The sequence below is a fragment of the Gymnodraco acuticeps genome, unplaced genomic scaffold (assembly GCF_902827175.1).
Source record: "Gymnodraco acuticeps unplaced genomic scaffold, fGymAcu1.1, whole genome shotgun sequence".
Classification (NCBI taxonomy): domain Eukaryota; kingdom Metazoa; phylum Chordata; class Actinopteri; order Perciformes; family Bathydraconidae; genus Gymnodraco; species Gymnodraco acuticeps.
Window position 1 is genome coordinate 92,400 of NW_022991022.1, and position 119,354 is coordinate 211,753.

At 42.0% G+C, this 119,354-nt stretch overlaps 4 protein-coding genes across 5 annotated transcripts; 2 read left to right on the forward strand and 2 right to left on the reverse strand.

The window, feature by feature from the left end:
• The first annotated feature begins 5,237 nt into the window (after positions 1-5,237).
• prdm1a (PR domain containing 1a, with ZNF domain) lies at positions 5,238-21,642 on the forward strand. Its single transcript, XM_034236313.1, has 7 exons — positions 5,238-5,449; positions 8,742-9,074; positions 11,167-11,286; positions 11,942-12,194; positions 16,382-17,442; positions 17,617-17,745; positions 19,341-21,642. The coding sequence occupies exons 1-7, from the start codon at positions 5,423-5,425 to the stop codon at positions 19,917-19,919; spliced, it is 2,502 nt and encodes an 833-aa protein (XP_034092204.1). The 5' UTR covers positions 5,238-5,422; the 3' UTR covers positions 19,920-21,642.
• Positions 21,643-39,456: 17,814 nt separating this feature from the next.
• Positions 39,457-99,608, reverse strand: atg5 (ATG5 autophagy related 5 homolog (S. cerevisiae)). 2 transcript variants are annotated; one of them, XM_034236312.1, is made up of 8 exons: positions 99,531-99,608; positions 98,489-98,671; positions 94,628-94,755; positions 90,038-90,116; positions 88,438-88,600; positions 83,835-83,929; positions 66,741-66,858; positions 39,457-39,642 (listed from the first exon to the last, which is right to left on the reverse strand). In XM_034236312.1, exons 2-8 carry the CDS (start codon positions 98,594-98,596, stop codon positions 39,602-39,604), a joined length of 732 nt encoding a protein of 243 aa, XP_034092203.1. In that variant the 5' UTR covers positions 98,597-98,671; positions 99,531-99,608; the 3' UTR covers positions 39,457-39,601. The 2 variants fall into 2 exon arrangements, with proteins under 2 accessions (XP_034092203.1, XP_034092202.1); XM_034236311.1 differs by lacking the exon at positions 39,457-39,642 and adding an exon at positions 46,949-48,586.
• A 1,188-nt stretch (positions 99,609-100,796) lies between these two features.
• Positions 100,797-108,980, forward strand: dctn3 (dynactin 3 (p22)). Its single transcript, XM_034236301.1, has 7 exons — positions 100,797-100,974; positions 103,452-103,536; positions 104,490-104,576; positions 105,137-105,220; positions 106,907-106,965; positions 107,051-107,110; positions 108,292-108,980. The coding sequence occupies exons 1-7, from the start codon at positions 100,873-100,875 to the stop codon at positions 108,376-108,378; spliced, it is 564 nt and encodes a 187-aa protein (XP_034092192.1). The 5' UTR covers positions 100,797-100,872; the 3' UTR covers positions 108,379-108,980.
• A 1,845-nt stretch (positions 108,981-110,825) lies between these two features.
• On the reverse strand, positions 110,826-113,415 carry LOC117559505 (tripartite motif-containing protein 16-like). Its single transcript, XM_034236298.1, has one exon. The coding sequence runs from the start codon at positions 113,330-113,332 to the stop codon at positions 111,668-111,670; it is 1,665 nt and encodes a 554-aa protein (XP_034092189.1). The 5' UTR covers positions 113,333-113,415; the 3' UTR covers positions 110,826-111,667.
• Between the last annotated feature and the right edge of the window lie 5,939 nt (positions 113,416-119,354).

Here is a 119,354-nt window from a genome sequence, read left to right on the forward strand (position 1 = left end):
AACCTTCGCAAGGTCCTTCGGCTATTTTTTGGCATGCCAAAGATTTTGCCACCGCTCACGAAGTTGCTGCCGGAGCCTGAGAAACTCCACCAGCGATCATACGATGGCTTAAGATGCCCTCACGAATGGCCCGATGTTGCTACGATCACAGCCGAATTTGAACATTTCCTTTATCGTGTGTCCATCGGGTTGTTTTATTGCACAACAAAATCATGTAAACACATTATGTAAATAACCCAATTTGTGTTCTGTGAAACTAAAAAGGATATAATATATTATTTTGAAGGAGAGTTGACAGGAAGTTGTTGTTGCTATGGAAACAACATTACGGAGAAAACGTAATATCTTCTACATATAAAGACGGAGAAAGTAAAGAACAAAGTCTGAAGATATCAGTACAGTATCATAGTACTGTAACATAATTGTTTTTGGTACTTTCGTTGCAGTTGTATGTCTTAAATGTAATGTAAATGTTGCCTTCGTGTGTGGTTCGGGGCCATCTTCGTGCGAAATTCACAATTCAATATTCGTGTGTCCATCGGATGTCAATTTCGGGACACTGTGACAGGGGCTTTAGGTTTTAGTGCATGTAAAGGGTCTGCAGAGGCTAACATCCCTGTGTTCCCTCCAGAGGGACGCCTTTGTTTACTTCTTCTTCTGAACATTAAAGCATGGAGACATGTCACATTAGAGGAACTCATATGAACCTGAACATCAGCAGGAGAGGGCCCCTTTATCACTGGGGGTAGTTCAGTGGTAGTTCAGGGTGAATAGTGCAATTGTCGCGTCTAGGAGAAATGTTTGAGACATGCTTGTCGACAGTTCATTCTGGACAGTTCTTACCGTGAACTTTTCAGGACGATGTTGGATTTTTTTTGTAGAGAAGTCCAAAGCAAATGTTGAGTATCCAATGAGAGCGCAGCAGAAAAGAGGGACTGGGTTCAGGAAAGAGCGAGCAGCAGTGACCTCTCACAGTTTGGTCATACTGTGGTACTGAACTTTACCTCTGAACATTAATATTTTAGCAAATTGTTTTCCTTTCAAATCGAACTGGAGTTGAACCCTGTGGAAATACATTTGCTAGGCAACTGACAACAAAAATGGAAACCTCCACAGAACGCTGATGTATCTGCTTTTAACCCGCCAGCAGACTCAGCCAGTCAAAATAACTTTTATTATTATTTGAATATGTTCCACGCTGCAAGGATGTGAACAGGCTGCTCACACCCTAAAGCTTCTTATTAGTGACTTAAAGGTAGGTAATTCAGTTCAGAAACACTTTTTGCTATATTCCATGGAATGCTCTTAACATCCCGATAGCAATGAATACATTAAATGCTTTGACAATAAATACATAAATGTGGAAGCCGTAGTGCTGTAAAAAGCACGACCAATCATCTGAGCCGGCCCGGCTAAAGTAACTGGATGGCCTACCTGCCTGTCAGCCTTCCATCTGTGCACACACTTATATCGTGCCCTCATTGGTCATGTGCGCATTCGTGTGTGTTGGAGGAGGGGCTCTGTGAGGAAGTGGCAGATCTGTTCCGGCTGTGTATTTTCAAATTCTAGCGCACTCGAGCTGGTTTCTCCATTCTTACCTACCCCACCTTTAAGGTACGGAGAAATAATTGATTTTAATTTAACTTCCACAGCCTCATGTTTTCATCAATACCACAGAATACAAATCTGAATATTTTTATTATAGCAGGGGGAGATTGAGTTTTGTGACAGATCTCTAACATATTTATGTAAACATAAGAAGTCCCGTAACTTAAGTATATTGGTATAAGATGTTTAAGCATAAATATGCACATTGTAAGATATATACAATACATGAAGCTGTGTATTAATGTTTATAAATATATTAACGCTTAATTGCACAGCTGAGAGGGTTTTAGCCGCTGTTGTTGAAACAAGTCCAGTCAACAGGCTTTAATAGTTAAATATAGAATATATTAAAAGCTGGTCATTCAGATGGAGACTAATCAGCGAAATAGAAAACACAAGCCAATTTGAAAGGCCCGTCACCGTTTAGCATTCAATTCCCCCTGAAATATACTTATGCAAAATAGTTGCACTTGATGTACTGTGTGTGTGTGTGTGTGTGTGTGTGTGTGTGTGTGTGTGTGTGTGTGTGTGTGTGTGTGTGTGTGTGTGTGTGTGTGTGTGTGTGTGTGTGTGTGTGTGTGTGTGTGTGTGTGTGTGTGTGTGTGTGTGTGATCCGAGGCCCATTGGCGAATGTTTTTAAAAAGAGACAGCGCTTCCTTTTTTATCTCTCCGTCTCTCTCCGGTTGTTTTGCCGAGGGAGGACTTGCTCGGTTGCAAAGCATCAACATGTCCGACAGCTGTGGCACAGATCTGCAGCTGTGTGTGTGTGTGTGTGTGTGTGTGTGTGTGTGTGTGTGTGTGTGTGTGTGTGTGTGTGTGTGTGTGCGTGTGTGTGTGTGTGTGTGTGTGTGTGTGTGTGTGTGTGTGTGTGTGTGTGTGTGTGTGTGTGTGTGTGTGTGTGTGTGTGCGTGTGTGTGTGTGTGTCGGGGTCGTCTGTTGGCAGGAAGCAGTAGGCAGCGAGTGATGTGGTCAGACCCTCTGTCACCAGACAGCGAGAGAGAGGGAGGTCCTGTGTCTCTCTCTCTTCTTCTCTTCTTCCTGTTGCTTGTTTTCTTTTCCTGATCATCGTTCTTCATTAGAGGAACAGAGAACCTCACAATCAGAGGAGACTCATTTCTCTGGAGGCCGATACTGATGACTGTCGCTCTGCTGGGGATATCATGCCCAGAGATTGAGTCTCTGTCACTTTGACACCCCAGCAACCAATAGAAACATATGCTTTAAAATGTTACTTTCCTCCCGACATCCAACCATCTGTTTTATCCAAGTCTTCTTTTTTTAAGTTGAGTCAGGAACAGTGTGACCGTCTACGTTGTTAATGTCTTGGAGAATTAAAAATAATTAATACCAGCTGAATTGGACAAAAACCACTGAAACTTTTACAGAGAGAAAAGTAATTTGCATGAATAAAAACATGATATATTTAACAATATATATGTTTATCTGCTTAAGATGTCTTATTTGAACCAGCTTTTAACTCCAATGTATTTGAAACAATATAACAATCAATATTTAATATATATTAGGGACAGCTGTCACGTCAACCTTTACTGACCTAACTTTTCTTCCATTTTTTTAATATAATTATTACATTTTTAGAGTTGATTTTACGTCACTGCTATTTTCTTTTTTGTTGTCTTTCATGTCAGCATTATTCTTCCAATCCACATTTGTATGATTTTCTGTGTGCCTTTTTCGTGCCAATAGACGTCGATGCTAAAAGAGGAACGGTGCCTGTTTTTCTGGATTGATTTAATTTGTAGGGGGGCATCAAGAGAAAGAAGAGAGGGAGAAAAGTGATGGAAAAAGCTGGAAAGAGAGGTCAGTGTGGAAAATGATTTTTGTAAATACAGTGGGTAAATCAAAGGGAGGAAGGGGGGGGGCAGTGAGTGGGAGGTAAATTGGGAGTCGGGGGACAATTAGCTGGGAATTTCCAGTGTTAGTGAGCGAGAGATCTTTTGTTATAACAGTAAGAGTGAGAGCAGTTTGAAGCGACATTCAATTGGTTTAGAAATATATTGTGTTAACATATGATATACTGAGTCCTTTCATGATCGTTAAAACTGAAATAAAGGCAGAAAAAGCAGAACATTTCACATCAATGTTACATGTTACTCAATAATGAGAATAATAATTGAATAAAAGTCATTTTTACACAATAATCACAACAGAAATCTTCAAATTGCGGACTTCGTAAAACGTCTGCAACCCAGTCCTGAGTCTGGGTCTCATGTTCAACAGAAAAGAGACCCTACATGTAACTCTCGTCATTAGAGAACTGTAAGAAAGATATCATTTTATCGTCATTTCTTTAAGAAGATGAGGAACACGAGTTTAGGGACCCAGGAAACACTGGGAATGATCCCGTTTGAAGTAAAGAGGAATCTCAGATCAGAGCATAAAGGGTTTTCTTCTTGCAGTGTCGGAGAAAAGGGGGATTTCCTTCCTCCTATTTGTCCTCCTCGTCCATGCACAGTGCTTTGATTCCATTATACATGTCCAGCAAAAGTCTTGGCAGTCGAAGGAAGGGACCAAACATCTCCCATGTTTTTGCACTGCCTGATATTTGACTTGTTCCTGCATGTCACTCGCACCATTGTGTCACTTGCAGTTGTTTCTTGCACTATTGTATGTCTTTCTCTTAAGGGACAACATTTAGCGACCGGATATATGACAATTAAACAGTCTTTGAGGATATATAACAAAAGATGAAACATAATTGGTGGAACCATTAATGAGTATACTTATACCTTATACCTATACTTCTGTAACACAATGACATCACTATGTAACACTTCTGCTTCTATTGGAAAGCGCTAGCTACTAATAAAGCATGGGGACATGTAGAGACACTATACTGAAAATACGACTTTTTAATGAACTTCTATTCATATTTTTAGTGTTGATCCTTTTTGCTTTCACCTCTGTGTTTTTAATAACAGGTGTGTATGTATCAACGTGTCGTATGACAATGAAAATAACTGACATTTCATTTAGAAACTTGATCTAAAGTCTCTGTAAAGATAGAGAAAGTAAAAGAAAGAGAGACAAAGTGAGGGTGAGCGACAGAGACAATAAGAAAAGAGTCACTTTAAGTGAACGGAACAAGGGCAGACCAGTCCTGCCCCCTAGAGGCAGTGTGTGTGTGTGTGTGTGTGTGTGTGTGTGTGTGTGTGTGTGTGTGTGTGTGTGTGTGTGTGTGTGTTTTCCTGGGGAAGAGAGGGACATCCTGTGACAGTGACTCAATGCTCCCCCTCAACACGCGCACACACACACACACGTTATTTACCTCTTGCAGGCTGCTAACAGACATTTCCCCTCACACACACACACACACACACACACACACACACACACATTTGAGCACACACACACCCACAGCATTATCATTGTAAGAAAACTTTATTTTCATGCATACAAAGTTGTGTGTGTGTGTGTGTGTGTGTGTGTGTGTGTGTGTGTGTGTGTATATGTCATGGCCTAAGGTGAAAGCTCCTGCTGCTTCTGAAGAAAAGTGTGTGTTTCTGTGTGTGTCGTGGGCGTGGCCAGGAGGAGGGGTAAGCACGGGGGCGGGGCCTGTCGCGAGAGAGCCGGCCCTCTCTCCAGCTTAGTCAGAGGGATGTCGGCATTGTAAGGCATTTGAACACAGGACACCGAGTGGATCACAGACACTCATAACACACACACACACACACTTTGACACACACCGGTGGAGTATCAGCGCTCGGATCGGGACGGACATAAGGGGAGAACTGCACCTGTCCTACACACACACACGCACACACGCGCGCAGAGGATCTGACCGGTCGTCCCTATGTGTGGATGGGACCAAAGTTACACGGTGAGTACGGAGCACACGGAGAGGAAGGGAACACTTGTTAAGGACTTTGTTTTATTAAAAAAAAACATTATTATTATTAACATTATTTTCAGTTGTTTTTTTGTCATTTTAAATATAAAAACTGAGTTGTTTTTTGGGATATTGAGAACCAAACACCAGTAAGAAAAATGCAAGACTTGTTTTGACTTCTTCAATCCACACTTTGTTAGATTTCTCTCTTTTTGGTGCTTCTTTTTCTGACTGGAAATTCAAAGAGGTTTTTATTTCTGACTTTCCATATTTACATTTAATTTAAAAGCTGCTATTGAGGAGATTTTTCTGCACTTTTTTAAATGTATTTTGATTTTGTTTGGACGTGTTTTCCTTTGGGTGATTTCAAGAGGTTTCTTTAGCACCTACATTTTGAATTATGGGCTTTGTTGCACACTTTAAGGAGTTCTTATTTGTTTTTTAATGAAGCAAGCAGGATTGGACAAGTTGGACATTGTCAGAAAAGTGTCTTCTCATCACTGACAATTTGACTTTCTTCAAGTGTACCCTTTCTGCTACAGCCATCTGTTGAGAGGGTGTACAGATGTACCCAATCGTATTGTATTACCCAATGTCTTCCTCCTCTTGGATTTATATTAAAAGTGTGTTCTTTCTGGTTGAACAGCTCACACGGTTTCATCTTGACTTTATGAAATGAGCATATCATCATTTAAAGATTCCTCTGACTGTGCAGCTTCTGTGTTTTCGGTTGGTCTCAATGTGTGAGAGGTGACATTTGTCATGGTTTGTTGGTTTCACTATTAGTTCTCGTTGTTGCAGCTGTTAATGCAAAGAGGAATCTACTGAAATATTGAGAAACATTTTCATTTCTGGCCAGTTTTTAAAAGAAAAATGCGTTATTTAAATGGAAAACAGAGCAGAAAGTGTTGTTATGGGTGAAATGACATTTTATTGCTGTACATTTCCTAGTTTTAGACTTTAAAAAATTACTTTTGTTGGATTTAAATACATTTTCATGATTTGCTTTGATGACTTTTTGTGTTAAAGTAAATGCAGACTGTGTTTAAAGCAAAGAAGCTCAACTTTTAATTAAAGATGTTCATGTTTTGGAGGGTTTTTAATCCTTTTAAGAGTTTTTCTTGCAAGTTCGAACAGGAAAGTCTGTCGCAAAAACTGCATTTCAGTAAATATGAAGAGATGATGAGGCTCCTGACTCATTAGTGTGTGTTCCCTTAAAGGATGTACAATGTAAAAATGTAATTTCTTTAATTATTTGAGGTGACTTTAGTTCCTCTCTGTGTCTTTTCTCGCTGCTGTTTGAGCAGAAGTGGCTTTAGCTGTGACTTCACACTGAAAATACTGAAACGTTGACTTTAATTAAATGTATTATTTCAACACATATCACATATTAAGTTAGTTGGAAGCAATAATGTTAAGTTGAACCTAATATGTTGTATTTAAACTGAATATTATTGCTTTCAACTAACCTAATACCGGTCATTAAAGTCAACGGTTCAGATTTTTCAGTTGGATGTAAAATAATTGTCTTTCTAGCGGCTTCAGAAACATTCACAGTCTTGAGTGTGGTCACTGAAAAGATCTGATGCTTTCCACTCGCCTGCGTGGGATGAGAAGCATGTTTTCCCTGAGTGGATATCTGTGTGTGTGTGTGTGTCTTGGGTGGGATCACGTTTGAAGTTTTGTTTGTGCTGCTGTGGCCCCCCAAATGGAAAAGATTTGGCGCTCCCTTTTCCTCATCGGCCCCCCTGTCCATTACCCCCACACACACACACACACACACACACACACACACACACATGCTGGGAGTCGGGATGATTTGCCGGTTCCGCTGCAGTGCCACCCTGCTTCCAATTTTAGCTTCATTCCGACACAGACAGCGTTTCCTTCCTCCAGCTTCAACCCCAGGAAGAGAGGAGAGCGGGGGGGAGACAGAGGGAGGAAACAGGGGAGAGTTTAAGATCCGTAATCTGAATAATCTTCTGCCACAACAACTCATTATTTATGCACAAATCCTGCAGAAAAAGCTGTGAAAAACACACAGAAAACGACTGCGAAGGAAATGTAGAAAAGTTAAGAGTCTTGAAAAACACATAGAAGCAAAACTTTGAATTAATATTAAGTTATTCTTTATTTGTCCCACAAAGGGGATCGGCAGATAAAAGCCACATAGAATACAATATGTTAAATAAATTAATACAATTAAAACCAAAGTGCATATTAAAGATATAGATAAGCAGCCTTATTGAGAAGTAAGTTAACAAAGCAGAACACATGGATTAATTGCAATATTTTCAGCAGCTGTTGCTCTTTGGTTGTTATTATTTCATGAGGAATGGATGTCTTGGTTTATAACTTATTAAATACGTCAGTTTGACTTTAAATTCTTAAAAAGAGGAAGTTTTTTTGTCACTTTATACGAGACACGTGTGGAGTTCCTCTTTGTTCCTCTTTGATCAAAGTGTCTCCGCCTGACTCATCGTAAATCTTACACCGAGGCTTTTAGAAGCAAGATCAAGGAGAAATTAATCAGTTGAATTCATTTTGGATATGGGCAACATGGACGCATAATACGTCTTAATGACGTTGGGTGAAAAGAAAGAATAAAATCACATATTTGATGTTTTGGGTTCGACGATTCCCCAATTGGTTTTCTGTAAATAGTTGACAAGACAAACAGCTTCCCGTCTGTTTCTAAGTGTGTGTGTGTGTGTGTGTGTGTGTGTGTGTGTGTGGTGTTAGTCAGACCCCCCCTCATTGACTCACCCTTCACAATAATACACACAGCTCTTCCTTCGTCTCTCTGTCTGTTGTATCTTTTGTCCTTTCTTCCCTCTTTAGATTTATTATCTTCTCATATCTCCTATTTTTCTTTCTTCACACTCTTGTCTCTGCTTTCTTTCGTTCTCTTTTCCTTTCTCCTCTTCTTCCTCCCTTATTCTGTCGTCCCGTTTCTCTCCTTTTCTTATAGTTATTTTAAAATGTGGTTCACTTTCATTTAATACAGCCATTTTGTATTATTACTATTTCCCTGTTGTCTGTTGAATTACAAGAAAAACCGTAAAAAAAGTTATTTAAAAAGTCATGATTTGATGAGTTTTCATTAGAAAAATGACCACTATCACTCCTTCTTGAATGTTATTTAATTGTCTGCACTTATTATACCTCTGCATCAAAATGAGGGCTCTCCCTATCAGTGTCTTACGGTTCTAAATGAAAAGAACGCAAGAAAAAAAATGAATTAAAATATCTAATATTTCTCTCTCTCTTTGTCGCTCAACAGGCGACCTCTCATAGCTCGGCCATGTTGACCAGTGAGGGGGCGCACACCATGGAGCAGGAAGAAGCACACCACGGAGCCAAGATTGCCGCCACAGCAACCACCAACACCACCACCGCCAGCTCCGACTCAGAGACGATGGCCGACACGGACGTGGACATGGAGATGGAGACGGAGATGGACGATGCAGACATGACCCGGTGGACGGAGGCCGAGTTTGAGGGGAAGTGCACGTACATGGTCAAGGATACGGACGGCGACGCCATGACGACGACGAGAGCGGAGGCCTCGCTGCCCCGAAACCTCGCCTTCAAACACCCGGCCGACAGCAAGGAGGTCAGTCAGAAACACACACCCACACACACACACACACACACACACACACACACACACACACACACACACACTGAAAAACACTGAAAAAACTGAAGCATTGACTTTAATCAAATGTTTTATGTAAAAAATCACATAGCTGTATTAGGTTAGTTGAAAGCAATAATATTAAGTTGAACCTATTTATACTTAAGATTATTACTTTCAACTAACCTAAAACTGTGATGTGTAATCTGTTGATATAATTCATTTAATAAAAGTCAACACTTCAGTTTTTTCAGTGCGCACACAGAAACTTTCTCTCCAGACTCCATTATTCTCACACCATCTGCACACACTCGTGAGTCAGATGTCGGTCATGTGATGAAGAGGGGGTCTTGTCTCGCCATAAAACTCCACACACACACATTATAGACAGGAATCTGTGTGAGAGTGAAACGCCTGAAGCAAAACACACAGAACAAATCTCATGCATTACATGTCACGTCAGACGGCTGCACTTCCTGTGCCTGCAGACAGGGGGCGCATTTTCTTTTAAATCACGCCAAACGGCAGATTTGTTTTTGCCCCTTAGTGACATTTAATTAAGTTTTAATGTCAATTTCGACGCCTCAGATTTTCACAAGTTAAATATGAATTGGCCTTTAAGGTTTTTGTATTTGAAAAGGAAGCTGTGTGCTTTGAAACCTGGAGGTTTGATGGCAAATTGGACACATTTTGGAAAGCAGAAACAGTAGCTTGTAAGATCACAGATGACTTGTGGTGAGAAATCCCAGTTTTTGTTACCAGGCAGGAAAAAAGGATCTGATTTGCGTGACCCATTTCCTCTGTAAATATGTCTTAACTAAACAAACAGCAACCTTGTGACTTTTTTCACAAAGCTGCACCGATAAAGTTCTAGCCATCGATCCGACTGGAGGTTAAAAAGTCAAAATGTCAATGCGTCAAAGGTTGAAACTGAGGTGTGATAACAGCGAGGTCTCTCTGGTAAAATGAACAAGTGAAAAACAGAAGGACCTTTTGAAAGTTGAAACATAAGCATTAAATCAGCATTTTGCAACAGCATTAATTATAAAACTAAGACGAATCGGACCAAACACATTCGAATGAACCTTAAAAACTATAATGTATGTATATTAATCAGTCCCCTGGTGTTACGGTGGATTGAAGCGTTGTTTCTCAGACTGCAGGTCAATGGGGTTGAGGCCATTTTCACACTTTGTGAGTTTGTTTGCAAGCTTTAAGTGGCGTGATCGCATAGATTTTCTCATCAGGGTCTTATCTGCTGCTGCAGGAAACTGAGGAAAGAAGCAGGGACAGATAGACGCTGATATGCTATCAGCTAACATTTATCTGGACCCGGAGAGGAAGAAGGGAAAGGCTGAGGATGGGAGTTTGATCAAAGAAGATTTGGGTCAAAGGAAGAAGCATTGTAAAAGTCTGTTAATAAGTCAAACACACTCTCGTCTGGAGAGAGGGAGAGAAAGGGGGATTTCCCATGTCACCAGGGGTTTGGAAAAGACGCCTGTTTGTGTGCGCCATGCGTGTGTGTGTTTCTCCAGCATTCACGACTGGAGCCTGGCGTCTAGTCGCCACATAATCCCTCTCTCTTCTCTCACTCATCCTCCCTTTTTTGTTCTTTGATTGAATTAGAAAATAAATAAAGGAGAACACTTTTTTCTTGTTGAGTATTTGGATGTTATTTGAAGCTTCTGAAGGAGCAGCAGTTTTTGTTTGACGTGGCGACGAGTGGAGGTGTGACGAGAGAAAGAGAGAAGAGGTTTTACAGTTTTTCCTCCACACACACACACACACACACACACACACACACACTCTCTGAATGAAATGAAGTGGGTCCATTAATCATCGTGTGAGTTGAACATATAATAAGACTTAATGAGACATCACTGATGGACAGCATGAAACACACACTCCATAACTACAGTAAAAACCTTATTGTTCATGTGTGTTATCTTAAAGAGAGCATCGTATTTCCATGAGCAGTTCATTCACCAGACACTTTAAAGGCTGCACACATCACACGCTGCAAACACCCCTTCGATCCCTTGTGTAACCTGTGTGTGTTTCTGTGCAGGTTTTCGGTGTGTGCAGCAGGGAGTACATCCCCAAAGGAACTCGCTTCGGACCCCTGGTGGGCGAGATATACACGGCCGACAGCGTGCCCAAAGACGCCAACCGGAAGTACTTTTGGAGGGTGAGTCCTCAAACAGAAAAACACACACACACACACACACACTTCCTCAGAAGCAGGAGGGTCCCCTTCCTGTGACGTCACACACGTCTTCACTCAGTGGAACAGGAAACGGGGCTCGCTGTTTTGTGTTGTTCAGACAGAGAGATGGGGATGTGATGTCACAAATAACATGTCACAGTGTGGTTCCTGTAAGTCCAAACACACACACACACACGCGCGCACTGTTCAACACTCTCCATCATACCGGTAAATTCTGAGTGAGAGTACACACATCTGTGCATGAAGAGAAAGAATGACCATGCTTCCAACCACAAGCACTGAATCAGAAAGGTGTTCCATTCATGCTCATATCTCACTTTCTCACACACACACACACACACACACATACCCACACCCCCACCCACACACACACACACACACACACACACACAGAAAGAGGTTAGGTTAAAAGAGTTCGTTCTTCACCCCTCTGTCCGTCTGACGATTACAAAACTATGAGGAAGGTTGTGGAGTTCAGTTCACTTTCTCCATGTAGTTGCGACTGTCATTACATGGTACTTCATTTAGTCCTTAAGTCAGTGTGTCAGGAAAGTCGTTCAAAGGAAGTAAATAATGATTTTCCTTAACCTCACACCTCTTCCCTCTCTCGCTCCAGATCTACGAGGACCAGGAGTTCCACCACTTCGTGGACGGGCTGGACGAGAGCCGCTCTAACTGGATGCGCTACGTGAACCCAGCCCACTCAGAGGCGGAGCAGAACATCGCCGCCTGTCAGAACGGGATGGAGATCTACTTCTACACCGTGAAGCCCGTCCCCCCCGGCACCGAGCTGCTCGTCTGGTACTGCCACGACTTCGCCCGGCGCCTCCACTACCCGCCGTCCGGGGAGCTGATGATGCAGAAACTAAGTGAGTGTCTATTCTGTCTCTTAAAGAAAAAGAGGGAAATAATCAGTTTTGAAATGACGGGGAATTTGTATTATTGCTCTGACCTGGTTTCATAAATAACATAAAATCAATAGACAATGCAGGTGTGTGTGTGTGTGTGTGTGTGTGTGTGTGTGTGTGTATGTGTGTTTTGAGTGTGTCCTGTCGCCGCTCTTAAAGCCTAACAGTGTTTTAGAGTGTAGCCGTGTCTCCTTCCTCTCTGCATGTTAGCCTGTTATTATCTCACACACACACTCTCTCACACACACAAGACTACAAGATCAACAACCTTTCATCTCTGTCAGTGCCATCGTAGTATTTGTGTGTGTGTGTGTGTGTCAGTGACAGTGTAATTACACAGACAGGGGGATATGGCCCCTAATGCCACAGTCTTACACACTTAAAGACCCCGCTTTTAACATGAAAGCTCACACTCACACACACGGCCTTGCTCAACCTCAATAAAAGGAGCAGAGCGTGGGTGTGTGTGTGTGTGTATGACTGTCTGTGAGTGACCTTTTGATGAGGAAAAAGGTCTCAAAGTAAGCGCCAGATTTCTCCTTTACTCATCGAAAATACTTTTGCTTTTCTTACGTTAACTTTCAAAAAACGAAATGAACCTCTGCTGCTAATATTAACCAAAAAACTAAATGTACACATTTTAAAATAACATCATGACAATTATTTTTAAATGTATGTTATTTGTTTGGCAGAATCAGAATGAATTAGCTTTGGTTTATAGCATTATAGTAAGAGGAATAACTTTGTAATAAAGCAACAAAACGGACATTTAAAAATTAAGAAAAACATATTAACAAGATGAAAATGTGAAAACGACAATGTTATATTATAAATTAAAAATAATAAGCAATACTTATATATTAAAAATACATGCAACATTGAAAGTGGAAGAGCTGTGAGGCAGCCTTAAACAAACAACAAGCTGAATATACAAACTAATGTGCATAACTTAAGATATTGATGAATTAGTTTATTTAACAAAGGGACATTGCACATGTGTAAACATTGTTCTCTATATGAACCAATAGGCTCATCATCTGTTAACCCTGGACATGTATTACAAAGCCCCAAAGTTAAAAACGAGTTATTATAGATGAGAATGAGCTCTCTGTGCAAAGGGGCACAGATGTGTGCATGCAGGGGTGAAGTCACATGACACAGCGGACCAACTGCACTTCAGCTGTGGATCAAAGGGGAGAGCCGAGCGGGAAACAAAGAGGGGCTCAGGGGCTTCCAGGTGTGACTGCAGGCTAATGGCAGTGTAAAGGTGGAAGGGGATCCAAAGACCCAGCCTCAGCGACTCCACTGCCCAGGGAAAAATGCGCATGACCTGGGGGAGAGAGGCAGGAGGTATAGCCTCAAACTCGCCCCCCCCCCTCTCCCTCACCAAACCCCCTCTCTAAAGTCAGTACAGTATACTATATGTTGTCTTTAATTAGCTGCCTCTGTCATTTAGCCCCCCCCCCCCCCCCACTGGCTCCTGTTGACCTGCCACTGACTTGAACGTTCACCTGCAGCAGAAACACTTACCTTTGTTCATCTAAAGAGCTCCTTATTTACGTAGCTAAATAAATTAGGGCCTTTGAACGTTGGAGTTTGAGCCGCACAGAAAGTCCGAAATAATCTCACGGGCTGAGTAAAAACAAGATGAAACCACAAACGTTCAATAAGGGCAGAAGGTAGAAGAAGAGAAGGTCACTCTTATAGTCGGGCTATCCAGCTTGTTTAGTGATTTAAATAGCATAGATTACATATATTTAAAAAGAAAATTCAAATTTATTTTAAATACTCATTTATTTTCAAAATGTTGTGTTTTTTGCCGGATGAGCGAAGTCACGCCTGCTGTTTCATGTTTTTCTCACCGAGTTTTGCTCTTTCCAGTGCAGTCATAGCAAAACCAGACGTGTGTGTGTTAGTGTGTGTGAGCAACATGACTTAGGTTGTCTCACTTTCTCCTCTCTCTCTTCTTCTCTCTCTCTCTTTTTGTCGCTGTCGTTTAGCATTCTTCAAGTGTTGGCACCTGTCAGCAGCTGGTGTGTGTGTGTGTGTGTGTGTGTGTGTGTGTGTGTGTGTGTGTGTGTGTGTGTGTGTGTGTGTGTGTGGTGTGTGTGTGTGTGTGTGTGTGTGTGTGTGTGTGTGTGTGTGTGTGTTGTGTGTGTGTGTGTGGTGTGTGTGTGTGTGTGTGTGTGTGTGTGTGTGTGTGTGTGTGTGTGTGTGTGTGTGTGTGTGTGTGTGTGTGTGTGTGTGTGTTGTGTGTGCAAAGACGCTCTCGATAAAAACACTCTCACACACGCACAGTCATAAGCTTGGCATGCCAACACATTCACACCCATGTCTTTTCATCTCAAACACATGCATGTGTGTGTGAGAGTGTGTCGGCCATTTGCCTTGATATCTTTTAAAAGAGAAGGTGGAGGAAGGAGTAATGGAGGTAGATTTGCGCCTCCCACCCCCTTCTGTTGACTACTTGAACTTCCTGGCAGAAGGGCCGTGTTGACAGATTTATATCTCCAAGATGGCCGCCCTGTTTGTATTCTAAAAAAGGAGAAAGAGGGGGGAAGAGGATGAGGAAGAGGAGGAGGAAGGCTAAGTGATAACCTCAGTGTTTACACTGCCGCTATACTACTGATGCAAGGGTCACTGACTGAGTGTGTGTGTGTGAATCAGGGGGAGTCAAACTAATTTCATCAGTGCTGGCACTCAGGATTAACTTCATCTCTCACACACACACACACACACACACACACACACACACACACACACACACACACACACACACACTCTGGGTGACCCTGTGGTAAAAAGTTGAACGGGCAGTAAATGAGCTTATAGATAATAGACAGCGGCTTTTTAAGGGCCGGGTCTGCAGCCGTTTAACAGCCGAGATGTGCAGCTAGCTGACTAGCGAGGGCTTTTACTGTGTGTGTGTGTGTGTGTGTGTGTGTGTGTGTGTGTGTGTGTGTGTGTGTGTGTGTGTGTGTGTGTGTGTGTGTGTGTGTGTGTGTGTGTGTGTGTGTGTGTGTGTGTGTGTGTGTGTGTGTGGTGTGTGTGTGTGTGTGTGTGTGTGTGGTGTGTGTGTGTGTGTGAGCTCCTAATCCACTCTTTCATCATGCAGGGGAGACAGTAGGTGTGAGTGAGTGAGGAGGAAGCTCTCTAATCTAACCTTCGACCTGGAAACAAAAGCAAACGGCCACAAAATCAGGAGAGTAGGAGCTTGATCAAAAGTGTGCGTGTGTGTGTTCAAGTCAAGAGAGTAAGAGTCAACAAATCAGACAGAGGCCTTTGTCTGCAGGCGCCTGTGTGTGTATCTTGTGACATGGTGTGGATGAGTTGGTGTGTGTGTGTGTGTGTGTGTGTGTGTGTGTGTGTGTGTGTGTGTGTGTGTGTGTGTGTGTGTGTGTGTGTGTGTGTGTGTGTGTGTGTGTGTGTGTGTGTGTGTGTGTGTGTGTGTGTGTGTGTGTGTGTGTGTGTGTGTGTGTGTGTGTGTGTGTGTGTGTGTGTGTGTGTGTGTGTGTGTGTGTGTGTGTGTGTGGAGGGCAGGTGGAGGCCAAGCCTTTTTTTCAGAGGATATCTTTAGCAGGAAACCTTCCATCAGTCCTGTCTGTCTGCCACCATTTTGATTTTATAGGCACACACACTGAGATATAAACACACACACAATGCCCAGAGGCAGCTGTCACGCATCACTTCCTGTCTTTTGCCCCCCCCCCCCTGGCCCCCCATGATCGTTCGTCAAATCCGTCACCCTTAATTGGCCCGCAGAGTTACTTATGGTGTTCCTTAACCCTGTGGCACATGCACTACAGCGTAGAGCTGGCGAGGACAATCCTAAATCTCACCTGCGAAAATGTAACATGAAAAATACACAAGACATGAAGAGAAATACAGATAGTGCAACAAGAAATATAAATAAATCAGTACAAGAGACACAAGTCAAATGCAAGAAACTAAATAAATAGTCAGATACAATTTTAACAGAATCTAAAATGAATTACTGTACAAGCTGACCCGTTTTTGGAAAGACTTTCAGTTTGTGTGTTGTGAAACAAAAAGTAATGATTACTTCTTTAAATGGAAAACAATAAGACTATTGTTTCTTGATCTGGTGAAACTTCCACTGACCTTTTGTCTTCCTCTTGTCTCTCCAGAGCAGTCCCTCCTGGAGGTGAAGCAGCAGCAGGTGAGCAGTGAGGAGCGCTTGGTCGACGCCTCCAGCCCATCCCCCGCAGCAGTAACCCCCGCCCAACCCAAGAGGGAACACAGCGTCCTCTCCATCCTCCGAGGCACCAACTGCACATCCTCTTCCTCCTTTTCTTCCTTGCCGATCAAAAGGGAGCCGAGCCGGCCTCTTCCCACCCGCCCGCGCTGCGCCGACAGCCCCGAGCGCCCCCTGTACCCTCAAGCTCTCTACCCGGGTCTCAGGCCCCACCCTCACATCCCCGAAGATTTCCTCGGACACAAACACGGTTACCCCGCTACCCGGTCGCCAGGAAATCAGTCCTCTGCTACGCCCAGCCCGTCGGCGAGGAGCAGCCCAGACAGCAGTCCTCAGGGAAGCCCCTCGGGCCCGGCAACAGGGTCTTTCTACCCCACTGGACTCAGTTCTTACCCTGGTTACTCCCCACCACCAACCCCTTTATCTTCATCCTTCTACCCTCCAGGAGCCTCGTACTCACGCTACCTCCTTCCCCATCACTACCCTCATCAAGGTGGAAGCGTCCCTACCGTAGGAGGTATCTTCCCCAGGATGTACCCCCTCTACATGCCCCCTCACGTGCCCCTCCTGCCCGCCGACGCAGCAGGAAGGCGCTTCTTGATGCCCGATCGTGTCCACCCGTCCTCCATGTCGGCCCACAGGGAGTTCCTCCTCCCCAGGCCCAGCAGTGCCTTCTCAGCTGCCGCCTATCTGAAGGACAAACGGGGGCTTCACCACCATTATCACGGACACCCACATGGTCCCGCCCCCTCCAGAGGCTCCCCGACAGCGGGCACATCCCCTCCCAGCGAGCGGCTGCCCACCAAGCCTACCTCTGCCATGCCGTGCAACTCGAGCGATGACGAGGAGGCCATGAACCTGTCCAAAATGAAGCGTGGCCCCGGGTCAGCGGGATACAAGGCGCTGCCGTACCCACTGCAGAAGCAGAACGGGAAAATCAAGTATGAGTGCAACGTGTGCAGCAAGACCTTCGGACAACTGTCGAACCTCAAGGTGAGTCTAGCAACGCTACAGAGTTATTTTATTGGCTTTTATAGGAAACACATTACACACACACTAAGCAAGCTCTCCTCAAGATATCTTCTCTGATATTTCAGCGTCAGCTAAATGCAATGTAATATTTACAATACCCAAATGTCTAAGCGAATCTTTTTCTTTCCTCTTCAGGTTCATCTTCGTGTCCACAGTGGCGAGAGACCCTTCAAATGTCAGACCTGCAACAAAGGCTTCACCCAGCTGGCTCACCTGCAGAAACACTTCCTCGTCCACACCGGGGAGAAGCCACACGAATGCCAGGTGAGAAACGATGCAACTTCAATCGACTTATTTACCAGACAGATGAGTTAATTGCACGATGTGACTTGTTGCCAGAGATGGCAAAAGTACACACATCCTTTACTCAAGTAGAAGTACAGATACTCGTGTTTAAAAATACTCTGGTAAAAGTAGAAGTACTGACTAAACTTTTTTACTCAAGTGAAAGTAAAGAGGCTTTGAAATGTACTTCAGTAAAAAGTACCCATAACTAGCAGCTGTTTTAAAGAGTACCTGACCTCCCTTTATATTCATAGAACAATAATGTCATTGTTAGCTAATGAATGTTTCCATGCTGAACAACGGCAACATGACAACGTTTCCATTGGTCCCTCTTCTTTAGAGAAGACCAGGAAATGATGGATACACGGATCGTGTTCAAATCAATAGGCACGCAATGACTCTAAAGATTAATGATCACGTATCAAACACACATTCAGACTAAAGGAACCAGCTGTTTGGAAAATGAGAGAAGTAGGAAGTACAGGTATTTGAGTTCAACATGTAAGAAGTAGAAAGTACAGGTATTTGAGTTCAACATGTAAGAAGTAGAAAGTACAGGTATTTGAGTTCAACATGTAAGAAGTAGAAAGTACAGGTATTTGGGTTCAACATGTAAGAAGTAGAAAGTACAGGTATTTGAGTTCAACATGTAAGAAGTAGAAAGTACAGGTATTTGGGTTCAACATGTAAGAAGTAGAAAGTACAGGTATTTGAGTTCAACATGTAAGAAGTAGAAAGTACAGGTATTTGAGTTCAACATGTAAGAAGTAGAAAGTACAGGTATTTGAGTTCAACATGTAAGAAGTAGAAAGTACAGGTATTAGTGTTAAACATGTAAGAAGTAGAAAGTACAGGTATTAGTGTTCAACATGTAAGAAGTAGAAAGTTCAGGTATTTGAGTTCAACATGTATGAAGTAGAAAGTACAGGTATTTGAGTTCAACATGTAAGAAGTAGAAAGTACAGGTATTTGAGTTCAACATGTATGAAGTAGAAAGTACAGGTATTTGAGTTCAACATGTAAGAAGTAGAAAGTACAGGTATTTGAGTTCAACATGTAAGAAGTAGAAAGTACAGGTATTAGTGTTCAACATGTAAGAAGTAGAAAGTACAGGTATTTGAGTTCAACATGTAAGAAGTAGAAAGTACAGGTATTTGAGTTCAACATGTAAGAAGTAGAAAGTACAGGTATTTGATTTCAACATGTAAGAAGTAGAAAGTACAGGTATTTGAGTTCAACATGTATGAAGTAGAAAGTACAGGTATTAGTGTTCAACATGTAAGAAGTAGAAAGTACAGGTATTTGAGTTCAACATGTAAGAAGTAGAAAGTACAGGTATTTGAGTTCAACATGTAAGAAGTAGAAAGTACAGGTATTTGATTTCAACATGTAAGAAGTAGAAAGTACAGGTATTTGAGTTCAACATGTAAGAAGTAGAAAGTCGTCAGAAAAATAAGTTGTGGAGCAAATTACTGATACCAGAAAAATGAAGTAGCAAAGTATTTGTACTCCACTACTTCCCACCTCTGCTTGTTGCTACAAGGTGTTGACATTTGTCTCTTTTCTTCTTCCAGGTTTGTCACAAGCGCTTCAGCAGCACCAGCAACCTGAAGACTCACCTGCGTCTGCACTCAGGGGAGAAGCCGTACCACTGCAAGCTCTGCCCGGCAAAATTCACCCAGTTCGTCCACCTCAAGCTGCACAAGCGCCTGCACTCCCGCGAGCGCCCGCACAAATGCTCCCACTGCCACCGCCACTACATCCACCTGTGCAGTCTGAGGCTTCACCTGAAGGGCTACTGCCCCACGGCGTCCAATCAGGGCGACCCGGAGGAGGTACAGCGCGCCAACGAGGAGATCGAGCGCTTCGACGTCAGCGAGCACGCCGAACAGCTGGAGCAGCTCCAGGGCGGCGCGGAGGTCGAGGCCATTTTGGAGAAGCAGATTTTGGGGATTCTGTGGAGGGACAGCGACCTCAAGTCCTCTCACTTCCATCCCCACCACAAGGGCGGCGCCAGCGACCTTCTTTCTGCCGGTTACGGTGCGTACGATTCCCAGAATGAGACGTCGGTGATCAAGATGCTGCACAGCAGCCCCGTCCTGCCGCATCCTGCCAACGTCACCGTCAAGCAGGAGTCGGAGGATCACGCTTAAGTGACGTTTAACCCCAAAAGACACAGAGTTAAGACTCAAAGACTTCATTGCCAGGAGCAACCGCTGTAAATTCGTAATTATCTACCTGGTTCAGGAGTGACTTCCTGTTCGCACTAGGTCTTCAGGGACTCGCGTACTCAGGGCTCAAGAGACACTGTCCCATGACTACTTAGCGTTTATTATACTTAGAGACAATCATCTACCCTTTAATGTAATTAATATAATGCTATTATAATTATTGTTGTTGTATTATTTGGTCTCTATTTTCAAATGTTTTTGTTTTTTTTGTTGATCAATTAGTTGTTATATAACCTCCTTAATTTATTATACTTTGTATTTGTTGTCTTCAAACGCAATAAGTGGAAGGGATGGTTACACTGACGGGGTGAAATCAATGTAAAATACTTGTATTTTCTGTTTTTGTATTTCTCTGTGGCCATTTCTCTGTAGTCACTCTCTCTATGCCTATATCCGTCCGTCATGATACCTCTGACCTATTGAACCAGGGGTGTCCACTCTTCAGGGTTTTATCTATTTAAGATTTAGAAACCAATATTGCAGGTTAAAAGAAAGGGTTGAAAAACTTGCCAAAGTGCGGCACATCAATTTGTTAAGAGCTTTATTTCAACCCTGCTTCATAGCTTCCCTAAAGTATGTCTGTGTCCTTTTTCTGATGCCTACTTAATTTAATTTGAAACAAAAAAGGGCATTTGTTTTGTATATTTTTTACAACGGTTACCTCAGTGTGCATGTGATGATATGAGAGTATGTGTGTTTGTGAGTGTGTTTTTAAAGGGACAGCTAAAGGTGGGAGCTTTCTATTTATTTGCGTTTTTGCTACTTGAAGAAGAAGAAACCAAACTGAACTGGACTGCAGCTCTTGGCTTGGTCCAAACAAGGCGGCAACATGTAGCACATGAAGGACTCGGGAGGCTGGCTAGTCGCCGAGTCCCTCCTTTCGTTTTATTTTTCTAACAACACTGTCAACCCCCCCCCCGCAACAGGGAAGTGAATTCCCTCCGGTTTTGGGATTCACGCTTGACGCTAGTTACCAAACTACACTTGGCTTAATTAAAATGCACACCAAAAAATACAAGAAAGGAAAATGAAAAGAAGGACTTGAGGAATCAAAATGCTGAAGAAGGGAAGATTTACTGTGTGTATACGATGAAGTGTTCACTCTTTCGCTGTGGTTTTTTGTAGATGTTTTGTTTATTTTTTGTTAATATTTCGGTTGAGAAGCAATGGCCCCTTCTTCAACCCCACCGTCCGCCATCGTGTTGAACTGGCATACACCAAAGCACCTCGGCCTTCTTTTATGCACTGCCCCCCCCCCCCCCCAACCCCCCTCTACTCCTCCTACTTTATAACTTCAGTGCCGATGCTTGCACCATTTACACTGTTTACAATATCACTGAAACTGGTCATAATGGCATTAAGAGTCAACTTAATGTTACAAAAGCAACTGTGATTTTCTGCAGCAGTTGTACATCAACAACCTGAACTCTGTAGCTCGCTATCTCTCTCTCTCTTTACTCCGTTTCCTTTTCTTTCTCTCTAACTAATGTTCGACCAAAGCATCTCTTTCTCTGATCAGAGCTTTAACTCCAGAGGAGAATCCACTAAAGGACTGTCTCTGTTTACATACTGGTTTACGTTATTTATGTGCAAAAATGTCAAAAAGTGTAAATTATGATATAAATGTTCACTGCTCTAATCTAAACCCTACGACTCTGTGTGTTTATTATTTGTATTACTTTGGTATGAAATTATATTACTATGTATGAAGTGGTGAAGCTAATATAAGGTTTCTTTGTATAAAGCTTTGCCCTTTTTTTTTACTCGGCAGACATTTTTCCAGCAATTTGGAGAACGTAGTTTATAGAAACTAATCAGAAAAATGCTAAAAATCCCAACCCTAACTCTCACTAGAAGATGTTAAGATGATTGTGAAGTCAGCTAAAGGCTAATTCTGTAGTTGTAATCCCTGTATCCACCGTGGATGCTTGATGTATGCTAACTATTTAGCGACAGACTAATTAGCCATAACCTAGCAAGTCTAAATTAGCCGAATAGCTACTGTACCACTGTTTTAATTTGCTGACAATATATCCTGACTTTTTAAAGAAAATTTGTTTCCATGTACAACTTTTTGGAGTGTCTTCAGTAAAATTAGCTGTAGATAAACTTGGATGCATTGTCTGCCAGCACTAAGGTGCAAATTAAATACATACGTACTTACTACAAATGAGTAAAATACAACTATACAAGGCCATGTTATGTCAACACTTTTTATAGGATTTGGGTAAAAGCTTAACAGCATTTTGGACTGCTTTTATCCAAGTCTGGATCACAAGAGACATTTTTCTAGGGTTAGGGTTAGCCAGGATTAGAATTAACCTGTTAAGCCCCACGACACTGTGTCTCAGGGCTTCTTAATATCTAAAAAACTATGAATGTGTCATACCCTCCTAACGGGAAGAAACTCAGCTAACTGATGATATAAACAATTTTTACCGAAACAAAAGTCTCACAAGAAGGGTCTAAATTAGCCCTGAGCGAAAACATGCTAACGCACTTAGCACAAAACTCTAGATATGAATCGATCGATATACTTATCGGATCTGCATAAACAAGCGTAGCTAACATGCTGAGATTCCACAGATTCTAGAAATATAAGTATCATCACTGAACGATCAGAACTCGCGACAGGGGAAGCAAATACAGACAACACACGACGTAGCTTTAGGTAGCAAAACACGGAGATATGCTCACCTTTTGTTGTTATTCTGATCAAAAGTTGTGTTCAATCGCATTAAAACGGGAACAACGCGGCTGAAGGTTAATCCATAGATTAATCCAATGTGTCTGTCACTTTGAAAAAAGTATTGATAATCCATAATTCAATTTTTATGTCAAAAACGGAGATTTCATATTAGCTGCTAATGATAGCTTCCAGAGTGTATGACAGCTTCCTGTTTCGGCTACTCGTCGCTCTCACTGCTTACTTGGTAACGTGTGTGTATGTGGAACTTCCCCTCGATTCCATTGGCTCTCGCGGTTAAAAAGAGATGGCAATCATCCAAATCGACCAAGGGGGGCCAGAGATATGGAAAATCCACCCAAATGAACCCAGAAGTGTTTTTGTTTTGCTAATACTCACTAAAAAGGTCATGTTTCACTTGTTTTGCATCAATCTTGATACAGGGTACTCATTATATGTTGGGTTCCTAAAGCTTTTAGTCTACCATCTCATCATTCAAGGTTGGTTTTCACTCTAAGTAATGTTTTTTTTTTGGACGGACACGATAATTTACATTTTTTTACTATGTTCAATCTGAATTTACATTAAAATAAAAAAAAATCTATATTGATTCTGACTCTTCTACATCCAACTCAAAGGTTTATTACTTTGAGAAAAAAGATTATTAATTTTCCCCTTTTAGAAGTGAAGTTATGGTCATTTGTTCTGGGAATGTCACTTTCGAGTCTGAGACCTGGAAAACAGGCTCGGGGTTTAACAGGTTGTGGCTTCTAAGCTGCCACTTTGAGACTTTGAGACTGCCACTAAGTTTACCATTAAATATTTCAAAAGAAAAATAATATTGCTCTGTGATCTGTAACATGTTTAAGAAAATGATTTAAGGCAAGAAAGGCCCGTAATCCACACAGGTGTTTTCACTTAACTTACCTGGTTTTACTTCTTCTCAAAACACTTTGGGTGTGTTCAAACTCTGCTTGATTGGCTGCTGTTGCACCTTTGAAGGCCAGGTTAGGGTTAAGGAAGACAATAAACTAAAATAAAGAGACTGCAGACCAACCAGTTCGGGCTAAAAAATCACCAGCCATGTTTTTAACCTCCTTACACATTGATCACCATATTTTACCTCTGTAGTAAACCAGGCTCTCTGGTGGAAAGTCGTCAATCTTAACGTCCATTTCCGTGCGATGCCGAACTTTAAGACAGGAGCAGGAAATGGGAACCCAGCTCTCTGTGCCCTATGGGCTGCAGTAACTGTGGTCTGTCTTTTATCCTGAAAACTGGAGACATGCAGACTACATGACTCATTGTAGAGCCTACATGTAGTCCTCAATCACAGTGGAAAGTGGACTTCAGCATCCTGTCCTGACACCCAACCGTAAGGCTCAACTCTCTGATATTAGTAAGAGAGACACGAAGAAACCACTTAGGGTTTAAATAACATTACACGTCATTTGTTAGATGCTTTTATCCAAAGCAACTTACATACTCAATACTGTGGACAATCCCCACAGGAGCCATTTGGGGTGAAGTGTCTTGCCCAGCGACACAACAACATGCTGACTGCAGTGGGGTTTGAACCTGTGCTACCTTGATCCAAACACTAACGCACTAGTCCACTGCGCCACAGCCTCCCTTAAATAAAACGTGCAAGGCCAGTTATGCAAGAGCTATCTCTAACTAGAAATTAGGGCTAATGTTAGCAAGCTAAGCTAACAAGCAAGGAAACAGAACAGTGGGTAATTCAAAATGCTGAACGTTGTAACGGAATAAAGGCTTGAATAAGTTATAGCAAATATATTGTACCGTTTGTTGGCTAAATATCATGAGGTTCTCCAGTCAGTTGCATGCAGTGGAAATTAACAAGAAGTCCACCAGTGTCATGGGAAAGGACTGACCTCTTGAGCTTGAGTCAATTTTTCCAAAACAAAAAACGGTCCTATGGTCTTCTCACAAATTGAAAACCTGCCACCATACATGTAATATCTTAAGAGTGTCTATTGTCTTTACAAAAAAAGGAGGATAATGCACATTGTACTGAGAAAAAACTATTAATACAAATAATAAAACAACAACATACAAAGATGTAGAATATGTGAGTCATATGCAATTTATTTAGAACAATTTAAAATAAAATAAAATTGATTGATTGAATAAATACAAATTATTATGATAATTAAATTACATTTGAATAAATAAAATCACCAATGTAAGATAAATTGACCGCTGTAGTTTTAAAATGACATCAATTCCCATAGAATATATATGTTTAACTGTATTTATTATTTAAGTGTCCTTCATTAAGATTACTACTCCATTCTTTCACACACAGTGACGTCACGAGCTACCCACAATGCAACACGCGCCATATATATATAAATACGCCATTTTCCTGGAGGTGCAAATATCCTGGAAGTGCAAATATAAACAGCTAGCTATCGTTGCCAGGCAGAGCGCACTAGGTTTTTTTTCTGAATTAACAACCGAAGAAATCGCTGCATGTCTTCGGATTACATCTCTGGACTTGAGGGGTGTGCTCTAGGTCGTTACCAACGTAAACTAGAGCTGTGTGGGTTGTCGGATTGCCCTTACAGACTGCGTCGATTTTGGCTGCATCTACGTCTATCTTCTGGAAACACCAGGTGAATACCCCACTTGTCACAATAATATTATCATGCCATTGCATATATGTGGTATTTTAGAGTTGACTAGATATTGATTAAGGCAATAGACTATGATATTCAGTACAGGAAGCTTAGCAACACCTAGACGGTGTACGGCTAAACCCTTGGCCTGCTTGCACCTCGCGTAAAACGGCAGATACCGGAAGTACGGTGTCGCCCTCGGCCCAATACCCGTATATGTGTGTGAAAGAATACTTGCAGATTTTCAGTTTCAATGTTTAAATTCAGATTTATGACAACTTCAAATGTGGTCCATTTAAAACGGGTTTCTTCTGAGTTATTCAAAGAAAGGAAGACTATGTATGTATGTATTAATGTAGGCCATGTTTGCAGGAAAATTGCCTTTGAAAAATCTAATTTAAACAACATAACTGTGATCCCCACAGTTCCTTTTAACGCTTCTTATACATATTATTTCCTCCAATATCATTGCATTAACCCACACACTGTCAGTGTCAATCCTGTATCATTAGATGACTATGCCAACTTCATATTTGACACATCCAAAACAGATTTCTTCTGAATCTTATCTAACTGACTGAAAGGAAGTGATGAAACCCATTCCTTCTTCGTCTTATTAAGGATCCCACGCAGAGCATAAAGTCACTATATGAGAAAGTAGTATCATGAGGCAACAGAAAAAGCCTCTGTGCGCCCCCACCCTTTGAGTCAGCTTCTTTCACTTTTGCACACTTGCGTCTCTCCTTCCTGTTTGTTCTGTCTTATTATTACTATCAGGGAAACTTCTCAAGTCACCCGTTGACACAGCAGGTTCCACTGCATCGGATCGGTGACGCCGGGGTTTCACAGATATTTTCTGAGCGTGGGAGGATGACACCCACCTCCACTGTGGGAGGGGGGATATCCCACACAGACACACATATACCGAAACCCCAGGCCTGCTTTCGACTCGCCTGAGCTGACGTTTGGTTTGTTCTTCTGCTCTCCAATTTCCACAGACTTTGATAGAGTTACAGTGGACGCATGTAACCGTCGCCAGAATTCTTGTTGGTTGCAAGGGGATCAAATACTTATTTCCCACAGCTAAATGCAAATCAATTTTATCTTTTATATAATGTGTTAGGAAAATCTCCCTCGTCTCCGGCTTGAGCTTCAACCTCAGGATCCATGTATCTGTGATCCTCTCCAGAATGGAAGGAGTCATCACATACAGAGCATCAACTAGTTCCTGAACAGTGTCCTTCACATGCTGATATCCAAGAGAGGGAGTCACACAGTCACAAGATGGAGGAATAGAAAGCAGTATTCAATGTTTACTTCAGATTAGCTCCACGTCAGAAATGAGCATGCTTGATGTCTCTCTCCATAGAGGCTGAATCATCATGTTAATCACATAGCTATCATATGCCTCAAACAGTCCTGATGCTCTTCTAGGTAATCACACATCCTGTCATGTTCACAGCTACAGTTGGGATACCTTTGTTATCATGTGGACTCTCATGTTGGAAGAGGACATTCAGTGTTTTCCCAACATAATGTCAATTTCTGGATTTTCTTTATTATATTTTTACTCTCACTGTTCAAATAAACCTACCATACAAAATATAGACTGTTCATTTCTTTGTAAGTGGGCAAGGGATCAAATACTTATTTCCTCCACTGTACCTCGTCTAACACTGCCCTCTCTTCCACATGAAGAGCGTCCATTACATTACATTTGGCTGGCGATTTTATCCAATATTTATTACAATAAGTGCAAAAACGATAAAGATTCAAACTCCGGACAACATGAAAGTGCAGATATATAGCATTCAATCAATCAATGTTTATTTATATAGCCCAATATCACAAATGTTACATTGTCTCAGTGGACTTCACAGTTTGTGCAGAATATCAGTATGACAATACGACACCCTCTGTCCTTAGACCCTCACATTGTACAAGGAAACACTTCCAGAGAAAACCCACAGTTTAAAGGGAACATGGGAGAAACCTCAGGGAGAGCAACAGAGGAGGGATCCCTCTCCCAGGACGGACAGACGTGCAATAGATGCCGTGTGATGTTTGGAAATGCATGTGTCTATAATAAGAAGATTAATCCACGAGGATGTCAACAATCCTGTGGGAGCCATCAGGGAAGTAGTGTGATGAGAGTCAGGCAGGACCGCAGAGACAGGTTCAGCCACGACTCGAAATCCAGCACTCAGATCCAGAACTCAGGATAGAGGATCCAGGACACACGACCACAGCAACAGGATTAGCCTCGACTCAGGATCCCGGCATATATATGCACACAAAGCAAGTCATACCATTGTAAGTGCTGGTGAATTAGTTACAAATGGACCTTTTAAAGTGCTAAATGTAATTGCCATGGTACTGTACAATGGAAATAGATGTGTTTTCAGTTTGCGATGGAACATATGAAGAGTTTCTGCTATCCTGATTTATATGGGGAGCTCATTCCACCATTTAGGAGCCATGAGAGCAAACAGGTGTGTTTTCGAGGGGTACCTGGGTCCCACCTGGGATTTTGAAGAAAAGGGACACCCACAAACTAAATGTTAAGACAACCAAAGTCCATCTGACAGCTGGTGGTATAGGGGAGATTCCAGGTGACATTTGTGTAGTCCAGGGGTTTTCAAAGTGTGGGACTGTAGGTCAACCCTTAGACAAAGCTTGGAAAAAAGACACCTCCTCACCCTTATGTTGGTTTGTTTGCTTCGTTTTGCTCAACTCCTTTATGGAATCATGATTATGTAAATGTTTCCAAAGGACACTAAACGATTTAGTGAAAATAGGCCAATATTGCTGGTTGGCCTATCTTCAAAGTATACCAAGTACAACAGAAAAGGTTTTATGGCTTTGCGGAAAAATTGGGAAAAACTGAAGAATTTCGATTGGATTTGTTTTTGTAGGGTTTTAAATGAAGCTCAGCGCAAGTTCTTTCAGGAAGACTGGGGGTGTTTCTCAATGTCGAGTACGCTTGCTTGGTAGCACATGTCTTCTGAGCGTCTTGCTTCAGAAGTGAGGCAAGAATCCTTCCTGGCATTCGGAAAACGAAAAGTGGAACAGGCGAGCAAGTGTGCAGGTGTGCGTCATCTGAGAGGCCCCGCCTTACATTTTCCGCCACAGATTTGGGGAAATTGGTCCGTGCGCAAAGCATTGTGGGGATTTTAAGACCGCGGAGTCTACACATGTGCAGCCTTGAAATTTCTCCAAACGAAGTGCGCCGGGCTCGGTAGAATTCCAAGTATGCTGGACATTACACCCTGGGCACATATATACATTCACTCCGCAGCTGCATATGATCAGCTCATCATGGGCGTTCTCTTTAACCTATTACATTTCGCCTCATTCTCCAGCAGCCAATCACTGTGCTGCAGCCAAACTTTAAAATGGTTCTCCTCTCTCCTGCAGTCAGCTGTGATTTCAGGTGTTCATGCTGCCGCCCGCCTCCTCCCCATCCACCTCCTTTGATCATATCCAGAGCCAGGAGAGCTAACCCAAAGACCTCATCACACCTCCTCTTCATCCACCTCCTCATCAAATCCAGATCTTCAGCATCATCACCAGTGTCTAGACCCCGGGGGGTTCCCTATATGCTCACGGCTGCATTTCCCCCTTTGGATATATACGATTCAGGATCGGGGTCTAATCGCCAAAGTCAATAAATGTTCTTTAAACAAAATTAAGTCTCTCCTGACTGAAATGCAGCTATGATAGGAAATCAGTAACTATCTCACAAAGGAAGTCGTTTTTTTATGTCGATTTTGGTCTTTTTGGAATAATGTTTTAAACTCTATAAATGAAAACCAATAAATCACATATATCCCATAACGGCATTTTAATAAAGATTTTAATGCAAAAGAATAATTATTATCACAATAACAAATTCAGAAGATGTGCAGCAGAAGTTGATCTTTTCTGATTGCTTTTTTCAATGTTTCTTTGGAAGTTGTTTTTGCTAACAAGCAGAGATGGTGGGAAGATGGTCCGACCAACTCTTGGGAACAAACAGTGGTGGGCCGTCTCTGCTGGCCTAAACATCATCAGAATATAAATGTAATTTTGATATATTTTTTCCACAAATATGTATTAAATTATTCCCCATAGTCTATTCTTTTCATTTCATAGCTTTCCTCTTGGTTGCGCTGCTTCCAGCCTCAGAACAAGATTTGGAGGGCTTGCCTTTATGTTAGAGCTTTTATCCAATCATATTTCAGCCATAATGTGTTGCCAGGGTCCAAGAAATCTGCCCTTAGGCCTTCAGAATCAACAGTGCGGGCGCCTGTAGCTTAAAGTGAACGGAAACAAAACTGTGGCGTTAACCAATCAGATTTTGAGTTGGCGACAACGGGCCAGCTAGCAGGCGTACGATGACGTCAGCACGTGCACGTCTTTTGATTGGATACGCACTATTGAGAGGCAGAGCTATGTAGAGCTAGCAAACTGAACTTGAATTTGAACGAGCTAATTTGTGTAGATTTCTACAAGCTGTTTTTTTTAAACCCACAATGGCTGAAGGAGGAGAAGAGATCGATTTGGTCGCAGATATAATTACAACGCCATTTTCAAGACGAACTTTTCAAGAAAAGCTAGACATTGTGAGAAGAGAACGGCCAACCCCGACGCTAGCGAGCCTATCACAGCGGGGGAAAGGGTTTGTGTGCCACTTTCAAATCACTAACTACGAGCGGTACCCCTGGCTCACAGCCTCCGAGAGGCACTGCAAATTGTACTGCTGGGAATGCCTGCTATTTGCAAATGATCGATTTGGTGTTTGGAGCCACACTGGATTTGCAAACTTGAGTTGTCTAACCAAGGCAGCAACGAGACACCAAAGCACGGCTGGGCACTTACAAGCAATGGTGCTTTTGAAAACCTTTGGGGACACCCGAGTGGATCTACAGCTCAACGAACAAGTGCGACGGGAAACGGAGCTCCACAACGAAAGGGTGAACAAAAATAGGGAAATATTGAAAAGACTGATTGATTGTGTCCTGTTTTTGGGTAAACAGGAACTTTCATTTAGGGGACATGATGAAAGCGCCGAGTCCAGAAACAGAGGAAACTACGTGGAGCTTCTTTCTTTGCTTGCTGAGAACAACACAGACTTGCATTACCACCTGTCCACAGACAATAATTCAGGTAGGACTGTGTCGGACATCACTGAAGGCCTAGGTGTGAAATGCACGGCCCGCCACTGGGAACAAAGTAAGACCCTTCATTAATTGGCTGACAGAATGCCGGGTCATTAGTTTTGCACACTCATAGTATCAATACTAGAAATATTGGTCACAATGACCGAAATCTCCCCTCGACGAAGTCCTTTGAACGTCTTTCATCAAGATGCAGCTTCAGACTGTGAGGCTGAGATTTGACTCTAAACAGCAACAGCCTGCTGGCATCGTTTCAGAGAAGACGCTTTATGATTTACGGACACACACACACACACACCCATGCCCACACACATTCTCACTCACACACACAAACACACAAGCACTTATTAGGAAACATCTAAAGAAACGCACAAACAAACCAGGAAATGCGCATTCACTTACCGTAAAATTATAAATAAATACATCCAAACACAAGGCATATACAACACACAGACACAGACACACACAAACACACACACATTCAACAATTATTGTCTTTCATGTCTCCATTTTCTGATTCATTTGTCTCAGGAGATCTTCTTCGTCAGTTTCCCCTGAATTGTTGCGATTAGTTTCTCTCATAACGAAACCACTATCTATACAAACCCTTCAACGCCCACACACACACACACACTCACTCACAAACACACACACACTCACTCACAAACACACACCACACATACACAAACAGTCTCTATTCTATGCTGTGTTCCAGTGTGACGCCACTGAAGAAGTTTCTCAGCGTCCCCGGCGCCTGTCTTATCGTAAACACGCCGCAGCCCATCATCACGTCGCTTAGAGGAAGGTCATCGCTCAGGACGGGTGATTCCCACTCGTCACCCCCCTCCCACTTTCCGAAACTCACTTTCCCCTCCCAAAATCTCTGAGACAGGAAGTCACAAGTCTTTGTTTGTGTTGGATACAGTCTCCGATTGGCTCAGAGTGAACAGAGACAGTTGGAGTCGGAGACGGGGACAATATCAAACTACAAAATGTCATAATTACATTTAGTACAGTACAACATCAGAAGTCATTCAAAACAAATGAGAGTATTATGGAGACGATTGGGAGGGAAATGTTTCATATAAAAGCTGTCACTAGTAAGAGCTTTGCCTCTTCGTCTTTACAGGAGATAGTCAAGATGTTGGTCATGAATTTCTCTTTGGTCTTTGTCACCTGCTGTTACAGTGAAACCTTTGAACAGCAGACATGTATGCCAAATGTATTTGTGTTTCTGTAGTTGATAATTGTGACAAATGATCACTTTGTTGGTAGGGCAAACAATTTAATACGTCCAATATATTTGGTTTATGATCAAAAATCTGCAAAACCAATAACATTTCCATCAACCTCTGCTGTAATGTGTGTAGTGCTTATGAGAAGACATAGCATGCTAACATTAGGGCTGAACGATTAATCGATTTTAAATCGCGATTTTAAATGATGCGATTATCAAATCGCAAAGCCTGCGATATTTTTTTTGCTTCTTGTGTGTCAGTCATCCACACCAATCAGAAGTGCTGTGCTCCACATGTACCAGTCATTGTTAACCAATCAGAAGTGGCCCATGACAGAAGGTGATAGACAGATTGATCCAATCACCTGCCAAGTGCTTTTGAAATACTTTTCCAAATGGCTTCCAATGGAGCTTTAGATGGTTCGGTGAAACAAAGCATCTGAGTCAGGTGAGTAATGCTCCATCACATGTTTCTATGACAGGGTGAATCTTAAACTGAAGCTTGACTTTAAAGCAACCCAACGGAAGTTTCATGTAAGTTTAGTTATTTCACTCGTAGCTCGGGTTATAGAGACGGGAGTACGTTGATACGACCTTCCTAGCCGGAGATATGGCCGCATTTTACAATAAACTTCCGTTGGGTCGCTTAAAAACAAATATCGCAAATCGAATCGCAATATCTGTCAGAAAAATTGCAATTAGATTATTTCCCCAAATCATGCAGCCCTAGCAATTATGCTACGCTACCATCAGCATGTTAGCATTGCTGATGTTAGCATTGTCAAATTCAAAGTCAACTTCATTGTCAATTACTCTATTCCTAGACAGGGCGATCAATATTCAGTTCCTCACCATCCCAGAAATGCTGTGCCTAACATAGCATAGCATCGCATATCATAACATAGCATAACATAGCATAGCATAGCATAACATAGCATAGCATAATATAGCATAGCATAAAATAGGATCGCAAATCACAGCATAACCAAACATAATCAACAATGCATAACATAGCAAAAGATGAAGACCTAAATCCAGCCAATGTTTACTGACATGATAAACAAAGTATTTGAATGCTAATAATAATAGGCTGATTTTCTCATATACTTCCATACGATAGACGTAGTGATATACAGTAGCTTTAACCTGTGGAGTCTCCCCCTGCTGGCAATATGAAAGATTGCAAGTGTGTGTGTGTGTGTGTGTGTGTGTGTGTGTGTGTGTGTGTGTGTGTGTGTGTGTGTGTGTGTGTGTGTGTGTGTGTGTGCACAATATGCAGACATATGAAGAGGCATCTCCTACAATAAAAGACAGGATGTGAGTGTGTGTACAATAATTCATAAGTTACATGTGGCTCCTAAATACCACAAGCTGTTAAATCAAGACACCTCCATGCAATCTCTCTACATACACACTCTGTATGGATATTATTGAAAAACACGCACACATACAGTACACCAATGCACACGCCCACACACAAGTACATGAACATGAAACGATTCCATACACACACACACACTCCTTTATTTGTTTCATCTCAGTTCAACAGATGACGATGCAAGCAAGAAAAGGGAAATTACCAAACAGTGCTTCTGTCTGGAGGAGAGTCTGAGTTTTAATAATCCAAGTAATACTTATGTTTCTATAGTTTTTTGTCTTTTTGAATTCTCCTAAACTAAGGAAACCTGAAGTACTGGAACATTTCTGATATTTCCTGAATCCATTCGCTGTTATATTTGTCCTTACATTTGTTCATCACGGACATCTGGTAACAACTAAAGAGGAAATCAAACCAATATGAAACAAAAATATGATACATTTGAATTTGTTCTGCTAAAAATATATAAATACAAAATATATAAATATGACATTCACACACAAAAAAACACATACACTCAGATGTGTCTTGTTAATCTGTTCAATATGTTTCATGAGATGATACACAGACACAGACACACACACACGCACACACACACACGCACAGACATACACTTCAGGCAAACACACTGAAAGCCCCGAACCTAATAAAAGACATGGACACAAAAATAAACTCACAGAGATAAACAAAAAGGGTGAAATGTTTACAGCTACGTTTGTTTTTCAGCAAGATTAGGGAGAAAAATACCAACCCGATTTTCATGAAGCTTAATGGAAATGTTGAACATGATCCAAGGAAGGAACGAGTACATTATAGTGAGGATTGGATTCATGGGGCAAATCTACACTTTTGTGCGATCGTATTAATCTGCCTGTGCCTTTCACACACTGTCACACATGTGAGGAGGATGAGTCAGCAGAAAGCGTCGCCCGCTGATCCCTCCTGTATCTCCACATCCTGGTTCTTCTTCTCTTCATCTTTAAACCGCAGCAGCCTCTTCCTGCAGACGTCCACATGTCGTACAAACTGCTGCTGCTGTTCCTGCGCCATGTTGACCCGGTCACTGGGGAGGTGTTTTATATGGTTACTGGAACACAGGAGGAGTGTGTGTCTGTGTGTGTGATGGTAACTGCTGCTGACTGCTGCTAGTTAACATCTCCCGGTTGTCTCTGAGGGACAGAGATTAGACTAACTTTACACTTATGTTGCATGTGCGGTATGAGCTATAAGCGTACACACTTGTGTATTAAAAACAGGTTTTAACATTGTGGCATTATTATCACAAAAAATAACACATAAGGAAACTAAAACTGGCAGCCATTGTATTGCCTATTTTTTGTTTCATGAGCAGCTCTCCCTGCACACACACACACACCATGTATACATCACTTCAGGGGACATTGCATTGACTTTAACCAACACATGCCTAACCCTAACCCTTAACCTTACCCTAACCCTAACAAGTCTTCACCCTAAAATTAATGATTCCCCTCATGAGGACCTCCAATTTGTCCCCATAAGGGAGGCGAGTCCCCACACGTGACTGTGTAAACAGATTTAGGTCCCCACAAGTATAGTAATGCCACACACACACACACACACACACACACACACACACACACACACACACACACACACACACACACACACACACACACACACACACACACACACACACACACAGGGACCTGTTATTAACCCCGCCGCCCTTTAATGGGCAGGTGCTGAAGAAAGGGAGATGGACACACAGATTGAGAGAATGACAGGAGGATGTGGATGATGGGTGCTGGTGAGCTCTAACACTTTGATCTCTCTCTCTCTCTCACACACACACACACTATTATTAAAACAGTGTCTGTCCCTTTTCTTCGTAGCCTTGGGATCAGGATGTACAGTTGGCAACCTGTATGTGTGTGTGTGTGTGTGTGTGTGTGTGTGTGTGTGTGTGTGTGTGTGTGTGTGTGTGTGTGTGTGTGTGTGTGTGTGACTGACTGGAATTTGTCACAACAAACTGCTGTGGATTGTCTGAAAAGCAGTGATTTTACCAACAACAACAAAGCATAATAAGCATAAATAAAAGCATATAATAAACAATAAATATGTGATAAATGGTTAATCCATTTTAAACACATTAATAACACATTAGACAGATGCACACGTTGAATAAACAAGCTGTGTTTGTTTCTTCTTGTCCTGTGTCTTTGTTGGAGCCAACAGGTGTTTGCACTCAGCCCTGTGACTCAGTCCGCTCAGTCTGTGGTGCAGAAGCACAAATATTTAAAGGAACATTTTAATGCTGCGTGAAGACAGTTTATTTCACTCATTATTGAGGCAGTATTGTTTCCTGGGATGTCACAACTCTCTCCAGAAAGAAGAGGAGAGATTATAGAATTTAAATTAAGAGAACAACATGCATGGAGGTCTGTTTGGTTTCTCAGTGAGAGATGACTGAAAGTAAATGTGCTCCAAGGCCCAATTCCAAATCGCCCGCTATCCACTCCCACGACAAAAAATACATTTAAATCTTACCAAGAATATTCGTCTAATTTCTAGTGAGAATATATCTTCACACTTGATATAAGACCTGATAACTTAAAGGTCCCATATCATGGCCATTTCTACTGATCATAATTCCATTGTTGGTCTACTAGAATAGATTTACATTGTTCAATTTTCCAAACTCACATTGGTTTCTCACAGCATCTCTGTACAGTATGTGTATTCACTCTCTGTCCTGAGCCCAGTGGCCGTCTACGAGACAGCGAAACCCAGCCCCAAACACACACACCTGCAGCCTGGCTGGGAGTTTGTGTGTGTGCTCACACACCGACTCACAGCTTCGCCGCGTCCCGCCGTCTCAGGGAGGAGAAATCGGCGGAGCTACAGCTGAGAAAAGATTGAGTGTGTGTGTGTGTGTGTGTGTGTGTGTGTGTGTGTGTGTGTGTGTGTGTGTGTGTGTGTGTGTGGTGTGTGTGTGTGTGTGTGTGTGTGTGTGTGTGTGTGTGTGTGTGTGTGTGTGTGAGGAAGTCTTAAGACTTAACGTAACGGCTCCACGGATTGGTCCATTTGGGTATGGGCACGTCACTGTACCCAGGAAGAAATAGAGAAATCTCCAACGAGGCGTTCTGGGGCAGCACAGACAGGTCTTCTCTGTGTTATAGTTTTACTCGCTACAGGGTGCACTTTGAGGGTTTGTGACTCTGCAGACCGTTCACATGCAGAAAAACCTTCATAACAACAAGGGGACGGGTGATAACCGGAAAAGCATGACGTGGGACCTTTAAGAAGTAACAATGCAGGGAGATATAGGGTCTTGTTTTTAGACAGAAGTATCTTGTTTAGTCAAACGCTCTTGAAAACATGTTATTTGGAGTTGTCTGTATCTCAGACATTTTTTTTAGAAAATCACCAACTGACATCAGAGGCTATCGGCTTATTTTGTAACACAACATTTCCTGATCCGGTAGTTCAAAATAAGTTATCCCGGCTAACAACAAGATCTCATATATATTTAAATATCCCGTCTTATTTCAAGAAAACGCACCGAGCCAACCTTCACTTGCGTATCTTGGACAAAACAATAAAACTCCCAAAATCTTTAGTGGCGTTTATTTTTTGTAAACCTCTTTTTGTGTTTAAATCGATGTTTATAAGCTGCTTGATTTCTGCAACAGTCCCTGTGAATATACAACTCTTTACAATCAAATTCACACATCTAGCGTTTTCTAGACTGGACACGGGATCCTAAGTTAGGAACATTTGAGGTCATCATGAAGTTGTTAAAATCTGTGGGAAGATATTAAATGTCTTGTTTCGTGCAGTTTGATAGTAAATGTTTGTACGGGACTTTTTGTAAACAGCGTGATTCATGACGGACACAAACAGGGTCGGTTTGGAATTGGGCCTTAAAGTAACCAAACAAAACTCAGAGGGAAATGTTTGCTTAAGCTATAATATAACACAAACTAATAGAAATGCTCGAAGGAACTTTTAGATGAAGTTATATTTCTCCTGCAGCAAAAGGAAAGTTACGTATGTTTGCATCACGGGATGGTTTTCCTTTGAGAGGCAGAGGAGGAAACAGAGAGGGACTTTTATTAGAAAGCAAGAGTGTAAGAGGAAAGGAGGAGGTGTGTGCGTGTGTGTGTGTGTGTGTGTGTGTGTGTGTGTGTGTGTGTGTGTGTGTGTGTGTGTGTGTGTGTGTGTGTGTGTGTGTGTGTGTGTGTGTGTGTGTGTGTGTGTGTGTGTGTGTGTGTGTATGTCATGGCCTAAGGTGAAAGCTCCTGCTGCTTCTGAAGAAAAGTGTGTGTTTCTGTGTGTGGGGAATCATTAATTTTAGGGTGAAGACTTGGTTAGGTTTAGGGTTAGGATTAGGCATGTGTTGGTTATGGTTAAGGTTAGGATAAGTCTCCAGGAAATGCATGTAAGTCAATGTAATGTCCCCTGAAGTGATGTATACATGGTGTGTATGTGTGTGTGTGTGTGTGCGTGTGCGTGTGTGTGTGTGTGTGTGTGTGTGTGTGTGTGTGGAGAAAAAGAGAGACGAAGAGAGAGTGCACTGCTTCCTTTGAGTTATTACAAACTTCAAAAGATTGTCGCTCTCGTTTAAAATGAACGTCCAGTCCTCCATCCTCTGAGAAAGAAGAGTGAGAACCACAGAGGGGGGTGTGTGTGTGTGTGTGTGTGTGTGTGTGTGTGTGTGTCAAACTGCCAGGAAAAGAAAGTTTAAAAAAACACTAATGGTTTACTGGTTTAAATGGAGGGAATGAAATCCCTAAATCTCTCAGTGGAGTCTCATCGATCAGCTGTTACAGTACAACGTTTTCAAACTTACATTCGTGTAACAGGCAAGTTTGATAGGTATTTTCAGCCCCAAAAGTGAAACATATTTGAACTATGAACTCAGAAAACAAACCGTGTTTACATGAATGAAAACATAAATGATCTGTTATTTTATTTCTGGTTAAGTTGTTGTCCTTAAATCACACACACTGACATGCTGGACAGTTCAAATTGGGCCAAGTTTGATTATAATCTGTGTGTTATTTAGGTTACAATGAACTGTTCTGTAGAAATATGTTTTATAACCATATAAATGTTATTCAAAAGCTGAAACATTTTCAACCCAATTTAGCCACGTTCGATATCTATAGATGTTTTTTGTTTCAGATTACAAAATCAGAGCTCACTTGTTTGCTCACTATTTTTAGAAACTCAAATGACTTTTGATACCCACAGATCCAGTGTTCCCATGCAGCTTAACGGCTCGGTTTCCTGAGAGACTGGTAGTATTCAACATGTAAAACACTTACAACCCGCACAACACATAGAAAACTAACATATATGTAATATTAAGCATTTGTTTGCCACAGAAACACAGTTTAATAATGAATTGAAAGTGCAGCAGCATGTGTTTACTGCCTGCAGCAGGAATACAAGTTGGACTGCCGGTAAACTGTTAACAAGTAATCACTCTCATTATCCAGTTACCTCTGCACACAGCACAAAGGATTTCAGAGCTGGAAAAGAAACCAACACAAAGTCAGCTAAATAAACAGGACTTCAGTTTTCTTCAGGGATTTGGGGAAATAAAATAAAACGCAGGTTGGTAATGTTGGGTTTTAGGCAGGAGTCAAAATTCTGTGATTCCCTAAAATAAGATTGTAAATGAGACAAATTAAATGTAGTTGACTTCCTAACCTATGGCAGGGTATTACTTTTCCAATGTGTTCTTAGATCTAGAGCATACAGTAGAAATATTGCAAATGAAAGGTTATATTTCTTAAGAATTAAGTGAAAAATATAATTTTTTCCCAAAATATTAAGACTAACAATTTCAATGTTATAACAATGGCCACCAACACACACTCATACAAACTACACGTGGATTATTGACATCTGATTTCAAATACATGATGAATGACACTTACTCATGCTTTATTCGAGTCTTTAGGACGAGTTCTGATTTGAGTTGATGTGCTTGTGCATGGACATCAATGGTTACTTAACAGGAGCTTCAAATATAAGTTTAAGGTACAACATGTTAAATTAAAGGTGGGGTAGGTAATTCAGTTCAGAAACACTCGTTATATTCCATGGAATGCTCTTAACATCCCGATAGCAATGAATATCTGAAGTGCTTTGACAATAAATACATAAATAAATATCAGTGGAAGCCGTGGCGCTGTAAAAAGCACGACCAATCATCTGAGCCGGCCCGGCTAAAGTAACTGGATGGCCTACCTGCCTGTCAGCCTTCCATCGGGGCACAGACTTTCCTGTGTGTTGGAGGAGGTGAGTTACGACCGGAGCACACAAAAACTGATAGGACCCAAAATGCACGACTCTGGACAAAGATGATTCAAAGAAAGGTTTTACTGTGATGATAAACAAGGTAATCCATTCACAAGGTTTCAAAACGATCTGGCACTTGGCACAGGGAACACACAGAATATATACAAAAGCAAGGGACAGGTGCAAACAATAAGGGCGGGGCAGGTAATCAGGTCAGTGGACAAACAGGCAAGGTAGGAATCGAACTACCTGAAATGAGAAGAGAAATGACAAAGTACAACAGGAAATGACACGGACTTGACAATATAGACTCACAGAGAAATAATACTAACAGATCTGACGAGACACAACAAGGTGCTCTGTGAGGAAGTCTGAAGGAAGGGGCAGATCTTTTTCGGTTGTGTACAAATTCTAGCGCACTCGAGCTGGTTTCTCCATTCTTACCTACCTACCTTTAATAACAGGCCTTGAGTAAATGCACTTTATGACATCCCACCACTGCAGGTGTTAGCAATGCTATTCACAGGAAGCAAGAGGTCAAATGTCACGGGGATTTTAAAATAAGCTCAGGCCTTTTGTCAGGCAGCTAATTGGGAATAATCAGGAATAAACTGTAATAAAACTGGGCTATAGAGAACCAGTTGACGTCGTTTTGTTGAGAACCGAGCACCTACAACGTGAGAATAGTTTCATTCTGGGGCAGATTTTTTCCGGTTGTGTATTTTCAAATTCTAGCGCACTCGAGCTGGTTTCTCCATTCTTACCTTTAAGCTAATACAAATGTATTAAAGGCCAGAAAACAGCCTCGATACTTAAATGTGTGACGCATTTGATCTCTTACGCTACCTGTCTACAAAGATATAATATATTGTGTTATTTACAATAATTTGGTTTCTTCCACATGTTCTGTTTTTCATCTTTCTATCTCTCTCACTCCGTCCTGCACTTTGTATCATCGTGCTCGCATTTAACATGTTATAACACACGGTATGCTGTCATTTACACCCGTCGGTCCCTGTGGTGTGTGTGTGTGTGTGTGTGTGTGTGTGTGTGTGTGTGTGTGTGTGTGTGTGTGTGTGTGTGTGTGTGTGTGTGTGTGTGGTTTCAGAGTGGGAACACACTCATGACTTCCTCTTCATCACTAATCACTCTCATCTGTTGATCTTCTTGATCTCTGCTCTGCTGTCTGATACACAGCGGAGCGCCGCGGCCCCCTGGGACGCTTTGAAGGACTAAGAGTGTGTGTGTGTGTGTGTGTGTGGTGTGTGTGTGTGTGTGTGTGTGTGTGTGTGTGTGTGTGTGTGTGTTGTGTGTGTGTGTGTGTGTGTGTGTGTGTGTGTGTGTGCGTATGTGTTGTGTGTGTGCGTGTTGTGTGGTGTGTGTGTTGCGTGTGGTGTGTGTTGTGTGTTGTGTGCGTGTGAAGTTGTGTGTGTGTGCGTTGTGAGTGTGTGTGTGTGTGTGTGTGTGTTGCGTGCGTGTGTGTGTGTGTGTGTGGTTGTGTGTGGTTCGTGTGTTGTGCGTGTGTGTGTGTGTGAGTGTGTGTGTGTGGGTGTGTGTGTGTGGTTGTGTGTGTGTGTGTGTGGTGCGTTGTGCGTGTGTGTACGTGACTGACTGTGGTGTGTGTGTGTGTGTGTGTGTGTGTGTGTGTGTGTGTGTGGTGTGTGTGTGTGTGTGTGGGTGTGTGTGTGTGGTGTGTGTGTGTATGTGTGTGTGTGTGTGTGTGTGTGTGTGTGTGTGTGTGTGTGTGTGTGTGTGTGTGTAGGTGTGTGTGTGTGTGTGTGTGTGTGTTGTGTGTGTGTGTGTGTGTGGTTTCGCGGAATGCTGCAGAAATCAGTTGTCTAGTAAAGTTTAGGTAAAGGTCTAATTTTGAAAACAGACATTGAGACATTTTTGACAGAACATTTTAATTTCAATGGTTCCTTCTGCAAAGAGCCAATGGGATTCTTCCATACTTTTTATGGCAAACAAAAGTTTATGATACTTAGAAAATCTTCCAAATAAAAGCACTATGATTTTTGTCAAAGCGTAATTGCCGTCACTTGTTATTGACTGATGTGTTTCATTTTGATGAACATTACGTTAAAATCTCTTCGGCTTGTGTCATCCACAGACATTATTTCAGGCTTCTCACCAAATGGAGGAGGGGTCTGCAAGGGCTGAAATGCTGACTCATTCCTGCTGTCACATCTGTTGTAAAAGTCTTACTGAGTTGGTATTATATTAACGTGCTTTTTAACCCTAACCCTGATATTAGCTCCTGTCTGTGTGTGTAGGAACATCCTGATGTTGCTTTGTCTCTGTATTCCAAACACTATTAAAACAAAATGTACTGTTTGATTGTAAGTTGATCTACAAACCCCTGAAAAACTCACTAAAATAAATATCTTTGACATTAAGAAACATGAACGGTTTGGAAAACAAACACACATTGTTAGTAATAATTCAGCTAATCTGCGTCATCGTGTGTGGGCATGTTAGTGGTGTAACCATGCAACATAAGCAAACAATCCCTTAACGGTCATATCCAATATGTCACAGAAATGCATTGCATCACTACTTTCCATAAGAGCCCACTCCAAACCAGTGGCTCAGTGAGTAAACCACAAATAGATACATCTCTCATGGGAAAAGACAAAACTGCTCAAACTCTGATTGAGGAAATACATTTGAAGGTGTGGATGAGTGCTGTGATTGACTGCATGGAAGAAAGAGCATTGCACACTTTGAGCAACATCAGTGAAGCCAATATGAAGGTTTTTATTTTAGCAGGAGGCGACTTCACCGGTTGCAAAATAAAATTGAATAGAAGTCTATGAGAAAATAACGTTTTTCACTTGATTTATCACCTCATTACATGTGTTGCTTTTTGGTCTCAATCGCTGTTCCAAGTGTTCCTCAAAACAGCATGATGTTTATTTTGTGAATGACGTTCCCTTTTAGAGTAAACAAAGAGAGTATGCTTTAGGGCAGTGGTTCCCGAGGTATGGCAGGGGGGGCGCAGAGGCATGGCAGGGGGGGCGCAGAGGCATGGCAGGGGGCGCAGAGGCATGGCAGGGGGGCGCAGAGGCATGGCAGGGGGGGCGCAGAGGCATGGCAGGGGGGGCGCAGAGGCATGGCAGGGGGGGGGTGCAGAGGCATGGCAGGGGGGGGCGCAGAGGCATGGCAGGTGGGGGGGGGGGGGGGGGGGGCAGAGAGACCAGGAGTAAAAATGGTTATTAAAAAAATAAAAGATTAAAAAAAATAAAAAAATAAATAAATAATCATAATTTGAAAAGTTATTGATTCGAAAATAATATGATACAGTATTTACGTCTGGGTCTCTGTGTTTCATTAAAGCTCTGTGTGTGTGTGGAACGAGCCATTTTGTGTGCGTGCGCGAGCGAGAGAGAGAGCGCACCGGTATCAGAGATCGTAGATGTTAGCTTCTGGTGCTAGCGAGCTACGCTAACGGATATAAGGAGTTTTTTCAACAACAAAGTGGAGGAGAGTCCTCTCCTGTCAGACTGAGAGACTCAGTGAGCTAAAGGACTCTCAGTGTTATCTCAGTGGGTCTCAAACGGTTTGGTCACCATTAATGTAAACAATTATTTCCGAGGCACACGTTTATATGATCATTATAGTTATAAAAAAATAAGAGAATAAATGAAAAACAGGTATGAAATACTATATGACAGTAAAACAAGAATAACGTTTAAAAGGGTGATTTGTAAAATATCCATAAAGAAAAAGTAAATCAGTTTACAGTTCTGTTTCATCTGGGTGTTGAGAGATGTACAGTAGGCTATCCATAGATCTCTTCATGTTGCTCTCAAAGTGCAGATTGATGCTTTTAACTTCAATATTTAAAAATAAATCTTCCCGGGGGAGCATGCCCCCGGACCCCCCTATGTGAGGTCGCACACCACCTAGCACTTTACCCCTGCTTACACCTATATGCCTCAAGCCTTCATTGTAACTGTCACACTGTGTGTGCGTGGGGAGTGTTGCGGTAGAACATTCCTCTGTAGCGCCCGGTACCTTAATGGGAAACCCTAAATGTTTGAGCAACCTCTATGAAACGTCAAGCTACCCCACAGCACCCCAAAATAAATATCTGGCGCCGCCACTGAGCCTGACTATTTATGTTGGGGGTGGCCCGACTTTTTTTTTTTTTCCAAAGGGGGGGCCTGACAGAAAAAGTTTGAGAACCACTGCTTTAGGGCTACCTTGTGATTGACAGGTAGCTAACAAAGTGTTGTCATTGACCATTTCAGAAGTGTGTTTTCAGTGACTGCGAGACTATTGTAACATTTTGGTTGCTTAATAATATCCCGTCTGGTTACAAGATGGCAACGGCACGAAACCTCAGTGTTGTGTCTCACGTCACGTATTTGTTTACTTACTGTATGTGCTGTTAAAGGTGCATAAGGGGTCCCAATGAGTACCAACAGTTAAAAAGTTGGGGCGCTGGACACTTCTCACACTGAAGTTATGTTGCCATCCGCTACTGCAGGTGCTCCGATCAACACAGCACTTTAAAAACAAAAAGTATTTTTTACCATCAAGTAACGTGACTTCACTGGTGTGAAAAATAAGCCACTGTTAATTGTATTGATGCATTGAGCAGTCTGTAATGACTTGATACTGCAAAACAATAACGTTGCTACAGTAGCTTGTTAAGTAGCCAACAACAGCGATTGTTACTTCTGGTGAGGGCTGTTATATCATGCTCTGATACAACCAGGTTTGTCCAGCTCTCATATGAAAGGGTCGAACCCAAGGCCTACAGAGTATTACCCTGATAAGTTCCGTTTTTTAAGCTGGTGATGGGGAGATTCGTCTAGCTTCTAACTGCCTTTGTCCAGGTGTCTACCCTCCATTCTCCAATACTACTGACTGAATGGCCCTCTAGCAGTGGCGGACGACGTTCGGGACGAAACCGAAGTGGGCCAGTCGAATAAGTCACTAGCACCTTCCCCCGTTGACAATTTACTAGCCGTACCGAAGTGGGCCGGTCGAGTCTCCCGGGCTGATTTGTAGTCCCAGTCCACCCCTGCCCTCTAGTCAGGTAATAATATGAGTCGCACCTGTCATATCTCCACCTAAGTTCTGTGCACTTGTTTTTGGCTAGGTTTTAATTAGTGGTGAGGAAGAAACCCCTAATGCTCTGTTTGATTGTATTGGCTCAGAACCTTTAAGATATTAAACACCGTAATACCTAAGTTTTACTGAAAAAAGAGCTTAAAGCAGCTGATTTGAGCCAATGCTATATGGGCGAAATGGATCCACTGTATAATAATGGGACAGCTGTGGCTCAGTGGGTAGAGTGCTGGACTTCGAATCAGGGTAGCAAGTTCGAGTCCCACTGCAGTCAGCATGTCGTTGTGTCCCTGAGACACTTCACCCCAAATTGCTCCTGTGAGGATTGCCCACAGTATTGAGTAAGTCGCTTTGGATAAAAGCGTCTAACATGTAATGTATAAGTGTAGACAGTGCACGATATAGTATTTGAGACATGGTACAGGCTACAAAACCGTAGTCCACAAACTAATTGGTGATGCTGGTTCTGTCCACTTCTTCAAGCAGTCCTAAATATAAAGTGGTGAGAGCGGGAGGCTGACCGTAGGTTTGGACGTAGTAATGCCTTGTGTTCTAAAAACTGTCAAATAATCTTTCCTAAAGAAACAGGTCACTATGACGAACACAAATACAACAATTCGAGTCAACTTTTCCACTCCGACAATCAGGGATTCTAGGAGAGAGAAAACAGAGTGGCAAACACACACACACACACACACACACACACACACACACATCCCTGCAAACAATTTATCTTTGACTCATCCCATCCAAACACCTCAGTGAGCATCTCACTCTCTCCTCAGAGTGTGTACAGTGCAGGGGTCGGGGAAATCCCATAAAAGAGTGTGTGTCAGCGAGATGAGACAGACATCACTGCTTCTAGGGCTGCAGTGTGTATACAAACACACACACACACACACACACACACACACACACACACACACACACACACACACACACACACACACACACACACACACACACACACACACACACACACACAAACACATACAAACACATACTGTACCCCACGCCGAGCCCTGACTCAACTCTATAAACCCGCCGTCCCATCATGCTCGGCGGCAGCATCAGCGGTGAGGAAGCCTGATGTGATGACATGATGTGTGTGACATCACTCACACAACACACACACACTTTGAATAGGCAGACTGGCAGTTACATGAGACCAATGTGTGTGAGGGAGTTCATACTAACACACACACACCTGCGGGGAGCTATAAATGGCATCTGTAATTATGTACACACACAAATCACACACTCACACTGCACGGTTTGATTCCGCGAAACCATGCTTGCTCACGTCGACACACACACACACACACACACTCAGCCTGAGGCCTGTCTGACAGGTTAGCGGTCTCATTAGCAGCGGGAGGAGTGCCAACAGATAATTAACAGGAGAGATGAAGAGCGGGAGGGGGCGAGTGTCAGCAGTAAAAACCCAGGAGAGAGAGATGTTCTTTATGGGATGGATAAAGTGAAACGCCGGAGGGAAAGGAAGCGGACTGTTTTGTCTGACGGGTTCAAACACACACACACACACACACACACACAGGGATACAGTGATGTGCAGCATGACAGGAAGACAGTTTGAAGATGATGGGTGCTTTTAATCATAAGGCTGGTGTTATTTAATAGTTTGTTTTGTTTACAGTCAATAAATGCCTTTGAAAAAACAAAAATATGTAACTCTGTCTTCTGACTTCCTGTCTGTGGATTAAGCTCAAAGGCCATTGGTTCCTGGAGACATACATATTTTAAAACAACTCAAGTACATTTAGGTCCAGCTGGACAATGTAGTCTTTATTCCTGCACGTTTAATTTATGACGTTTTGATGCCATTCGGAATAAAGTCCAGGACCAGTTTGACACCAAAACTGAAGAAACAAAATTAAATTAATTAGGATAAGTCTTTCTTCTTGTATTAAATATGAATTTCTCTGGTCCAGTTGAAAGATGAACTGATCTTCTTTGAGTCTAAAGCACAAAATGCAATGTAAATGGTCTGTACTTATATAGCGCTTTATCCAGTCTTTAAGACCCCTCAAAGCGCTTTACATACATGTCGTTCACCCATTCACACCCATTCATACAGAGCAGTGTATCTTACTCTAGGACCTAACATTCACACACCGTTGGCCATCGGGAGCAACTCAGGGTTAAGTATCTTGCCCAAGGATACATCGACATGTTGACTGCATGGGCTGGGATCGAACCCACAACCTTCTGGTTGAAAGACGACCGTACTCCCTCGCAGCCAGTCGCCCTATACACACACATATGTGCCTTATTATAGGAGATACCACCTTTTATCCATAGTGCAAAATCTTGGTCGCAATTATTATTCTTTTTCAATGTAAACCGCAGCTGGTTTACAATTTAATGTTGTCGCTAAATATTTAGAGACTTGTGATTCGGGAGAGTTCTGCTGTGAGTACAAATGTGCTTCAGTAAAAAATGTCTGACAATCAAATGCTTGAATAAACTTTTATTTGAAGTCATTTCCGGTTAATAGTTGAATTCTTTGAGTCACATTTTATTTCAGTATGAAGACATGTAGAAAACAAAACCCCGAGATGACGAGACGCTGCTGTACAATGCAAACTTTGCTAAAAAAACAAAAACATAGTGATTTATTGGTTATGGTTTTAATATCATCCGATCTGGGCGGTCCTCGTGATGTCCTGCCAAAGTCTTCTTTTGCCAATTTTTTTTCAACAACAAACAAAAATGTTCCAACGAAAGCATATGTCGAACAACCGTGGACCTCGACAGCCTGCAGACTTAGCGCTAATCCTTCCTGCTGTCTCATTATCGACGCAGAGTTCTTAAAACGAAAACCAGATGCTCGTTTAAGTTTGGCTGCAGACAAAGAGGCTCGAGCCAAACCTGACAAAAACAGACAGTAAAACCGCTAAACTGTGTTTGTATTGACGGACAGAAATCAACACCTGCTATTGAAAACACGTGTGGATTTTTTTTCCCATGACCCCCTTGTTTTTAGCTCCATAAAAATAGCCGGCTCTCATAAGACACCCTGCGGAAAAACCATGTTCACCCATCTGTCGTCTGCAAAAACAACGAGTTAAAATCAAAGAACATGTAATTTATTGTTTAACATGGTATCAGATCCCATCACACATTTATTTGTTTATTCCAGCTATGAAAATAAGTTTGAATTTCTCTTAAATTAAACAAAGAAATGTCGTTTTCTTGTTAAAGCTGCAATGTCATGCTAATTATGGATGAGTACCAGATGAGGACACGTGTCTGCTTGTTAAATTGCTTCATCAAATAACTTTAAACGGTGGCAACAAGTGTTCTGGGATCAGTGGAGAGAAACCCAAAGTGTCCGTCCCTCGCACTTTGTCAAGCGTCAGTGCACGCAAGCATCCGACAAAAAGAAAAATCCTCTGTTAAAAGTCAAACACGAAGCACCAGAAGTTCCTGGAGAGTTTTTTTTTGTAGATGGCGATAACGTTCGCAGGCTGTGTTGTAAACTTTGTGTCCAGAGGTGTTTCTGCAGGGGGGGGGGGGGTTAGTGCATGATCGTGGAAACTAAGGCAACTTCAGAAGGAGAGGATTCCCCAAATCGCCCAAAATATCGGAGGAGAAAGATGTGTGGCAGGATAGATGACGGACACGAGGGATCTGTCCCCCTCCTCTCCTCCCTAGGGTTTGGTGGGAGAGGAGGAGAAGAAGTGAGTCGAAGAAGGAGGAATCCTCAGCGCCTCTCCACCTAAATAAATGTCTTTCTTTCGTGGTAGAAATATAAATAGACGGCAAGATGAAAAAGGAGGCTTGTTAAATCCCTCCTCCTCATCCTTTTGTTCATCTCTATCAATACGCTTCCTTCTCGTCTTAAGTTTCAGAGTTTCCCCCGACGTTTTAGCGCCGGCGCCGCGGTTACCGAGCCGGCGTGGGTCGGGTTGGTCTGTTGTCACGGTGACAACGAGGTGTTGGGGGGCGGGGCCTCAGTCCGAGGGCACGGGGATGACGCAGATGTGCAGGAAGCTGTCGGGGTGGCTGAGGTGTTCGCTGAGCCACTGCAGAGGCGTCTCCAGCAGCGGCTCGATGCCGTGGATCACCACCTGGAAGCGCTTCGGCCCGCCTGGAGGAGAGGGGAGAGGAGGGAGGGTTAGAGCCATTTTCCTTTCATCATTATGGCTTGAATGTTTGGCTTAATAATATAACGGTTTAGTGTAACTATTTATTTGTGTGAGTCACACTACGGTTTGAAATATGTTAGTTTTTACGCTGCTATGGACATTCTCAAGATATTGAAGTGACTGTTATTTTGTATATATTGTGTCTTTGATTGTGTATATAAACATATTTGCACACATATTTTTATATATATTTGTATTTTTGTATTCAGGATTGTGGGAAACTGTATTTCGATCTCTCCGTCTGTACACACAAACTGGAAGACTGACAATAAAGTTGACTTTGATTTAGGGTTAGGGTCACTTATTTGTTGTCAAATGTGTGTCATATGTCTCTATGCCTATATATGGCATGACATTGGTTCACAGCTGAGTGTGTGATTAGACGGGAAGCGGTAAAGTCTTCAGACCGAAGCAAAGAGAAGCCACAACCCCGATAGAGGACAGTAGATATTAAATGTAGGAACAGATTAAAACGCCACGACAGGGAGGGATAACTGATCTGAGAATAGCAGGGTATTCTTACATTACATTTCAAAGTCAACTTTATTGTCAATCTTTCAGTTTGTGTGCACAGACAGAGAGGTCGAAATACCGTTTCCCACAATCCCGAATACAAAAACAAATATATATGAAAATATGTATACAAATATGTATATACACAGTCAACAGACACATGTATACATATGCACACATTAAGACATAAATAAAAGCACAACAATGAGGTGGAGGGATTATATCTCTTCGCTGGCCTGGGAGCGCCTTGGGACCCCCCAGTCAGAGCTGGTTGATGAGGGGAAAGGAAAGTGTGGGGCTCTCTGCTGGAACTGCTACCCCCGCGACCCGACCACGGATAAGCGGGAGAAGATGGATGGATGGACGACAATCAATACATACAAAATAACAGTCGCTTCAATATCTTTCAAACAGGTTTTTAATCTACAGCAATTGGGGTCTTGTTCCAATATTTTTTTAATTGGCTTACTTCTAACTTAAACAGTTGAACTCCTGTTGAGCGACTTCCATACTCAATGCTGTGGGCAATCCCCACAGGAGCACTTTGGGGTGAAGTGTCTCAGGGACACAACGACATGCTGACTGCAGTGGGGTTTGAACCTGTGACCCCCTGACCCCAACACCAACGCACCACCCACTGCACCACACGCCTCCCGCCTATATATATATATGCATCAGGATTTCCATCAAAACTACTGTTCTTATTTTCATTAAACTGGTTTGACGGATGAAGTTTGTGCCAAATATGTGTTTGTTTAACGTTTGTTAACATGGTGGGATATGACACCGTTCTCTGTGCTTCTAGCTCATATTTTAAAAGTAGAAAAAGTAACATTGGGAGGAAGAAAAGAAAGGAGAGCATGTAGAGAAGATAATAGATTGGAAATGAAGACATTATGTCACAAAAGAAAGAAGATAAAAAGACAAAGATGAAGGTGGTGGAGAGAACAGAGGAAGAGATGGTTACATGAGGTGAGAGAGACCACATCAGACACTGCTGTGGTGGGCGAGAGAGAGAGGAGAGAAAGTACCTGTGTGTGTGTGTGTGCGTGTGTGTGTGTGTGTGTGTGTGTGTGTGTGTGTGTGTGTGTGTGTTCAGTTACAGAGCGGAGGAAAGAGTGACAGTTGATTGTTTTTTGTGTTTGTCATTGATAGGATTCAAACTTTTAACTCTCACTTTGAGTTAGTGGTTTCAGAATGCCTGCCTGTGTGTGTGTGTGTGTGTGTGTGTGTGTGTGTGTGTGTGTGTGTGTGTGTGTGTGTGTGTGTGTGTGTGCGTGTGCGTGTGCCTGTGACTGACCCCGCCCGGCGCTGAAAGGCCACGACCGCAACAAAATGGTTGGTTCGGAAGAGCAACTTTCTCGACCCAGAGTTGTTTGATTTGCAGAGAGAAACATTTAGGAGCTTTTTTTTTTACAGAAAGCTCGTTTCAGAAAGTCAGCAAGACATGAGCAGGAAGATTCAAATGAAATAACCATCAGAGATGCATCATGGGAAATGTAGGATCCAGTCTTTCTCGAGCTTGGAACTTAGGATATTGCAGTCTGTGTGTGATTTTCAATTTAAGGCTTAAAGACAACCTGTTATTAGTTGAATGCATTATTTCTATATTTTTGAAAATGTATTAAATTAAATAGTAACAAGTATTGTTTTCAGAGCTACATCCATGCTCTTAAAAATGAAATACACCAGTATCCCAGGTTTCATTGGACTTGAAAACTTGACAGCCCTCTTGAAGCTAAAGTCAAGATAATTGAAGTATTAAAAAACCTCCTGCATGCACACATTATTAACATTTTCTATTAGTATGAAAACTTTAAATGTTGATTTCTACTCAGTTATTCAAGCGCCTGTATCCCTGCTGCAGTTTCAAATGATACCTTAATATTCAAAATAGTCATGTTTAGTGGCAATGTAATCTAGTCTAGCCATTTTCTGTGATTAGTCTCCTTTGTCTTTGTATGAAACGTTCTGGTAGATCAGGTGTTTAATGTCCGAATGCAAATCTGTGTGTTTGAAAATAAAACGGTTTGGATTTCACTTTCAATAAAAACAAGTCACATTTTGCAAAAGAGAGAAAACAGTTGTGTATTATCTTCAGCCTGATCATCTTTCAAGATAGTTATTTTGCACTGCTGGAAAACATATACAAAAAAGTAGTTTTTAAAATATTTTTGTATTCCTTTTTTTCTTTTATGCATTGCATTTGAAGAAAGGCTCTGGTCTCATACATAACAAAATGAGATACAGTAAAACTAAATGAAGCTCAGCGCAAGTTCAACCAGGAAGACGGGCTTTACTCATTCATTTACTATGTCTATGTCACTACTCTCTCTCCTCTCGGGGCGTCACACCCCAGCTTAACCAATCACTTCTCTCTATTCTCACAAGCCTATCATAGCGCTCTGCTAACCTTTTTAAATCTGCTCTCCCCTCTGACAGCTGTCATTTCAGGTGACTCGACGCAACCCTCCTCCACCCCTTTTCACCTCCTGTCCCTCTGAATTCAGGGTCAAGCTAAGCCTCTCCCCTTCAGACCGACCCCAACTATCTATTCACCACCACCAGGGTCAAGCTAAGCCACTCCCCTTCAGACCGAACCCAACCATCCATTCACCACCACCACCACCAGGGTCAAGCTAAGCCCCTCCCCTTCAGACCGACCCCAACTATCTATTCACCACCACCAGTGTCAAGCTAAGCCCCTCCCCTTCAGACCGACCCCAACTATCTATTCACCACCACCAGTGTCAAGCTAAGCCACTCCCCTTCAGACCGAACCCAACCATCCATTCACCACCACCAGGGTCAAGCTAAGCCCCTCCTCTTCAGACTGACCCCAACTATCCATTCACAACCACCAGGGTCAAGCTAAGCCCCTCCCCTTCAGACTGACCCCAACCATCCATTCACCACCACCAGGGTCAAGCTAAGCCACTCCCCTTCAGACCTACCCCAACTACCCCTTCAACCACCACCAGGGTCAAGCTAAGCCCCTCCCCTTTAGACCGAACTCAACTATCCATTCACCACCACCAGTGTCTAGACCCCGGGGGGTTTAATCGGATCAGTTCTCCCCTCCCGAATGATACTCCTGCACAACGGGGTCTAATCGCCAAAACTCCATTACATTCATTTGAGTATTCCTGGCAATAAATAAGTATTCTTACATCAAAACCGTCTCTCCTGACTGAAATACAATTATAATACTTGACATATAACTCATACAACATAAATACTCTGTCATACTTAATACACATTAATTTTCTGTAAAATAATAATAGAAAATAATATAAATTATAAAACAAATAATGTTCTATATCTCACCCATTATTCACAACCATAGTCAGCAAAATATGATTAACCGGATTTTTTTATAATTTTAATTTATAAAGTTATCACCTTTTAACCAAGTCCTTGTGATATGTTTAATTATTGTATATTCTTATTACAAAATGTGCATTGTTGTTGTTGTTTTTAACAGAAGTATTATTAACGTTGGTTGAAAAACAACAAGAACATGTTCATTTCAATTCAGGATGTTCTGCATGTGCGTGAGAAAGACAGACAGTGGGCCTTTTCCCGTCTACCACGTTTCACACACACACACACACACACACACACACACACACACACACACACACACACACACACACACACACACACACACACACACACACACACACACACACACACACACACCACACACACACACACACACACACACACACACACACACACACACACACACACACACACACACACACACACACACACACACACACACACACACACACACACACACACACACACACACACACACACACACACACACACACACACACACACACACACACACACACACACACACACACACACACACACACACACACACACACACACACACACCATGTATACATCACTTCAGGGGACATCACATTGACTTACATGCATTTCCTGGAGACTTATCCTAACCTTAACCATAACCAACACATGCCTAACCCTAACCCTTAACCTTACCCTAACCCTAACCAAGTCTTCACCCTAAAATTAATGACTCCCCTCATGGGGACCTCAATTTGTCCCCATAAGGGAGGCGAGTCCCCACACGTGACTATGTAAACAGATTTAGGTCCCCACAAGTATAGTAATGCTAGACCACACACACACACACGACATTTTGGTTCCACGTAATATCAGGAGGACGGTTGAGACGAGGCGCTAACCGACAATGTGAGAGGCGACTCCACCCGGCACCTGCAGCAGAAACGCTCAGCAGTTTACTTTCTCTAAATTACAGATGTGAACGTTGAGGTCAGAGGTGACTGTGGACGTGTAATAAAGAAAAACATTGTAAAAAAATTATTAGAATCAGAAACGGGTTTATTTCCAGGTAGGTTGACACGTACGAGGAATTTGACTTGGTGTCGTGGTGCATACATAAAAGAAAAAAAAATGTAAAACACAGATAGAGAACTATTTTAAGAAAAATATATTAACATGAAATATATAGTAAAATAAAAATATAGCAGTATTTACATTGAAATAGAATGGAATAAAATGTAAAAATGTTAATATGGGGTTTTAAAGGTTTTGAAGTCATGTATTCCAAATGTTTTAATTTAAAATATACATTTTGACACCGCACCTTGACTGTATATATATTCATATTTAATTAGTTGAATAAAATAACATATATACATTGCTACCTAAGGACTGCAGATGGAAATGAGCTATTAGCCATAATCTGGCATAATTAATCTCTTTTCTGAGATTAATGTATTTGTATGCATGGTCCTTGTTGAAATAAATACATACTAATGATAATTTATCAGCTGTACCAATTGTTATAAACTACAGTTGTGCAATTAAAGCTATTATAACAGCCTGGCTGCAAGATGTCAATTATAATGTTTGATTTTCAACAACTCGTTTTTTTTTATTCATATCTTCACTGTTGCCACCTAATATAGACATAACATTAAAACGATGATACAGATTTAGACAGGTTTATTCGAGCACCGAAAAAAGGGATTCCAACAAAAAACAATTATTTACATTTTAATTGGCAATAAAACGCTGCTTTTTTACTGTAATCAGAAGCAAACAATAACTGTATTATTTTGGACATTTTTACAGATGTGTTTTAAGAAGTAGGTTTGTGTAATCAATGATTAATGTATCAGTTGTTTTTTAAAGTTCAGCAAGTGAAGGCCTTAATAGCTTGGCTGCTAGATTTCAACATAAACCAGAAAGTGTATTATTATTATTATTAATCATAATTTAATGGTCGGTGGTGGCGAAGTCGATAGGGACTTGGCTTGGCAACTGGAAGGTCACCAGTTCAAGTCCCGGCAAGACCAAGTGCTACGAGGTGTCCCTGAGCAAGGCACCGTTCCCTACACTGCTCCTCGGGCGCCGTTCAAAATGAAAGCTCCTAACTCTAGGATGGGTCAAATGCAGAGAAACCATTTCCCCACGAGGATTAATAAAAGTCCATCTTAATTTAATGTATTGTTTGTTGAATGCAGGCAGCAGATGTGTAAGTAAATTAAATACATTTAAAAAATAAACCTTAACTTCAGTATGTGTAGGTGATTTTAAAGTCACTATAGCAAGGTGCAGGCAAGGCAAAGTGAGATGATAACAAGTGCACTTAAAAACTAAATTGAGTCAGAAGTTATTTTGTGAAATTTGATGAATAAAAAATATCAAAATCCACTGATTCACCGTGCTACACGTACTCCGAACCAACACCTGTTTAAAGATACAAGGACTTGTTTTGCATGGTTGGCTTTCTGCACAAAACCACAGAACCACAAGGGTGAACAAAATAAAATCACCAGCTTAAATCCAGCTGTGCAGCAGAAACACTTTGGTGCATCACATTATAACATCCACGTTTCTTCGTTATGTGTTATTTTATTTTAATTACCGTTTGCTTATATTATTCTATAGGGAGATGACAAACGGATGTTACAATTAAATGAAAGCAAAAGGTGTGATCCTGCCTATAGCACACGTTCACACTTGTTGATGAAGTTGGCTGATGTGGGCGGAGTGGGTGTATTCTAACAGTCTCATTATGAGAAATGGGGGAAACACACACACACACACACACACACACACACACACACACACACACACACACACACACACACACACACACACACACACACACACACACACCACACACACACACACACACACACACACACACACACACACACACACAACACACACACACACACACACACACACACACACACACACACACACACACACACACACACACACACACACACACACACACACACACACACACACACACACACACACACACACACACACACACACACACACACACACACACACACACACACATACCGATCACAATGATATGCATGGAAAAAATTATGGATGTTGGTCATCGGCTGAATTGGCTGGAACACCAAACAGATCATTGCAGCATTACCCATAAGAAGAGGGGACACATGTTGATGTAGAAGAGACATGAAGAAGAGGGGACACATGTTGATGTAGAAGAGACATGAAGAAGAGGGGACACATGTTGATGTAGAAGAGACATGAAGAAGAGGGGACACATGTTGATGTAGAAGAGACATGAAGAAGAGGGGACACATGTTGATGTAAAGAGACATGAAGAAGAGGGGACACATGTTGATGTAGAAGAGACATGGAGAAGAGGGGACACATGTTGATGTAGAAGAGACATGGAGAAGAGGGGACACATGTTGATGTAGAGGAGACATGAAGAAGAGGGGACACATGTTGATATAGAAGAGACATGAAGAAGAGGAGACACATGTTGATGTAGAAGAGACATGAAGAAGAGGGGACATATGTTGATGTAGAAGAGACATGGAGAAGAGGGGACACATGTTGATGTAGAAGAGACATGAAGAAGAGGGGACACATGTTGATATAGAAGAGACATGAAGAAGAGGAGACACATGTTGATGTAGAAGAGACATGAAGAAGAGGGGACATATGTTGATGTAGAAGAGACATGGAGAAGAGGGGACACATGTTGATGTAGAAGAGACATGAAGAAGAGGGGACACATGTTGATGTAGAAGAGACATGGAGAAGAGGGGACACATGTTGATGTAGAAGAGACATGGAGAAGAGGGGACACATGTTGATGTAGAAGAGACATGGAGAAGAGGGGACACATGTTGATGTAGAAGAGACATGAAGAAGAGGGGACACATGTTGATGTAGAAGAGACATGAAGAAGAGGGGACACATGTTGATGTAGAAGAGACATGAAGAAGAGGGGACACATGTTGATGTAGAAGAGACATGAAGAAGAGGGGACACATGTTGATGTAGAAGAGACATGAAGAAGAGGGGACACATGTTGATGTAGAAGAGACATGGAGAAGAGGGGACACATGTTGATGTAGAAGAGACATGAAGAAGAGGGGACACATGTTGATGTAGAAGAGACACGAAGAAGAGGGGACACATGTTGATGTAGAAGAGACATGAAGAAGTGCACAATAGGTGACCTTTAAAACAAGGGAACCGGTGTTAAAACTCATTTCCGTGTTTAGGACTCGTTCCTGCTCCACTCTGTTCGACCCTTGCAGGAACAACTCAACCTGAAAGCCACAGCCATGACAACCATCGGCAGATATGTGACGTGACAATAGTGAGGGATGATGATATTTACTTTTCCCAGTTTGACGCTCCGACCGGCGATCCATTATCAGCAGGAACGATTGCGTTTGAAGCCAACAAACAAGAGTGATCACAACATCAATATCTGGGAGAGTTTAGTCTTGCAAATATTTCCACTGTCAGCTCTCAAAGGATCCAAAAGACAGCGTGTTCAATAATCAGTCTAAAGTTTAAAGCAATCATTGTTTATATCCTGTTGTTTCGACATCGGCCACAATCAGCTTGTATTGTGAAAGTGTGTTCGTCCTCGATAATAATGTACTACTTTAAAGCAATGCTGACGTATAAATGCTGAGTTATAACAATAACACAGAGGCAGTCCTTTCATGCTCAGTATATTTGATAAATACCTTATAATTATTAATTATAATGAGATTGAATTAAGGGATAAAAGAGAAACACCACAGAGACTCAATTATGTTTAATACTTTAATAATGCAATGATTTGCCAGAAAAAAACTGTTTCAACTAAGAAACCTACAAACTCTCATTTTGACCTTTACCTAGAAAAATACTGTTTGTTTTCCTGGGTTAAGATCCATTTGTTAAAAATGTAATTAATGATAAGTGAAAGTTGATTATTAGAATAGTATAAAAGGGCCCTATAATATTTTTCTTTATTGTTCTGCCTTTTCACCCTCTGTCTGAAACCAGAGCCCAGTCTGCTCTGATTGGTTAGCTGGCCGGCTCTGTTGTGATTGGTCAACCACTTAGAGTTGTCCCGCCTTTTTCCCTATCATGTACAATGTGTTGGAGCGCTAGCCAATAGAAGCATAAGTGTTACAACAGTGTGATGTTACTATGTTCAGGAAGTAAACAAAGGAGTCCAATGGAGGCGTTTCAGGCAGGGGGGGGGGGGGGGGGGGGGGCATTTACATGCACTAAAACATATATAACACACTACAGGAGAGGGAACCCCCCCCCCCCAAAACATGATAAGGCCTCTTTAATTGACCCTGGCTGATGTGATCCAACTTGGAACCAAGTAAGTTGAAAACCACTTCTTCCAAACCACAATCAACACACACACACACACACACACACACACACACACACACACACACACACACACACACACACACACACACACACACACACACACACACACACACACACACACACACACACACACACACACACACACACACACACACACACACACACACACACACACACACACACACACACACACACACACACACACACACACACACACACACACACACACACACACACACACACACACACACACACACACACACACACACACACACACCACACACACACACACACACACACACACACACACACACACACACACACACACACACACACACACACCACACACACACACACACCACACACACACACACACACACACACACACACACACACACACACACACACACACACACACACACACACACACACACAGTGGTTGAGTAACACGCGCCCGCCGGCCAAGACGACATGTTTTGTCAGCCGAGTGAAGCCAACCACTATTTAGTACGACCGCACGCTGCAGAGTCGAACAAACAATCTGAAGTGTGACTGGCAGCCGGTCAGACGGACAGAAATACTGAATGACAGTCTGCTGGCATGCAGCATCGTGAGAGAAAAACAGTCTGCAAGCACTTATTCATTTCTTTTTTCATCAATGAACCACCAGGGGAACAAAATGTTTGAAAAAAGGGGATTTATGTTCATTTTCCAGAGTGTGATATGTATTCTTGTGGCTTTTTAATATATCTAAAAGTAATTATATGTGTTTGTTTTGCACTGTCTTAATGCTTCTAATGTTTTTTGTAAAGCACGATGAACTGCCTCGTGTTGAAATGTGATAGCTAGATAAACCTGCCTGGCCTTTTGGGCATTGATGCAGCCTGTAGGAGGAGGGGCGTGTGAAGTGGAGTGGGTTGTACTACAGATGTGAGAGACATGGGGGACGTGGGAGGAGGAGGGAAGGGGAAGGATGGATGTGTGGATGTGTCACTCAAAAAGTAGTGAGGGGTAGGTGTGTGTTCACAATAGGGTGGGGGAATTTCCTCTGATTAATCCCTGACAATAATCATAGCGTGGGTTGTTCGTGATTGGGCTCATCTCAGACAAAACCTGCAAAAAATCAAGTCTGCTTACGAGAACTACAGTATCCGTCACAACACGTAGGCACGTAATGTGTGGGCAGCACCCTCGTCCAGGTTGTGATTTATATAGCAAACCGAAGCCAGATTCCTGACAAACCCTTTCTCAATAACACACCTGGTCGAAAAACAAAAAACAAAAAGCAAGAATAGACGTCAAGGATGACCGCTGGTTACAGTAACTAAGTTGTTGTTTTGTTTCCAGCAGCGTGGGGGAAACCGACTCAGACTCTTCGTCCATCGCTCGAGAACGATTTGGGAATCTCCCCTTTCTTTCTTCCTCTTTAATTCAAGCCACCCCTGTTTGTGTACTGCGGCTGCTTTCTGGGTCCCTCAGGGGTCAACCCCAATCCTCTCTCAGACATAACAGAGGAGGGGATTGTATGAAAAACCTTATTTGATGTTGGGAAGATCACAGAGACGTGAAGCACCCCAGATTTTCTTTGTGTTGTACATTAGGGTCCCGGCAGAAAAAGAAAAAGTCCTCTGAACTTTTCAACAATACTACCAGCAAACCCAACGCCCCGCCCGAGTCCCTGAACACACGTCCCGGTCTCTCTAATCCAAACACGCCGCCATAATCTCCCGCTATCATCCCGACTCATCTACCAGCCGAGGAAGTGGTGGAAACCAAACAAACGCCAAGAGACAAAAGGAACACTTTCACCTTGATCAGCCAGGCAGGCAGACTCCAGAGGGAGGGAGGAGGGCAGAGATTTAAACGTCAAAGACATGAAAGACGTCTACAGCAGACAGGGAAGAGGGTGAAGACTACACCTGAGAGAGAGATAGAGGATCAAAGAGGGATGAAGAGTCTTAGATCAGGTAAACTAAAGAGGGGAAAAGGGAACGGGGAAAGAGTAAGATGATATCTCCGTCCGAGATTCTAAGCAAGACTTTGGACTACCGTGCAAATTAGACGACTTTATAACAAGTGGATTATGGTCCCTCAAATAGCTGCATGAAGCCAAAAACAAAGACGTTTAAACGTACCAACTAAAGGCTTTACAAACATGATGACTGTTACGATAATGTATGCTGATAATCACTGGTAGGGGACATTTTATAATATATTATTAAAGCCATAAATATCAGTATTTATTGAAGATTCTCTGACGCTTTTGGCCTTGTTGAAGTCAAAATACACAGAGAAACGGAAGAAAAACAGGTTTGAATTGGGCAAATAACTTGAATAAACTGTATTGAGCAACAGCCGATATAATCCAACAGTGTCTATTATTATTTGAGCGGGCAAAAGCACCTTGTACAAAAGAGAAACTACCCACCTGTTCCTGATAAAGAGTGCAAGGCGAGACAAGAGATTAGTGTCTTATAGCCTCAGGTATTTGATCCACCTGTCTTTAACATTAATGATCCATGAGCGACTAATCGATTATAAAATATACCCGAAATCTGTTTCATACCAGGGGGTGAATTAGAAATGATGACCGACCTGCTGCATGTATTTGTGGATGTATTATCATGTGCACAGTAGCTACAGTGTAGATATGAAAAGCTGAAGTCACAGGCTCCTCCAACCAGTGTTCATTTTGGCAGCTATTTTTGATTTAGTCTTTAGACAAATTAGTTTTAGTCACATTTTAGTCCTTTTTATCCTTCATAGTTTTAGTCCAGTTTTAGTCGATGAAAACTCATGACATTTTAGTCAACTTTAAGTCAAAATGTTTTCTCTCTTCAAACCAATTCAGTTAGGCAATTACAGGAATCTGAAATTGGAATCAAGGTGACAGCATCAAGTGTTGGAATACGTAAAGCAACATTTCACTCTCTTAACACTTTACTTGTGTAATATCTAGGGATGGGCAGCGTGTTTGTTAGGCCCCGCCCCCCCCCCACACAGAGAGCTTTATGAACGTGGACAAGAGAGAAACATATTCTTCATGACCAAAGCTGGAATTGAAATAAAAAAGGAAAGTGAAACTTATGCTCGTCACCCTCTCCCTCCGGTCCACATTAATACAAATGATCCCAATACGTATGATTGTATGAAAAGATCTTAAAATAAATACAAATGTATTTATTATAAACGTTAGTCCTTCACATCTATCACTGTGTATATCACCATTCAAACATCTTTTAAAAGTTGAACAAACCCCACACAGCTCAGTGAAATGTTGACTTTATTTGATCATTTCAGTAAAAACTAACGTTCATATTTCTCTTTTTGATTATAATACTGTTGAACGTTCAGAACAAAGCACTTTGGCAATTTACCACATACGTTTTGAAATGCTTAACAAGCACCGTAACTTTCATGATATAATTTATCGGTCATAATCGGTTGTGTCCGTGAACGGCTGACTGTTGAGTGACGGCAAATGCTGCGGCTGCAATGCATTGTGGGGCAGCACTTTCTCCTCTCCTTTCGTCAAGGGAGGTCCAGTGGTTCCTAAGCTAAAGGAGGTTATAAAGGAAGTTTGAAACCTCCTTTCCGATCATCTCGAGAATTCAAACGGCACTTATCATGGCTGCCACTGAGGGACTTCCGGGTCATTTCACTCCGTTAGGAAGGTTCCTAAGCTAAATGGACTATTCGACTGCAGCCAGGGAGATCGCTCTTCTGGAGTGAAGAGAGCGGAAATAATGATATTGCAAGTTAGAAACCTAAGATGCATTTTGACAGACAAGACGGACACTTGGGGGGAAATATGCTGCATTTTGAATGTCCGATAGTCCACCATTAACACCTTAGTGCCATCTCGTCAACGAAAACTAAATATACATTTCGTCATAGTTTTTATTATCAAGAATCTATTTTTAGCTCGTCATCGTCTCGTCTCAGTCGTGTAAAAAAGGTCGTAGCTTTCGATGACGAAATGAACACTGCCTCCAACAGAATATATATAGGACATAAAACAGATTGAACCAATACAAATAGTGAAAGAAATAACAACAGAAATAAAATAGCGCAAGAGAATGTTTTGAGATGTGTACAAATAAAATAGAAATAGTGCAAGAAGAGTCTATATGCACGTAAATGGAATATGATATATAAATAAATTACCAGATGCAAACAGATGAATGTTTATGGAGAGCATGCAAGTTATTAAGCGAGTGTAACGCACAAAATACTGACTGTGACCATTTTAAACCTTGGACATCTGAGGGTCTTTGATCTGACAATCACTAACAAACTGTGAATGTTTGTGAAAAAGCCTGAGGAATATTTCACATAACGAAAACAAAAAGGTTTTCAGCTTTGCAAAAAATCTGCTTGTTTTCAAAAGTGTAAATTCAAAGGTTCTCACTACTTTTTACAAGATCTAGCTGAATATACAGCGACATGTTTATGGTGGTGATGTGGACAAAATGAGAGTGAATGTGAGACAGACAGAGGAGGGGGGGTGTTAATGTCTCCCCCGTACAGGTGAGTCTCCTGCGGGTCCTGTGTCCTAACACCCTATTGTCTCCTTATCTACTTCCTCTCTCCTCCTCAGCAGACGCTGCCTGTTTAGACTGCCGCTCGATCGCCCGCTGTCTCCTCTCATCTCTTCTTTCAATATATCTCTCTCACACACACTATCTCTCTCACACACACTCTCTCTCACACACTCTCTCTCTCTCACTCTCTCTCTCTCACACACACACTCTCTCTCTCTCACACACATACACTCTCTCTCTCTAACTCTCTCTCTCACACACTCTCTCTCTCCACAGCTGCAGCTAAACCGTACGCCACGAGTGCGAACAGGACTTATGGACCTGTTGTCCAGGTGTATATTTAAAGGTTTGGCCTACTGTGTACACATAGACTGACATGGATTACATAGAGTTTACACAGTGTGTGTGTGTGTGTGTGTGTGTGTGTGTGTGTGTGTGTGTGTGTGTGTGTGTGTGTGTGTGTGTGTGTGTGTTATTAATCAGTTTTACTCTGAACCAATGCATGTGTAAGTACTCTTGACGTGAGAAATATATTTATCATACTCTGTTTCAGGGTTTTGCTCCATATTACAAAGAAATAACGTTGAATCAAATAGAATATAAATATGTGTATAACATAAGAGGTTAAAGTGCGAATGTGCACACTGTCCTGCAATGTCCGATAGTCCACCATTAACACCGTAGTCCCGTCTCGTCAACGAAAACTAAATATACATTTCGTCATAGTTTTTACTATCAAGAATCTATTTTTAGCTCGTCATCGTCTTGTAAAAAAGGTCGTTGACGAACATTTTTAGTCATAGTTTTCGTTGGCGAAATTAACACTGATCCCTAAACCACTAAAATGCAGTTCAACAATTGACTGATCTTGAAAATGACTTCAGCAACGACGTATACAAGTACAACTATAAACAAAACCACTCTCCATCTATATGTTTAGACCCCCGCTCTCTTCACCTCTTCCTGTTTGAGCGCTCTGACTTCACATCCCTTCTGTAGTTTACTCTCTTCATGCTTCCTTTATTTATATCATCCCATCATCTCCTCTCCTCCACCAACACTTGTTTTGGCAACTGCTCCCATTTCCCCTCATCTAGCCCCCCAGTGTGTGTGTGTGTTATCTGAGAGAGTGGATCTCTGACATGCCTCGTGCTTCTGTGTAAATAAAGCCCAGAGGAGAAGTGCCTCCTTTCTTCTCTCGCTTCAGGAAGATGACGGGGCATATATTGTCAGAGGAAACCAAAAATAAAACACGGTCACTAGTGGACTTTTACTGTTAGCTGCTCCAAAATGATTGGCATGATTCAAACTTGTGTGAGTGATATTATCATAACATTATTATCTTTACTATCACCATGTATGATCCCAGAAGGAGATATTGCTAGGGATTAGATTAGATATACTTAATTGATCCCAAATAGGAAGAACTGTACATTTGACCTTTATATTTAATGTAATATTCCATTCCTTACACACTTAATGTATAATATCCTGCTTTTATATTTGAGATGTTTACATTTTGAATTGTTTATTTATAGTCTTTTAATTCCTCTAATGTACAATGCCTTGTCTATTTATGCTGCTGCAACACAAACATTCTCCCAAATTGGGATCAAGAAAGTGCTTCTTATATTATCTTATTATCTTACAGTAAGTTGTTGCGTTAGAGCAGCATGTTTTCAAGGCATTGCAAGTTAAAAATATAATAAAGATCAACAGTAAATATATCCAGGGCATATTATCAGCGTCTGTAGAATATCGATAGAAAACTAAATAAACACTGTATTAAACCAACCTACTACTTAAAGGGCCCACGTCATGCTTTTCCAGTTAGTACCCGTCCCCTTGTGTTATGAAGGTTGTTCTGCATGTAAACGGTCTGCAGAGTCACAACCCTCAAAGTACACCCTGTAGCGAGTAAAACTCTAACACAGAAAATACCTCGTTGGAGATACGTCACTGTCCATTTGATTCTTCCGGGTACATCATGATGTCATGTCGTCCCCGGAACGAAATGGACCAATCCGTGAAGCCGTTACGTTACGTCCGCGGAGCCGTTACGTTAAGCCCCCGCTGATTGGTCCAAATTGACCAATCCACGGACTTCCTCACACACTCAGTGCAGGCAGCTCTGCTGACCTCTCCTCCCTGGCTGCAGGCTGATAACAGACAGTTGGGATCGCGGCGAAATTCTCTCTGCGGCGAAATTCTCTCTGCGGCGAAATTCTCTCTGCGGCGAAATTCTCTCTGCGGACCCGTTCTCTCTGCGGACCCGTTCTCTCTGCTGACCCGTTCTCTCTGCGGACCCGTTCTCTCTGCGGACCCGTTCTCTCTGCTGACCCGTTCTCTCTGCGGACCCGTTCTCTCTGCGGACCCGTTCTCTCTGCGGGACCCGTTCTCTCTGCGGACCCGTTCTCTCTGCGGACCCGTTCTCTCTGCGGACCCGTTCTCTCTGCGGACCCGTTCTCTCTGCGGACCCGTTCTCTCTGCGGACCCGTTCTCTCTGCGGACCCGTTCTCTCCGCGGACCCGTTCTCTCTGCGGACCCGTTCTCTCTGCGGACCCGTTCTCTCTGCGGACCCGTTCTCTCTGCGGACCCGTTCTCTCTGCGGACCCGTTCTCTCTGCGGACCCGTTCTCTCTGCGGACCCGTTCTCTCTGCGGACCCGTTCTCTCTGCAGACCCGTTCTCTCTACAGACCCGTTCTCTCTACAGACCCATTCTCTCTGCAGACCCGTTCTCTCTACAGACCCGTTCTCTCTACAGACCCATTCTCTCTGCAGACCCGTTCTCTCTACAGACCCATTCTCTCTGCAGACCCATTCTCTCTACAGACCCATTCTCACTGCAGACCCGTTCTCTCTGCAGACCCGTTCTCTCTGCAGACCCGTTCTCTCTACAGACCCGTTCTCTCTGCAGACCCGTTCTCTCTGCAGACCCATTCTCTCTACAGACCCATTCTCTCTACAGACCCGTTCTCTCTGCAGACCCGTTCTCTCTGCAGACCCGTTCTCTCTGCAGACCCGTTCTCTCTACAGACCCGTTCTCTCTGCAGACCCGTTCTCTCTGCAGACCCGTTCTCTCTGCAGACCCGTTCTCTCTGCAGACCCGTTCTCTCTGCAGACCCATTCTCTCTGCAGACCCATTCTCTCTACAGACCCATTCTCTCTGCAGACCCATTCTCACACCGTTTACCAACCTTTTTCTTACTCAATATCAAGCCACACTTATTGTTTTTACTTCGGCTGTGACTGTGTGTGTGCTCAGGGTGAGTTTGGCTGTGTTTCGCTGTGTATCGCTAAACAAGGAAATCACACCTCCACGGAGCTCAGCGCGATTCACAACGTCCCGACTGGTCGCGACCAATCGGAGCACACTGGGCTCACAGGGAGGGGGGGGGGGGGGGGGGGGGGGGCAAGAGCTGCAACGAGCCGTTTAGTGGAGAAAGTGAATACACGTAGTTTACAGAGATGCTGTATGCGAAACAATGTGAGTTTGGAAAATTGCACAGTATAAATCTATTCTAGTCGACCTCAACAATGGAACTATGATCAGTGGAAATGGCCATGACATGGGACCTTTAAACAATATAAAAACAGTGCTATATACATTAGACGAGTGCAAGTTCCAGATGTTTCAAGTTAAAATATAAATACAATAAGGTGGACTGTGAGTACTACAGTGGTGAACCGTCAGGGCCTTCAAGGTATTCAGAGAATACCCTCGATTTAATTAGAGAATAATATCTGTGTTGTTGATCTGTAATATTACAGTGGTACGTTGATTTGTTTGTCCTTCTCGGACCATGCTCTTCGCATTTCAGTGGTTCTGTGTTAGAAAAGAAAGCAACCAATCAGATCTTGTTCTGGGTCTCTGGGTAGAATATCCTTCAACAAGGTATTCTACATCCTTGATGGAATGCCCTGGCCGTTGCACTGAATGAGAGCCTACGTTTGGACTGACAGTTTGATCAACCAATCATATGTTCGTATGCCGTTTTATTGTTTTGAACGTTGAAATGGCAAGTGCAACAGGTGAAGATGATGTTGTTGTAAGTACCCTTTTGTAGACGACAATTCAGTGAAAAGACGGACATTATAACGGCGGGGGAGGGGGGGGTGTGTGTGTGTGTGTGCCTACAGAAGGTCCAGTTGAGATAGACACGGTTCCCCGCTGGAATACAACATATACAAGTTGCTTAGTGTGATTAAAAGGGGAAAGGGAAAGTGAGTATTGATTCTTGCAGGAAAGATGAATTGTGATTTAAAAGAGAGAGTGAAGGTGCAATACCTTTATGGTCCTTGTCACTTTGCATGTGTTTGTGTGCCGACCTACCCTCATTTGGTAAAGCCACGGGGTACACCTCCTTCAGCAGGTCACCGAGAGTGTGCACGTGGCCTTCAGGTGAAACGGGACGAAACTGTTTCTGGATGAACGGCCTGTCGCTCAGCGTCTGAAACAAATATGAGCACGGCAAATCAACAAGCGTGCATAAACATCCAGAAATAGGGTGTGTACAAAAAATACCCATAAGCTAAATATGCTACAAGACTAAATCATATTTCAATCTGATTAAAAGATGCAGCTGTCCAAATACTGTTTAGGATTTGAATCGTTTACTCATCAGGCATGTGATACTGATTCAACGCAATTTTCTGGAAAAACCAGACATCCCGTAAATGGGATATGTTTAGGTAAGTTTCTCGAAGTTGAGCAAGTGGGAAAACATCGACACAACTATGCACGCTATTGCTGTGAATGAACTGGGAATGTTGTGCTTTGATGAGCCCCAGCACTCAGATTGTGATATGTAGCAATTGGTAAAATTTCAACAGATGTTACGGCGATGTTGTAATGATCAGCCTGGAAGTCATCAAATGCTGCTGCGGTCCTTAAAAAAGTATGTATTGTATTTCAACATGTATAATTTCTACTTTTTTTAAAGCTATTTTGTTTCTATTTGAGAAGTTTACATTTTGACTTGTTCATTTCTAGTCTTTTAATTTCTCTAATGTACAATGCCTTGTCTTTTGATGCTGCTGCAACGCAAACATTTCCCAAATCGAGCTCAATTAAGTACATCTTATCTTATCTTATCTTATACTACAGATATATATATATTTTAAAAAACTCTCCTGCCTTCTGGGAGGAGATACAGGAGCTTCAAGTCACGGACAAACAGACTCAAAAACAGTTTCTACCCCTGGGCCGTCAGGCTGCTCAACCACCACACATAATGCAATAACTGTAACCATTCTCACACATACACTTTTAATGCACTTTATATACTATTTTTATATCAATATTTTAACTATTTATTCCCCCGTATGATTGTATGTTGTCTGTCCTATTGCCGTGTTTTTTAGTGTTATGTATTCGTTTGTATTTTGTGCACACCGGGACAGAGTTGCACTCTGAATCTCGTTATACTCCGTGTATAATGACAATAAAAGGCTTTAACTTTATCCGTCATTCTGCGAGGTTCTTAGATGGAGAGAATACAAGTAGATGTGGAGTTGAGATGTGGATTTATGTTCAAGTGTTTATCTAAAAGGGACACTTCAGAAAAGTGGGTGATTGCCTATTTTTGGGGTGAAGAAAGCAACTGGTCCCCATTCTTATTGGGGGAATGTAGAGCAATGATTAATCGTCTAAGCTCTTATGCATTTTGAAAACAACCCTCTTTCTCCACATTTCCTTTTCCCTAGACTGTTAAGATCTGTCTAAAGTCAAACCGTCATGATGATGTTTCACTGACCTGTGACCTCCTCTCTATACGATAATGGTCTAGAAACCAAAGCTTATCCAATTGCTGACCACATTGCAAATCACTCCATGACCACAAAATGCCTCAAATGTAAACTGACTAAGTCATGATGGGACGGCTAAACAAAAGTGACGTGCAGCAAACATCCTCATGACTGTTCCGCTCTGATCTGAAACCTTGCAGCCAAAACATTCCCCGAGTGAGAACTGCGGGAAACATGGTGGGAAATTACCGGCAGACGCCAGAGAAAAATCTAGTAAACTATGTCAGAGCTGGTAATGGACTTTGACTCAGGAGTGTCAGTACAGAGGGGAGCGCATGTTGTAGAGATTGGTATTCCCTTTGAGGCAATTCAACCAAAAAACAGATCTAAATACAACCCGTTTTAAGAAATGTCATTTGAGATGATCCTCAGCATTACCACACACTTAAGTCCTTGATTTCATTTAAAGGACACCTATTATGCAAAATCCTCTTCTTCATGTCTCTTCTACATCAACATGTGTCCCCTCTTCTTCATGTCTCTTCTACATCAACATGTGTCCCCTCTTCTTCATGTCTCTTCTACATCAACATGTGTCCCCTCTTCTTCATGTCTCTTCTACATCAACATGTGTCCCCTCTTCTTCATGTCTCTTCTACATCAACATGTGTCCCCTCTTCTTCATGTCTCTTCTACATCAACATGTGTCCCCTCTTCTTCATGTCTCTTCTACATCAACATGTGTCCCCTCTTCTTCATGTCTCTTCTACATCAGCATGTGTCCCCTCTTCTTCATGTCTCTTCTACATCAACATGTGTCCCCTCTTCTTCATGTCTCTTCTACATCAACATGTGTCCTCTCTTCTTCATGTCTCTTCTTCATCAACATGTGTCCCCTCTTCTTCATGTCTCTTCTCCATCAACATGTGTCCCCTCTTCTTCATGTCTCTTCTACATCAACATGTGTTCCCTTTTCTTCATGTCTCTTCTACATCAACATGTGTCCCCTCTTCTCCATGTCTCTTCTACATCAACATGTGTCCCCTCTTCTTCATGTCTCTTCTACATCAACATGTGTCCCCTCTTCTCCATGTCTCTTCTACATCAACATGTGTCCCCTCTTCTTCATGTCTCTTCTACATCAACATGTGTCCCCTCTTCTTCATGTCTCTTCTACATCAACATGTGTCCCCTCTTCTTCATGTCTCTTCTACATCAACATGTGTCCCCTCTTCTTCATGTCTCTTCTACATCAACATGTGTCCCCTCTTCTTCATGTCTCTTCTACATCAACATGTGTCCCCTCTTCTTCATGTCTCTTCTACATCAGAGGTGCCCAGTACGTCGTTTCTAATATGCAAAAAGACAAACAAATGTCGGTGTATTTTCGATCTTTCCAATCGAGACGAGATCTCTCTCCCCCGTCTGTGTGCGAGGGGGCGGGGCTGTTTACACACACACAGCTGCTACATGCAGCAACACACGGAGGAGATGGCGGAGAGAAGCGCTCCAAGGTGTGGTTAAATGTTACCCGTCTTGAGGTGGACAATGCTCCTTGCCAAAAGTGTTTAGCATGTAAGGGCGGTAACACGAGCAATTTATCTAAACATTTATCAAAAGTGCTCCACATTCAGACGGAGGAATGCACCGGGCTCGACTGTCTTTCTAGCAGCTCTGTAGCCCCATCCACGAGTAACGGTTCCACGTCAGGTGTTATGTATGCTAGCAGCAACACACGCAGTTAACTCAATGATTCAAACATGGGTTAATGATGAGAGGAAACTGAGTTACTCTTTATTTTGTTAAAGTTTCAGCTATTCTGTTCACAGTTCTGTCATCAGATTATTTAATACGATTTGTTAAAACATTGTTGTTTCTTTTGATGCGAAATATTATTTATTTTATTTAAATAAAAAGCAATGTTAATTTTGTTCACAATTTGTTAATTTAATAATATATGTATTTTTGAATCAAGTATTAATCTTTATTGTCTTCATTGTTAGTTTCCACATGCCTAAAACAACCTCAAGCTAAATCTAAAAGTTGATGGCTAAACAAGAGCGTTTGAGAAATTGTGCAAGGCATACGTAATAGTCTGAATAGTCGTTTCATTAATCGATAGATTAATCGATTATCAAATGAGTCGTTTGTTGCAGCCCTATTATCCCATGTATAAATAAAACGTGTTATTCAGCAACCCTTGCAATTTGGGATTTTATTTTTGGTTGGTAGACCTCGGTGAGCTGGTCATTTCAAAAGTAGCTCACCAGCCCAAAAAGTGTGGGCACCCCTGCTCTACATCAACATGTGTCCCCTCTTCTATATCAACATGTGTCCCCTCTTCTTCATGTCTCTTCTACATCAACATGTGTCCCCTCTTCTTCACGTCTCTTCTACATCAACATGTGTCCCCTCTTCTTCACGTCTCTTCTACATCAACATGTGTCCCCTCTTCTTCATGTATCTTCTACATCAACATGTGTCCCCTCTTCTTCATGTCTCTTCTACATCAACATGTGTCCCCTCTTCTTCATGTCTCTTCTACATCAACATGTGTCCCCTCTTCTTCATGTCTCTTCTACATCAACATGTGTCCCCTCTTCTTCATGTCTCTTCTACATCAACATGTGTCCCCTCTTCTTCATGTCAACATGTCTCTGTGTAAAGAGACTCATTTCTATAAAAACCTGTCTGAAAATGAGCTGATCAGATTTTGGTACCTTTATGATGTCATAACGATGTTTTGTCTTGTGTAACCATTAGCCAATCAGCAACCAAGGTACCCCCCCCCCCCCCCCCCTTATCACCTGAATCTCCTCTAGAGCACCATTGAGTTCTTTGTAACCAAATCTCTCTCAGAGGGGCGTGGGGAGGGGCTCCTTATTTTCATCAGTAACAGACAGAGAATCAGCACTTTGGAAATATCACGATAGCACCTTCTAAAAGTGAGTTCATTAAGGCTCAATTTGACACATTCCTAAAACAATGTGTATGGTATAAGAAATCGCTTGTATTCCATTAATTAACACCATTTTAGTTGTTCTGTAATCTCCTGTAAACTCAGCATCCTGAACTTGATTCTGATCCGTCAGCAGGGATGTTCTTTGTAAATGTCAAGAGTCTCGCTATCCTTTCAGAGTAGAGTTAAAAATGCAGTAGTTCTGGTTATCGGGTGACCCGTGTCCTCAGGGAAGGTGACAAGGCGCCGGGCGGCCAGAAGTTGCCGTCACCTTACTTTAAAATGTCTACGTGCAGTATGAGCATTTTCAACATGACACCAGCTAATTTCCCTAGTTGGTTGCTATGAATGTGGAATTTGAACCATTGGGTGATTATGGTTTGCAGCAGTTCTTGCTCACCATTAGAAACCAAATCCCTTCGAGTTTTTTTTAATTGTTGGGTTTATAATTGAAGTCCTGATAAGGTTTTTAACTTGGCCATTAAAGAAAATCACACTTAAATGAATTAAAATGTATGTTCAACGCACATAACTGTAATACCCTATTATGCCTTACCTGATTTCAAACTAATCACACATGCAAAATATACAAAATAGGGTTCGGGATTAGAGTTCATTATTGTAAGTGTCATTGAATCGTTGATTGGTCAACATAAATAATAGCACAATTGGATGGTATCCTTACATTCGATTGCACTGAAAGGTGAATAAAAGACAGTATTAAATTATCGTCCAATCTTCATTGTGGTCAATAGTGATCAGATAAGATCTCGCTCTATTCACTGAGGAGTGTAGGATGATGGGAGAAACTGTGGCGCAGGAAGATACCCAACCTGAGGTGTCAAACGGAGAGTCTGACACACAATAAGGTCTAATCATGGAGCTGTGAAAAGGAAACCGGCGAGGACAGGGATCGAGTGTCCGAGCAGTAACTACACACCGCAGAGACCGGCACGAAGCAGCAAGAGGAAGGTGGCGATGAAGGTGTGAAGACTGTGCTCAGGTTTCACAGAAACACTGAGTCACTGGCAGGAAGCGCAGTTTCGTGCGGGATCATCGGCGAGCGCCAGAGCAGAGAGAGTGCGCTAAGTGACAGCTACTTCATTGCATTTTTAATTAGCCAGCCATGAATAATTGAGGCGGTCGGCCATACAAAGAAGGTGGCTATCTCCCTGGGGAGAGAGGTGTGATATTGCCTGCATGAAGACACTTTCTTTTCAGCTGGCGTGACACCTTAGCTGGCACAAAGAGAGCGAGGTGTCATTAGGACTCGGGTGAAAAGAGATGGCTCGCTCTCGCTGAGTGAAAAGAGCAGCGGAACTCAAGACGTCGCCTAATTGATGGGGGCGATTCAATCCGCCTAATTGATGGTAAAACAATGGACCGGGGTGAAGCAAACGTCAATCAATATAAGTTTCCGGGAATGGAGAGGGGTGAGAGAAATGGTTTCCACTGACCTATAAGACCATCCGTTGGTAAATTGGAATAACCTAATTTTTTGAAGTCTTCATTTTCTCAGAACTTGAAACGCACACCTGTAGAGGAGACACTTCATCAAGGGACACTGAATCGAATCCTACATTATTAATTGTTGAAGTGTTGAATGCTAGGTTGATCTCTTGCACTTCCATTCATCTTCATGTTTTGGGGCTTATTCCATATTTCTCAGCTCCGACTCTCAGGTAAGCATGTTGGCAGGTGGATTTGTATTCACCAGTTGGTCTTAAAGGTCCCCTATTATACTGATTTTCATCAATATATTACAGGTCTCAGATATATACAAAACATGTTTCTGAAGCTCGACAAACGTAATCCCATAATCCCCTCTGTTTCAGCCCTGTTTCCAAAGTGCTGATTCTCTGTCTGTTACTTTAGATGAAAATAAGGAGCCCCTCCCCACGCCCCTCTGAGAGAGATTTGGTTACAAAGAACTCAATGGTGCTCTAGGAGGAGATTCAGGTGATAAGGGGGGGGGGGGTTACCTTGGTTGCTGATTGGCTAAAGCCTCTTACACACCAAACTGACACCAAAGAAGACGGAACGTCGTCTCACGTCTCCTGCGTCTTGGCCATGTGTCGCACTGGAACACACCTCAAAGACTGATTCGCTAAGCTGAACAGCCAATTAGAGTGATTTATTTTGTAGACGGCATGTCGAATCAGCGGCGGAAGATGTCGGCACGGCTGAAAATCGGCTCGGTGTGTAACGACCTTAATGGTTACACAAGCCAACACAACGTTATGACATCATAAAGTGGCCACAATCTGATCAGCTCATTTCAGACAGGTTTTTATAGAAATGGATCAAAAAGAGAGAGAATCTTTGTTCCTGAAACTTTCAGAGTCTCTTTCCACAGAGGGGACACATGTTGATGTAGAAGAGACATGAAGAAGAGGGGACACATGTTGATGTAGAAGAGACATGAAGAAGAGGGGACACATGTTGATGTAGAAGAGACATGAAGAAGAGGGGACACATGTTGATGTAGAAGAGACATGAAGAAGAGGGGACACATGTTGATGTAGAAGAGACATGAAGAAGAGGGGACACATGTTGATGTAGAAGAGACATGAAGAAGAGGGGACACATGTTGATGTAGAAGAGACATGAAGAAGAGGGGACACATGTTGATGTAGAAGAGACATGAAGAAGAGGGGACACGTGTTGATGTAGAAGAGACATGAAGAAGAGGGGACACGTGTTGATGTAGAAGAGACATGAAGAAGAGGGGACACATGTTGATGTAGAAGAGACATGAAGAAGAGGGGACACATGTTGATGTAGAAGAGACATGAAGAAGAGGGGACACATGTTGATGTAGAAGAGACATGAAGAAGAGGGGACACATGTTGATGTAGAAGAGACATGAAGAAGAGGGGACACATGTTGATGTAGAAGAGACATGAGGAAGAGGGGACACATGTTGATGTAGAGGAGACATGAAGAAGAGGGGACACATGTTGATGTAGAAGAGACATGAAGAAGAGGGGACACATGTTGATGTAGAAGAGACATGAAGAAGAGGGGACACATGTTGATGTAGAAGAGACATGAAGAAGAGGGGACACATCAGGGCTCGAGCTTAAGGACGTCCCGTCGTCCCGGGGCCGAAAAAAATAGCGTCTGGGAGGATAAAAAATAATTTTGGGACGAATTTGGGACGAGAGTTAAAATAAAAATACCCTGCTAACTCTACTACAAATGGCGATGAAAATGAAACCGACTGCACGTTTTGTGTAGCACAGTTATTAAACCTCATTGTCAACATAAACACACATGCACAAAACATTTAGCAACCCGCGAAATACACACACACACACACACACACACACACACAATGTACGTGGCTACAGCTGTGCCGCTGGCTGTCAGCCAGCCACACAGCTTGCTGTGCCCGCGAATTCCTGGCCCGCAAATTTGCGGGTCTAGCTATGTACTGAGTGTGTGTAGTTCGCGGGTTGAGTGATGTACAATGACAATGGCATCCCGTGGAGGAATTCTGAAATGTTTTACCATTACATCACAAAAACGCACAGCAGAACCAGACCCTGGAGCGCCGGCCTCTTTATTTACTTACTCCTCTTCATCCCCTATGGTATAAGGCTGAGAAGAGAACCCTCCATCGTATTTAGTCCTGAGCAATATGCTGCCTCTCCCCATCTAGGGATGGGTACCGAGCCCCGGTATTAAACGGACCCCAGGCCGGAATTATTAAAGACAGTGGTAACGTTAAGCTCCGACGTTATCGGACTTTTTGTCGGTACTGGGGACATCTAAAAAATATATGTCATATGTATTATTGCTACATACACATTATATCGCAGTTTTACTTTCGCCAGCTCCGTTTCTAATATGCAATAAGACTACAACATGCGTCTATGATGTATTTTCGGGCTTTCCAATCCAGACGAGATCTCTCTCTCCCGTCTGTGTGCGAGGGGGCCGTCTGTAAAGGTCTCCTGACTGTTACAGACTGTCATCCTGGTTAGTGGTTACTCTGGGTTCTGTCTTCAGGACAGAGTGTTGGATTGTTTTGTTAATTGGATGGGACTTGATTGGATTCAATATTAGAGTAACTTTCTCGTTTGTTTAAATATATTTGGCCTTTGTTTATGTGATTGAATGATTTACTCAAATAAAAAGGTTGATGAATTATCATCTAATGATTTGTATGATGTTTTATTTATGTTAAAGGTCACTTTGAATGATTTTAACTAATGATAATGTAGAAAAACTAACATTTTAAATTCGGGATGGTCCACATTAATTTCGGGACGGCTTGGATTGTATTTCGGGACGGTTCCGGGAGGATGGTGAAAAAAGTTAGTCGAGGGCCCTGGGACACATGTTGATGTAGAAGAGACATGGAGAAGAGGGGACACATGTTGATGTAGAAGAGACATGGAGAAGAGGGGACACATGTTGATGTAGAAGAGACATGGAGAAGAGGGGACACATGTTGATGTAGAAGAGACATGAAGAAGAGGGGACACATGTTGATGTAGAAGAGACATGAAGAAGAGGGGACACATGTTGATGTAGAAGAGACATGAAGAAGAGGGGACACATGTTGATGTAGAAGAAACATGAAGAAGTGGGGACACATGTTGATGTAGAAGAGACATGAAGAAGAGGGGACACATGTTGATGTAGAAGAGACATGAAGAAGAGGGGACACATGTTGATGTAGAAGAGACATGAAGAAGAGGGGACACATGTTGATGTAGAAGAGACATGAAGAAGTGGGGACACATGTTGATGTAGAAGAGACATGAAGAAGAGGGGACACATGTTGATGTAGAAGAGACATGAAGAAGTGGGGACACATGTTGATGTAGAAGAGACATGAAGAAGAGGGGACACATGTTGATGTAGAAGAGACATGAAGAAGAGGGGACACATGTTGATGTAGAAGAGACATGAAGAAGTGGGGACACATGTTGATGTAGAAGAGACATGAAGAAGAGGGGACACATGTTGATGTAGAAGAGACATGAAGAAGAGGGGACACATGTTGATGTAGAAGAGACATGAAGAAGAGGGGACACATGTTGATGTAGAAGAGACATGAAGAAGAGGGGACACATGTTGATGTAGAAGAGACATGAAGAAGAGGGGACACATGTTGATGTAGAAGAGACATGAAGAAGAGGGGACACATGTTGATGTGGAAGAGACATGAAGAAGAGGGGACACATGTTGATGAAGAAGAGACATGAAGAAGAGGGGACACATGTTGATGTAGAAGAGACATGAAGAAGAGGGGACACATGTTGATGTAGAAGAGACATGAAGAAGTGGGGACACATGTTGATGTAGAAGAGACATGAAGAAGAGGGGACACATGTTGATGTAGAAGAGACATGAAGAAGAGGGGACACATGTTGATGTAGAAGAGACATGAAGAAGAGGGGACACATGTTGATGTAGAAGAGACATGAAGAAGAGGGGACACATGTTGATGTAGAAGAGACATGAAGAAGAGGGGACACATGTTGATGTAGAAGAGACATGAAGAAGAGGGGACACATGTTGATGTAGAAGAGACATGAAGAAGAGGGGACACATGTTGATGAAGAAGAGACATGAAGAAGAGGGGACACATGTTGATGTAGAAGAGACATGAAGAAGAGGGGACACATGTTGATGAAGAAGAGACATGAAGAAGAGGGGACACATGTTGATGTAGAAGAGACATGAAGAAGAGGGGACACATGTTGATGTAGAAGAGACATGAAGAAGAGGGGACACATGTTGATGTAGAAGAGACATGAAGAAGTGGGGACACATGTTGATGTAGAAGAGACATGAAGAAGAGGGGACACATGTTGATGTAGAAGAGACATGAAGAAGTGGGGACACATGTTGATGTAGAAGAGACATGAAGAAGAGGGGACACATGTTGATGTAGAAGAGACATGAAGAAGTGGGGACACATGTTGATGTAGAAGAGACATGAAGAAGAGGGGACACATGTTGATGTAGAAGAGACATGAAGAAGAGGGGACACATGTTGATGTAGAAGAGACATGAAGAAGTGGGGACACATGTTGATGTAGAAGAGACATGAAGAAGAGGGGACACATGTTGATGTAGAAGAGACATGAAGAAGAGGGGACACATGTTGATGTAGAAGAGACATGAAGAAGAGGGGACACATGTTGATGTAGAAGAGACATGAAGAAGAGGGGACACATGTTGATGTAGAAGAGACATGAAGAAGAGGGGACACATGTTGATGTAGAAGAGACATGAAGAAGAGGGGACACATGTTGATGTAGAAGAGACATGAAGAAGAGGGGACACATGTTGATGTGGAAGAGACATGAAGAAGAGGGGACACATGTTGATGAAGAAGAGACATGAAGAAGAGGGGACACATGTTGATGTAGAAGAGACATGAAGAAGAGGGGACACATGTTGATGTAGAAGAGACATGAAGAAGTGGGGACACATGTTGATGTAGAAGAGACATGAAGAAGAGGGGACACATGTTGATGTAGAAGAGACATGAAGAAGAGGGGACACATGTTGATGTAGAAGAGACATGAAGAAGAGGGGACACATGTTGATGTAGAAGAGACATGAAGAAGAGGGGACACATGTTGATGTAGAAGAGACATGAAGAAGAGGGGACACAGGTTGATGTAGAAGAGACATGAAGAAGAGGGGACACATGTTGATGTAGAAGAGACATGAAGAAGAGGGGACACATGTTGATGTAGAAGAGACATGAAGAAGAGGGGACACATGTTGATGTAGAAGAGACATGAAGAAGAGAGGACACATGTTGATGTAGAAGAGACATGGAGAAGTGGATTTTTGCATAATAGGTGACCTCTAAGTTAACCGAATAACACATAACTTGCTGTTATGGCATCATCATTTACGCACCAACAGCGATACTAAATTAGACGTAAACTTGGTTTTAACTGCTCGGATATCAGTGTCTTGTGTCTTGTGTTTACCAAATAAAAAACTGTAGTTCCTTCCATGTTGCAAGGTCAGCGGGAGATTAAATAAAACCAAAACCATCTGCATGATAAAATAAAACCAAGAGCTGATAGATTAAATATGTTTGTCTGTATAATGCCCGAACTGACGCAACAATCTGAAGATGTGATAAATAATCAGATTGAAGCTGTCTCTTCATAATTAAGTACAGATCAGCAAGTCTGCCAATACCACAACGCAAAAGCCTTCGAGCATTTTGGCAGATTGACCAAGACCTAAAAAGCTTTTCCACTGACAGTCATGGTTTAACCAGACACCGTTACTGTAAAGGCGTCAGCTAATTCTCCCTCAGCGCAACCGGCATATCACCTGTCGCCTTTGGCACAAATTTGTTTCCAGCATTCCCATGTTTTGTAATTGTCTGTGTAGTCACCACCTCCCCCTCGTCTCCGCCAAGCAATTACAAGATATCTGCGAGGCAATAAACCTGTAGGCAGCTTCCTCAGCACCACAACACAGAGTTGTGACTAAGCCCTGAGTCACGGAGCGGGAACAGAGCGTTGTACCTGTAGAGCAACAACGTAAGTGGTCTTTAAAAGCAGGATAGTAATTTTCACTTTCCGTGCAGCGAGACGGTCGGCCCCCTCCGGCTCTTTGAATCACAGGAAGATGCACCGGCAGCCAAATAAATCGCGCTGCCAGTGCAAAGGGCGGGGCGGGCGGTGTGCAAACACAAAAGCAAAGTGGAGGCAATTGAAAAGGACAAGATACATTATGTGAAATGGGATGGAAGTAGAAAGAAACTTAGAAGCTTGATGAATGAAGGAACACATGAAAATAAATCTACAGTAAGAAGATAAATGGTCAAAAACTGCTTATTTATTAAAGCCATGTCAAGTATTTATGTATATATTAAAGTATATGGAAGGAAATGCAGAGTGAGAGGAAAAGGACTTCTTTATCATATCAATTTAATGGGATGTATGTAGATTTTATAAGACTAATAAACCCCTTAAAAAAGTAAATACAAATAGTGGTTGATTAAAAGACAAGTTGATTAAATACAGCGGAAGCGAGGCAGGGTGCCAAGAAAGGCTTATTTATCAATGTCAATGATATCTGTAATTTATTAGACATTTAAAACTAAAATAATGTTGTTAATTAGAGCAGTGGTTCTCAACTGGTGGGTCGCAACCCAAAAGTGGGCCGCGGACCCGTTTGAAGTGGGTCGCAGAAAATAAATTGAAGGAAAAAAATATATTTTTGGAAAAAGGTCAAACTTTTATTTTGAAGGCCCGATTTTCTAACGCTGTGCATGCAGTAGGCGTTGGACTGGAAGTACCGGAGACCATAAACGGTTTCTCAATAAAACGTCTTTGCTGATGTTTTTCGAGTCGTCGCCAATCAGAATCAAGATAGTTGCCGGAAGTCCCCACGGAGAATAACTTTGCGGTATAACTCTTCTTTATACATCCATGGGTACAACTTCAGATGCAAATGAACACGTAATGAAATATGACCCCCGGTTTGATGATTGACAGGTCACAGAACAATGGGGGCTATCTACCCTTACCCACAATTTAAAGTATTTCACACAGACTCTCTCCTCTTTGCTCTTCTCTCTGTGAGGAGCAGCAAGATGTCAGAACTAAGTGAAAAACAAACAATGGCATAATATATTATTAAAATGTTGGGTAGTAATATATTTATTTTCTTCTCAGAGTACCAGAATGCGTAGTTTATATGTTAATATTTCTAAAAATCTCCTGGGGTTGGGTTTTCAGCATGTGCCTTTTTATGTTATACAGTTCATCTTTGATTCCATCATCTCATTAAACCTTTTTTAAAGGCATTATTTTGTTCTGTGAAGGGATATAAGGGATATATGCACTGTACTTCACTTTCATTAATATTGTATTCTGAAAAGCGTATATATTACAGCACCATTTTTTGTTGAATAGATTTGAGTGGTTCAAAATGTCGGGTCGCGATCTATTGACTAAGGAAAAAGTGGGTCCCGAGGCCTGACCAGTTGAGAACCACTGAATTAGAGGATAAGCTAAAGTCAAAACAATATAAAGAAACATAAAGGAACAAATGGAAAGAAATGTAGACCAAGAGGAGAATAAGTTATTAATGAAAGGATATCAATTAGAAGTAATATTAATGACTTATATCAGGCTGGAAAAGGTGGTTAATTGATGGTTAACCTTCAGGACAGACACACACACACACACACACACACACACACACACACACACACACACACACACTCACACACACACGTGTCGTCCATGCCCATGAGTTGTCTTTGTCTCCATGAGGAGTGCAGGCCAGACGGAAATGAGCCCTCTGTTATTTGGACTGAGTGTTGTCATTAATTCTGTCTGCATCAAACACAGCACATGTTATTTACACTAAAGACCACAATCTGGCTTTGAAGGACTCCGAGCATGTGTGTGTGTGTGTGTGTGTGTGTGTGTGTGTGTGTGAGCGGAGTCACCACAATGACAATCACTTTGTTCTTCCTCCGCTTTTCTGCACCTTTTTTCATCTCTTTCAGTGTCTTTGCTGGGTTTTGTAGTATCGTGTTTCGTCTGGTAATGAGCGAAACAAAGCCACCTTAGTAATGACAACATCTCAGCAGGATTCCTACACATTTAGAAACAATTCAAATAAGTTGTTTCCAGTAAAAGTAGAAGCAAAGTGCCACAGAAAACTGCCATTATCAGTATTTCCATGATAACAGTCGGGCACAATTAATCCAAATTGTATGGAAATCGCAATATAGACTATTGCAATATTCAAATCAATGAAGAACAATAATTGTTACAGGGTAAATATGTATTAAAATTGTATTTTCGATGAAGTTTTGTCGAGCTGCAGACATATCCCGCCCTACAAATGTATTCTACAAACATATTTGGTACATTTTAATATATTTTTCAATGATAATGAGAATAATGATGAGTCAAAATAATCTCAATTATTGCATTTTTCCATATCGTGCAGCTCTAATGAACAGATTTAGTTTCTACTCGTCTTCAGTTGAACATATTTAGCAGTTTGTAAGTAAAACCAACCATTTCCAAAACAATCCAGACTTTTCTCCGGCTCATTTTCTCCACACAGTGAGGTTGTAACAGGCTTTGATGCTCCAATTGCCATGAAACCAAGCCATAAATGGCTGTGGAAACTTTCAATTTAGCCATTAAAAAACACCCAGAACTGTGTTTCTCCTCCACGCCAGAATTAATCCGGTTTCACAGCTGCGACAAGTGCATGTCTGCGAGGGCGGCTCATGTCGGTGAGACTGCATGTTTCAGTCTGCCACTTAAAAGACTCCCTTTTTTATAACCAAACAAGAATGTTTTTGTCAAACTGTTTTATTTACGCACTCGAGACGTACAAGTAGAGACGAAAGCATTCAGGAGCTTTTTTAATTGTATGCAAAACAGCCATTGATTGACAGTTGTGCGGCCCTCGTTGTTGCGCAACATGTAAATGAAGCCATATGTGTCCTTGGGCAAGACACTTCACCTGAACTTGCTCCTGTGGGTATTGTCCACAGTATCTGACCATTGCATGTATGATATATGTGTAAGGTGTGTATATGTAAAGCGCTTTGAGTCATTGAAAAAGCGCTATAATAAATGTAAGGAATTAATATTATTAATGATATGAGCTGCCAAGTAGGGCATTATTAAAGAATACTAAATCATTGGGAAATTACCAGCAATCACAGCAGATAAGACGATGGGGAATATGCTTGGTAGGAAAGTTCACTCTTGCTGTTGTGTGCCTACAATCTATACATCAAATTACATAAATTGACACTTCTGTCATTCGGAGCCAGATCTATTTTCTGCTCTGCTCCATTATGTTTCCAAACTTGTCTCGACAGGCCATTCGAATTCCTCCACAGGACTCAGTGACAGTGAGGAGGCCTTTGTGTTCCCTGTGATTTCAGATCGAGGCTTAATGCACGCACATCCACCCGCCAGACTCAAAGCAGACTGTCAACATGTTTTGGTTGCACAGATCCAGATGTTTTCCAAATGTACAACTCCTCAAACGGCACTGGACGAGACTTTTGAGGGTCCGGTAGGATTAGAATAATGTTTTAATAACGACTTGGATTATTAAGTAATTCCTGAAGTTCTCAAATTATTTCTGCACACTTTTCCAGCTTTTGATTTGCATAAAATCCCCCCAACATTTGACTCAAAGCGTGGCTCTTTTTTCTGTCTGGCTCTCAGTCTGCTCATGTTTTCCATGCCAGAATCAGCCGATTATTCATCCCCCTCTTCATTCGTTTCTTGGCCCTTAAGAAAAAAGGGATTTTTCACCTGAGTCAGGATGAAGTTGTGGATGTTTGAAATACATTGAGGCTCGCCCACAGGCTATTCTCGATCCAGGGGAATTACACGCGAACCGAGGAGAGTCACAGATATCAAATGTACTGGAATTGATGAATAACCTCCAAAAAGCACCGGGGTAAAGCCGGGTCCAACACGTCTCTCTGACAGACGGTGTTTTGTTGTTGAGCCCTATCATGAACAGGCTGATTCATTGATCAGATGACATGAGAACACACATCTGCATTAAACCATTTAAAACTTGATGTTTCACTCAGAAATATGGTTCAAATTGAGAAAAAAGCATTGAAAAAAAAGTGTTAATATCCTATCAAGCTTGGTTTAGCTTCCATTATGTAAAGAACTATGGATGACCGTATAAATACAAATGACTCAATAAGTTTCAGGGTGTGTATTATGGGACGCATGAACACAATAAGTTGTCTTTCTTGATTTTGTATAATGACAAGACACTTCTATTGTTTCTTTAGAGGGATGAGCATGTCAGGAAGAGGTCACCGAGTGTGTTGAAATGTGTCTTTGTTTTGAATGATAAATAGACATTTAGTCTGCAGGTGTGTGTGGGTGCCAGCAAATGCCTCATAGAGAATGAACCCATTGTGGTTTCAGGAAAAGAACATGAAGGGTTATCTGGATTCAAAAACATTACAGAGAAAGACAAGAAGAGTCATTCTCATTACTGTAAAGTGTAGTAATCGAAGGTTCCTAACAAGTGTCAGCCACGAGCTGCTCAAATTCTCTATATGATAGGAAAGGAGCTTCAATGCTTCCTTTATTAACTCCTTGAGGATACACTGGACCACCCTTTAGGAAAGTAAAGGGGATAATGCTGTCCCGTAAGGCTTTGCAACATTTAAAATGGCCGTATCTGGAAACAACTGTGATTGTGACTGGCAGATCATCTAACTTACAGTGCGTGTTTTTATCTTAGGACATATCTTGCTAAAGTGCTTAATGTTCTGAGTGATCACTGAGGTAAAGGACAAGACGTTAGGAAAACACGTTTTTGTACACAGCTATCTGGCTACATCTACTGGACCGCCTGCGACACTTCAGATTTATCAAAGGAGAATCAAAGCGTGGTGGCTTAAAGAGAAAGGAGAGTTATAAGGGCATTGTGGAAGGGTGTGTGTGTGTGTGTGTGTGTGTGTGTGTGTGTGTGTGTGTGTGTGCGTGTGTATGACAGGAGCTCTAACACTTTGATATCTCTCTCTCACACACACACACACATTATTATTAAAAAACTGTGTCTGTCCCTTTCAGTCATAGCCTTGGGATCAGGATGTAAAGTTAGCAACCTGTGTGTGTGTGTGTGTGTGTGTGTGTGTGCGTGCGTGCGTGCGTGCGTGCGTGCGTGCGTGCGTGCGTGCGTGCGTGCGTGCGTTACCTGGTATATCCTGAAGGGGATGAATCTGAAGCCTCCGTCCTCGGTGGGATATTCCATCAGCTTTCTGTTCATGGCCCAGAACTGATCGAACTTATCTGTGACAACAAAAAGTAAAAGTATAAACTTAAATATATATATATATATAAATATGCATATGAAGATATATATGAATGAATATGAATATATATATAATGAATATGACACTTATTTGACTTACATTTTATTCATGTGTGCTTACTTCTTTACTGAATATGTTAGTCTCCTATTTAATGTTGTCTTTTCTGCACTATGCCTTCTTGCTAATTTCTCCGCTGTGGGTCAAATAAAGATTTTTGTCAGCGATGAAGAAGCTGCTCTTCAAGATGGACGGGGTTATATTGGATTTGCTCATTGGTTCTCACCAACACAGGAGACGGAGACTCGCTCCTCCATCTTAGATCTTTACGAAATGATTCCACCCAACATGTGCTGGTTTCAAACCCTCCTTCTCTCCTCTCACTTTCACAAGAGCCTCCTGTTTTCTCTCCGATCGATGAAAGTAAGCGCCATCACTGTTTCTCTGTCTCTGTTTCTGGTCTCTTTTGGACGTGAAAGTTTTGCTTTAAATAAGTTTCATCTCTCACTTCCCTGATGTTTGGATTAGTTCTCAAGTGTTTCCTGTTTTTGATGTCGTTACAAAGAGATGGCAAGAACGAGGGCTGGCCGATATGGAGAAAAACTAATATCACAATATTTCAGATATAGATATGGTAGGGTTGACCTAGGGAGACTTCACAATATATTAACATAATGATTGATAGATAGATAGATAGATAGATAGGTAGGTAGATAGGTAGATAGGTAGATAGGTAGATAGGTAGATAGGTAGATAGGTAGATAGGTAGATAGGTAGATAGGTAGATAGGTAGATAGGTAGATAGGTAGATAGGTAGATAGGTAGATAGGTAGATAGGTAGATAGATAGGTAGATGGGTAGATGGATAGATGGATAGATAGATAGATAGATAGATAGATAGATAGATAGATAGATAGATAGATAGATAGATAGATAGATAGATAGATAGATAGATGGATAGATAGATAGAATCGGAGGGATGAAACCCTCTTTAATGGTCACATATGCTTATAACGTGTAATAAAAAGTGGGTAAAAGCAAGATAGAAGTCAGGTATATAAGAAAATTGCCTGACTTAACTGTAATGCATCCTTTAAATCAAGTGAACCACACTTATGCAATATGACCATGTTTAAAACCTTAGTCGATATGTAATTTCACATCACAGTATAGATATAATATTGATGTTTTGCCGAGCATGAACCACTCCCTGCACTTTCAAAACACTTCGTATATTCCTCTAAAGCAGGGGTTCCCAAACCTTTCAGCCCGCGACCCCCAAAATAACAGTGCCTCAGTGACTCCCTGTCGGGGAGTCACTGAGTTTTCTGCACTCTCGCGGGAATATCTCCGCAATGGAGCGACCTTAAGTTTCACTTTCGATTGCTTGATATAGCCCAGCGCCACACCTTCGTCAAACATGTTGCCACTTGTTTGTACCATTTTCAGGCGATTTGTAATCTGTCCTACAAAAACGATGTGTTTTTTTGGATTTCAAGAAGCATATAGAACAAACAATGGATGTATTTTAAGAACATTTATCCATGCTGGAAGTAGATTTAGATGTTAGGAGTGAGATAGAGATTATTATCTAATATATGCATCTGATGAAGCATTGCATGAAGTCTGTTGATGATCAGAGGCTGTTGTTAGACCATCCAGGCCTCAGAGAGTTAAACCTGGGCCTGCGACCATAGTCTTTTGTTTTGAGAATCCACAGTGGAAGTTTGTGTCGTACTACATGCGGTGTATTTTGCATTTCTCTCAGTAGCCAACGATCTGCGAGTCTGTTGGACATAAACTCCGTAATAAATGTAGTCTACATTTTCATAAGAGGTGTAAAACCTGAGAGCATTTTAAATCGCATTTGAACTAAATGCTTATATAATCTGTATTTGTATTGTTGATTTAATAATAATAATAATAATAATAATAATAATAATAATAATAATAAATTACATCTTTTTTTTTTCTTTTTTTTTCTTAGAGCGCTTTTACAGGTGCTCAAAGCGCTTTACAAGTATACATTACACATATTAGACATGCAAGAGTCATTACTGCGGACATTACCCACAGGAGCAAATGCGGGTGAAGTGTCTTGCCCAAGGACACAACGGCCTGACCCGAGGCGGGATTCGAACTGGAGTTCACCAACGCCCCTTGATCTGATGACCAACGCTCTAACCATCCATCCATCCATCCATCTTCTCCCGCTTATCCATGGTCGGGTCGCGGGGGTAGCAGTTCCAGCAGAGAGCCCCATACTTTCTTTTCCCTGGCGACATCAACCAGCTCTGACTGGGGGATCCCAAGGCGCTCTCAGGCCAGCGAAGAGATATAATCCCTCCACCTGGTCCTAGGTCTACCCCTTGGTCTCTTCCCAGCTGGACGTGCCTGGAACACCTCCCTAGGGAGGCGCCCAGGTGGCATCCTAACTAGGTGCCCGAACCACCTCAACTGGCTCCTTTCGACGCGAAGGAGGAGCGGCTCAACTCCGAGTCCCTCCCTGATGACCGAACTTCTCACCTTATCCCTAAGGGAGACACCAGCCACCCTGCGGAGAAAACCCATCTCGGCCGCTTGTATACGCTCTAACCACTGCGCCAAAACCAAAAAAACGCCAAAACCGCCTAATGTGTGAACGAGGCGGTATAGAGAAGGTTAAGCTGTCATTATTAGGCTGTAATTTGTTATATACTGCTGGAGTGGTAAGCAGGCCTATTGTTTTGGATATTTGTGGAGTTCGGTGGTCCGCGAGTGTTTTTTTATTGGTAGTCCTCGGTATGAAAAAGTTTGAAAAGCACTGCTCTAGTGGATTGCCTCGTTGCGGGGACATTATACAGATGGCTAGTCGGCCCCTGAAAAATGTCTATGCAGACGTTATTATTAATAATAATATGAAATAAATTGATTAAAACAATTGGAGAAAAAAAATTAATTACATTTGTTGTAATGATCTCGCGACCCCCACTCGGGGAACCCCTGCTCTAAAGAATCTGTCAAAAATGAAATGGATAATGTTCTCTCTCTTGTGTTCAGATGAGTCAGAGCTCCTTCTACTAGTTTCAGGGGAAAGTAACAAAAAAGCCTCTGAAGTTTTGCAGGATTTGTTTTGCAAATGTATTCAAAACATTGTCAGTTCCAGAAGCAAAGAATGAACAGTTACTTATTTCCAGTTTCCTGACCATCATTTGCATTGCAATTAGTCAACAATGCTGTTTGTGAAATATATAATAAACACATGGTATATATTATATCTTAACAGCATATTAGCTTAGAAGGAAAAGTGATTTTTAAGGGGTATTGAGTTTTAAAAACAAGCCTTAATAGATATAGAATAGAATATAGACAATATTTTGAACATGAATATTATTATCAGGCTCCAAAACAACAAATAAAAAACGAACTAAAGCAGATTAATTAAGCATTTCGGCGACTGTTGGAACTACTGCAAACAAATATTATTGTATAATTTGTATTATTATTGTTTAAGTCACTGCAAAAATCATGCAAACATGTCATATTTGTTGCTTCCAGGTTACGCAATATTGAATGTAATACTTTTTAATTTTGCTTCTTGATTTTGGACCAAACGGAAGACATTTGGAGGCATTACATTTGGCTTTCAGACCTGATGTACAATGTTAACCCTTCATAGACGAATAACTGATTCATTAATCCCAGATGTAACGTAGGGATTAAAAGCAAGTGTAAGTCATTCTTAACGAAAAATATGCAGATGATGAGAATTAAAGATCAAAACAAAGGTGACATATTTATAAATAACTGACCCAGAGGCAGATGGTCTGATCGACTTGACCTGCAGTGATTCCAGGAATCTCACCCCACGCTTTGAGTTTACTTTTCAAAGACAAGCTCAAACCTCAAACTTAAAACACCCCCGACCCCCACAGTGACCTACTACCACATCACAGTCGTCGTCCCCCCCCGTCCCCCCCACACCTACACAAACCACCACAATCACAGCCAATAGGAAATCAATCTGTCGAGACACATGGGTGGAAACGGAAGGAGAAGCTGGTGGGTGTTTCTGTGGGAGACGTTTGGAAGTGGAGGCTTCAAAGACTGCTATCAGACTGGAGGGAGATGCGTGTGTGTGTGTGTGTGTGTGTGTGTGTGTGTGTGCCCTCCTCACCATTTAGCCTGCTCATTCACAGCTGCTTATAGAATAGTCCATGTGTATATTTATGTGTGTGTGCCCTCCTCACCTTTAAGCATGCTCACACAGAGATGCTTAAATACATGTGTGTGTGTGTGTGTGTGTGTGTGTGTGTGTGTGTGTGTGCCCTCCTCACCATTTAGCCTGCTCATTCACAGCTGCTTATAGAATAGTCCATGTGTATATTTATGTGTGTGTGCCCTCCTCACCTTTAAGCATGCTCACACAGAGATGCTTAAATACACGTGTGTGTGTGTGTGTGTGTGTGTGTGTGTGTGTGTGTGTGTGTGTGTGTGTGTGTGTCTCACCGTTCTGCAGGCCCATCCACAGCTGCTTGTGGTCTTTCTTCTGCATGTCGTTGACCACTTGGCTCTTGTGTTTGAGGGCGTCGGCCTCCTTGATGCTGGACATGAAGTGCGCCTCGATCACAGAGTGGGACGGGCAGTGCAGCAGGTCACGCTCCGGGAAATTCTGACACATGCAGAAGAAAATAATTATTTAAAGATTCTTTAAATAATTATTTAGTTCTTGGTGGGCCAATTGGTGCAGGAGGGCTTCAACAAAAGCTGGCAGACATTAAAGGTCCCCTGTTATACTGTTTTCCATCAATATATCACAGGTCTCAGATACATCCAGAACATGTCTCTGATTGGCTGAAACACCAAACAGATTCTCTGTCTGTTACTTTAGATGAAAATAAGGAGCCCCTCCCCACGCCCCTCTGAGAGACATTTGGTTACAAAGAACACAATAGCCGCGTTCACACCAAGTACTTTTCCCGTTTAGTTCCGTTAGTACCCCTTATGTCGCGTTCACACCAAAAAGAGTACTTAGTGCCGGGAACTTTTACCCCCATTTTTAGTGCCTGCTGAGAGGTGGTACTCTCGTGGGGGAAAAAAGCGCCCCAGTTCTGATTGGCTGGGCGAATTGTCCGAAGTCAGGTACACACTCAACAATCAACAAGTGTCTTTGAGTACTAAGAAAAGTGTTGAATATATTAAATGCATTATTATTTGTATTTGATATTCATTCTACTTTTAACAGTGGATTTATCTGCTCTAACTCCTGAGGGAAATATCAGGACTTTTGTCTGTAAATGTTCCACTTTCTTCATCAAGAATATGCTCACTTTGTTTGAGCTGCTTAAGTCAGTAAAGACACCAAAGCACAAAATAAAACCAAGTGGCTGAACGAGGTTAAAAGGCTGAGAAAAAGTTAGCAGTAATTCTCCGCGGGTTTCTTCCCATATCCGATACTTTTCAATGCATATCTACCGCGTACAATATGACGCTTGCTACCACCGAGTCATAGGTCATGTCCTATGACTCGGTGGTAGCAAGCGTCATATGTGTGCTGGGGCAGCAGGCTGAAGGCAACTGACGCCAACAGACTCAATAAGCTCATCAGGAAAGCTGGTTCGGGCCTGGGAGTAGAGCTTGAGCCTTTGCTAGAGGTGTCAGAGAGGAGGATGCTGAGGAGACTGCTCAGCATCAAGGACAATAACTCTCACCCCATGCATGCCACTCTGGAAGCCTATCAGAGCAGCTTTAGCAGCAGACTGCGAGCACCGAGGAGCACCACACAGCAGGTCTTTAGTATCTGATATTCAGTATTTGACTTGAATGTGCAATATGACTTGTCACCAAATGACTTGTCACTGTCACAGGCTGCTACCTATTCTCTACTGTGGCACTCTAATGCGTTACTTGTATTATCTGTATTGTATTTTTGGAGCAACCTGGCAAGAATCATTTCCTTCAGGATTAATACAGTTCTATCTAATCTACACATATTACATTTTGCAGCATTCACCTTTCTAAATGTAGTAAACATTTCAACATAAAATACGTACAATTTACAGATAAAAAAAGTGATATATTCTTGTGGAAGCTGTGCATGAACACTCACCTTAAAGTGCACAGTGATGCTCCAGGGTAAGACAGTGTTAGATGCATGGAGGTCAAACAGGACTCCAATTGGATAGTGCCTGTCAAGGGAAAACACAAACAGGAAGTAGTATTCAAGGTATCAAGTAGGATTCAAGGATTCAAGGAGGATTCAAGGATTTTATTGTCACGTGTACATAGCTACAGTGTAGTTATGACCAGTGGCGGACCGGCCATCGGGACGTTAGGGACGAATCCCGATGGGCCGGTACTGAAGTGGGCCGGTCGGATAAGTCCTTTAAAGTCACTAGCACCCCCCGTTGACTATTTACTAGCGGTACCGAGGGTGGGCCGCTCGGATAAGTCACTAGCACCCCCCCAAATTAAATTACTAGCGGAATTGAAGTGGGCCGGTCGAGAGTCCCGGGCCGATTTTCAGTCCCAGTCCGCCCCTGGTTATGACAATGAAAATCTGAAGTCACAGGCTCCTCCAACAGTGCAACACAATAACACAGATACAATAGTGCAAGTAAATACAAATAGAATATAATAGAAATAGTGCAAGAATAGCCTATTAGAATATGATATATTAGATAAATGTTTTTTTTGGGGGGTTTTTTAAGTTGCAAACAGATGAATGTTATGGATGTTCTTTCAAAAGTGCAGGTGTTTAACAGTCTTATGGCCTGTGGATGAAATAATGTTACTTACTATTGTGACATGTCATATCAGCCGTACAGAGACATTTTTAAAGACCGTATGTGTTTGAAAAATGTTATCTATTGCTATGTTTCAAACTCATTTCTTTGCGTGCGGTACGAATAAAACAATACAAAAACACAAGTCTAATCTTATGCCTCGAATCTGAACGCTGAGTTTTTTTTACGTTAAAAATAAGAAAATAATATTAATGAAAACATTTGATGACGTCTAAGTTTAATTGTAACTTTCTCTAAGATTTAAAGTGCCAAAGGACAAAACTGGCGTCTTTTCTGTGGTCTTCTGAGGTTGTTGACGTTTCACTCCAACATTGCCATTTGTCACTTCCTGTGTTTCAGCCAACAGGAAAGAGCAGCTTTTTGTTATCACAGCCTCAAATCATGTTAGTCTTTGAGGTCTAGTTCCCCAAAAGCCAACAAACCAATGTGGGACATATCTGTCATTTTAAATATGATGTCAAACTCCCATTACGTCACCAGAACCTGGAGTGATGCTTTTAAATTGTTGTGTTTTTATAATGAAAACAAGAAATGAAAGCAGTTGACATTTGAATATTTTGACCCAACTAATAATTCAATATCTGTAAACGCTGCTACCTTTCTGTAACCAGGCTCTTCTTCATCATCTGTGCTACAATACTGACACCTTGTGGCTGAACTAGTGTGTCTGCAGACGGTTGAGCTCCGCAAAAAAAAGCCAGATGAGAAACTAACAAGGTGATGGATTGCTTTAAAAAGAGACGCGTGATATCCTCCCCACCAAATCGAATTAAAATGTATATTCAATGCCTGTGAGAATATATTAATCTTCTGCTTTTTCATCTGTGCTTTGTTTTGGTGATGGCATCTCTGTAAAACAGGATGTGTGATTGGTAGTGTGATTGTAAACCATCTTATGTATGCCGACGATTTGGCTGTCGAGTCCTAAAACCCAGAAGTGAGTCAGCATTTCACCACTTCCTGTTCCCTCGTCTCAGAGCCAATGGGATCTCTCCATAGGATTTAGGAAAGTAGCTGGAAATAAGCTCTGTGGTTGAAACACATTTAAGAGGCAGATCACGTTTTGTTCTACGACATTAAATCCATCAGCAGTGACCCCACTGGTGATTTCTGAAGAGTTGACGTGTCTGAAAAACGATGGTTGTTACCAAGTGGCTGAATAGGACTACAGAAGTTGTGGAGGTCGTTGTACGTCATTACGCCGAACACGTAAACACTCCTCTAAGTTTGTTTGCCGTGTTCTGCTTGAAAGCAAGTACCTGCCTCCTGCTAGAGTGTTCAAACAAACGCTTCAACTTGGACCATTTAGAATCTGTGTGTTTGAATATGGATCTGAAGTCGGCGTGACGTTGAAGCAGCGACCCTGCTGTAGTTCCTTTATAGCATAACGTTAGCATTTAGCTTCTGGCGACTAGATTTATGATTCGAAAATTATAAAAGTAGGGATAGACATGTGGAGAGTATCCGGCTGAACAGAACGTGACCCGTCTCTTAAATGTGTCTCAACCACAGACCTTATTTCCAGCTACTTTCCAAAACCCTATGGAGAGATCCCATTGCTTTTTTGTCGAGGGAACCAGCAGCTTACCTCCGGGTTTTAGGATGCGGCACTCTATTGTTTCTCCTAGCAGTGCTGGATTTCAACAGTTGCTAAATGTGTGTTCTGATTACGGAGTCAAATTTGATGTTAAATACAATGCTAAGAAGAGCGCTGTAATGATCTGCAGAGCGAAAGGGGATAAGGGGATATTCTATCAGTCAGGGCAGGTGCTGTCTGTTTGCTGTAAGTATCTGGGACACATCATCACAGATGAAATGGCTGATGATGATGACATGTATAGACAGCGGCGAGTCTTATATACACAAGCCAACATGTTGACTAGAAAACTCTCTTGGTGTTCAGATAAGGTTAAGGTGAACCTCTTTAGAGCGTATTGCACTCGTCTCTATACGGCCCCCCTGTGAGTCAAGTATAAGAAGGCAAGCCTCAAGAAGCTCCAGGTTGCATATAATGACTGTTTGCGTATACTGCTTAGAAAACCAAGGCGGTGCAGTGCGAGTGAAATGTTCTGTAATGCACGAGTCAACACGCTCCATGCTCTTTTGAGAAATCGAATGTACAAATTCATCTGTCGATTGAATGTTTCTCATAACTCTGTCATTATGCTGCTTTCAAATCCGTGTCTCAGTGCTGTACGATACCAGTCACCTCTGTGGAAACATTGGTATCACTGCCTTTTTTTATTTATATTTGAGTGTTGTGTCTTTTGAAAATTGGACCTAGAGTCTCTTCCAATGAAGCTGATGATGTACTATGGCTGTATGTATGCTATTTGAAACGAGAAACTAACAAGGTGTCCATGGTTACCCCTAACGCTAACTTAAGAGTTACAGGTTGTGTGAATGCATTTGTTGCACAATCTGTACAGAAATAACTAATTGAAATATATTAAAATGATCATGGTGGAGGGGTGCGTACCAAACAAAGATATCTTTAATCAATTCAAATACTTGTTTTTGTATAGGCTGTCAGGAGACTGAACTCTCTCCCCTCCCTCTCTCTCTCTCTCTCTCTCTCCCTCCCCTCTCTCCTTTCTCCCCTCCCTCTCTCTCTCCCTCCCCTCCCCTCCCTCCCTCTCTCTCTCTCTCTCTCTCTCTCTCTCTCTCCTCTATATAGTGTCTCTGTTGATTCTGTATATAGGATATACATATTTTATACATATCTGTTTTACTGTATCATTTTACATTCGGGATGGTTAGAAACGTCATTTCGATCTCTCTGTCTGTAAACACAAACTGAGTAGCACCACAATACTTCATTCAGAATCATATTTACACACATTTTGTAGCAAATAATTGTTTTTAATATTGCTCTTAGTCGTCTTGTGATTTTTGTTGTGCATCCCTAATTTGTGGGTGTTAACTAGAGGCAGTACAGCAAGAAGGAGACTGCATTAAACCTCCCATTATACCTCTTTGGAAACAGGGTGGTGCGGATTTGATGAGGTGGGCAGAGTTTGATTGGGCCGCCCGAAAGCATTTTAATAGAGGACATTTAACAAGAGCGATCGAAATAAAATAGAAATAAAGTCATGATGAGAGAATTCCAATATAGAGAAATACGCGTATTAGATGTTTTAGCACAACACATTAAAACTAGAACCAAGGTACTCTTTCTGTCCCCAGAGTCAAAACTGAACATGGAGAGGAAGCGTTTAGTTACAGAGCGGTGCAGGGGTGACGTATCTACCCGGAAGGAAGCTGCTGGTTCCCTCGACAAAAAAGCAATGGGATTTCTCCAGAGGGTTTTGAAAAGAGCTCGAAATAAGATCTGTGGAAAACGAACCTGTTTGATAAATGCACGTTTTGTTCAGCTGGATAATCTCCACATGTCTACCCTACTTTTATAATGTTATAATCATAAATCTAATCGCCAGAAGCCAAATGCTAACGTTATGCTATAAAGGAACTACAGTCGAGTACAGCAGGGGCGCACGACTTCGACGTCAAGATCCGTATTCAAACACACAGATTCTAAATGGTACGAGTTGAAGCGTTTGTTTGAACAGTTTGCAGGAGGCAGGGACTTGCTTTCAAGCAGAACAGGACAAACAAACTTAAATCAAGACTGAAGAATTTACAGCTGCCTTTTTATTAAACCAAACAATGATTCCTACCTTACTCTGCACTGTTACTTTCACTCTTGTATTTATTACCTATCTTGTTCTCTTTTAGCTTACTTACATGTTGTATAAGCTTGGCTTTTTACTGACTGGTTTTAAATGTTTCTTTGTATGTTAAATGGACATTCAGAACACCACCAGTGCATTAACTCATGATATAGCCCCTTGGAGAAATAGCTAAACCAGTTCATCCAACAACGCTTCACTCACCATTTCAGCGGCGTCCCTTCATACTCGAACCACATCTCCTCGGCGTCATCGGTCCTTATTACTTTGTGGAAGTGTTTCTTCACTTTGTCTGTGACCAGAGTCAGGTAGCTCACCCTGGGTAACAGCAGCTGAGCGGGACAACAGAAGAGGAAGACACCGGTTCATAATAATCACATAAAAACAAACTATTAACACTGTTGGGAAAATACTGAATGTTCCTTCTGTATCAGAGTAGCACATGATAACAGAGGCCCTATGTAGCCGGATGTATGACTACATGGATGATGCGTTCCTACGTTGTTCCTACGAATGGCACGATGATACAGTCACTCGAGAGATAGGCATATGACTGTCGTGTTTATTGCTTACGCAGGCCTTAGCTAATCTGAACTAATGTCAGAATACTGCTTGGAACTTGTATCCTTCCATCTTGTTGACTGCAACACCCTCTCTTGTATATACGCATATCAAAGACTCTACTCTGGGAACCAGCGTTTCCGCCAGGGGGGCGTCTTGCCGTCATTTGAAAAATATTAATAATTCGAGAGAAGATCGAGAGTTTTTATCGCTTGAAATAACGAAAAGGAAAAAGGACAAGGACATCCATCTGTTGGAGGGGCAAAGGAGTCTGGTGGGATTCTTTTCGGAGTATTGAAGATAGTTTCCCCGACATCGGCGGTGCCTGCTACAGCACAACATGGAACGTGCGCGATTTGGACACGATGAGTGGTGCTAGTGGAGCACGCACGTGAGCTGCGAGCACCAGAGCCTCTCAGCGGCGAAACTGAGGCTCCGTGGTAAACTGTGGTAACATGAAGAGCCGTGTGGGAGGCGAAACAGCCGGCGCTTTAAGAGAGCCGAGCCAAATGATCCGGCTCACTAACGTAAAAAGACAGTATCTATAAGGGACGGCTCAAGTCAAAATTCAAGCACCCCCCCCCCGCTCTCGGGGTGGACGCCCTCTCAGCCCTGGGGCCTATACTACGAAGCTGGTTCAACCTAACCTGGATATGTTTGAGTTAGCCGGTTGGCTAACATACGGCTAAACTGTACTACGACGCTGGTTATCAAGTGGATCGCTCAAGCCAGCCGTGTCCTATCTAGTTAGGTGCGCGTTCACATGAAAGGGCTGGTATCTGGAGCATTCGACCAATCACAAACATGGAGAAGCGTACTGACAGCGCAGCGTCATACTTCCTGAATGAAAAGTGAACTTTAATACTAGTCAAAAATGAAGAAGTTAAACTTTAAACATCCATGACTTAAACACTTTATCCAGGATCAAAGCCACAGAGCTGCACCTGCAAGGTGAATACAGCTGGTAACAGAACAAGTGTTTGAATGCGTACATTAACAGGTTTATGATATCACTGCCCCGTCTAAGACACGATCTGACTTTCATTACATTTGTCTCGAGTGTTTCATCAACTTAATGTGTTGCTTCAAATAATACTTCTGCATACAGTATGTGACACTGTGAGTGTTGCACGGCCAGATACGGCTCAGCTGACTCAGATAGGAAATATATGATAGGCTACATTAAGTGATATGCCGCGGACTGTACGTAATGTTACTCTGATCCGGTTACTTATGTTGTGGCAGATATTTAAGTAAGCTTTCTTTACACTAATGTTATAATAGTCAGATTGCTCTGAAGATGGAGGTGATATTCTATTCATGTTCACGTTCACAGTCTGTGATTTTTGCCGGCGGTCTTTCCTGCGACGGCAGTTTTTCTGTATTTCCTTTCTCCTGTAATATGACTTGATCGCTTTAAACTCCGCACACTGAGCTCTGATTGGTCAGCAGGCAGTGCTTTCACTGAGTTGAGCTCTTAGCCTGCAACCTAACCTGGTCCCGACCAGGTTAGCCGCTAAGCATAAGTTACCATGGAGATCTAGCTTGCTAAAAAGAGAACCAGCTTCGTAGGACCGGAAAGCCGGAGTTTTCCCTGAATTTAGCCGCTAAGAGAACATCCGGCTTCGTAGTACAGGCCTCTGGTCTGGCGGAAACACTGCTGGGAACTATTTGTTCAACGCAGCCCTGTGTGTGATGACTACTTCCATTCTTGCAAGGATAATAAATACATGGATCCTGATATTGAAGACCAAGCCGGTGACGAGTGAACAGCCAAGGCAAAGTGTTGACGTCACTGTGGTAGAGAGCTGCAATCAGTGGACGTGGCGGTGCGCAGTGTGTTCATTAATGCTGCTCTTAGACGTATTGTGTCAGGTGGATCTATGGAGCTTCTTCGTTTATTGTATATGTTCGTTTATCAGCTGCAGACAAACCTTGTAACTGATATAATCAAAAGTTGTAAGCCCTGCTGGTGATGCAAACATTAACGAGATGTGCTAAATGGCACTAGCATGTTTGTTTGGGTGTGTCCCCTTTCCTGGAGTGTGTAGGTTTTAGTGCATGTAAATGGTCTGCAGAGGATCAAATCAGAGGGAGTTTCTCTGCCAAACACTCCCCCCCCCCCGTCTGTAACGCCTCCATTGGACTCCTTTGTTTACCTCTGCAGCATAAAGACATCACTATGTAACACTCGTGCTTCTATTGGCTAGCGCTCAAACACATTGACGTGATAGGCTAAGGGGCGGGACATCTCTAAGCGGTTGATCAATCTGTTCTTCGCAGGATTGACTTTTCCCTGTGGATTAAAAACTGGATAAAGTGTCTTGTGATTTGTGACAACCTGCTCCACCATGACAACAACAAAACCTCAAGAAAACGTTTTGTTTTTTTATAGAAACTGAAGCATATCCCTCCGAAAGATGGTCGTGTATAAAACAGGAAGTTACGTTAATAAGACATGAAAACAATTGCAATGAAAGTAACAAAACAATGCCATCTCCTTTTCAGGTTCTAATAACACAAATTGTGTTATTTACATAAACTATTCATATTGCAAATACAGTTTTTAACCAGGAAGGGAAGACGGACATGGACATGACCCATGTGATTTGCAATATCGCAATATATCGCAATAATTAGCATATCGTAGAATCGCAATATATCGTATCGTGGCTTAAGTATCGTGATAGTACCGTATCGTGGGGAGGCTGGTGATTCCAACCCTATAAGATAATAAAATGTCTTTTAACATGTTGGTTTTGTGGCATGTCAGGAGACATGGACAAATACGTGCCGACTACATCTAGCATTTTTAGGATGTGAGCTGCGACCTCTGTAAAGCTAGATCACAAAAGGAGAGCTTTTAAGGAAGACTCTGGCTAAACACCTTTTCATTTCCCTACGTCTTCTTTAAAAGAATCATTAAGATCATAACATCCAGGTCTGCCTCCATAACACTACAAACATATCACTGTTGAATAAACGGCAATACAGCAGGTGTTTTCAATTCAAGAAGCATTTTATGTGAAGGATGATTAGATGTTGCTGCTAATTTCCCTACAGGGCTAGTTGTTCATTTATGGTGTTCTTATATGTTGGATTTGTATTTCTACTAATGTGTTTGATTCTTTTATGATTATGTTATGGGTAAGGATGTTATGCTTGGCCTCTGTATTGTGATTTGTTTAATGTTGTATGTGCTTTGTGACTAGGTGGCTTTACTATGTACTATTTCTCTGTCCTTTTTTAAGTGAGCTTGCTTAGACACATTCCAATAACTCGCGTTGATATGGAGATAGGGTTTGTTTATTTTATTTTCTTATCTAAGTCATCCGCTATGTCTCTATTTTCATTCTTACATAGTGATGTCAAATACTGAGCTGTAGTTTCAGATGGGGCTTTTAGGAGGTAAGTGAGTTATGGAATTAGTCACAGGCAAAAGCAAAAGTCAAATCGTGGGTCAGGTTTTGCGTCCGCGTGAAGTCAGGAGGTAACAGCTCTTACATAGTAGGGCTCAGCCTCTCTCTCGGTAACCTCATCCTGGTTCAGGAGGAAGCAGGTGGGGATCCGGCCGAACCAAACGTCTCTCAACACGTCCTTGTCATCTGCCATGCTGCTGCTCCCAGTGGCTCATAAAGAATAAATCCCCCAACACACAGACTCTGAAGTCCAATGGCAGACGGCTTCCTGGTGGCAACAACACAGCAGAGCAAAACACATTAGCGAAACCACAGGGACACATAGGCTAGTGTTACATTGACTCATAATTATGCTTTACGTAAGCGTTATACTTCCTGATTTGAAAGGGGAGTTATTATACATATTGGATGGAATAAATGACGAATGTATTGCATCTATATTGACTGATACTACAACTATGATATATGAAGGAATGACCATTATTGAAACATTGTCCATAGAACTATTTTATAATATATATTAAGATGATCCTGGTGGTATTTCTTAAGATGATCTGTAACCAACAAGGATTGTTTTATTATGTCTGTACATGATTAGGACTTCTCTGCAGCTCCACAATACATCATTTCACGTATTTATCATGTACTTAATGTTGTGCTTACTGCTATTTGGGTATTGCACTACACTCTGAAGGGTAAACAGGTGTCAACAACACAACAGAGCAACAAACATTAGTGAAACTTTGAGCCACACAACCCCAAAACCACAGTGAAACAGGCAGTGCAACATAAGCTAGTAGCACATGGACTCAAGTAATTCTGCTTTAAATAAGCCTTATACTTCGTTATTAATTCACTAGGGGAGTTATTACACAGTTATAGTCCAGAAAAAGACAACAACTCACATGCTAGACTTCCAAACAAACTCCAAGCCTGTGAAACTACGCAGATGTAATGCAGAAACTGACGTTAGCTTGATAGCTAGGGAAGCTAAGTTAGCATGACAATATAGCAAACAATTGTTTAAATGGACAAACGTTGTTGCTTTCTGGGTATTGTGGGTATTGTCCACGAACAAATTATTCTTGTGTGCCAAGAAGAGGTTGTGATATGAGGGCAAATCTTACTTTGTGTCGATGTTTTGCAGTCAGCTTGAATGGAAGAAGGGCCGTGATGTTGTCATCCCCCTGCTGTCACCGGAAAACAGCTGAAAGCTCCCCCGGAAAACAGCGCCTCCTAGCGGACACTTCTTCAGGTCAGAATCGGAATCGGTTTTATTACCAAGTAGGTTGTAATAAGATAAGATAAGATAAGATGTACTTTTGTTCGTTGCAGCAGCATAAAACAAAACAAGACATTGCACATAATTCAATTAAAAGAGTAGAAATAAACAATTCTAAAATATCCACACGGCTGTCAAACTCAAATACACAGTGGGCCAACATTTCAAAATGGGTACTAGTGGAGGGCCGGACTGGTTCAATGTTTATTGCAAAACTTATTGAAATGAACTCATTGCACATATTAAACCTGGAACTAACAAAGCTTAAATTATTGCCTATAAAAACAACATTAAACATTAAATAATCAGTTGCATTCATTTCTTATGATTACATTTTTCCACAGGCCAACAACAGCTTCAACAAAACTATTCCCCTCAAAGAAAAAAGCAAACATGCCCTGTTGTCGTGAGAGAGAAAGTGCAGAAGGAAACATCCATTAAACTCAATGTGCTGCTCTGTGATGCTAGTTCAAACCAGATACTTGGCATCTTATCTTGGGTGCAAGTTCATCAATGTTTGGGCTCAGGCTCTGAGCTGGACCTCAGGATTGAGTGAAGGTGAAATTAAATCCACCAAGGGCCTGATTTGGCCCCCGGGCCTTGATCTAGAAGATTAGATTAGATTACTTTATTGTCATTGTGCAAAGTACAAGCCAATGAAATACAGTTAGTATTAGTATCCAACCAGAATTGCAAGATGTGCTAAATATAAATAAATACAAGGTGCATATTATAAAAACTGACAATACAGCGAGCATTGAATGAGGAGCAAAAAATATACAATATACAGATGTAAGTATTGACAGAGTATTAACAGAGTATTAACAGAGTGTGAGTGCAGATTATATGTACAAACAGTAATATTATATAAAACCTCAGATGTAACCTCAGAAAAGAAAAAAACAAGACATTTAATTTACAAAATGTAGTAGCAGTTATAGTTTACAAATGCTGTTTAAGCTTAATACATTAATAAACAGCACAGACTGTATTTGTGTAAGACAAACTGAGTTAAAAATATCATGTATATTGTATTTTTTAATTGTTTGTGGTAGATACTGTATTTCTGGGCCACACAGTAGGTGGCGGTAATGCGCCCTTAACGCTGGCTGCCACCGCCATAATACCGTCAAACGAAGAAGAAGAAAAAGGGCTTGTTTGGATTTTGTCCACTATTAGCTTCAAGAATGGATAAACAATTGGAGACGGATAACCTGGAAATGCGTCTCCAGACGCTGGAAAGTCGTATATACGGAGGGAGAAGAAACAAAAGTGCCAAACCCGCCAAGGTTTGCCTGGAATATTTTATATTGTGATAAGTTTTAGTGCTAGAAAAGAAGCTAACTAGCTGTTAGCCTAGCATAGCTAACGGTAGCCTTGTCATCAGGTTTAAGTAAACGCCCCTTTTTATGCTGTAAACATTTAATGTAAAACAATACGTTTTATTAAGAGTTGTGACAACTGTTCACTCAAGTTACTGTAGTTTGTTAAGGTTCTAGTTAAATAGTTGTTAGGTGAGCTATTACATTGTTACTTGGCCTTTTAAAGAGATATGCATTCATAACATTTTCTTTATTAATCAAATCAAATCAAGTTTTATTTATATAGCACATTTATAAACGATTTTTGGTCGAGCCAAAGTGCTGTACATATAATACAAATAGCCTACAGTAGAGACACTTTACAGCAAATACAACAGCACAGATTGTTCAGAATATCAGTATGAGAAAAAGCGACACCCTCTATCCCTTGAGTTATTAGTCTGTATGACTTGAATGTCAGCCACAATGCTTTTACATTTATAAACGACAGTGGTGGAATATATTTTATATATATATATATATATATATATATATATAGGTACATTCACTTGAAGCACACACTTTTACTTTACTTGAGTATATCATTTTATTTACCTATTTACTGCTATTCCTCTTCATACTAGGAGTAAATATTGTTCTGTTTTTCTCCACTAGATTTGACGAGATACAAACATTGACATATAGATAGATGGAATACATCATTAGTTAAATACCTATTACAAGTGAGTGTCACCAACTGGTTTCTAGGAATTTATGAAAACACAAATGTGAGGTTTATGCAATAACAGACATCCCTGATCTACTGTAAAGACGTTATTAGCAGATTGGCCACAGACATGGTTTGGTCCTTTGGAGCCAAAGCATGGAGTGTTTCTTTAAAGCATCATATGATCATGATCACTCTTAACTAACAAAGGTGCTTTGTAGTGGATGAGTTCCCTGAAGATGTATTTGCCGGGTCAGAGGAAGTGCCTGTTGTCTGTGTTGGTGTCTCAAGTTGAGCTCGTGTCTCAAGTTGAGCTCGTGTCTCAAGTTGAGCTCGTGTCTCAAGTTGAGCTCGTGTCTCAAGTTGAGCTCGTGTCTCAAGTTGAGCTCGTGTCTCAAGTTGAGCTCGTGTCTCAAGTTGAGCTCGTTTCAGTTATACTCAAAGAGGAATTATATCGAACGTGTAAAACAATAACACAAACAATAATAATATTAATGAAATGAAACAAGAGAATTATGAAACTGTACAAACTTAAGCAATATCAAATTGATGAACACAAATATTATTGACTTACAAATTATATATAAACAAATGATTTACCTAGTTACACATCCGTAAAGGGGTGGGAAGAAGTGTACACTTATTTAATCCCACCCCTTCTCCCAAAAACTAAATGATTAACACTTTTTTAAACAAATGTAGATCTAAATGTACGTCTCCATACAATATACATTTACAATTATAAATAGATTATATCATTATTACTACATATATATGCAATATTCATTTACGTTGTATGTCCTATTTGATAAGACAAATATAAAAGACTATCTTTTTAGATCTACCATCCAAAATACATTTGATATTTTAAAAAAAACATAATAGAAATAAATAAACAGATAAACTGTAATGAGATACATACGGGGTGTTTCTCAATCTCGAGGATGCTAGCTTGGTAGTCGCGTACTTCCAAGTCACTTCCTTCAGAAACGAAGCCAGTATGCTTCCAAGCCACGGCTTCGGAAAACGAAGAAGAATGGAACAGGCTAACAAGCGTGCCACTCTCTCTAACGGTTTCAACATAAACTGTACCGAAAATAAATACCTCACGATGTCTATCTAATTATGAACTTGCTTTACTTTCACGGAACACATTTTTGGTGGTAACACATTTAACAAAGTAACAAATGTACCAACACATGTTCTACGCCACTACATACTTACATTTAAATGTGTGCTGCGTCGGTTCAGCCATTCTCCGCAAGGGTTTTTGAAATTGGTCCTTGCGCAAAGCATTGTGGGGATTTTAAGGACGCGAAGTCTACCCATGTGCAGCCTCGACATTTCCCCCAAACCAAGGACGCGGCCTCGGTGGAATTCCAAGTATGCTGGAGATTGGAACAGTCCTGCTGCGTCACTCCATGACGTAGCATCCTTGAAATATTGGCTTGGAAGCCAGTATCCTCAAGATTGAGAAAAGGCCACAGTTGCCAGGATACTGCAACTTCTCTTTAGTCCCAAAAGGCACGACACAGCGCAAATCAGAGAAGAAAGTGCTTAAAGCATGCTCTGTATATCATCCTGAACTTGTTTGTTTTGTTGTTGCAGTCTGTCAGTATATTGTAGCGCCGCACAGATCCGAGAAGAAAGTGATGAAGAAGAATTGTAAAATGTAACGCCTGTCCTATACCTTGGTAATCCTTATCGTTAAATCTAATACATGTATTGTACCCTGCAGTGTGCTGAGTCTTTGGCCCGGATTCAGGCGGGTCTGACCAACACGGCCAACAAGAGAGAGCGAGTGAAGATCCTGCACAAGAAGAGTGAGTCACGCTGTGGGGTGTCTGGATTACAGCCTGTGGTGACCTTCTTTATGTCAATGGAGTTACTATTCAAGTGTTTTTGGCTTGTGTAACCATTAGCCAATCAGCAACCAAGGTAACCCCCCCCCCCCCCCCCCTTATCACCTGAATCTCCTCCTAGAGCACCATTGAGTTCTTTGTAACCAAATCTCTCTCAGAGGGGCGTGGGGAGGGGCTCCTTATTTTCATCTAAAGTAACAGACAGAGAATCAGCTCTTTGGAAACAGGGCTGAAACAGAGGGGATTATGGGTAATGCTGCAATGATCCGTTTGGTGTTTCAGCCAATCAGGGCTCTGTATATATCTGAGAGCTGTGATATATTGATGAAAAACAGTATAATAGGGGACCTTGAAAAAACGGACTACAAGGGACCCCACATATTTCCGCTGAACCCTAAAGACATCCAAATCCTGACATGAATAGCCAGTAATGTTGCAGAGTGCTGGTCTAAAATGATAAATGCCTCCACGTTGCTTGCAGTATTCAACAGACTCAGGGTCAGTTTTATCCCACAGGCCATAACACTGATAAACACCTGAGCTCTGTGAAGTGCCTCGATAAACATTCCTATTGTCATCTTGCAATGTACTTATTTATATAAATAGTTATCACAGCTAAACCCTATTTAATTTATTTTTAATTTACATTATTTGACGTCATATTCTGTTCTTGTACATATCCCTATTCTATTTATATGTATATAGACTTTTTGCCCTATTTTGTGTTTTTGTATTTGATTATATATGTTGCATTGTGGGAGGAGCTTAGGTCAGAAGATGTTCATTGCCATTTCTACAGAGTAGCTTTGTGCATCTGACACTAAAACCTTTGAATTTGAATCTTGAGTATTTCTTCTGTGTTCAGATCTAAGAGTGTGTTTTGTCTGATCATGTTTATCGACGTTGTGTTGCAGTTGAGGACCTCCTGAAGTACCTGGACCCTCAGTTCACCGACCACATCACTGTCCCTGACGCCATGAAGCTGGAGTTCATCCTGGCTGGTGAGAACAAGAAGGACAGGATCAATTACCTAAACATAACATCTGTTTACAAACGTGTATTTATTTTAGGCTTTGCATTGGATTCATTTATTGCATATAGACAACATTCTTTGAAATGTGTTAAGGCTTTACATGTAATGTTTGTAAGGTGTCGCATAAATAAGATTTTTAGATTATAGAAGACTCGGGCTGCACGATTTTGAGAAATAAAACGTATTGCGTCCATATTGACTGATATTGTGATAAGATTGATATATAATGACCATTTTTAAAACATTCACATTATCATTAATAATGTATATTCAAAATGATCATGGTGGGATTTCTTAAAAGGTTTTGTATTACGTACATTACCAGGACTTCTCTTCAGCTCCACAATACTTCATTCACGTATTTCACGTATTTATCCTTTACCTAATATTGCACTTACTGTGATCTGGGTATTGCACTAGTCCAAATTGTGATTCTGATATAAATTCGATGAATTGTGCAGACCTATAGAAGACTCGCATCTGCTTCGGTTCTCCCTGTGATGCTGTTGTGTGTGTTTGTCCGCACAGAGGAGGACTTCCTGCTTACCCAGGCTGCTTTGCTGGAGCAGGTCAGCACCTTGCAGCCTCTGCTGGACAGCAACTACATCAGAGGTGAGTTCACCTGCAAGACACTGAGCAGAGCACGGAAAACACAACATCTACTTGCCACTGTCTCCTGACGTCAGCGTCCGGGCATGTGACCTACGATGCCACTTTCTCCCTTTCCTTAAAGGTCCCCTGTTATACTGTTTTTCATCAATATATCACAGGTCTCAGATATATACAGAACCTGTCTCTGATTGGCTGAAACACCAAACAGATCATTGCAGCATTCCGCGTTCCAATTTCTGATTGGCTGGGCGAATTGTAAACCACGCCCCGTAAAACTTACATGTTGATGTAGAAGAGACATGAAGAAGAGGGGACACATGTTGATGTAGAAAAGACATGAAGAAGAAGGGACACATGTTGATGTAGGAGAGACATGAAGAAGAGGGGACACATGTTGATGTAGAAGAGACATGAAGAAGAGGGGACACATGTTGATGTAGAAGAGACATGAAGAAGAGGGGACACATGTTGATGTAGAAGAGACATGAAGAAGAGGGGACACATGTTGATGTAGAAGAGACATGAAGAAGAGGGGACACATGTTGATGTAGAAGAGACATGAAGAAGAGGGGACACATGTTGATGTAGAAGAGACATGAAGAAGAGGGGACACATGTTGATGTAGAAGAGACATGAAGAAGGAGGGGACACAGGTGGAGGTAGAGGAGACATGAAGAAGAGGGGACACATGTTGATGTAGAAGAGACATGAAGAAGAGGGGGACACATGTTGATGTAGAAGAGACATGAAGAAGAGGGGACACATGTTGATGTAGAGGAGACATGAAGAAGAGGGGACACATGTTGATGTAGAAGAGACATGAAGAAGAGGGGACACATGTTGATGTAGAGGAGACATGAAGAAGAGGGGACACATTATTGATGTAGAAGAGACATGAAGAAGAGGGGACACATGTTGATGTCGAAGAGACATGAAGAAGAGGGGACACATGTTGATGTAGAAGAGACATGAAGAAGAGGGGACACATGTTGATGTAGAAGAGACATGAAGAAGAGGGGACACATGTTGAATTAGAAGAGACATGGAGAAGAGGGGACACGTGTTGATGTAGAAGAGACATGAAGAAGAGGGGACACATGTTGATGTAGAAGAGACATGAAGAAGAGGGGACACATGTTGATGTAGAAGAGACATGAAGAAGAGGGGACACATGTTGAATTAGAAGAGACATGGAGAAGAGGGGACACATGTTGATGTAGAAGAGACATGGAGAAGAGGGGACACGTGTTGATGTAGAAGAGACATGAAGAAGAGGGGACACATGTTGATGTAGAAGAGACATGAAGAAGAGGGGACACATGTTGATGTAGAAGAGACATGAAGAAGAGGGGACACATGTTGAATTAGAAGAGACATGGAGAAGAGGGGACACATGTTGAATTAGAAGAGACATGAAGAAGAGGGGACACATGTTGATGTAGAAGAGACATGGAGAAGAGGGGACACATGTTGAATTAGAAGAGACATGAAGAAGAGGATTTTGCATAATAGGTGAACTTTAAGAACCGTTTTTTCTAGAACTAGATAAATACTTGGTGAGAGATCTTCAGAATTGGTTTTCTGTTTGCTTAAAGTTCGAGCCTGAATATTCAGTGATGTAGTGTTGCAGCGGTGTTGTTCAGGAGTGTGTGTTCTGTGTTAGCTGTATGTTTCTGTTTCTCACAGATGTGCCAGAGCACGCCACCAAGCTGCAGCGCCTGTCGCAGATCCACATCAAAGAGCAGGTAGCCCCCCCTCCCTCCATCTTTCTCAATGTCTGTCTCTCTCACTGTGTTTTATCCATTGACCCCATGTTCGTCTCTGTCCCAGGACCAAACCGAGGCTCAGTCCCTGGAAGTGAAGAAGCTTTTTGAGGAGTACAACAAAATGGTACACTTCTATTTTCACAATATTTCTATTTAAACCACGAGACAAAGGTAGTATTGATTAGACCCTCCAGAAAAATGCGGGCTAAAATCCTTGATTATGCGATTAAACATGCGGGGTTTTTATGTGATTGTATGCGGTGAAATTGCGGAAAGTTGCGAAATATGCTAAATATATTTTTTTAAATATTGGGGTATTTATTTATTCTCTCTCAACCTGCCACTAACGTTAAACCCCTTTACTATTCAATTAAACACATTCAATGTTTATTTATTGTAAAAGCAATTGGGCTATTTTAATCACACTCTCACACACACACACACACACACACACACACACACTTCTCCGCCTCATTCTGTTTTCATTTACTCGTTCGTTATCTGACCAGCTTCAATCTTGTAGGCTACTCACTTCGTTTCTTGTACCCTCGAAAGTTTTTTGGAGGTTGATGCCTCGGTGAACGTGAGTTGTTTGGCTTTCTTGTCGGCAGCAGCAGAAAGCATTTTCGAATGTTTGAATGAATCAAAGTGGGTCGTCACCGTCGATGTTCTCTTATGCTCCAACACAGTTGCACCGGGTGCAGAATAGTTTCCCCCCACTTTCGTGCAAGACATCGGGGAACTGCTTTTGCCCGGTCTTTAGCAGAAATGTTCGTCGGTAAATGAGATGGATTAGATTTTTTCATCTTGGTGTTTTCTCTCTCGTGTGAGCTCCACACGTTCACTCTACGGTGTTGTTTACCTTCTGTGATGCGCGAGCTGATGACGTCATCATCACGTCAAGACGAGTTAACTTTTTTTTTTCTCAACTCTGTGGAAAAATGCGGGGATTATGCGCCCTTTTAAAAATCTGCGCCATTTTGCTGATTATGCGGTAAATTCTGCGATCGCATAATCACGTTTTTCTGGAGGGTCTAATTGATGTTAACGTTTTCTAAATGACGTGTCACTACAACATTTTCCCTGTACTTTAAAATCTCTGGTGGGAATACAAACATAGTTATGATGCCGAAATCATATTTTTTCTGTTCTTAAACTAACGTGTCTAATAAATGCTAAAGCTTTAGACCCAGCAGTGGAACATCGGAGAGAGATTTAGATCGCTGCTCATATTTAGTCTTTGGTTTCACTGACGTTTTGATATCACAAAGCTCCTCCCACTCACCACTGATCTCTGATTGGCAGATGTTCTTGCTCTCTAAGCAATTCGCCCAATGGGACGAGACCCTGAGGAACCTGGAGGAGGCCAAGGGCATTCGACCTGTGGAGTAGCTTCTGTCTACACACACACACACACACACACATTTCTGATGGTGATGATGACGAAGTCGGCACTGTGGCGGGAGCTTCACAGATCCTAACATTTCACCTTTTCAAACTGCTCATCGTTCTGTAAACAAAATGTTATTGAGTCAGGCAACAACACATTGAAACATTACCTTGTTCGTTTTAGAAATGTCTCCAATCCAGGCTGAATATTTGAGCTTTCACACAGTTCTCCAAATTGTTGTTAGGACTGTGTCTCATGTGGCTCTTCATCAGTCGTCCAGAGGAGCTCCCATCACGTGACGTCTGGCTCAGTTATTTATTTTCAGACAATAAAGCTTGTCATGCTTGCATATTGACTCGATGTGTAATACGTTCCTCGATGCCTCTCTAATGCAAGCCACAAGACACACACACACACACACACACACACACACATCCTCACATCCCCTTCAAGTCTTTAGATGTTCCCTCTACATGCCTTCTGACATGATTTGTATTAAGCTTAATTATTCTGTCCAATATTCTGGTTTTAAAATGTTCCATTTGTTTTGTTTCATAATGCATCTTTGTGGTTAATACAATAAATATTTCTTTATTTCCTTTGACTCCTCCATTGTGTGTGTGCTGTCTGTCACTCGTCTATAAACTGTCCATCAGTTGCAAACAGCTGTGATGATTACAAGAGGAGTGTATCTGAGGACTGAAAGACCTGCTATATGAACACTGAGAAGACACATGGGTACCACTTTACCATAAGACTACCCTTAAAAAGGGTTTACGAATAGTTTGTAATTTATTTATTAATTAGCTTGTGAACACTTTATAAATCATTAATAAGCTTTTATAAGGCATGAGATAAACAGGGCGACTGTGACCGGTTGCTTGCCAAATAGTGAGCCCACATGTATCTGTACTGCTAAGCAGTGGCGGTTCTAGAACATTTTACATTGGGGGGCAAGAGCTCATGCCTGGGTGGCATGGGAGGGCGGACAGTATACGTGGTATTTCATACTGTATATAAAACCTATGTATTGTTAAATCATGCCCTAACACAAGTGTTCTTAATGCACAAGAGAAACAAGGTGTTCAGACAAACAAACTAACATATGGTATAAAACAGCAGGAAATACTCATGATATCCTAGAACTCTGTTTACTGTAAGTACAGTCAAAGTACTTAGTTATAATGAAGTACACAAATTACATCACCCATCTCTTCAGAGAGCTAAAGGTGACCTGTGCAGCAATACATTTCAATATGTGTCAATACTAAGAGCTGCTAGATTGTGCTGCTGTGATGGAGTATGCAAGGAGAATCAGAACATACCATGTGGTCCAGCTGGAGTTTCATCTGCCTCCTGATCCCTGCCTCTGTCCCTCTTTCTGACACTTCATCTTTATTCCTCACATATATTTCTTCTTCTTCACGAATGTATTCATCTCCTCCTGCTCTGACCCTCCTGGTCTCTTCATCTCCTCGTGGCTTCCTCCTGCTCTGACCCTCCTGGTCTCTTCATCTCCTCGTGGCTTCCTCCTGCTCTGACCCTCCTGGTCTCTTCATCTCCTTGTGGCTTCCTCCTGCTCTGACCCTCCTGGTCTCTTCATCTCCTTGTGGCTTCCTCCTGCTCTGACCCTCCTGGTCTCTACATCTCCTCGTGGCTTCCTCCTGCTCTGACCCTCCTGGTCTCTTCATCTCCTCCTCTTCCTCCTGCTCTGACCCTCCTGGTCTCTTCATCTCCTCCTCTTCCTCCCGCTCTGACCCTCCTGGTCTCTTCATCTCCTCCTCTTCCTCCTGCTCTGACCCTCCTGGTCTCTTCATCTCCTTGTGGCTTCCTCCTGCTCTGACCCTCCTGGTCTCTTCATCTCCTTGTGGCTTCCTCCTGCTCTGACCCTCCTGGTCTCTTCATCTCCTTGTGGCTTCCCCCTGGTCTCTTCAGTGAACTCTCTTCTGCTTTTCCTCTATCTGTTCGTCCTGATCTCTTCTCAGATATGTCTTTGTGTTGTTGTTGACTCACTCCAGCTACTCTGGCTTGCAAGAGTACGTGTGAAAAGTACTGGTACAAATGCTTGTATAACGGTATTCGGTCTGAAGGGGAGGGGCTTAGCTTGACCCTGGATTCAGAGGGACAGGAGGTGAAAAGGGGTGGAGGGGGGTTGCGTCAAGTCACCTGAAATGACAGCTGTCGGAGGGGAAAGAGCAGATTAAAAAGGGTTTGCGGAGCGCTATGATAGGCTTGTGGGAATAGAGCGAAGTGATTGGTTAAGCTGGGGAGTGATGCCCCCGATCACTTATTGAGAGGAGAGAGAGTAGTAACATGGAAATAGTAAATGAATGAGTAAAGAAGGTCTTCCTGGTTGAACTTGCGCTGAGCTTCTTTAGTCTCAGATCACTTCCACATGTTCTCCATCAGCTTCGTAGCACCTTGGACATAATACAAGAAGAACATCCTGTTTGTTTTTGAAAGACAAACCTTTATTAATGATCCAAACATTTCATTTGATCACACATCCCATCAGAAAAGTCTGTTCAATGATTTCATGATCAGTTTCACTTTATCCACCATGATGTGTTTCATCTCAGCTGTTTCAAACAGAATCAGACATGATTTCCTTATTGATTATTATCATGATAAGTTATGTTCTATAAAACATGAGAGTGCCCACTTTCTATTTGGATAACAACAACAACAACAACAATTAGTCTGCAAAACAATAACATTGTATTTCCCAAGCAAAGACTCTAAGCTATTTAAAACACAATAATAAATGGTGTACTTATTGATTATGATCATGACAGTAATATCATTTTAAATAAACATTTTATGATGAAATAAGTGTTATAACCATCTGGGGAACTCATGTGTTTGTTAATTTGGGCAACAACAATAACATTTAATCCGTCAATAAATGTCTTAATTGTTTAAGAAAGTGGCCAGAATAAAATGTGTACAATAAAAGAAGCTGTGCTGCTTTCTCTCTGAAGCCTCGTGCACTACAAGAGAAACAACAACAAGAATCAAAAGAAATATCCAACACATATTTAGAGCAAAGTTTACATATCAGTTCAGGTGAACAAGGATCCTCCTGAGCAGTGACAGCCTCCATGGCTACACAGACACAGGAAGGAGCCGGAAGAAAGTCCAACACTTACAGAACAACTCATGAGAAGATGTTGAAGCCCCGCCCATAATGTTTGATTGACAGCTGATCTCTGCAGTGAAGACATGGACAATCAGCTCTGATGGACACACGGTGAGTTTAAGAAGTAGAAGAGTTCCTCCAAGGACTTCAGGCTATTTGAGTTTACAGAACTCAGCAGTGTCTCCAAAATTATAATAAAGCCGAACTCCAGCATGTAGCGGCTGAGTGAATGTGGTCTGGACTCTGTGGAGGAGAGTCATGGTTTCAGAGACGCTGTAGAAGGACAGAACACCTGCTTTGTGATCCAGGTACACTCCTACTCTGGAGGACGGAGGACCTGAGACGGGAGTGTGGATGTTGTTGTAACTAAATGAATAACTGTTTTGTTTACAAACTAAGGACCAAGATTTGTCATTGAGTCCAAATTCAGTCCCCCCCCCTGCTCTGCTGATAGTCTTATATGCGACTGCTACACGAACTCCTCCCCCTCTCCACTCCACCTCCCAGTAACAACGTCCAGTCAGACTCTCTCTACTCAGGACCTGAGACCGTGCAGTGAATCTGTCTGGGTGACGAGAATAAGGCTGTTCTTGTTCCATGCGTGTTGCTTTTCTGCTCCCCTCAGATAATAACAGCAGTGTGTATGCTGTGTTTGGATCCAGAGTGATCTCCTGTGAATATGTTAAGAACCCAGCTCTGGTGGTGGGCTCTGCTGCTGACAGTAAAACATCCACTTCAGTCGGTGAGACGTTTGTCCATTCCTCTCTCAGGACGTCCTGTAGTTTGTCTCTGACTGCTGACAGGGCCGCCGTCACGTCCTCAAAGTAGCTCAGAGGACGGATGTTGATGCTGGAGGAGTGTGTAGCTTCACTGAGGGCTGGCAGTGAGGGGTAGCTGTGCAGAAACTGGTTGTGATCCTCTGTGTGAGACAGCAGCTTCAGCTCAGCGTCTCTCCTCTTCAGCTCAGAGATCTCCTGCTCCAGCTTCTCCTGGAGCTCTCTGACTCGACTCACTTCTCTCTTCTGCTGGGATCTGAGCTGTTGCTTCACATCAGAGCTTCTCTTCTCCATGAGACGGATCAGCTCAGTGAACGTCTTCTCACTGTCCTCCACTGCTTTATCAGCAGAGCCATTGACGGCCTGCACCTCCTGCTGAAGCAGCTTCACCTCCTTCTCTCCATCCTGGATTCTCTGCTGGATGTTTAGTCGACTCCCCTCCAGCTCTCTCTGCCTCTCAGTCCTCTCTGCTGCAGCTGACACCGTGTCGTGGCCTTTGTGTTCGTCCACAGAGCAGAGATAACAGATACTCTGCTGATCAGTGCGGCAGAACATCTTCATCACCTCGTTGTGATGAGAGCAGATGTTCTCCTGGAGCTTCTTGGAGGGCTCCACCAGCTTGTGTTTCTCAAAGACAGGTAATTCATAATGAGGCTGGAGGTGTTTGTCACAGTAAGAGGCCAGACACACGAGGCAGGACTTACAGGCTCTCAGTTTCCTCCCAGTGCAGACATCACAGGCCACATCTCCAGCTCCAGCATAGCAGAGATCAGCAGGAGCAGCTGGGGGTCCAGTCTTCTTCAGCTCCTCCACTAAAGCTGCTAACATGGTGTTTTTCAGCAGCACAGGCCTTGGTGTGAAGCTCTGCCTGCACTGAGGGCAGCTGTGGATCTTCTTCTCATCCTCTCCGTCCCAGAAGCCTGTAATACACTTCATGCAGTAGCTGTGTCCGCAGGGAATAGCCACCGGATCCTTCAGTAGATCCAGACAGATGGAACAAGAGAAGGTTTCCCGGTCCAGCTGAACTCCTTTCTGCGCCATTTCACCTCTCAGTAGCAGCGAGTGTGTGAGTTTCACTTCCTGAGAGCTGAAACTAGTGTGACAGGTTATCTGAACAGCATGTGTGTGTGCAGTGAATGTGGCCTATCAGCTCTTGTACTTTACCCACATGTTGGTTAACCCCTCCTCCTCAGTGTGGATCTGAAGGGGAGGAACCAGGAAATACAGAGTGGAGCTGGCTGTGTCTGAGAGCAGGAAGAAGAGGGAGGGCTTATCAAACTCTGACTCATTCCAGGAGGAAGAGCAACGCTCTGACCTACACAGAGCCTCGGTTACAACCTCCTCGTCATTTGAAAATAACTTTTAGTTGTAAAATAAGTTGGTAAACTTACAAAATCTGAAGGGGATTAAATACTTGTTTCCTCCACTGTAAATGTATAGCCTCAATGTCCTGAAATAGCTGATTGATTTAATAGTTGGATGTGCAGAAAGTCGTTTTTTACTGTAAGTACTATAGTAGTAGTAGTAGTATTGTGTGTGTGTGTGTGTGTGTGTGTGTGTGTGTGTGTGTGTGTGTGTGTGTGTGTGTGTGTGTGTGTGTGTGTGTGTGTGTGTGTGTGTGTGGGGGGGGGCTTTTATATAGAAAAAACTCCTTATCCTGTGCATTCACACTAAATATGAAACTGAAAACTACACGTCCTCTTTAATTGACACCAAAATGATGATTTGTTGTTGAAACCTTCTTTTAAATATTTTCTTTTTACCCTCCAACAGATGTGTCTCTATAGCCGCGTTCACACCGGAGTACTTTTCCCACAATAGTTCACCAGAACTACGATATATTTGCGTTCACACCAAAAAGCCCCAGGAACTACATTAGTTCATGAGAACCTTTTTACCCCCTTTTCAGTCCCTGCTAGAGAGCAGGGACTTTCGTGAGAGAAAAAGGTTCCTATGTCTGATTGGCTGGGCGGATTGCAAACCACGCCCCGTCAAACTCTCAAAAACTTTAGTCAAGCCGCCATTTTATTATCCTCGCTTTGCATTATTATCATTAGCATTAGCCCAGCGCAGAAACGCAGAGAGACTAACTTATATATACATATTACTTACATATTATATATAATTAGTTATTTAAGGAAAGATGGCGCCTGCCCATTAAGGGCTTTGTAGGCGAGAAGAAGAATTTTAAAATTCTATCCTCTGTTCTATAGGGAGCCAGTGTAAGGCAGCCAGAACAGGAGTAATGTGGTCCCTTTTCCTAACTCTGGTTAGTACACGAGCTGCAGCATTTTGAATCAGCTGAAGCGACTTGACTGACTTCTTGGTACACCCTGATAATAAGGAGTTACAATAATCCAGCCTTGAAGTAACAAATGCATGGACTAGTTTCTCTGTATCGTTTTGAGGCAAGATATGCCGGATTTTTGCAATGTTAGATGAAAGAAGGCGGTCCTTGAGATTGATTTTATGTGGGCGTTAAAAGATCAATCCTGATCAAATATAATACCAAGGTTCCTTACAGTCTCACTGGAGGCCAAATTAACTCCATCCATAGAAGTATATCTTTAGATAGTTTGTTTCGTAGATTCTTTGGGCCGAGTACAATAACTTCAGTTTTGGTCGTGTTTAACATCAAAAAGTTTAAGGTCATCCACGTTTTTAAGTCCTTGAGGCAGTCTTGAATTGTATTTAGATGATTAATTTCATCAGGCTTGATGGATAAATATAGTTGAGTATCATCCGCATAACAGTAGAAATGTACAGAATGATTACTTATAATATTGCCTAACGGAAGCATATATAGTGTGAACAAAATAGGTCCAAGCACTGAGCCCTGTGGCACTCCATGGCTAACTTTGGTTTGCATGGAATATTCATCGTTGACACACACAAACTGAGAGCGTTCAGATAGATAGGACCTAAACCAGTCTAAAGCAGTTCCCTTTATGCCAACTAAGTGCTCTAGTCTTTGCAATAAGATATCATGGTCGATGGTATCAAATGCAGCACTGAGATCGAGCAAAACAAGAATAGAGACAAGTCCCTTGTCAGAGGCTATGAGAAGGTCATTTTTTACTTTAACCAGGGCTGTCTCTGTGCATCTTCCGGCGTAGACTGAAAACGCATCTCTTTCGACTCCACTTCGAGCGTTAGAATTACAAACAAAGCACTTATATACTAACAAAGAACTGGCTTATCTAAAGCCAGTTGAGTAGCACTTGAAATGTTTGGCTCTATGAAACCTGATGTACTTATATGATTCTGTTTTCTTCAGGTTTGTATCTTCTTGGTCGAATGCACTTATTGTAAGTCGCTTTGGATAAAAGCGTCAGCTAAATGCAATGTAATGTAATGTACAAAATGTAATGGTTTTAAAATTGTAGTCACATTATTGGAACATTAGAAAAGAGGATTTGTGTTGGTGGATGTATTTATTAAAAATAAAAATGAAGTGTCTTCCATCTTCATATCGTCTCTCCATTTTTTAACCTGTTCCTATTGGTCGGATCCAGTCAGCTGACATGGGACAGATCATGTGACCCAGCTGCTGTTTTGACAGGAAGAAATGTCCTATCTTTTCCTGTTTACTGTTGTCTAAATCTCTGTTTTGAGGCGTGTTACTGGATATCTTTTTCTAGAAATGTCTGGTTCTGCATATAGGATCTTTTATTTGTCAGTCACTTTACAGATGTTTTCTCTTCAAGGTCATCTCTATATTTGTGTTACTCTCTAATGCTGGTTTATTTCTATTTCTATTGTGAGATGTCTATATTTTAGAATAGTATATGTCTACTCTTTTCATTAGTTTTTTATGTGCAATGCCTAGTTTTGTTTTGTGCTGCTGCAAGAAAAAATAATTCCCAAATTGGGATTAATAAAGTACATTTTATCTTAACTTAAAGGTGGGGTAGGTAATTTTGGAAAAACCAGCTTGAGTGCGCTAGAATTTGAAAATACACAGCCGGGAAAAATCTGCCACTTCCTTACAGAGCCCCTCCTCCAACACACACGAACGCGCACATGACCAATTGAGAGGCGAAGTCCTTCCCCTTCCGGTGGACCTCCATGGGACCTTATTTCGGAAAAATTATGTATTGAAGTCAATGGAGAGAGAAAGATTATCTTTCGATCCCGTTTGAATTGTGCCATGAATTACACATATGATGTTTGTCAATTGAAAAGATAAACAAAAAAAATGTGTCGTAAAACTGTGAAGTAACACATTTGTTTGTGTGAAACAAAAATGCCATTTTCTTAATGTCTTTCATTTTTTGTAAATCACTTTGAATTGCCTTGTGTTGAAAAGTGCTATATAAATAAAACTTGCCTTGCTTTGAAACGCTCAATGAACTACATCTCTGGTCTCGCAGAACAACACACGTCACCAAGATGGCCGTCACAACAAAACGATTGACTACCCTCACTATCACCACAATGAAACACGTCCAGAAGAATGTCATGCAAAGCTGCCTGACTGCATGCCTTCCTTTGATTCTCTCTGAACTGCCTGGTCTTTTTAATGTTTAATGTCATTGTCAACCAAGTGTGCAGATAGCATGAAGTAGAAAAGATCGGCGATTGCCGATGCTAGTGTTAGCATTTCTCCCCCGTGCTTAAATTGTGTATTATAGAATGATCACACCGGTGACAGTAGCCTACTCTTCAAAGGGTTCACGAACTATGACTACTACTACTCTTACTGTTTAACATTTTGTGTTGCTTAATGTTACTTCATATTAAGGTTAATACAAATTACAAAGCTGTAATGCTAACTGACGTGCTAGCTACTAGCTAGGTAGCTAACTTGATCCAGCCACTCCTGGTCCTTTCATCAGACGGGAAGCGAAAGAACGAGCTCGACCCATTGCTGGTATGATAACAACCTGGTACTAAGCACACAGGCATCTTGTTAAAGTTATCTCATCTTAGCCAGCGCCATATAGATAGATTATATATATATGGCGCTTATATTTCAACAGTTTTACGACAAACTGTGACTTTTTTGATATGGAAATTATTTTTTAAGATTGACAAACATCATATGTGTGATTCGTGGCACAATTCAAACGGGATCGAAAGATACGTTTTCTCTCTCCATTGACTTCAATCCATTATTTTTCCGAAATAAGGTCCCATGGACCGGAAGTAGATGGGCGTGACTTCGCCACTCTATGAGGGCACGAGATAAGTTTGTGCACAGATGTAAGACTGACAGGCAGGTAGGCCATCCAGTTATTTTAGCCGGGCCGGCTCAGATGATTGGTCGTGCTTTTTACAGCACTACGGTTTCCACCAGCGACTTGCAGTCAGGGGAGGCAGGGGAGGCAGAGCCTCACCTGTCATACTCCAATGTAACGGAAAAACAACTAAAGAAAAACTAAATAGTAATATAATAAAATGTCTCCACTGATCTGTGTTGTAAATGTGATTTATGTATGATTCCAATCGCTTTTTATAGTCAAAATCAGCAAATTTTCCGAGCTCCGCTACAACTACGGGTAGCGATGAGAAGTGAGGCAGGGACGAGCTCTGCCTCTCGTAAGCCCAAAGTAACTGGCTGGAGCGCGGGCACTAATTTAACGCGGGCACTTATTTTGTGAGCGCGCTCAAGCCAGTTACTGTGGGGTGAGGTGAGGCACAGATGAGCTCTGCCTCACCTCAGAATGCGTCACCCCACAGAAACTGGCTGGAAAGCGGGCCCTAAGCGCATGCCTGCACCATCTCACTGTATGTCACCAATGTAATGTTTGTAGATCCCTTTATTACATTTATCCTCGCCATCCATAGTCTCTAAATAACTTATTTCACGTATATATGATATTTAGGCTCGCTGGTCTCATCATTCTTTCACACACACATACGGGTATTGGGCCGAGCGCGACACCGTATTTCCGGTATCCGCCGTTTTACGCGAGGTGCAAGCAGCCGTACACCGTCTAGGTGTTGCTAAGCTTCCTGTACTGAATATCATAGTCTATTGCCTTAATCAATATCTAGTCAACTCTAAAATACCACATATATGCAATGGCATGATAATATTATTGTGACAAGTGAGGTATTCACCTGGTGATTCCAGAAATTAGACGTAGATGCAGCCAAAATCGACGAAGGCCACTGTCGTTTTTTCATACATCTGCAGGCAGTCTGTAAGGGCAATCCGACAACCCACACAGCTCTAGTTTACGCTGGTAACGACCTAAAGCACACCCCTCAAGTCCAGAGATGTAATCCGAAGACATGCAGCGATTTCTTCGGTCGTTAATTCAGAAAAAAAACCTAGTGCGCTCTGCCTGGCAACGTTAGCTAGCTGTTTATATTTGCACTTCCAGCATATTAGCACCTCCAGGAAAATGGCGTATTTATATATATATATATATGGCGCGTGTTGCATTGTGGGTAGCTCGTGACGTCACTGTGTGTGAAAGAATACAATGTAAATGAAAAAAGCACCAGGAGAGGCAGCCATAACCTCTGCCGCACTGAAGGGGGCGCACGTGAGCCCACAGGTTCTTGTTGCTACTGTTATTCTACGCAGGGACGGCAGACGCGAACAACAGACTAGACTTTTGAAACTAGAGGAAGATAAGGAGGACTTTTACAAAAAAGTAATAGAGATTGTTGTCCAGAAGGATAGCATGGACTTCATCTTCAAGTCAAGGTAAGACCCCAATTGTAATGCAAATGGAATCTTACTAAGAAAGAACAATCCAATATTTAGATTTTGGGTATCCTTTTGTTGAACGGTCTGTTAAAATGAATCGAAGCATCAGACTAAAAAAGCTTTTGAAAATAACCGAATATTTCGATTAAGGTCAAAATATAATATTTGTAAATCTGACTCTGAAAGAGTCAGTGCCTCACCAGCCATGAACGTCACGTCACGTCACTGGTTTCCACAGATGACATTTTTTAATGGATTTTTTGTCAAAGCACTTAAGATATTCATTGCTATCGGGATGTTGAGAGCATTCCATGGAATATAACAAAAAGTGTATTTCGAGCCGGTTTCTCAAACTTACCCACCTTTAACTTATCTTATCTGGCTGTGCACCAGTAGGAT

Bases quoted from the DNA above. Each gene is read 5' to 3' on its own strand.
- atg5 (XM_034236311.1), bottom strand. From the start codon at position 98,596: ATGGCAGATGACAAGGACGTGTTGAGAGACGTTTGGTTCGGCCGGATC. The intron at 83,930-88,437 runs GTGAGACACACA...TTGTTGTCACAG, and splicing joins GTGGATGGGCCTGCAGAACG to ATAAGTTCGATCAGTTCTGG. The intron at 48,587-66,740 runs GTAGGTCGGCAC...CCTCTCCTCCAG, and splicing joins CGTGGCTTTACCAAATGAGG to GCGGGCCGAAGCGCTTCCAG.
- LOC117559505 (XM_034236298.1), bottom strand. From the start codon at position 113,332: ATGGCGCAGAAAGGAGTTCAGCTGGACCGGGAAACCTTCTCTTGTTCC.
- dctn3 (XM_034236301.1), top strand. From the start codon at position 100,873: ATGGATAAACAATTGGAGACGGATAACCTGGAAATGCGTCTCCAGACG. The intron at 103,537-104,489 runs GTGAGTCACGCT...GTTGTGTTGCAG, and splicing joins GAAGATCCTGCACAAGAAGA to TTGAGGACCTCCTGAAGTAC. The intron at 105,221-106,906 runs GTGAGTTCACCT...TGTTTCTCACAG, and splicing joins GGACAGCAACTACATCAGAG to ATGTGCCAGAGCACGCCACC.
- prdm1a (XM_034236313.1), top strand. From the start codon at position 5,423: ATGTGTGGATGGGACCAAAGTTACACG. The intron at 11,287-11,941 runs GTGAGTCCTCAA...CTCTCGCTCCAG, and splicing joins ACCGGAAGTACTTTTGGAGG to ATCTACGAGGACCAGGAGTT. The intron at 12,195-16,381 runs GTGAGTGTCTAT...TTGTCTCTCCAG, and splicing joins GCTGATGATGCAGAAACTAA to AGCAGTCCCTCCTGGAGGTG.